Source organism: Schistocerca cancellata, chromosome 6 (genome assembly GCF_023864275.1).
Source record: "Schistocerca cancellata isolate TAMUIC-IGC-003103 chromosome 6, iqSchCanc2.1, whole genome shotgun sequence".
Lineage (NCBI taxonomy): Eukaryota > Metazoa > Arthropoda > Insecta > Orthoptera > Acrididae > Schistocerca > Schistocerca cancellata.
In genome coordinates this window covers 44036504-44180682 of record NC_064631.1, presented here as the reverse complement: position 1 = coordinate 44180682, position 144179 = coordinate 44036504, and the positions used below count along the sequence as shown (strand labels likewise).

At 44.7% G+C, this 144179-nt stretch overlaps 1 protein-coding gene and 1 pseudogene across 1 annotated transcript; both read left to right on the top strand.

Moving 5' to 3' along the window:
* The first annotated feature begins 74827 nt into the window (after positions 1-74827).
* On the top strand, positions 74828-117433 carry LOC126088139 (transcription factor MafB-like). Its single transcript, XM_049906255.1, has 2 exons — positions 74828-75963; positions 117238-117433. Exons 1-2 carry the CDS (start codon positions 74828-74830, stop codon positions 117431-117433), a joined length of 1332 nt encoding a protein of 443 aa, XP_049762212.1.
* A 22377-nt stretch (positions 117434-139810) lies between these two features.
* LOC126089690 (5S ribosomal RNA) lies at positions 139811-139928 on the top strand (annotated as a pseudogene).
* The last annotated feature ends 4251 nt before the right edge of the window (positions 139929-144179 follow it).

Here is a 144179-nt window from a genome sequence, read left to right as displayed (position 1 = left end):
CGATGCTATGCTGCTGCTTCCTTGCCACATTGTATGAAGGCCTTTCTGATTGCAGGTTTGGCACATTTGAGCCACCAATGGAACGTGGATGTGTACTGCGGAAGGCGTCTTTCGCAAGACGCCCATGTAGTGGCAATACATTGTCGGCAGTGTGGATCATTAAGGAGGGAGGTATTAAGCTTCCAGTAACCTCTGCTGCGCCACACTGATTGAGGTGGCAGAACCAGGGAGCAAATGACGGCGCAGTGGTCCGAAAATGCAAGGGGCCATCGTTCAGCTTGGGCGACTTCATTGCCAAGGTGGGCAGAGACATAAAACCGGTCCAGTCTGCTCGCAGAATGTGCTGTATAATGGGTAAAACCGGGGGTATTGCCATGAATTTCCTCCCAAACGTCCACTAGATGAAAATCTTCGATTAAGGTGAGCAGCGCCGGGCATGGCGAATAACCAGGCATTTGGTCCTGCGGGTGGAGGACACAGTTGAAATCGCCTCCCATGATAAGGCGATCATAGCGTCCAGAAAACAGGGACGCCACGTCATGTCCGAAGAAAGTGGACCGCTGCCGACAGTTCGTGGAGCCAGACGGAGCGTAGATATTGATGACGCGCGTGTCGAAGATGGTAACAGCCATGCCTCTTCCACAGGGAAGGATTGTCGTGTCCTCGAGTGGGATTCCTTCGCGTATGTAGAAAGCCACTCCACGCCCTGATTGATCACATGTGGACGTGTATGAGTCGTAGCCGTAGACTGGTGGAAGTGTGGCAACGCGTACTTCCTGAAGAAGGGCGACGTCGACGTCAGACGCCCGAAGCATGTCACATAGGAGCTGCAGCTTGGGTGCAGTGCCGATCATGTTGATGTTCAGTGTGGCAAACCGGTACGTTTGTTTCAGTGGTGGTGGACGCGCATCTACCATCACCATGGGAAATAAGAGGAGGGCACCGACAGGAAGTCCCGTCCCATCAGCTGCAGTGCCTCGCTTTTTGATGTTATCAGGCAGCCTTGTCCGGCGGAGGCAACTCATCCGGAGGAGGGGGCGTATCTTCGTCAATGTCGTCGGCCCATGCTCCTGTGCCGTGGGTCTGTCCAATGTCCATGGGAATTGCGTCGTGGTGAGAGAGATCTGGAGTTGTCGGCGGGGAGACAGGCGTCTCAACCGGCGCACCGATCGTTACATTGTGCGTGGCGACCTCCATAGTGGTCCCGTCCTGCGAAACGTCTTGTTCATCGTGAAAGTTGTCCGCCGACCTCTGTGTGGAAATGTCGGCTGGTTGGGTGTCGTCGTCGTCGTCGCGGGTGGCGACGCTTTGAGAGCCCGTGGGTGAACGGCAACGGCGTTTGCGCCTACGTGGCGAGCGTTGTTTGCGCACGTGTTCCTCAGTGTCGGACGACGGCAAGGAGGAGCGTCGACCTGGTTCGAAGGCGTCGGTGGGTACAATGAAATTGTCAAACAGGTGTTGTGAAGAATTACTGTTCTCCTCAGCGTCCGGTGCGGGAGCCTGTTCGGCGGCAAGGTTGTCAGGTGGGACGTCCGCACCGTCCATAGGTGACTGGGACGGTGGGACGTGCCGATCGGAAGGACCGGGCGACGGACTGGACGAAACTGTAGACGTGGCGAGAGCCGCTGCGTAAGTGACCGGTAGGGCGGTTATCGTGGGTGTGACGGACGCTTCCGACAACGGGAGCTGCGCGACACGTCGTTGAATGCATGCCGACCGTAGGTGACCTTCTTTCCCGCAACCGGAACAGGTCCGAGGTTGGCCGTCGTACATTACAGGGTGATTCAAAAAGGATACCACAACTTTAAAAATGTGTATTTAATGAAAGAAACATAATATAACCTTCTGTTATACATCATTACAAAGAGTATTTAAAAAGGTTTTTTTTTCACTCAAAAACAAGTTCAGAGATGTTCAATATGGCCCCCTCCAGACATTCGAGCAATATCAACCCGATACTCCAACTCGTTCCACACTCTCTGTAGCATATCAGGCGGAACAGTTTGGATAGCTGCTGTTATTTCTCGTTTCAAATCATCAATGGTGGCTGGGAGAGGTGGCCGAAACATACCCCCATAAGAAAAAATCGCAGGGGGTAAGATCAGGGCTTCTTGGAGGCCAGTGATGAAGTGCTCTGTCACGGACTGCCTGGCGGCCGATCCATCGCCTCGGGTAGTTGACGTTCAGGTAGTTACGGACAGATAAGTGCCAATGTGGTAGGACTCTCCATACAGTTGATTGTGGAATTTGCAGCTCTCTGCTAGCTCTGCGAGTCGATTTTCCTGGGCTGCGAACAAATGCTTGCTGGATGCGTGCTACATTTTCATCACTCGTTCTCGGCCGTCCAGAGCTTTTCCCTTTGCACAAACACCCATTCTCTGTAAACTGTTTATACCAACGTTTAATACACCACCTATCAGGAGGTTTAACCCCATACTTCGTTCGAAATGCACGCTGAACAACTGTCGTCGATTCACTTCTGCCGTACTCAAAAACACAAAAAGCTTTCTGTTGAGCGGTCGCCATCTTAGCATCAACTGACGCTGACGCCTAGTCAACAGCGCCTCAAGCGAACAAATGTACAACTAAATGAAACTTTATAGCTCCCTTAATTCGCCGACAGATAGTGCTTAGCTCTGCCTTTTGTCGTTGCAGAGTTTTAAATTCCTAAAGTTGTGGTATTCTTTTTGAATCACCCTGTATAATGGCACGGCAGCCTCCGATACGTAGATAGGAAGGCACGTGTTTCTACAACTCGATGCGGACCTGTCGAACACCGTTTAAAACGGGATAGGTTTGAAATTGTACCCATCATTCGGCAACATGTTCCAGAACGTTGCCATAGGGACAGAGCGCCTCGATGACGACGTCTGCAGGTAGTTCGAACGGCAGTTCGAAGATCCTTATCGTCCGTGTGCCGAGACCTGCGTGATAGACGGTAACGGGTCCGACGTCGCCGTCGGAATGACAGAAGCGCAGTCCACGTTTTGCCTCTTGAAGCACCTTGTCGCAAGCCGCATCGTTGATCATTTTGACGTAGACGGTACTGCTAACTATGGACAAGTGGATACCAATTAGATCCGTTGGTGGTATTTTAACTTCGTCGCGAATAAATCGTTCTACCTCCAGGGCCTTGGGTCGGGCGAAGTCGGAACAAAAGTTGAAACGTAATGTCTTCTTCCGGTAGTTGTGCGCCATGGTGGTCTAGAAGGGAAAACGTCACTTACAGCGGCCGAAGTAAACACAAACACACGGTGCGCGCCTCGCCCGCAGCGCTCTGGCGCGTGACCGCCTCGCAGCACTGCCGGCGGCAGACTGCTGCCACTCACCTACCAGGGGCGGACAAGGAAGCTTATAATGATTCCTGTATTAAAAGAGTCGTTGTTGTGATTAGCATTCATTTTTTCCATATAACTGCAAGTATTAAAAAGCTTGAAACTCAAGGTTTGGCGTTGAGTGAATCTATTCACTTAATGAATAAAATTATTCTTGTGACCTCCTCACTGCCAGAAGTATTCCGAAGAAAACTTAAAGAAAAGTTTGAAAACATTTTAAATAATAACCCAGGCTTAGAACACTTGTGCCAGATTGATAGTTTTATTAATGGAGTGGGTGAACTTTTACCAGAAACAATAAGTGCCAACATAGCACCCAAATTCAAATACTGCCCAGTTACCTCAGTTGATGTAGAACGGTCCTTTTCTGCTTATAAAAATGTTTTCAGTGATCAAAGAGACATTCTTATTACCGAACATTTTGAAGAGTACTTGACTGTTTATGTTTGCAGCAGTAGAAAAATGTAAAATGAATTGTAAATGATGCTCTGGTCCAATAGTATTAATTTCAAGTTAATACTGTTAAAAAAATTCATGATTGTATGTTGTTTTTTAAATAAAATATTACAGAGTTTATGAGCGTGCCCCTCTGCTTGCGATATATCTCGGAGTTGTCGATTGTTTCGCTGCCACTCACATCGCATCCGCTTGTTACCGACAATAGTAGTAAAGAAGGAACAATTCCTGAAACACGATATGCATCCCCGTTTTGCAAATTTTTAGGAGATAATCCCAGAAAGACCCCCTTTATAACCTCTACTAGAAAGTATTCAGAAAATGATATCAGCGTTCCAAATGTACCGATTTCTCTCTTGGCCGGCGCTCTTCGTCGTAATCGATATTGACAGGTTCGACTTTGAGATATAATGCACCACGTTTTTCTGTTATTTGATCTTGCACATTTCGACACTTTTCATGCATTTTAAAGCATTTTTCATGCATATTTTATGGTTTTTATGATGCATTTAATGCGGTCTCTAAGAATTGAGGCGGTCGAAGTGGCTGTGCGGTTCTAGGCGCTACAGTCTGGAACCGAGCGACCGCTACGGTCCCAGGTTCGAATCCTGCCTCGGGCATGGATGTGTGTGATGTCCTTAGGTTAGTTAGGTTTAAGTAGTTCTAAGTTCTAGGCGACATTCTCAGAAGTTAAGTCGCATAGTGCTCAGAGCCATTTGAACCATTCTCTAAGAATTGACTTCTGTTTAATTTCCTTTGCGTCTTCCAAAGTGCAACTAATTTGTTATTCAGCCTTTGCTGCTCTGGAAATTTGCCGTTCGGTTTGAATTTAACTGGGTGCTTCTGTAATTTTGTTGTCTAAAACGAAATCCTATTATGTGTAATCTTATGTATGTTTGGGTCTTAAGTGAATCTATTTGGAAATAAATGACATTTACTAGTGTTCTTGTAATGAATGATATTCAGTACCCACTCGCCCAGTTCGTCCTTATCCGAACTCAATAGGCGTGCAGTGCCATGAACACGTATGACAAGCTGCCAACTGTTGCAGCATAGGAACCACTGACAGTCTTGGTTCTCATTGACCCTTAACTACAAGTGATATTCTTAGCAAAATACGGAGCGAAAAGTGCTAATGGAACCAAAAGTGCCACAGTCTTCAGGAACTTCTTTCGCATGCTAGGTGAGTCATTGCTTAGCGAGAGACAGTTTCGCGTAGGCTTCTCCTGAAGACGCTGGCCTGGGGGGAGAACGCTCTGCAGCGCGTTGCCGGAACCGCCAGACCTGAGGCCGTAAATCACGCCGGAAATAAAGGGCGAACGGCTGAAATCGATGCAGCGGAACTTTGCTGATGACGACGCAGAAAGTGCGGTAAGACGCGGCCGCCGCGCCGCCTGCGATTTAAATATTCGGGCCCCCTCCCCCCGCCTCCTGCCCCTCCCCCTCCCTCAGCCAACTCCCTGGAACTGGCCTGGAGCGGCCGCCCCGGTCTGGAGGCAGTCTGGAGCCGCAGACTGGACGCGCCGGAAGGGTCTCTCTGACCGCTACTAGCTGCGCGACTAGGCAGACAGGCTGAGTCCTAAATCTCCTCCTCTACCGTGTTTTTATTTACGAGGGCAGTTCAATAAGTAATGCAACACTTTTTTTTCTCGGCCAATTTTGGTTGAAAAAACCGGAAATTTCTTGTGGAATATTTTCAAACATTCCCTCTTCGTCTCGTATAGTTTCATTGACTTCCGACAGGTGGCAAAGCTGTACGGAGCTGTTAAAATGGCGTCTGTAACGGATGTGCGTTGCAAGTAACGGGCAGTGATCGAGTTTCTTTTGGCGGAAAACCAGGGCATCTCAGATATTCATAGGCGCTTGCAGAATGTCTACGGTGATCTGGCAGTGGACAAAAGCACGGTGAGTCGTTGGGCAAAGCGTGTGTCATCATCGCCGCAAGGTCAAGCAAGACTGTCTGATCTCCCGCGTGCAGGCCGGCCGTGCACAGCTGTGACTCCTGCAATGGCGGAGCGTGCGAACACACTCGTTCGAGATGATCGACGGATCACCATCAAACAACTCAGTGCTCAACTTGACATCTCTGTTGGTAGTGCTGTCACAATTGTTCACCAGTTGGGATATTCAAAGGTTTGTTCCCGCTGGGTCCCTCGTTGTCTAACCGAACACCATAAAGAGCAAAGGAGAACCATCTGTGCGGAATTGCTTGCTCGTCATGTGGCTGAGGGTGACAATTTCTTGTCAAAGATTGTTACAGGCGATGAAACATGGGTTCATCACTTCGAACCTGAAACAAAACGGCAATCAATGGAGTGGCGCCACACCCACTCCCCTACCAAGAAAAAGTTTAAAGCCATACCCTCAGCCGGTAAAGTCATGGTTACAGTCTTCTGGGACGCTGAAGGAGCTATTCTGTTCGATGTCCTTCCCCATGGTCAAACGATCAACTCTGAAGTGTATTGTGCTACTCTTCAGAAATTGAAGAAACGACTTCAGCGTGTTCGTAGGCACAAAAGTCTGAACGAACTTCTCCTTCTTCATGACAACGCAAGAGCTCACACAAGTCTTCGCACCCGAGAGGAGCTCACAAAACTTCAGTGGACTGTTCTTCCTCATGCACCCTACAGCCCCGATCTCGCACCGTCGGATTTCCATATGTTTGGCCCAATGAAGGACGCAATCCGTGGGAGGCACTACGCGGATGATGAAGAAGTTATTGATGCAGTACGACGCTGGCTCCGACATCGACCAGTGGAATGGTACCGTGCAGGCATACAGGCCCTCATTTCAAGGTGGCGTAAGGCCGTAGCATTGAATGGAAATTACGTTGAAAAATAGTGTCGTGTAGCTAAAAGATTGGGGAATAACCTGGTGTATTTCAATGCTGAATAAAACAACCCCTGTTTCAGAAAAAAAATGTGTTGCATTACTTATTGAACTGCCCTCGTATTTTTCTTAAGTACTGTGGGTCCATCTGAACCAATATTACGCGAATTTGGAAAGAGGCAGTAGGCAAATAATTCACAGAACGCTAACCGCGTCCCTCTTGTAATGTTTAGCTTCGGTGGCGATTGACTTTGAGTTCCCGGCACCATCCCAAGTGAGCATGCCGATTTTTTCTCGGGTGAGAACAGCTAGAATGGGATCCATCCAGCTCCGTGAGCAAACTGTGTGTGCTGCACATCTCGCAAACGTAGAATGTCATATGTGTGGCACAATACCCGAACAATCGAAGAGAGTTGCAAGAGACATCAACCACGTACCGCACCAAAATACAAAACGGATCGATTGTTGCCGAATACTGCCTCGAGAATAACAATCAAATGAAACTTGATGAGACCAGTTATCGTGGTACAAACGGTGTGATTATGAGACGATGTAATTAAGGGAACTATCGAAAAAATGCCACCTGGTTTCCAGCTTATCGCCAGTCTTTCGTCAGCGTAACTTACCACTTCCTGCTGCTCGCTTACGGAAGCAGCGACTCAATTTCGCCGCGCGGGATTAGCCGAGCGGTCTCAGGCGCTGCAGTCATGGACTGTGCGGCTGGTCCCGGCGGAGGTTCGAGTCCTCCCTCGGGCATGGGTGTGTGTGTTTGTCCCTAGGATACTTTAGATTAAGTAGTGTCTAAGCATAGAGACTGATGACCTTAGCAGTTAAGTCCCATAAGATTTCACACACATTTGAACATTTTGACTCAATTTCTTGGGCGTTTACCCTTGCTACTGGGTCCATTTTTCTGCATATTATTTTGACGACGGACCCAGCCACCTTCTTCAGATGCTGTGAGTTACGTTGTTAGTGTACTCGCTGCCAGGGTTACCGAGCAGGCCGTGAAGTACTCATGTGTCGCACCGCTACTAAATTTATGAGAACGTCAGAATCCACTTCATCCTTATTGTCGGTATCGCTTAAAAACACCGCCACATTGCCCTTCTTTACAGGCCTAATGATGGCACTGTCACTGGAAACCGTGCTCAAAACTATAAAAACATTCATTCAAACATTCATCTAATTCTTTATTCTCACTAGGAAGATCTGAATAATAATCGTCAAAAACCATCTAAATTATGTCAGAGTCGTTCATTTCATTATGTTTTCTGAATGGGACCATCTCTAAAAGGAAGACCTTCAAGACGAAAACAGTAACCATTTTAACTATCAAAATACAATAAAAATGGTAAATAAGCAAAAACTCAATGAAGGCAATCGATTTTGAAACATTAACAACTTATGTGAACAACTAAATAGACGAAGTAGTTGAAACATGTCACAGCACATTTCATTTAGAGACAACGTGTAGAAAACACGACTTATCTCGAAATCCGTACGTAACGGCTGGCACCCGAAACACAAGCTTATGATCTGTCCGCGATGTGCTGATAGCCGGGTTCGACCCTCAGCACCCACTAAACCCTTTGATGCTCATTTTGTTTTTGGGGGCCCGCTCTGAAATTTCGAGAAACGCATATCCTCTCCGTAATTTTCTAATGTAAGGTGTAAGATGACCTGCGAGATCTTAATAAATTTTGTGCTGGATCCCAACCCTTGCTTAAACTAAAACCTCTGTCCCGACTTGTTACGTTTTTCGATATCTTTATTTCGATAGTCTCCTTAGTTACATAGTCCCACAATCGTGCCGCCTCTACCACGATATTGGTCTCGTCGTGTTTCAGCATTATATTCGAGGTTGTGCTTGGCAAGTTGCTGAGCTCTCTAAAGCACACACTCAAACTGAGTGACTGCTCCTGTAACTAAGGCATGAAACCGGTTATGCGAAATGGCGTCGACCGGGAAGAGTGGCGATTATTTATTCACGGAATGCATTTTGCACACATAAAAATAAGAAATCAGTAGACTTGAGATAATATGTCGCAGAAGAAGCCGCGTAGCGCAGTCGCCGTTGTGCAGTGGTTATGCTACTAGATCGTTGCATGGAGGGTCGTGGGTTCGAAACTCACTTAGATGCAACATTTTGAATTCTATATTTGGTTCGAGTAGGTCCTAGAAGTATCCACAAATGGCAGGAACCATTGTACTGGAATGTTCTGTAGCTGTATATACAGGGTGAGTCACCTAACGTTACCGCTGGATATATTTCGTAAACCACATCAAATACTGACGAATCGATTCCACAGACCGAACGTGAGGAGAGGGGCTAGTGTAATTGGTTAATACAAACCATAAAAAAATGCACGGAAGTATGTTTTTTAACACAAACCTACGCTTTTTTAAATGGAACCCCGTTAGTTTTGTTAGCACATCTGAACATATAAACAAATACGTAATCAGTGCCGTTTGTTGCATTGTAAAATGTTAATTACATCCGGAGATATTGTAACCTGAAGTTGACGCTTGAGTACCACTCCTCCGCTGTTCGATCGAGTGTATCGGAAAGCACCGAATTACGTAGGGATCCAAAGGGAACGGTGATGGACCTTAGGTACAGAAGAGACTGGAACAGCACATTACGTCCACATGCAAACACCTTCTTATTGGTCTTTTTCACTCACGCACATGTACATTACCATGGGGGTTGAGGTACACATACACACGTGGTTTCCGTTTTCAATTACGGAGTGGAATAGAGTGTGTCCCGACATGTCAGGCCAATAGATGTTCAATGTGGTGGCCATCATTTGCTGCACACAATTGCAATCTCTGGCGTAATGAATGTCGTACACGCCGCAGTACATCTGGTGTAATGTCGCCGCAGGCTGCCACAATACGTTGATTCATATCCTCTGGGGTTGTAGGCACATCACGGTACACATTCTCATTTAACGTACCCCACAGAAAGAAGTCCAGAGGTGTAAGTTCAGTAGAACGGGCTGGCCAATTTATGCGTCCTCCATGTCCTATGAAACGCTCGTCGAACGTGTACCTCACCCCTCATGGTAATGTACATATCCGCCAGTGAAAAAGACCAATAAAAAGGTGTTAGCATGTGGACGTAATGTACTGTTCCAGTCTCTTCTGTACCTAAGGTTCATCACCGTTCCCTTTGGATCCCTACGTAATTCGGTGCTCTCCGATACACACGATCGAACAGCGGAGGAGTGGTACTCAAGCGTCAACTTCAGGTTACAATATCTCCGGATGTAATTAACATTTTACAATGCAACAAACGGCACTGATTACGTATTTGTTTATATGTTCAGATGTGCCAACAAAACTAACGAGGTTCCATTTAAAAAAACGTAGGTTTGTGTTAAAAAACATACTTCCGTGCATTTTCTTTATGGTTTGTATTAACCAATTACACTAGCCCCTCTCCTCACGTTCGGTCTGTGGAATCGATTCGTCAGTATTTGATGTGGTTTAAGAAATATATCCAGCGGTAATGTTAGGTGACTCACCCTGTATACCGTATGTGTTCTGGCCGGAGGCAGTCCACTCCGCGCTCTTTTATGTGCAAGTGCTGAATAAACTTTCGTTAAGTGAGGTTAGTGTTCGTCATTCATCTACTTACACCTTTCTCTACGTGACAATATAACAAATAACAACACAAAGCGGAGATAGGTGCCAAAGTACTGGCTGTAGTACTCTATTGAAGGAATATGCTAAAAAGACAAAGGCAACTCATACTTGAAAAACAATGTTTTAATTCTTTTGAAACCACTTGAAACAGATCCTAAAAAATAGTGCGTATTTTTTTCCACAATGTTTAAGGAAGTGTTATCGTGTGCAAATCGTTTTTCGGTACACTGTTTTCTCCCTCTACACCCCATTTTTGTGTATCTGGAAAGGTCTCTGAAAGCCTGCTCTACTATAATGACAACTGATAATAAAATGCACTCAAATAGTTTCCATCCTGTTATCGAGTTCATACAGTTATATACGCGGGCTATTCCGGGTGCGAAATGGAAACAGCAGTGAAATTCCGATGAAGGTTTCTACAGATGTGTTGGACAGTGTCTCTAGTATGCCCGTCTTTTAAGTTCTGAGGGTACAGTGAGCACGTAAACATGCTTAGAACAGTAGTGTCTCCCACCAAGTACGAGGGCCTGATGTGAGATTTCGCCAGATGTCATGCAGCCCACAAAGCATAACTCTCATACGTTTCCTTCTGCATCACAACTGTCGGCCGCACTCTGAAGAGGCAACGAGGATACACCTGCTGCGTTTTCGATGGGAAGTGTTTGATCGCCCACAATAGAGCTCGTAATTGACTCTACCTGAGTTTCATCTCTGCACACATGAACAGCTAGCTAAGAAGGCAACGTCCTGGCACAGACGACGAGCTATAGACCAGGGTCGAGAATTGGCAGGAAGCACTGGCGGCTTGCTTCTACGACGAGACGAGGGTACTGGAAAGTTGGTACAACGCTACGACAAATGTCAAAATTGGAGCGTCGACTACGTAGAGAAGTAGCTGGAAGGTGTAGCCAACTGTTGCAAATAAAACACTTTCGATTTTTACAGGGGTTTCCATTTTGCGACCGATCGGACCTTACTTTCCAAATAAACTAAACTCCGTCCGAACAGTCCTTGGAAGGCCCGACGGTATCGGCCAGCCGCCGTGTCATCCCCAGCCCAAAGGCGTCACTGGATGCGGATTTGGAGGGGTATGTAGTCATCACACCGCTCTCCCAGCCGTGTGTCAGTTTAAGAGACCGGAGCCGCTACTTCTCAATCAAGTAGCTCCTCAGTTTGCCCCACAAGGGCTGAGTTTCCCCGCTTGCTAACAGCGCCCGGCAGACCGGTTGGTCACCCATCCAAGTTCTAGCCTAGCCCGACAGGACTTAACTCCGGTGATCTGACGGGAACCGGTGTTACCACTGCTTCAAGGCCGTTTACTTTCCGAATAGGCCTCGAAATTAATCGTTTAAGTGTTGTGGATGGGTTTTGTGAAGCAACACCTTTGGTGCCTCGGATAACGTTCAGGTTTCGTCTAACGTTTGTAAACACTCGCCAGCGGTTCCAAATTGTACACGAGAGCAACAGTTTCGGTCGCGCTGTGCTCTCAAGGGGTGCGATCACATTCAATGGAGATGCACCCTGACAGCGTCCTTAGAGAAGGGTTGAAATGTCCGGTGGTGTCAGCAGTGTCAAAGATTGTCAAGAACGTCACCTGCAGCTCATCGTTCGGGAAATTATCGTTTTCGACAGCGAAATGTGTGGGCGTCAACGTCTCAGGGAAAGGGATGGTTTCATTGACGTCCGTTATGCCATCCCCTAACCTTTTTGTGTCGACTCTGAATGCAGTTAGTCTGAAACGTCTTCCTCGGCCACCCATAAGAAATTCGTGTGATTTGAAGTCTGGACGTCACCTTCCTGACGCCCATCGCAGAGGTGTCAAAAGAACGGGCGGAATGGTAAGAGGAAGTGTGACGGCCTTCCGATAGTGTGACACGTCTATGGTGGCGTTGCTCAGAATTGTGGGGAAGTCTGGTGCGAATGTAACATCATTAACCCACCTTACACGAGACATGAACTTCTGAGGTCTGGCCTTTTTTCGGATGCGTCGCCACCTTGGTGCTTGAAACGTCATCGAGCTCGAGGATGGCGTCGGAGAGTGCCGCGTTATTCATCGTTTGTTCCCTTTTTGTTCAGATTGAAAGATAGTATACTGTTTCCTATTTAATAAACGCCAAAGGTCCTACTAATTTTATAATGTTGAAACATGCAAAATTAGGCTAGGGGTGGATAGTCGTTACAACCATTGAGAATCTTTCTTTTTAATATCTCAGTAGCTCAACCATGACTACTATAGTAACACTAAATAAAAGAGCACCTGTTTATACACTACTGGCCATTAAAATTGCTACACCAAGAAGAAATGCAGATGATAAACGGGTATTCATTGGGCAAATATATTATACTAGAACTGACATGAGATTACATTTTCACGCAATTTGGGTGCATAGATCCTGAGAAATCAGTACCCACAACAACCACCTCTGGCCGTAATAACGGCTTTGATACGCCTGGGCATTGAGTCAAACAGAGCTTGGATGGCGAGTACAGGTACAGCTCCCCATGCAGCTTCATCACGATACGACAGTTCATCAAGAGTAGTGACTGGCGTATTGTGACGAGCCAGTTGCTCGGCCACCATTGACCAGACGTTTTCAATTGATGAGAGATCTGGAGAATGTGCTGGCCAGGGCAGCAGTCGAACATTTTCTGTATCCAGAAGGGCCCGTACAGGACCTGAAACATGCGGTCGTGCATTATCCTGCTGAAATGTAGGGTTTCGCAGGGATCGAATGAATTGTAGAGCCACGGGTCGTAACACATCGGAAATGTAACGTCCACTGTTCAAAGTGCCTTCAATGCGAACAAGAGGTGACGGAGACGTGTAACCAGTGGCACCCCATACCATCACGCAGGGTGATACGCCAATATGTCGATGACGAATACACGCTTCCAATGTGCGTTCACCGCATTGTCGCCAAACATGGATGCGACCATCATGATGACGTAAACAGAACCTGGATTCATCCGAAAAAGTTACGTTTTGCCATTAGTGCACCCCGGTTCGTCGCTGAGTACACTATCGCAGGCGCTCCTGTCTGTGATGCAGCGTCAAGAGTAACCGCAGCCATGGTCTCCGAGCTGATTGTCCATGCTGTTGCAAACGTCGTTCAACTGTTCGTGCAGATGGTTGTTGTCTTGCAAACGTCACCATCTGTTGACTCAGGGATCGAGACGTGGCTGCACGATCCGTTACAGCCATGCGGATAAGATGCCTGTCATCTCGACTGCTAGTGATACGAGGCCGTTGGGATCCAGAACGGCGTTCCGTGTTACCCTCCTGAACCCACCGATTCCATATTCTGCTAACAGTCTTTGGATGTCGACCAACGCGAGCAGCAATGTCGCGATACGGTAAGCCGCAATCGCGATAGGCGAGAATGCGACCTTTATCAAAGTCAGAAACGTGGTGGCACGCATTTCTCCTCCTTACACGAGGCATCATAACGTTTCACCAGGCAACGCTGGTCAACTGCTGTTTGTGTGTGAGAAATCGGAAGGAAACTTTCCTCATGTCAGCACGTTGTAGGCGTCACCACCGGCGCTAACCTTGTGTGAATGCTCTGAAAAGCTAATTATTTGCATATCACAGCATCTTCTTCCTGTCGGTTAAATTTCACGTCTGTAGCACGTCATCTTCGTAATGTAGCGATTTTAACGGTCAGTAGTGTATTAAATTTGGACTTGTTGAGCATTCTGTAAGTATCATTAAAATGGCGGATATGATTTATAACGAGTCATTATGTAGTGAAGCAGCATGTTATGTTTAGTTGTTACAATGATTCTCTAATGTATAATATAATATGACAACTGTTTCTTTGGCATTTGTGTTTGCTTATTTACAACTTTAGAACACAAGATGACGTGCCCAATAGTCTGAAAGTGGTACTAATATGGAAAATTCTTGGTACATTCTGCGTCATCTCACCGCTTGTCATGTGTACATTGCAATCATTGCTGACCACTTGCTTACTATGACCATAGTTCCAGTCATTTAACGCACACAACGGCGTCATCTTCGCCACATAATTTGAAGACGAATGATTTGGTTGTGTCTGTTGTTATCGCAAAGTAAAGATATACTTCTTCGGTTTTTGTGCTTTTGCTTTATCTATGTGGTTGTTCTTTCTTTGGTTTGATTATTCTGATTCTATAGCTCAACAGAAAATATGAACCCCAATGTTGTCTGTCTGTCTCAATGTCTCAACGAATCGGAGAGAAAATTGAATCTGAGTAAAGTGCTGCATCATGATGGTGGAGAGTGGTGAAGGGTTGGAGGGGGGGGGGGGGTTGCAGAGGAAGTTCCACACTTTTATGACTGCGGTTACTTCTTTCCTTGATGTACAGGATGTTGAAAGCGGTGTATTCAAAATTTTGTAGTGTCTAGAAGAGATGAAAAGAAGCACTTTTTCAAGTGGCAAAAATGTAGCATGTACACCTTCTCGCTGTTAGTAGCCCATGAAAGATTTGACACTAGTGATGTTTAGCGACGGTGTTTAAATTGTCATGTGACGTATATTGGTTCAGAGATGCTGCTGGAATCTTCATCCGTTTACACTAATGCACAACTGGCATCTCCATGCTTATGATTGTCTGACACGCTCCAAACAATCAGGCGTTTCGCGGTTAATGTTTGGAGCTTCAGTCAAACGGGAAACCAGCACTTCCGGAGTGTTCCTCGGTGATGCGTAGTCCTAACACTTCATCTCCCTCCACTAAAACAGAGGTCAAGAAAAGCATGGTGGCTATGATACTCACCCAGCCCTCCAAATCCGACAGTTGGGGAAAACACTGTCTAAACGTTCTCTAACATGAACGGGATAGTGTGGTGGGGTCTGATGTTGCTGGAATCTAATCATTGCGTGGCTGCTCTCGGGACGTTATCCAGCGTTTCCGGCAGTACTTCATGGAGAAAGATACGGTAATTTTCTCCACCGACAGTTTTAGGCAGAAGATACCGTCAAATCAGATGCTCGTGAACAGTACCAGTCCACAATGATTATGGTGGTACACGTGAGTTGCCTTAGGATCTTCCAACTCCGATACGTGGGTATTCTGGCTGCTGAATATTCCTTCACTTGTGAAGGCGGCTTCGCTAGTAAACCAAACACATGTGTGGATGTCTGGGATTTTTACTCTTTGCTGTAGATACCACCGGTAGAATTCCATGCTCTAAGGAAAGTCATCAGCTGATAGAGCTTGTACCTTATGGTATTTGAGTGGATGCTTGCCAGTCTCGTACAGGAAGCTGCCCTCAGTAGCCTTGGGGGTATTTAGTTCATTGTGTGTGGATGGTGTGCAGGTGCTGGGTTTGTCCTCAAGTCGCTGTTAACACACCTGCCTCAAACAGAACAGCTCGCACGTAGCGAGGTCTACCAGTTTCCCTTTCGTCTCACCTAAACGATACAGTTTCACGAAGACGGCCATCAAGCCTTTGAAATGTGGCATGATTTCGTGACCTCCTCCTTGGAAATCGTTCTGCATACAGGGGCATGACAATTAACAGGGTTATAGTGTAATCCGCTAGGGTCTATCAAGAACCGAGTACAAAATTTCATGTAAACAATATATACCACAAGCAATAGTAATGTAATTTTATATACTTTAAATATTATTTTCTCAAAGTATTTTTTATGGCGTGAGAATTTTTCTCTTAAATCTGTGCGTCTTTTACGCCTTGTGAGTGTAGTCTCATCATAAATATGTTTGGTATGATAATCATCTGTTCTCGGGTTTTATCTGTGTTAATGGCTGTGTAATCATTTTAGGTAACTCTGTGGATTTTCTGATGAAGAGGCCTATAGTCGGTGTTGAAACCAGTGTAAGTAAAGTCTCTATTATACATATAATATAATGTAATTGTTTATCCACGGGTGTGTAGATGGGTAGAAGTAATAAAAAAATTCACTTCCTAATGGTAAGATGCAATCGTTTTGCAGACCAGATTCCAGTGTCAACGGGTTGCATACGAAGGGGTCCAAACAACTGTGAAAGTTGGCCTTAGAGAAGTCCAACTTCAAACATAGATTTCTGTTCAGATGAGTACTGGATAATATCAACAACAGCAGAAAATGGTATAACGGGAGTAGGATTCGTTATGAGTAGGAAGATAAGTCAAAGAGTCAGCTACTGTGAACAGTTTAAGGATAGCCTCATCAGAATCGACAACAAACCAGCACCGACAACAACAGTAAAAGTACACATGCCGACATCGCAAGGAGTAAATGAAGACATAGAGAAAGTATAAATAAGAGGATACTGAATAATTCAGTATGTAAAGTAAGATGAAAATCTAACAATCATGAGGTACTGGTATACGATTGTAGGGCAGGAGTAGAAGAAGGGTTACAGAAGAGTATGGGTTTGGTAGTATGAACAAGAGAGGATAAAGACTAATTGAGTTCTGCAATAAATTTCAGCAATTAATAGCGTATAAGAATCACAAGACGAGGAAACATACTTGGAAAAGGCCGGGAGATACGGGAAGATTCCAGCTGTGTTACATCATGGACAGGCAGAGATTCTGAAATCAGATATTGGATTGTAAGGCGTATCCTGTAGCAGATACAGACTCAGATCACAATTTAGTGATGATGAAGAACAGGCTGAAGTTTAAGAGACTAGTCAGGATGAATTAATACGCAAACAAGTGGGGTACGGAAGAAGTAAGGAATAAAGAGATACGCTTGAAGTTATCTGAAGCCGTAGATACTGCGATAATAAGTAGCTCAGTAGCCATTTCAGTTGAAGAGGATTGGAAATCTCAGACAAGACCAATCACAGAACTTGGAAAGAAAAGCATAGGTACAACAATGGTAATTGCGAAGAAATCATGGGAAGAGAGCAAATACTTGTTGTTCGACTAAAGAAGGAAGTACAAAACTGTTCATTCAGGAAAACAGAAATGCAAGTCACATAGAAATGAATGAAATAGGATGTGCAGCAAAGCCAAGGCGAAATGGCTGCATGAGAAATGCGAAGAAATAGAAAAAGAATTGATTGACAGAAGACTTACTCAGCATATAGAAAAGTAAAAAAAAAGCCTTCGGTGGAATTTAAAAGCATGGGCGGTGGCTCTACGAGTGCAATGGAAATTCCACTGTCAGATGCAGAGGAGAGAGCGGGCGGGTGAAAAGGATACTCTGAAGGTCTCTATGAGTGGGATGACTTGTCTGGTGACATGATAGACGTATAAAAAGGAGTCGACAGGGAAGAGGTAGAGGATCCACTATTAGAATCAGAAGTTAAGAGACCATTGGAAGAACTAAGATTAAAGAAGGCAGAAGGGATAGATACCACTGCATCGAAATTTCTAAACTCCCTGGAAGAACGGGCAACAAAACGACTGTTCACGTTGGTCTGTAGAATGTATGAGACTGGCGATATACCGTCAGACTCTCGGAAAAGTATCATCCACACAAATGAGAGAATTATGGCACAATCAGATTAACAGCTCATGCACTCAAGTCGCTGACGAAAATAATATACAGAAGAATGGGAAAGAAAATTGAGGATCTGTTCGATGACGATCAGTTTTGTATTTGAAACGTCCCCTTAGAACAATTATACACGACTGTGCTGATAAACCTCTTACACTATTTGCTTTTCAAACAGCTGAGCAAAACTGAACGTACTCAAACATTCACTAAAGTGACACACAATATTTTTAGCGCAACGCAATCTGACTATCAAAGATCCCTGCAAAAGAATGGCCCTGAGTAACATTAAACTATACCTTTCAGAAATGACTTACAAAAATCTTCATTACTCGAACTACTGCAATACAGCGAGCACCACTACTGCCAGCTAAATAAAAGATTCAAACTACGGAAGGCACTAACTACTGATAGGGATAGTTAGCAAATGAAAGATATTAATAGAGAACAAACAATGTATTTACCTTAATAGTCATAATATATATAGCAGTTCATGACAAATTACAAAACTCCGCCATCTCTCTCCCCATATCCACCACTGCTGGCGGCTCACCTCCAACTGCGCAACGCTACGCGCTGTTCACATCCAGCTGCCGCTGCCCAACACTACAATGGCAGACAACAATGCAAACTAGCCACAGACTGCACACAGCACAGCTAGTGATTTTCATATAGAGCGCTACGTAACGTTGCCAATAAGAAAACATAAACAGCCTACTTACATAAAGAAAACATAAACAGCCTACTTACATAGCCCCCATGCTCCCCACAAAAAATTTTACAAAATATTTTTGGGCAGTGGCCAATAATGATTTGAAAAATTTTTTCATAATTACAATAACAAAGATATCAAATGCACACACTTATTTATACAATGCTGTTCACGTTGGTCTGTAGAATGTATGAGACTGGCGATATACCATCAGACTCTCGGAAAAGTATCATCCACACAAATGAGAGAATTATGGCACAATCAGATTAACAGCTCATGCACTCAAGTCGCTGACGAAAATAGTATACAGAAGAATGGGAAAGAAAATTGAGGATCTGTTCGATGACGATCAGTTTTGTATTAAGAAACATAAAGTCACCAGAGAGGCAGTTCTGACGTTGCGGTTGACAATGGAAGCAAGACTGAAGAAGAATCAAGACATGTCCATAGGATTTGTCCATCTCTAAAAGTCATTTGACAATGTAAAATGGTGCAAGATGTCTAAAATTCTAAGAAAAATCGGGTAAGCCGTAGGAAAAGACAGGTAATATACAATATGTACAAGGACCAGGATGGAGTCATAAGGATGGAAGATCAAGAACGAAGCGCTCGGTTTGAAAAGGGTCTAAGGCAGGGGTGTAGTCTTTGGCCTCTGATGTATAGATTTAACATCGAAGAAGCAATGACGAAAATAAAAGAAAGTTTCAAGAGTAGGATTAAAATTGAGCGTGGAAAGATATAAATGACGACACTGCTTTGCTCAGTGAAAGAGAAGAAGAATTAAAGGATCTATTGATTGGAATGAATCGCCTAATGGGAACAGAATATGCATTAAGAGTAAATAGAAGAAAGACGAAAATAATTTGGAGCAGCAGAAATGAGGACAGCCAGAAATTTAACACCAGAATTGGGGATCACGATGTTGAAGAAGTTAAAGGATTTTCCTACCTAGGTAGCAAAATAACGCATGATGGGCGGAGCACGGAGAACGTAAAAAGCAGACTAGCAGTGGCAAAATGGGCGCTCCTCGCCTTGGTAATTCTACTAGTATCAAACAAAGGCCTTAATTTGAGGAAGATATTTCTGGGAGCGGAAGTTCACATGTAGTGAAACGTGAACTGTTGAATAACCAAACAAAAGAGAATCGAAGAATTTGAGATGTGGTGCTACAAAAGAATGTTGAAAATTAAAGAGGTTCTTCACAGAATCAGCGGAGAAAGGGATATATAAAAAAACTTTAACAAGAAGAAGGAATAGGATGATAGGCCACCTGTAAAGAGATCAGGGAATAAGTTCCGTGGCAGGATGGGGAGCTGTAGAGAGTGAAAACTGTAGAGGAAGATAGAGATTGAAATACATCCAGCAAATAATTGAGAACGTAGTTTCCAAAGGCTACTATGAGACGAGAAGGTTAGCAAAGGAGAGGAATTCTTAGCGGTCCGCATCAAACAAGTCCGAAGACTAATGACTCAAAAAAAAAAAAAAAATGTATGTGTATGTGTAGCTATTTCTCTGTTGCTTTAGCCACAATATCCGATTTTGGCTTCATTTGGCCCACTGCTTATGGGTGTTTTAATATTTATCCACTTTAAAGTAGCACCGAAGTAAGCGACCGGATGAGAACCGCTACTGTGCGCCATTATGAAGCACTCAACTCTGAATTTCATTGGTACAATTTCTTTGAATACAATAGACGGGAGTAAATTTCCGACGTACACTTCTCGAAGAAGGGTGTTCGAACATCGGAGAGCTACCTGCCAGAGTACTTGCAGTCAGAGGAGTTAAAAACCTGTGCAGGTGGCAATGAGCGTCAGAATCTGGGCTGTAGGAAACGACCTCTACAAGAATGACAGAATTTTGAGGAAGAGCTGCCTCCCGTACCCGGATGTGTGTCGACAGCTGGGCTGGTTACTGGTGCGCGGATGCGAGGGTTGCATGGATCCATTGTCCAGGCGCCGTGCCCCCCCCCCCCCCGCCCCCCCCCCCCCCCCCCCGTCAGGCTTGACATGGTGCAGGCAACAGCTCCGTACCATAGGAACAGCTTTTAAATTTCCCCCGACATAAGAAACAGATTATTTTCGCTTCGCTTTTCTTTTATAAATGTTGATGAATCTACACTGCTAGCTATTAAATTGCCACACCACATAGGCGGTATGCAACGGACGTGAAGCCGGAACAGATGTATTACACGCTTGGATATTCAGATGATTAGCATTTCAGCACTACCTATCGCCTTCTATATCCATATCCATGCTAATATCCCGAATACGAAAGTAACTCTGTTACGCTATCATGACTAAACTCCTGAACGGATTTTGATAAAATTTGTATTGAGATAACTTGAATGCCGAGAAGAAACATAAGCTACTTCAGAAAGTGTGTAACGTAACATATTTATTGATTTCAAATATATATGGAACAATAATTACTCCCTGAGAAAGCTATTTACTTTATGACTTTCGAATTTTATCGTATTTCCTTCTATCCTGTGAGGAGTTCCTTGAAAAATTAAGCTGATTCTTGTTGTATTGTTTTCTGCGTTTACTTCAACTCATGCACTGACTTTTTTTGGGTTCATAAACAATTTATTTTTATCTGTTATTACTTTTACGTTGTAATTTAATGTACTGACACTTTCCATGACCTTTGAGATTTGTTCCTCAGTCTGGTCCTACGGAATTTGACGTATAAATAAATAAATTTGTGAAAATCCTGTAATTGGCTAATATCTTCTACTTAATATGATTCAACGTAATCACTACAATTCTCATTGAGTTCTCAACGTTTTTAATCTATACTAGCATACTAATACCAGTATCTTTAATTGCGGAAGTAACTCTGTCCCTTTTTCACTACTGTACCGCTGAAACGATTAGGACGATATTTGGTGTGATGCCAGCTTGAACCCTGAGAAAGACCATGGGCTACTTTATAAATCTGTACATTTTTGTGCATTATTAACATTTTTAAATATGGTATACGTGAATGGGATGCAGACGAAGCTGGCGCCATTGTCGGCGACTGTTACTATTTACAGATTATTCCGTGACAGTGCAAATCCAATGTTACTGTGCTCGTGGTTTGTAATATAGAGTTGTTATCCCACCTGGAATTGTTGGAGAGTTTTTACGTTCTACGAGAGCTCAAGCTACGAAAGTTACTCGAATCCAGCAAATCTCAGAGCAATCTCATGTCCACCGGAACCTGGGTGCGGAAAGTTAGGTGGCCTTAAGATCTAGTGAGACACTAGAACAGTCTCAAGCCCGTCGCATGATAGAAGCTGAGCGTCATGCGTCTCTTATAGCTTCCAAGGAGCTTGAGGATTTACAACGACGGCGTAATACACTGAAGAGCCAAAGAAACTGGTACACCGGCATAGTATCGTCCAGGGCCCCCGCGAGCACACAGCAGTGGCGCAACACGACGTGGCATGGTCTCGACTAATGTATGAAACAGTGATGGAGGAAGCTGACACACTGAATACAGCAGGGTTGTCTATAAACCCGTAAGGGTACGAGGGTGTGGAGATCTCTTCCGAACAGCACGTTGCAAGGCATCCCAGATATGCTCAATAATGTTCATGTCTGGGACGTTTGGTGCCTAGTGGAAGAATTTAAACTCAGAAGAGTGTTTCTGGAGCCGCTCTGTAGCAATTCTGGACGCGTGGGGTGTCACGTTGTCCTGCTGGAATTTCCCAAGTTCGCCGGAATGCACAGTGGACATGATCAACGAGGATGCTTACGTACGTGTCATCTGTCAGAGTCGTATCTAGACGTATCAGGGGTCCCATCTCACTCCAAATGCACACGCCACACACCATTACAGAGCCCCCCCCCCCCCCTGCTGACATGCATGGTCCATGGATTGATGAGGTTGTCTCCAAACTCGTACACGTCCATCCGCTCGATACAATTTGAAACGAGACTCGTCCGACGAGGCAACATGTTTGCAGTTATCATTAGTCCAATGTCGGTGTTGATGGGCCCAGGCGAGGCGTAAAACTTTGCCTCGTGCAGTCATCAAGGGCACACGAGTGGGTCTTCGGCTACGAAAGCTCATATCGATGATGTGTCGTTGAATGGTTCACACGCTGAGACTTGTTGATGGCCCAGCATTCCAATTGGCATCAATTTTCAGGAGGGTGGCAGTTCTGTCACGTTGAACGATTCTCTTCAGTCGTCGTTGGTGCCATTCGTGCAGGATCTTTTTCCGGCGGCAGAGATGTCGGTGATTTGATGTTTTACCGGATTCCTGATATTCACGGTAATGGGAATGAGCGTTTGGCGGCATTGGCCGGGAGGCCCCTTACGGGGCAGGTCCGGCCGCCTTGGTGCAGGTCTTGTTACAATCGACGCCACATTGGGCGACCTGCACGCCGGATGGGGATGGAATGATGATGAAGACAACACAACACCTAGACCGTGAGCGGCGAAAATCCCCGATCCAGTCGGGAATCGAACCCAGACCCGTACGACGGCAATCCGTCACGCTGAACACTCAGGTATCGGGGCGGACATATTCACGGTACACTCGTGAAATGGTCGTACGGGAGAATCCCCACTTCATAGCTACCTCGGAGACGCTGTCTCCCATCGCTAGTGCGCCGGCTATAACACCATGATCAAACTCATTTAAATCTTGATAACATGCCATTATAGCAACGGTAACCGATCTATCTACTGCGGCAGGCATTTGTTGTCTTACATAGGCGTTGCCGACCGCAGAGCCATATTCTGCCTGTTTATACACTCCTGGAAATGGAAAAAAGAACACATTGACACCGGTGTGTCAGACCCACCATACTTGCTCCGGACACTACGAGAGGGCTGTACAAGCAATGATCACACGCACGGCACAGCGGACACACCAGGAACCGCGGTGTTGGCCGTCGAATGGCGCTAGCTGCGCAGCATTTATGCACCGCCGCCGTCAGTGTCAGCCACTTTGCCGTGGCATACGGAGCTCCATCGCAGTCTTTAACACTGGTAGCATGCCGCGACAGCGTGGACGTGAACCGTATGTGCAGTTGACGGACTTTGAGCGAGGGCGTATAGTGGGCATGCGGGAGGCCGGGTGGACGTACCGCCGAATTGCTCAACACGTGGGGCGTGAGGTCTCCACAGTACATCGATGTTGTCGCCAGTGGTCGGCGGAAGTTGCACGTGCCCGTCGACCTAGGACCGGACAGCAGCGACGCACGAATGTACGCCAAGACCGTAGGATCCTACGCAGCGCCACTTCCCAGCAAATTAGGGACACTGTTGCTCCTGGGGTATCGGCGAGGACCATTCGCAACCGTCTCCATGAAGCTGGGCTACGGTCCCGCACACCGTTAGGCCGTCTTCCGCTCACGCCCCAACATCGTGCAGCCCGCCTCCAGTGGTGTCGCGACAGGCGTGAATGGAGGGACGAGTGGAGACGTGTCGTCTTCAGCGATGAGAGTCGCTTCTGCCTTGGTGCCAATGATGGTCGTATGCGTGTTTGGCGCCGTGCAGGTGAGCGCCACAATCAGGACTGCATATGACCGAGGCACACAGGGCCAACACCCGGCATCATGGTGTGGGGAGCGATCTCCTACACTGGCCGTACACCACTGGTGATCGTCGAGGGGACACTGAATAGTGCACGGTACATCCAAACCGTCATCGAACCCATCGTTCTACCATTCTTAGACCGGCAAGGGAACTTGCTGTTCCAACAGGACAACGCACGTCCGCATGTATCCCGTGCCACCCAACGTGCTCTAGAAGGTGTAAGTCAACTACCCTGGCCAGCAAGATCTCCGGATCTGTCCCCCATTGAGCATATTTGGGACTGGATGAAGCGTCGTCTCACGCGGTCTGCACGTCCAGCACGAACGCTGGTCCAACTGAGGCGCCAGGTGGAAATGGCATGGCAAGCCGTTCCACAGGGCTACATCCAGCATCTCTACGATCGTCTCCATGGGAGAATAGCAGCCTGCATTGCTGCGAAAGGTGGATATACACTGTACTAGTGCCGACATTGTGCATGCTCTGTTGCCTGTGTCTACGTGCCTGTGGTTCTGTCAGTGTGATCATGTGACGTATCTGGCCCCAGGAATGTGTCAATAAAGTTTCCCCTTCCTGGGACAATGAATTCACGGTGTTCTTATTTCAATTTCCAGGAGTGTATATGAGGCTGCATACTGAGGCTGTTCTACGTGAGCCTCAGTAACCCGTAAAAGATCTATTTCCGCAGGAATGTAGTGAATCCAGGCGTTTTTAAATATCGTTAGAAAATATAATGTGTGCTTCCAGATTCGACATACAGCAAAATAAGAGAAAAAAAACATTCATCATGTACCTAGATACGGGCACTGCTTGCAACTTTTACATATACATTTCTACATCACTATATACACAGACATCTCGTAAAATTACTAGCTTACTTACCCATCATCGTTAATCATAACAAAACTACCCATACGTGAGCGAAGCAGCGTGTAAGAGCTAGTTCAGAATACACGGAAAGACTGCGTAGCAGGTCTCTCATCCAGAAATTGCACAAGCGTCTAGAGGCACGTGTACGAATTTGACAGCCAAGGATCTTACCATTTCAAGAATGCAGTTTTCAGATTCTTGATTTTGCTGCTCGAATTAGTCGGGATCCCACAAATGCCGTCAATGGGATCAGAACGGCCGCACTAAGCACGATGCACAGTTTCAATGGTCACACGCGACTAGCGCTCAGGAGGAAAGGCACACTGTTCGCTCGGCTGTGCTGTATCTTTCCGCCATACCACTTACTTTGAGCATCTACTTGTTCGTAGCACGGAAAATAGGGACAGCAACAATAGTACGAACGTTCTTTAGAACAACGGACTGTAAGCACGACGACCCTTGTTAAGGCTTCCTTTGACGTGGCAGCAGAGAGAGGCACACCGGCAATGGTGCGTCCAACAACGCTGGGTATAGAAGGGCCACAACGCCGCCTTTTCAGGCAAATCTTTATCCTGCGTACAACATTACGATGGGCATATCTTTTTGTGCAGACTAATAGTTGAACGAATGTTGTGAGATGGCATTCCTCACCTTCATACGGCCCCAGCGCCTAATTTGATGGTACAGATTGCTATTAATTACCCAACACGATTACCTCTGGTTCGCACTGCCTTTATTTTGGGGAGCAGACGTCATAGTTCTGACTTGTTAATTCCTGGGGCTGTTTCCTATTTATGAGGTTTCTGAACGAGATTACGCAGGATTACATGTTTCCTCTGCTGTCCTGACTTCCGTTGATGCAGAGGTTGTTCTGCTAGTGCCCTGCCAACACGTTCTCCAGATCCCTCACCCACTGAAAACATCTGGTCATGGATTGCCGAGAAACTGGCACGCCACCATTCGTCAGCCAATATGGTTAAGGAACTGCGGCATGGAATTACGAGGGTTAAAATAGGACGAAGCTATGCAAAAATTTTATTTCAATCATCGACACATTTTCTGCATGAAGCATTAAAAATAGATCAAGACAATAGAATTACTCGTAATCCAGGTTTCCTTAACCATAAGATTGGTTTGATACTGCATCGTTTTACCTGGAGCTGACTTTTCCTTCCTATGAGTTTGAAACAGACTTAACCTATCCTTACCTATTTCGTTGCAGGGGCAGGGAGCAGTGCTGAGAGGGGGCGGAGGGGTGCGCAGTTTAACACAGACTTCAAACGACGGTACAACTTTATTTAACGCGACATTTGGAACTCACTGCCGCAGGCGAAAAAATCCGATATTTTTTCATCATCCGTATTCTGGCGGCTTTTATGCGGTCTACCATTATTTGCTTTCCTATTCGAATATCTCCATCTCGGATCTGCACTTGTATCCAAAGTCTTCAGTTAATTGATGCATACATTCCAACAACTTTCTTCCCCTACTAATTTTTCTCGTACAGCGTCCTTGAATATCGAAAAAGCTACTCTCTAATGCTTAAGAGATGTCCCGTCTTTTACTTAGTATTTTCCATATTTTTCATTCGTCATACATTATGTGGAGATCTCCTCACTTCTTACCACTCGCGTTACTTGCCAGCGTCCTTCCGGAACGAACCTCAAAACCTTTATTTATCTTCCTTTCTGGTTTCAGGAAGTGAGCAACTGGAGATCGAAGCAGCATGGAATGACGTACGCTTTATTTGCCACCCAAGCTCACTTCAACTCGGTCCCCAAGCTGTTACAGCCGTTTTCGCTGGCAGAGATGATAGGTCTGTTTACTAAGTTTAGCGCCGTGTATACGCCACCTACAGATTTAATCACGTATTCCCCCAACTATACCGTAAGCGCACGATAAGTAAAATGTCTTCATTTGGTGTTCCGTTGTTGCGCTTAGCAAAGATATTAATCTAAGATGTGGAACAATTTTCCACTATGTACCACAAGCACCCTGTTTAGCTCACACGTGCCCGTGTCATACTTCAACTATGCCAGTATAATTTTTTTTTCCTTTATTGTTATTTGAAAACCCGTACAAAATAGGCAGGCTGTCAGCAGCATGGTACGCCGCTCTTCAGCCGTAGAGGAGATATGAAAAACCGAAAGAATACACAGATGCGACATAACGGTGGTTAATAAACAGAAGACACATAAAGACAAACACGGAGCCGTTCACACTCGACGAGAATTCACTACAAACTGTTGTCACGACGCACGAACACTGAAGATGGCGATGGCACAGGTGAACGATGGAGTACGACGGCAACACTGAACACTAAACACGACGGCACACACGATACACTGATGGCGACGACCTCCGGCGCGCGAATGTTCACTCAGCGTGTACGAGTCCGGGGACCTGCCAAGAGTGGAGGTGAAGGAGGAGGAAGGGGAGATGGGAGAGGGGAGAGCTGAGATGCCATGGGCTAAGGAGAGAGGGGGAGGGAGGAAGGGGGAGGGGAAGCCCGGAGGAGAGGGTAGGAGGGAGGGGGAAAGGAAAGAGAAGGGAAGGGAATGGGGGGGGGAGGGAGGGTGCCTAAAGGAAAGGACACAGGAGGCGGGGGGGAGGATCAAAGTTGATAGGAGGGGTAGATGCAGGGGAGGAGGACATCATCAGGGCGGGGGAGCTGGCGGAAGCCACCTTGGGAGAGGGTAAGGAGGGTGGAGAGATGGAGACCAGGTGGGATGTGGGAATACAGGCGCGGCAGCGGGCGGGGGTGGGAGAGGATCGGGGACACGAGCGGGTGAGGAGGATCAAGTTTACGGGAGGTGTACAGGATCCGTATCCTTTCAAGGAAAAGGAGGAGGTGGGGGAAGGGGATGAGATCATACAGGATCCGCGTGGGGGAGGGGAGACGAATGCGATAGGCAAGGCGGAGAGCATGGCGTTCAAGGATTTGGAGGGATTTATAAAAGGTAGGGGGCGCGGAGATCCAGGCGGGATGGGCGTAACAAAGTATAGGGCGGATGAGGGATTTACAGGTGTGGAGGATTGTGGAGGCGTCCAAACCCCACGTACGGCCAGAAAGGAGCTTGAGGAGACGGAGGCGGGAACGTGCCTTGGCTTGGATTGTCCGGAGATGGGGAGTCCAGGAGAGGCGACGGTCGAGGGTGACGCCAAGGTACTGAAGGGTGGGAGTGAGGGCGATAGGACGGCCATAGACGGTGAGATAGAAATCAAGGAGGCGGAAGGAAGGGGTGGTTTTGCCTACAATGATCGCCTGGGTTTTGGAGGTATTGACCTTAAGCAACCACTGGTTGCACCAAGCAGTGAAGCGGTCAAGATGGGATTGGAGAAGGCGTTGGGAGCGTTGCAGGGTGGGGGCAAGGGCAAGGAAGGCAGTGTCATCGGCAAACTGGAGAAGGTGGCCCAGTATAATTTCACATTTTGGAAATAATATTCAAGGACACTTACAGTGGAAAGGAGTATACCGAAGAGCCTAGGAGCGTGCATAATGTTATAGAAACAAAGAAACATGTGAAACAGGAACACTATTAATACAACTTGTTCTGGCGTACTCTTAAGCGCCGGAACGAAGATGAAGAACGCAAGAGAAGAGAAGGCGGTGAAGCGACGTCGGGAAATGGCGCGCTGACTCGGACCGCACCACGACAGCAGCGGCCTCTACAGGAGGAGAATACAAGCGCCGCCCCTGCCAGCCTCGGCCGCTCAGTATTCGTTCAGTATCCGGACAGTACTTGCACGACCTAGCAGAGAGTGCTACGATAGCAGTCACGTGTGATCCATATCAATTGCTTGCATGAACACTGTACATAGCTAAGAACATTTATTTGCATGTCTCCCTTCGCTTGCGAACACTTGTTGTAAATATACAGGGTGTTTCAAAAATGACCGGTATATTTGAAACGGCAATAAAAACTAAACGAGCAGCGATAGAAATACACCGTTTGTTACAATATGCTTGGGACAACAGTACATTTTCAGGCAGACAAACTTTCGAAATTACAGTAGTTACAATTTTCAACAACAGATGGCGCTGCGGTCTGGGAAACTCTATAGTACGATATTTTCCACATATCCACCATGCGTAGCAATAATATGGCGTAGTCTCTGAATGAAATTACCCGAAACCTTTCACAACGTGTCTGGCGGAATGGCTTCACATGCAGATGAGATGTACTGCTTCAGCTGTTCAATTGTTTCTGGATTCTGGCGGTACACCAGGTCTTTCAAGTGTCCCCACAGAAAGAACTCACAGGGGTTCATGTCTGGCGAAGAGGGAGGCCAATCCACGGCGCCTCCTGTATGTTTCGGATAGCCCAAAGCAATCACACGATCATCGAAATATTCATTCAGGAAATTAAAGACGTCGGCCGTGCGATGTGGCCGGGCACCATCTTGCATAAACCACGAGGTGTTCGCAGTGTCGTCTAAGCCAGTTTGTACCGCCACAAATTCACGAAGAATGTCCAGATAGCGTGATGCAGTAATCGTTTCGGATCTGAAAAATGGGCCAATGATTCCTTTGGAAGAAATGGCGGCCCAGACCAATACTTTTTGAGGATGCAGGGACGATGGGACTGCAACATGGGGCTTTTCGGTTCCCCATATGCGCCAGTTCTGTTTATTGACGAAGCCGTCCAGGTAAAAATAAGCTTCGTCAGTAAACCAAATGCTGCCCACATGCATATCGCCGTCATCAATCCTGTGCACTATATCGTTAGCGAATGTCTCTCGTGCAGCAATGGTAGCGGCGCTGAGGGGTTGCCGCGTTTGAATTTTGTATGGATAGAGGTGTAAACTCTGGCGCATGAGACGATACGTGGACGTTGGCGTCATTTGGACCGCAGCTGCAACACGGCGAACGGAAACCCGAGGCCGCTGTCGGATCACCTGCTGCACTAGCTGCGCGTTGCCCTCTGTGGTTGCCGTATGCGGTCGCCCTACCTTCCCAGCACGTTCATCCGTCAAGTTCCCAGTCCGTTGAAATTTTTCAAACAGATCCTTTATTTTATCGCTTTTAGGTCCTTTGGTTACATTAAACCTCCATTGAAAACTTCGTCTTGTTGCAACAACACTGTGTTCTAGGCGGTGGAATTCCAACACCAGAAAAATCCTCTGTTCTAAGGAATAAACCATGTTGTCCACAGCACACTTGCACGTTGTGAACAGCACACGCTTACAGCAGAAAGACGACGTACAGAATGGCGCACCCACAGACTGCGTTGTCTTCTATCTCTTTCACATCACTTGCAGCGCCATCTGTTGTTGAAAATTGTAACTACTGTAATTTTGAAAGTTTGTCCGCCTAAAAATGTACTGTTGTCCCAAGCATATTGCAACAAACGGTGTATTTCTATCGCTGCTCGTTTAGTTTTTATTGCCGTTTCAAATATACCGGTCATGTTTGAAACACCCTGTAAGTTAAGCACTGTCATTCTTCTTATTTGTAATAAAAACTATTAATGTGATTTTTCTTCAATTGTTGTATAACATTCTGAGAACGCAGCCTCCCTTAGGCACCCTGTACGGGACGAGTGGGCAGGAACCCACACAACTTCACAACTTTGGAGCACCATTAACCTGAGAAACACTACAGCTGCTCGATGGATGCACCAAATTTGTGAAATGTTTCCAGGATAAGTGTGTGCCATCCCTCATGCATTACAGCCCTCACTGATTGAGGGGTATGGAAACTGCTGCCAGATTTTCGCCCTGAAAACGTCCACAGTTGCCAGGTAGTCTTTTTGGAACAGTGAGCGAACGAAGGTGAAGGTGAACCCCATACACAATCTTACTGGAATCAGCTGTGCCTATAGCTCAAATACAATGACTGTGAGTGAAACATTGTACGGCGGCGGTCAGTCTTGTCGGCATACAGGTGGAAAGTCTTGAAAAGACTCTTTCGTCTTCAGTACCTACAAAACAGACGTCACAGCGAGAACGTGGCGCTCGAGGAAGAGTTACAAGGGCTGGAGGATGGCGCCTACCACTCGACTCACGGAAACGTCAATCACAAAGTTAATTTAATGTAAGTGCAAGTGGTCACTTGCTGTCTTGGAAGCCCATCGCCAGATAAAAGGTCCAAATAATCTGTTCAAATGGCTCTGAGCACTATGGGACTTAACTTCTGAGGTCATCAGTCCCCTAGAACTTAGAACTACTTAAACCTAGCTAACCTAAGGACATCACACACATCCATGCCCGAGGCAGGATTCGAACCTGCGACCGTAGCGGTCGCGCGGTTCCAGACTGTAGCGCCTTTAACCGCTCGGCCACTTCGGCCGGCCAAATAATCTGTTGCTCTTGAGAAATAACAATAAGGACAACAGTATGTATTAACGCTCGTCCTCGTTCTCTCCTGCTGAAATAAGCACGTCCATTTGTTACAGATGATATACGGTGCCACCGGACGTAACATCTCGTGGGTCCTAAAAGCAAGCCGGCCGTAGTGGCCGAGCGGTTCTAGGTGCCACAATCTGGAGCCGAGCGACCGCTACTGTCGCAGGTTCGAATCCTGCCTCGGGCATGGATGTCTGTGTTGTCCTTAGGTTAGTTAGGTTTAAGTAGTTCTAAGTTCTAAGGGACTGATGACCTCAGCAGTTAAGTCCCATAGTGCTCAGAGCCATTTGAACCATTTGAACCTAAAAGCAAAACAACTAAAAAAATAACATCCGTGAACTGTACACGAAAGAAGTTTCACTTTTCAGAGAAATTAAGAGGTAGAGATTATGATACGAAACTTTTCAGACGTGAAAATCAGTGGAAAAGAGTTACATATATGAGATGGAATACCTTTATACTTCACAGAACTGGCAGGAACGGAGAGAAGAATGTGACTGATTGAACCGTTCAGTAGGTTTGAGATGCATTTTCAATCGGCGCTGTTGGTGGTGCATTGATCTGAGGCGGCAGAGCACCGGATTCGAACGTCGTTCCGCGCGCAGTTTTAACTTCTCACTCACAAATGTTTATTGCCGAATCAGCGGATGGTGTTATTTGTTATATCTGCGCTGAAAATAATTGACACTTTCGGTTTTCACCGCAGATGCGGAAGTACGGTAAGAGCTAAAGCTCCGTCTAGTGACTCTGTCGCGGCATTTAATACCGCCGGCCGCCGTGTCCTCCTCTGCCACTGACGTCATTCGGAGGCGGGACGGAGCGACACGTGGTTAACGCACCGCTCTTTCACCCTTTGACAGCTGCCCAGATCTTAGGACCGAGGTCTCTCACTCAAGTATATCCTCATTTCGCCTCAACTGGCCACTGCTCCTACTAAGATAAATTGCCTGACAGTATTGCAAATTGAATCCGGAGCCTCCGCATAGCACAGAAGGACAATGATAGCTTCAAAAATGTATGAAATCTACGTAAGGACGGCTGTTGGTAGTCCTCCGTATGAGCTCTAAATCCGCAGATTTTAACGTCACCCTCACTTTGTCAGATACACGTGGGCAGATGTAGTAGCGTCCATGACTCTTATGGCAGTTTACGCACTCGTAATTTATACACAGCCTTACTTGATTCTTCCGTCGCTTCTTGTTAGAACAACATAACTACACTCCTGGAAATGGAAAAAAGAACACATTGACACCGGTGTGTCAGACCCACCATACTTGCTCCGGACACTGCGATAGGGCTGTACAAGCAATGATCACACGCACGGCACAGCGGACTCACCAGGAACCGCGGTGTTGGCCGTCGAATGGCGCTAGCTGCGCAGCATTTGTGCACCGCCGCCGTCAGTGTCGGCCAGTTTGCCGTGGCATACGGAGCTCCATCGCAGTGATTAACACTGGTAGCATGCCGCGACAGCGTGAACGTGAACCGTATGTGCAGTTGACGGACTTTGAGCGAGGGCGTACAGTGGGCATGCGGGAGGCCGGGTGGACGTACCGCCGAATTGCTCAACACGTGGGGCGTGAGGTCTCCACAGTACATCGATGTTGTCGCCAGTGGTCGGCGGAAGGTGCACGTGCCCGTCGACCTGGGACCGGACCGCAGCGACGCACGGATGCACGCCAAGACCGTAGGATCCTACGCAGTGCCGTAGGGGACCGCACCGCCACTTCCCAGCAAATTAGGGACACTGTTGCTCCTGGGGTATCGGCGAGGACCATTCGCAACCGTCTCCATGAAGCTGGGCTACGGTCCCGCACACCGTTAGGCCGTCTTCCGCTCACGCCCCAACATCGTGCAGCCCGCCTCCAGTGGTGTCGCGACAGGCGTGAATGGAGGGACGAATGGAGACGTGTCGTCTTCAGCGATGAGAGTCGCTTCTGCCTTGGTGCCAATGATGGTCGTATGCGTGTTTGGCGCCGTGCAGGTGAGCGCCACAATCAGGACTGCATACGTCCGAGGCACACAGGGCCAACACCCGGCATCATGGTGTGGGGAGCGATCTCCTACACTGGCCGTACACCACTGGTGATCGTCGAGGGGACACTGAATAGTGCACGGTACATCCAAACCGTCATCGAACCCATCGTTCTACCATTCCTAGACCGGCAAGGGAACTTGCTGTTCCAACAGGACAATGCACGTCCGCATGTATCCCGTGCCACCCAACGTGCTCTAGAAGGTGTAAGTCAACTACTCTGGCCAGCAAGATCTCCGGATCTGTCCCCCATTGAGCATGTTTGGGACTGGATGAAGCGTCGTCTCACGCGGTCTGCACGTCCAGCACGAACGCTGGTCCAACTGAGGCGCCAGGTGGAAATGGCATGGCAAGCCGTTCCACAGGACTACATCCAGCATCTCTACGATCGTCTCCATGGGAGAATAGCAGCCTGCATTGCTGCGAAAGGTGGATATACACTGTACTAGTGCCGACATTGTGCATGCTCTGTTGCCTGTGTCTATGTGCCTGTGGTTCTGTCAGTGTGATCATGTGATGTATCTGACCCCAGGAATGTGTCAATAAAGTTTCCCCTTCCTGGGACAATGAATTCACGGTGTTCTTATTTCAATTTCCAGGAGTGTATAAATGAAAAGCACAATTGTGTTCTGCGGGATAAGTTATCTGTGACATGAATGCAGTGAGACACTCTTGCACTCACTCAACAAACTTACGATGACACCTGCATTAAACGAACTTGCGACGAAACGTCGAACATTCCTTAAAACCTATTCTCTGTCCACTATTTAGACTGAAATGTGTCAGCCGACGTGTTTCATAACGTGACCCACATTAAGTCTCCATACCATAGAAGGCAGACGAGAGCTACATAAAAAGAAATGACTGGTGTTTGATGGACTTGAAGGCGTGTTTCCCATTCTTCTTCATCTACCAGTCTTGTAATTATGGTTGATTTCCTCTTTCAGCGACTTTTAGTAATCCTGCGAATTTTTTCAAAGGACCTGTGCAGTATATGTCGGATTCTGAGTCTGTACGGACAAATCTGCAGACAGCGAGGTTTGAGAAACTGTAAAAGCTTTATTCTAACCGAGCTTGGCAATAAAATGTGACATTAAAACTCTGCGTGGGCGGGAACGGACAGCGGAGAGAAAGAAGGCGCGCCAGCGGTCAGGTCAAGGGGCACTTGTTTTCTGGCACAGTCTGGAAAGGACACATGGCGAGTCGATCCAGCACAGGTATACATGAGAACCCGTGTGTCGTTGGCAGGTATGATCTGTACTTAACGATTGTTATATATTTATTATATTTATTTATATTTAAATTTATTTATATATTTATTATATATTATATATTTATTATATATTTCATAACGATTTCTGAGTATTTTGACGAGACCGTCGTTCCATTCGTGCACTGCAAGAGTGTTTTGCCAGCCATTTTTCTCTAACTTAGCGGTTTTTGTTAGCCGATATCATTCCACTCCTTTGTGCACTGAACCACATGGCTGGAGATCAGTTTAGTCATGTTATAAGACGAGTCAATGGTTCCATAGTGCTCGTTTCACTGTTTAAAAAAGTCACGAAGTGTTTGCCTATTGTTTTCCTAGAACTTATTGATTTAACAGTTTGCTTTCATCACACTTTTTCTGTGTGCTGAACCACGTGGTCATAGCTTAATCTGGATGTGTTATGACGTAATTAAAGATTTTCGTAACTCCTGTGAAATACATTAACGCACTACTATTATGGGCAGTATGGTGTGTTCTGAACCGTTAATTTGGTGTAAATGGTCATCATCATCATCATCATCATCATCATTTAAGACTGATTGTGCCTTTCAGCGTTCAGTCTGGAGCATAGCCCCCCTTATACAGTTCCTCCATGATCCCCTATTCAGTGCTAACATTGGTGCCTCTTCTGATGTTAAACCTATTACTTCAAAATCATTCGTAACCGAATCCAGGTACCTTCTCCTCGGTCTGCCCCGACTCCTCCTACCCTCTACTGCTGAATCCATGAGTCTCTTGGGTAACCTTGCTTCTCCCATGCGTGTAACATGACTCCACCATCTAAGCCTGTTCGCCCTGACTGCTACATCTATAGAGTTCATTCACAGTTTTTCTTTGATTTCCTCATTGTGGACACCCTCCTGCCATTGTTCCCATCCACTAGTACCTGCAATCATCCTAGCTACTTTCATATCCGTAACCTCAGCCTTGTTGATAAGGTAACCTGAATCAACCCAGCTTTCGCTCCCATGCAACAAAGTTGGTCGAAAGATTGAACGGTGCACAGATAACTTAGTCTTGGTACTGACTTCCTTCTTGCAGAAGAGAGAAGATCGTAGCTGAGCGCTCACTGCATTAGCTTTGCTACACCTCGCTTCCAGTTCTTTCACTATGTTGCCATCCTGTGAGAATATGCATCCTAAGTACTTGAAACCGTCCACCTGTTCTAACTTTGTTCCTCCTATTTGGCACTCAATCCGTTTATATTTCTTTCCCACTGACATTACTTTCGTTTTGGAGATGCTAATCTTCATACCATAGTCCTTACATTTCTGATCTAGCTCTGAAATATTACTTTGCAAACTTTCAATCGAATCTGCCATCACAACTAAGTCATCCGCACATGCAAGACTGCTTATTTTGTGTTCACATATCTTAATCTCACCCAGCCAGTCTATTGTTTTCAACATATGATCCATAAATAATATGAACAACAGTGGAGACAGGTTGCAGCCTTGTCTTACCCCTGAAACTACTCTGAACCATGAACTCAATTTACCGTCAACTCTAACTGCTGCCTGACTATCCATGTAAAGACCTTTAATTGCTTGCAAAAGTTTGCCTCCTATTCCATAATCTTGTAGAACAGACAATAACTTCCTCCTAGGAACCCGGTCATATGCCTTTTCTAGATCTATAAAGCATAGATACAATTCCCTGTTCCACTCATAACACTTGTCCATTATTTGCCGTAAGCTAAAGATCTGGTCCTGACAACCTCTAAGAGGCCTAAACCCACACTGATTTTCATCCAATTGGTCCTCAACTAATACTCGCACTTTCCTTTCAACAATACCTGCGAAGATTTTACCCACAACGCTGATTAAAGAGATACCTCTGTAGTTGTTACAATCTTTTCTGTTTCCATGTTTAAAGATTGGTGTGATTACTGCTTTTGTCCAGTCTGATGGAACCTGTCCCGACTCCCAGGCCATTTCAATTATCCTGTGTAGCCATTTAAGACCTGACATTCCACTGTATTTGATGAGTTCCGACTTAATTTCATCCACCCCAGCCGCTTTATTGCACTGCAATCTATTGACCATTTTTTCCACTTCCTCAAATGTGATCCTATTTCCATCAAAATGGTGTAAATGGTGTGTTTATTTATTTTTTTACCATATATGGTATTATTGATTTCATGTTCCTTGTTCAATGTACCACAACATCAAAATATGGTGTGCGAATTACCCATAGAATAAATGTTATTATAATCTTCAGTACTTTACTAGCCGACCAGTCACTGTGGCACCATTCTGACAATGCTTAGCTGACCGCTTCTGATGAGGGACGAGATAATCAAAGGGATGAAATATACGAGGCGCGTTCAGTAAGTAATGCAACCCGTGTTTTTTTTTTCGGTCAGTTTTGGTTGTTAACACACGGAATTCGTTGCAGGACATCGTGGAAAACTGAGACTTCAGCCTCTATAGTTTCAAGAACTTCCGATAGGCAGCTGCACTATACGTCGCCTCCAAAATGGCGTCTGTAAAACAGTTTCCTTTAGCGGAAAACCAGAGAGTCGCAAATATTCATAGGAGCTTGCAGAATATCTGTGGAGCCATGGCAGTGAACAAAAGCACTGTGAGTCGCTGGGCGAGGCGTCTGTCACCTTCGCAGTAAGGTCGCGCAAAACTGTCCGCTTGAAACGTCCCCTTAGAACAAATTATGCATGACTGTGCTTAAACTGACACACAATATTTTTTTTAGCGCAACGCAATCTGACTTTCAAAAATCCCTGCAAAAGAATGGCCCTGACTAACATTAACCTATACCTTTCACAAATCACTTACCTCACCAAAAATCTCCGTTACTCGAATTACTGCAATACAGCGAGCGCCACTACTGCCAGCTAAATAAAAGATTCAAACTACGGAAGGCACTAACTACTGATAGGCATAGTTAGCAAATGAAAGATTTTAATAGAGAACAAACAATGTATTTACCTTAATGGTAAAGCATGATATACATAGCAGTTCGTAATATCCATTCTGTACTCCAAAATCCGCCATCTCATTTCCCACATCCACCACTGTTGGCGGCTCACCTCCAACTGCGCAACGCTACGCGCTGTTCACATCCAGCTGCCCAACACTACAATGGCTGACAACAATGCAAACTGGCCACAGACTACACACAGCACAGCCAGTGATTTTCATACAGAGCGCTACGTAACATAGAGAACAAGCAATGTATTTACCTTAATAGTCATAATATATATACCAGTTCATGACAAATTTCAAAACTCCGCCATCTCTCTCCCCACATCCACCACTGCTGGCGGCTCACCACCAACTGCGCAACGCTACGCGCTGTTCACATCCAGCTGCCGCTGCCCAACACTACAATGGCAGACAACAATGCAAACTAGCCACAGACTGCACACAGCACAGCCAGTCATTTTCATACAGAGCGCTACGTAACGTTGCCAATAAGAAAACATAAACAGCCTACTTACATAAAGAAAACATAAACAGCCTACTTGCACGCTTTTCCCCGTGTCAGCTGGCCGCACACAGCTGTAAACCCGGTAATGTTCCAACGTGCAGGCACTCTCATTCGAGGTGGTAGACGAATCACAACCAATCAGCTCGTTGCTCAACTGGACGCCTCTGTTGGTAGTGCTAACAGACTCGCCCACCAGTTGGCGTACTCAAAGGTTTGTGCCCGCTGGTTACCTAGCCGCCTGAAGACCATAAGGAGCAACGAAGGGCCATCTATGCGGATTGGTTGCACGTTACAACGCTGATCGTGACAGTTTTTTGTTGTAACATTGTCACATTCGATGAAACGTGAGTTCATCACTTCGAGGCGGGAACAATAACAACCCATCGAGTAGAGCCACATCATCTCTCCTCCCAAGGAAAATGTTCAAAGCCGCACTTTCACCCTCTAAAATCATGGTGACTGTTTTCCGGGTCTCTGGAGGTTATTCTGTTCGATATCCACCTCATGGTACAACCATTAACTCTGAAGTGTAACGTGCTACCTTCAGCAAATCTTTTTCGTCGTCACGAACATTCAAATCAACGTTCCCTTTTTAGCAACGCAAGGCCTCACACAAATTTGCACACCTGAGAGGAACTCACAAAACTTCTTTGGAATGTCCTTACTCGTCCACCGAACAGCCTGGATCTCGCACCTTTCGACTTCCATCTGTTTCGTCCAGTGAAGGAAGCAGTCCGCGGGAATCAGAACGTGGGTGGTGGGGTGTTTATTGACCAGTCGACCAGTACAGTGGTACCATTCGAGCATACAGGCCTTCTCAATCAGGTGGCTTAAGGCCGTCGTATTGAATGGAAATTATGTTGAAAATAGGGTTTTGTAGCCAGAAGAGTGGGGAATAACATGGTGTATAGGAATCTTGAACAAAACCAGCCTGCTTTCATAAAAAAGGATTGCTTTACTTATTGAACGCCCTCGTAGTAGCTGTTACCTCCATGCTTTAATTTCGAATTTATGTAACCACCCCCCCCCCCCCCCCCCGCCACGTTGGAAAGTTTGTTTCAGTGAACTGAATCGATAAGTGGCTTACTTACCATCACTGTTTCTGAGAACCTTCACTAGTTAAATCAATAAACTTCCAAGTCTATCTCGAAATGGCTTCAGAATGACACGCAGTTTTCAAGAATGGGAGTAACGGTAGTTTCTGAAGCTACACTCACGCTCATAAATTAAGGATAATTGCAGACCGTGGTGCCACACAACGTGGCACTACACGAAACCGGCGCTAATAGCATAGGCACATAGGGAACACACACGACTCAGATGTGTAAGTCGACAGTATTGGTGATAAGTTGAGAAAACCGTCCCGAAACAAATGTGTTACAAAACGCCACTGTTTCCCGCGCATGTACTCCGACATCAGTGTGGGGTATTATCACCATGCACACGTACACAGGCCGCACCAACGGGTAGGCATACTCTGGATCAGGTGGTAGAGCAGCTGCTGGGTTATAGCCCACCATTCTTGCACCAGTGCCTGTCGGAGCTCCTGAAGTGTCCTAGGGGTTTGAAGACGTGCAGCGATACGTCGACCGAGAGCATCCCAGACGTGTTCGATGCGGTTTAGGTCTGGATAACAGGCAAGCCACTCCATTCGCCTGATATCTTCTGTTTCAAGTTACTCCTCCACGATGGCAGCTCGGTGGGGCCGTGCATTATCATCCATCAGGAGGAAGGTGGGACCCACTGCACTCCTGAAAAGGCGGACATATTGGTGCAAACTGACGTCCCAATGCACCTGACCTGTTACAGTTCCTCTGTCAAAGACATGCAGGGGTGTAAGTGCACCAATCACAATCCCACCCCACACCATCAAACCACGACCTCCATATAGGTCCCTTTCAAGGATATTAAGGCGTTGAAAACCCGGCGAGAATCACTGTTCAGACTATACCTGGACTCGTCCGTGAACATAAACTGGGACCACTCTTCAAATGACCATGTAGCGTGTTCATGACACCAGGCTTTACGGGCTCTCCTGTGACCAGGGGTCAGTGGAATGCGCCTTGCAGGTATCCGGGCGAATAAACCATGTCTGTTCAGGCGTCTGTATACTGTGTGTCTGGAGACAACTGTTCCAGTGGCTGCAGTAAGGTCCTGAGCAAGGCTACCTGCAGTGCTCCGTGGCCGTCTGATGGCACTGATAGTGAGATATTGGTCTTCTTATGGTGTTTTACACTGTGGACGTCCCGTACTGTAGTGCCTGGACGCGTTTCCTGTCTGCTAGAATCGTTGCCACAATCTTGAGATCACACTTTGTGGCACACGGAGGGCCCGTGTTACGACCTGCTGTCTTTGACCTGCCTTCAGTCGCCCTAGTATTCTATCACTCATAACGTCATCAATATGTATTCTTTGAGCCATTTTCAACACATACTCACCATTAGCACGTCTACGTCTGCACACTTACTCGCTGCACCATACTCTGACATGCACCAACACACCTGTGCGTATGTGGACTGCTGCCAGCGCCACAGTGCGACGAGCGCAGGCCAAATGCATCGCATGTTCACACCCCGACGTGATTTAAACCCGCAAACCTCCCACCAGAGCGTTGTTTCACCATGTATCAGCATTATCCTTAATTTATGACCATGAGTGTATTTGAATCATTTGTGAACTAAATTTCATTCTTACAGTAAATCTCAGCATGCCGTCTGCGTTTCTTACAACTGTTTTTATATGATCGTACCAGTAAGCACGGAACCTTATCCTTACAAATACACCGCTGTAAACGTTTTCACTAATCAGTCGCCAATTTTATAGTCGCACGATTATGAGTATTTCGCTATATTTCATGCAATAGTAACATCTGCTTGTGTTGAGTGTCGCTTACCGATCACGTATCAAAGTTGATACTCTGCATTGTTCCAGCATTTCGTCTGTTGTTGAATTGTTTTCTAATCATCAATATTCCGACTGGTTTGATCCTGCTCACCATTCATTCCTATTTTGTGTCGACCTTTTCATGTCTACGTGACTGTACACGCGACATACTCTATAATCTCTTTTACCCACTCTAGTCTTTGTCTGCCCCTACTGTTCCTTCCAGAGCCATGGTTACCAGTGCAGTAGCAGACGTCCCATAACTGATTGCTTCTTGCGATAACTGTTTTCAGTATCGGTATAGTCTACCAGTAGAGTTTTATTGGAGAAAACTCCCTCCACCTCTGCCTTCCTTGCTTCCGCCGTCCCGTGTAATGTTACTACCCACACAGTATAATTCTTCAATTTCATCCAGATATTGATGTTAAGCAAGTCGTTATCCTCCTTTCTACCACTCTTCATCACCTTCGCCTTTCCTCTGTTTGCCCTGTCAATTCCGTACTAAGGACATTTATATTTTCTTTCGGCGGGTCTAATCAGTCTCCCTCGTCCCCAGCGTGAAGGGTCATGTGGACTGCTAACCTCAGTACTGGTATCTGTACCCCACTACACTTTTATTCCCTTTCGTAATTTTCTTTCAGATTGTTTATTGCTCCTAGGATGTACAAGCTGAATAACACTGGTGATAAGGTGCATCCCTACCGAACAACCTTCTTAACACGAACTTCTCTTTCTTCAGCTTGCAAGCCTTCTCCCTTCTTTACACTTTAAGCTGTTAGTTCATAAGAGATGTGACTCTGGTTTTTAATGCCCTGAAACATTACTCATTTAAATAAAATGTGACTCATATGTGAATAAATACATTGGTTTTAAGTTTGTTAGTGGCAAGAACTTTCGGATAAGGCAACGGGATAGTTAAAGAGCGCTTTACCAACAGATAAACCTGAACGATATCGAAACTATAACCCTTACAACAGACCTCATGCAGCTACTCACCGTACACGTGTTCCAATTACATTTCACAGATGTACACTACTGGCCATTAAAATTGCTAAACCAAGAAGAAATGCAGATGATAAACGGATATTCATTGGACAAATATAATATACTAGAACTGACATGTGATCACATTTTCACGCAATTTGGGTGCATAGATCTGAGCAATCAGTACCCAGAACAACCACGTCTGGCCGTAATAACGCCCTCGATACGTCTGGGCAATGAGACAAAGAGAGCTTGGATGGCGAGTACAGGTACAGCTGCCCATGCAGCTTCAACACGATACCACAGTTCATCAACAGTAGTGACTGGCGTATTGTGACGAGCCAGTTGCTCGGTCACGATTGACCAGACGTTTTCAACTGGTAAGAGAGCTGGAGAATGTGCTGGCCAGGGTAGCAGTCGAACATTTTCTTTATCCAGAAAGGGCCGTACAGGACCTGCAACATGCGGTCGTGCATTATCCTGCTGAAATGTAGGGTTTCGCAGGGATCGAATGAATTGTAGAGCCACGGGTCGTAACACATCGGAAATGTAACGTCCACTGTTCAAAGTGCCTTCAATGCGAACAAGAGGTGACCGAGACGTGTAACGAATGGCACCCCATACCATCACGCAGGGTGATACGCTAATATGGCGATGACGAATACACGTTTCCAATGTGCGTTCACTGCGATGTCGCCAACCACGGATGCGACCATCATGATGATGTAAACAGAACCTGGATTCATCCGAAAAAAGTGACGTTTTGCCATTCGTGCACCCAGGTTCGTCGTTGAATACACCATCGCTGGCGCTCCTGTCTGTGATGCTGTGTCAAGGGTAACCGCAGCCATGGCCTCCGAGCTCATAGTCCATGCTGCTGCAAACGTCGTCGAACTGTTCGTGCAGATGGTTGTTGTCTTGCAAACGTCCCCATCTGTTGACTCAGGGATCGAGACGTGGCTGCACGATCCGTTACAGCCATGCGGATAAGATGCCTGTCATCTCGACTGCTAGTGATACGAGGCCGTTGGGATCCAGCATGGCGTTCCGTTTTACCCTCCTGAACCCACCGATTCCATATTCTGCTAACAGTCATTGGATCGCGACCAACGCGAGCAGCAATGTCGCGATACGATAAACCGCATCGCGATCGGCTACAATCCGACCTTTATCAAAGTCGGAAACGTGATGGTACTCATTTCTGCTCCTTACACGAGGCTTCACAACAACGTTTCACCAGGCAACGCCGGTCAACTGCTGTTTGTGTATGAGAAATCGGTTGGAAACTTTCCTCATGTCAGCACGTTGTAGGTGTCGCCACCGGCGCCAACCTTGTGTGAATGCTCTGAACAGCTAATCATTTGCATATCACAGCATCTTCTTCCTGTCGGTTAAATTTCGCGTCTGTATCACGTCATCTTCGTGGTGTAGCAATTTTAATGGCCAGTAGTGTAATTCGTGCTATGCAAATGCACACCGTGTCGCACAACACCTAATAAAGTGAAAAAAAACTGCTCTCGTGTGATAGTAAAATTTTCTCTTGAAGCCTTCGTCTCCGTAAGCACTTGTCTTGATTTTCAGCAGCTACACGAACTTACCTACATACCAGGAAACTTCATTTAAAATAAAATGTCACACTGCTGAAGGCAGATTATTCCCCCAGAGCTTTTAAATACCGCTAAAGAACGTAGTTATCAAGTGAAGGCATGTGGAGATACGGAAAACATGAAAAGTTAACATAAAGAAAGACCAAACCAACTGAAAAATACATTTGAAAGAATCCCAAATGATATTCTCTCTCAATAAATATTGTTAAATAAGTCTTTTTAAAATCTCACGTGTCAGATACATATATCATTCAACGTACCAAGTGTCTCTACATGATCATCCATAAAGAACGGGCAAAACAAAATCACAAGATATTAACATTACCTCCCCCTCCCCCCGACCCAGAAAATATTATTTGATGAATGGAAGAGAAGTGAAATAAGCAACTTGTAGTCTGGGGCATCAAAGACATTGCATTAATTCTCTGTTAGCATAGGACGCTCTCGGACGAAATAGGCGATGCGAGTGCACCCACAGAAGCAGATGGACACACAACGGGAAGAGGGCTGACGCTCTGGCTCAATAAATCAGCTTGCATTCCCAGACCGAAGTATGCAGCAAGAAGATCTGTTAAAGATGGAGCAATCAAGGGAAATTCAATTTTAATTTCTGGAGAACGAATAATGAGGCAGAAAACCACAACAAAGCGAGATAGATATAAAGAGACTGTGAGGAACGACGCCGACTGTGATGGCGTGTGAATACTGCAGATCGATACACGCCAAAGTCTGTGGCGAGGCCAAAGTGGTATGCGGAACTTGTAAAAGTCCTTAACCGTGGTTCTCAGTGGATACAATTACAGAAAAAGTATAGAAAACAAATTTGTGCAAATGTTCGCATGGCACCTAGTCGGTGGTACAAGCGCAAGTGCTGTTGAAGTAAATGTGATTCCTGCATTCGAAAAATTAACAACGACTGGGCAAGACTCAGCGGAACCAGGAACACCTCTGAAGTTGTCCAACGTAGCACTGGAGGAAACTTCAGAAACGAAGAAATTTCATGAGCCACGACCGTACAGACCGGATGATTCACCAGGTCACTGTTACCAGCGCACTGTTATTATAAGTGCTTTCTAGAATTTAATTAGACTTGTGACAATCTGTGGAAATTTACAAAGACTAGAGCGTTACCAAGATTCGTAACAGCCAGAGGCTGGCTACCAGAGTAAATATAGTATAAACACATAGGTTAAGATTAAGACACGAAATATTTCTGAGGCAGACATGAAACTTTGAAGTTGTGCCGAATAGAAGCAACTATGGTGTATTTAGATGGGGTGTAGGATTCTTCATTTAGCTGGTGTGAAACGTCCCTTTCGTACTCTCTTGCAGCTTCCATGTCGTCGCGAAAATCTCGACTCGTTACCGGAACCAAAATTCACACCTTCTGTTTCGCACTGTGCGGCCCGCAAACTGCGCGTTAGATATTGTAAGGAGCCGGGGGCGGGCGGTGTTGTAACATTTAGTGGTGACATAGTCCAGTACAGCAGCTACGTCTCGGAGTATTTCTGTAGGCCGATAACTAGAGTGCTCTATCTTCCGCTGCGGTGTCCGGCCATTAAACCCTCTCGGCCTCCGGCCAGCACTGCGCTTCTTGTCTACCAGCGAGCGAAATCCTTACTGGCTATCCCGCAATCACGCTAGGCCATGAAATTATTCTCCCAGCGCTACCAGTACCTCGTATTACGTCACTAAATATCTGCATCTGTGTCTACGCTCCTCAAACAACCTTTCAGTATATGGTGGAGGGTACTTAGTGTACCACTGTCACTTCCCCCCCCCCCCCCCCCCCCCCTCCTGTTCCACTCGCCAATGGCTCGCAGAAGGTCGATCGTTAGTAAGCCTCCATGTAAGCTTTCGAATACCTTGAATTTTACCTTCACGGCCGGTTCACGATATGTATATAGCAGGAGGCAATATGGTGGTTGATTGATCTAGAAACATACGCTCTCGGCATTTTAACGGTAGACCACACTTTGTCCACCGGGTTCTGTCCAGGGGCCACTTTTGTGGGACGTTGTCATAGAGCCTCTTCTAGACAACTTGAAGGTTAGTGAGGACGTGCTAGAGTTCATAATCTACGCATACGACCTCCTCCTGTTGGTTGGTGGTCGTAGCCGCAAGGACCTTGAGCCAAAAGTGGAAAGGGCTACATCAATATTGAGAGCATGGTGCCGCAAAGTAAAGATGGCGGTAGCACCTAGCAAGTCCAACTACTTACTCCTGAGAGGGCAACTCATCAGAAATCCAGCGGTAAGAATAGGCGGTCCGCCAGTTCTTCGGCGCCGCGAGGCCCGATACTTGGGAGTAGTCGTCGACGAGAAATGGAGCTATGGGACGCATGTCGACATCGTCACCCAGAGGTCGCTGGAAACACTTAATAATTTCATCGACATTGGACACAAGTGTTTCCACCTACGAGCAGACCTGGTATAGCTATACCACAACGGCATCCTAAGATCCATGTAGAGTACAGTTCGGGAGTCAGGAGGCACAGCGTCACGTCTGCCGTGGCCGTGAGAAGGGTGAAGCTGGACATGCTCCTGTGCTCAGTAGGGGCGTTCACAATGACTCCTGGCGGGAGGTGACACTGTCAGTGTCAATGGGACTATGTCCTTTCAATATTAAGATCAGTAGTTAAAGAAAGACAACAGAGCGAAAATAACAGAAATGATGGGTGTCCAGGTAGTGGGTAAAACTGCAATCAGAAGAAGGGGTGAACTATGGCAGCAGGAGCAGTGGGAAGGGGTGAAACTGGGTGCAGAACTCATGAGGCGCTGCCAAATATATCAGTGCCTGCAGCTCAGGTACTTGAAAACAACCAGAGGACTGGTGCACTTTCTCACCGAACGAGGACCGTATCCAGCATATCTACGCGGGCTACACCGTCGTGTGATTGTGGCGCCATGAAGGACACTCCAGACCATGTGGTGTTCGAGTGCCCCTTTTTTGACGATGTAGCATGTCGACTTAGCCAACGGTTACCCAATCACGACACGCACCACCTGCTCAGGCAACAAGACACATTCGAGATTCTCAGTGTACTTGCCAATGAGACATCAAACAAACTGTTAAAAGAGTTTCTAAGGAAAACCACGATTAGAATAATACACCGACCAGATACAATGCACCTGTTCTCCACATGACCAGCTGTCTTACAGCCGGGAACCACCACGTCCCGGACTTAGGAGGAGGGTGCATAAATCACCGACCAGACAACGCACTGATTATGGCAGTAGTATTAAGAATTTTAGGTTAGATTTAGATTGAGATAAGATAAGTTAAAAGTAGGTAACAGCAGCGAATTTCAAGATCTTGTGCCAGTCCGGTGCCAGGGCATGCCCATTGGGATTAGCTCGGTGGGCACGACCAGCAACGTAGGTTTCTATCACACTGGCACACCTGGAACGCTGCAGGTAATGTAGACTAATTTCTTAAGCACTTGTAGAACGTACATATGATCAGATAATAGATACTAGCGCACCAACCATGTAGATAGCTTAGGAGTAAATGTAACATGTAGAGTGAAGAACGAAGGCGAAAACAAGAAATTAGTGGAAATTAGTGGAATTGAACCGTAAATGTAATTTCAAAATCTTTTCTTAAAGAATTTACTTTATTTACTAGCGATTCATCGAGAACATTAACACATTTAATCACACTAGGTGGGCGTGCAAGTAGTTGCCTGGAAGTAACTGATAGAAAATGCAATTACTTTTAACAAATGTGAATTTTATTCCTACAAGTTTTTCGAAAACAGATTTAAAATTATAAGCAGAAAAGCACCCTCGAAATATCAAGCTACAATTTTATTTAGAGACAGACAGAACAATATTAACAGTACGAGCCTTTGGGCTGAGAATCTTGGCTGCTCCCTTTCAACACGGCCATGGTCATGACCGCTCACAACAACCTCTGAAAGGGTACACTGGTGCATATCTGCAACACACCAGATTACTTTAAACTAAAAAAAATTTCAACAACTCACACAAACACAAACACTATGCAGAGGGATGGACATGGTCCAACATTCAAATTATTTGCCACCGAAAGTGCAATTTTTTAAAATACTCTTACGGTGGAAGGCTGGCAACCTTTTAACCTAAAATGACTCTTTAAATAAAACCCATAAAATGCAGACTTACATAAAATGTACAACATGCTCTACATTACACATATACCATCTCGCAAGACGATAGGCAAGATAAAAACATATCTCAAGAATTCGGCCTTTAAGCAATAAATTCGTCAACACCGAATCCGACAAACATGACAGAGGCAGGTATGAACGTACGGCAGACCGACAGACAGACAGACAGACACTAACCGGACGAGAGACAGACGAGCAAGCTGGGGACGTGAGACTGACCAAGAAACACGTAGAAGTTAACAAGTAACTGAAACAACATATCACTAATCACTTAACTTCTAAAAACTGCGATGTCTGGCAGAGACCAGGCGCAGGACCCCCAAAACGCTCTCCCGAACCGTCCGCTGCCAGCCGCTTCAACGGACGCAGGAAGGCGCGCCGATCTCCCGTCTCACGGCGTCGCAGCTCGGACCGCGCAGACCGATGTCGTGGGTTGACTGCTGTCGCTCTCGTGTCGGCCGCGAAGCCACCACGCCTCGCTATACGGCACGGCCACTGGACTCACGTGGCGACCTCACATGCGCCGACGCTCCAGGCGGACAAGTCATTTCGTGTCCCAGTGCGCGACCGACCATCCGATCGATCCAACCGCCAATGACCACTGCCTGAGCAAACTCGAGGAGACTGGCGGCCCAACACATACTAGCACTCCGGACGACCGACAGACACTAACCGCCTCACCAATGCGGACGAGAGACAGACTAACTTGGCTGACCAACTGACCAGACTCGCCCAGGCTGACAGACTGACCTGGCTGACCAACTGACTCCGACCGACTGACTGACCGACTAGACTCGCCGAGACTGGCAGACTCACTCTGCCGAGTTTTTTTTTTTTCTTTTATTGAATTTCAATTCCCCCCGAAGGGGGCGGGCTGGCAGCAGCTTAGTACGCCGCTCTTCAGCCTACAGATTGTATGACAAAGATCAGGAGAACAAATAATAATAAAAAACAGGCGATAAAATCGGGGACTTAGAGAGTAACAAGGCGAAAAGAAATCGTGGAACTTAAAACAAACAACAGAGGGATGATGATGCTAATAAAAATACATACGGAGCAGACAGGGAAAACAATAGACAATAAAAAAACACGGCGACAGTCTGGATTCTGTTCGCAAAAGACATAAAATTCACACCCAGCGACAGCATGGTTTCTGTTCGCAACACGAGAAAGACAAACAACACTGAATAGTCACTGGAACACTGCACCAAAAAGTTGGCAAATGTGACACCACAGTCGAGAGCAGGTGGGGGGAAACTGGACAGAAGAGGGGAAAACAAAAATGGGGGGAAAGGAGAGTAAAGGCGCAGGGGGGGAACCGGGAAAGGAGCTGATGGAGGATGAGGACCCACAAGAGGGGTTGGGGGCAGACGCGGCAGGGAGGGGGGTAGGCAGAGGAGGGGAATACAAAAGGACTGGGGGGGGGAGAAGGGAGGTAGGGAGAGGATAGTGGGGAGGAAACAGGACGGAAGGGGGGGGGGGAAGAAGGAGCCCAGGGAAAGGACAGAGGAAAGGAGGGGGAGGGAGGATCAGAGTTGATAGGAAGGATAAATGAAGGGAGAGAGGGCATCATCCAGGAGGGGGAGTTGACGGAAGCCACCTTGGGAAAGGAGATGGAGGGTGTAGAGATGGAGGGTAGGGGGGACACAACGGTGAAGACGTGGCAGGGGGCGGGGATGGGAGAGGAGTGGAGCAACCAGGGGGTGAGGGGGTTCAAGACGGCGGGAGGTGTAGAGGATGCGGATATGTTCGAGGAATAGGAGCAGATGGGGGAAAGGAATGAGAGCATAGAGGATCCGCGTGGGGGACGGGAGGCGGATACGGAAGGCGAGGCGGAGTGCATGACGCTCAAGGATCTGGAGTGACTGATAGAATTTGGGGGGGGGGGGGCAGATATCCAGGCAGGACTGGCATAACAGAGGAAGGGACGGATTAAGGATTTGTAGGTGTGGAGGATGGTAGAGGGGTGCAACCCCCATGTCCGGCCAGAGAGGAGTTTGAGGAGGCGGAGGCGGTTGTGGGCTTTGGATTGGATGGATCGGAGATGAGGGATCCAGGTGAGGTGACGGTCAATGGTGAGGCCAAGGTAGGTGAGGGTGGGGGTGAGACGGACAGGACGTGCGCAGACAGTAAGGACTCTGCCGAGTTCATAGCGCCCCTTAAATGCACATGAACGAGCAACTTTTCCCCTTTCTCACCAGAGGGGGCACTAAAGCTGCGAGTGCCACAGCGGCGCCACCGCCAGAAACGGAAGGCGACTGCTTTACACTGCGCGCTGCGGCGCGCTCTTCAAAACAGCAAATTTTACCACAGCTCAGGAATAAGAACGTAATAAGAATACATGCTATGTAGTAAAAATAAAGTAGCTGCAGTAATTGTAAATGTAGATGTAGAATTAGAACCCACTAACGAGTGATGTAGTGGGATGTTATGTAGGATATTGTTGTTTCAAATAAATAATTTACAAAAAAAAGAAGAGAAGAAAGATCCTGGTATCCACAACGCCACTCTTTTAGCGCCTGCAGCTGGAGTTTGCATGGCATGCAATATTTTAGCAATTATCAGTCTTCTCAGTGGTTCCATGTGGCCCGCCACGAGTTCTCCTCTTGTGCCGCTCTCTTCATCTCAGACTACAATTTGCATCCTACGTCCTCAGTTATTTGCTGGTTGTATACCAGTCCCTGTCTTAGCCTGCAGTTATAACCCTCTACACTTCCTGTATCAGCATACTAATTATTCCCTGATGTTTAACACATGTCCTATCATCCTGCCTCCATTTCTTGTCAGTGTTTTCCATACCGTCCTTTCTCTGCCGATTCTGAGCAGAACCTCCACATTCTTTACGTTATCAGTTCATCTAATTTTCAAAATCCTGTTATAGCGCCACATCTCAGACGCCTCGATTCTTTCCTTTTCAGATTTTCTCACTGTCCATGCTGAGCTCCATACCTACATTCCCAGATATTTCTTCCTTAGATAAAGTCGCATGCTTATACCAGTACACTTCTCTTGGCCAGGAACGTCTTCTTTGTCTGTGTCAATCCGCTCTTTATGTCTATATCTACATATGTACACCGCAAGCCACCATATGTTGCCTGACGCAGGGTACCTTCGCTGTTCCACTCGGAGATAGAACGACTGTCTATATGCCTCCCTACGAACCCTAATTTCTCTTTTCTTCGTGGTCCATAAGCAGCAGAAGAGTCGTTTTACAGTCAGCTTCAGATGCCGGTTCTCTAAATTTTCCAATAGTGTCCCTCCAGGCATTGCCATTTGAGTTTCCGAAGCATCTACGTACTATTCGTGTGTTGTTCAAATCTACCGGTAACATATCTAAATTGCTTCGACGTCTTTCTGTAATCGGATCTGGTAGGGATCCCAAACATTCTAGCAGTACCCAAGAATAGGTCGCACTATTGTACTACACGCGATCTCCCTTACAGATGAACCACATTTTCCTAAAACTGTTCCAAATTGTTCAAATGGCTCTAAGCACTATGGGACTTAACATCTGAGGTAATCAGTCCCCTAGAACTTAGAACTACTTAAACCTAACTAACCTAAGGACATCACACATATCCATGCCCGAGGCAGGATTCGAACCTGCAACCGGAGCGGTCTCGCGGTTCCAGATTGAAACGCCTAGAACCGCTCGGCCACAACGGCCTGCTGACAAAAGTGTTGAATAAAACACAGCTATACAGAAACTTCATTGGTTCCCTAAGAGACACGTAACAAAAAAGCAAAAGTTACTATCATAAATATAATTTGTATTTAATCTTTAAATGACGGCAAACAGTTAGGGACACCCTGTATGTTAGTCAGTCAGGCAGAATTGTGGCATATAGATTGCCAGAGTATGAGAGAGGCTAGAGACCATAAAAAAGGATTGATTCAACCTTTGCACGACATCTTTTGACAGGAAGCCACCTATATGACGTACACTGAGACGTTTTACATGCTGTTAAGGTAAGCAGAAAGTTCGCACAACTGAAATACTTGACATCTATAAACATATGACAGTGAACGACAGGCTAATTTTAAATTACCGAACACAATTTCCGTTTTTTTACTCTGTTAGATTAATTTTCTGTATTGCAACAATGAACTCGACTTAATTACTCTTTTTTAAATGTGAGAGTCCATTCACATACAAAACAGTAATACTTCAGTTTGTTAACACTCTGTAACCGCATCAACAATATCTCTGCAAGTTGCTCGTAGTTTTATCTGCGTTGCGCCATTCAGCTGTCATCTTATGGTAATTCCAAGATGCTACTGCAGGCGGGTGTAAAGTGAATGTGCGCAATGGAAAATACTGAACGCGAAAATGAAGACTTGGCCCTGTCTGACTACCCCTGAAGCAGTTCTTAGGATGTCTTAATGGTGATATTACTTCCTCCTTCTTACTCTTTAACATATAAATTATAACATAAAACATAAATGAATGATTAATGGAACTAGTAACTATAAAATGATTAATGTTGTTTCACCTTATACATTTATTGTAGATTAAAAACCCCTTTATATATCACAAATGTTTTTATATCAATGTCAAATGGACATAAGGAGATACAATGAATTTGCTAACTAATATTACTGATCAATTGCCCAAATGTGCTCTTTTTAGGGCTACACGATCTAATATAAATAACGCGAGATGACTGACATCATCTAGATACCAAATACTAGAAGACACTACTTTCAGAGGTGATGGGTTCAAATGGTTCAAATGGCTCTGAGCACTACGGGACTTAACATCCATGGTCATCAGTCCCCTAGAACTTAGAACTACTTAAACCTAACTAACCTAAGGACAGCACACAACACCCAGCCATCACGAGGTAGAGAAAATCCCTGACACCGCCGGGAATCGAACCCGGGAACCCGGGCGTGGGAAGCGAGAACGCTACCGCACGACCACGAGATGCGTTCAAAGGTGATCTACAGTGGTGTGCAATCACAGTGGATTGATTAAGTGATCACAGCTATTTAGCTTTATAGCCCTAACAAGCCGAAGCGGTTAGCTATATCACTGTATGTACTGTGTCTGGTGCGTCGGAGTGATGTTTCTCGTACACGTCGGCGACGAAGGACGAAGTCCAGGCACAAAATAAAAAAAAAAAAAGAAACCTCATTCAAACATTACGATGGCAGAACACGGTACTTTGACCATTATAATCTAATACTGTCTTCTCCTCTCTGTGTTCTACAGACGAGAAACGCGAACTCCCAGCCACAAGGACGGAGTTCAGATAATGTCTCAACGTGAAGAAGTGCTCTCAATCACTGAACGCTGAGTATTCAGCGACTCTCTACCTGGAGGCAAAGTCCAGAATCGTGTAAGTTCGCAACAGTACGGTGCCTAACCATTCTAACCATAAAATCTCCTGAGAGCAAGGACAGCAAGTCCATCTGTACCAACAAAAGCTGATACTGAGTGACTGTTGTAACGGAACATATTTAAGGCTTTACTGTACCGAAGTATGCGATACCCTCCAAATTCAACCAGTTTAACGAGTATTTATGATTATAGAAAAGTTATTGTGTATGTTAACAATGATTGCATAACATGTCTGCATAAACAGTCAACCCATTAAATTATACTGAATAACTGACCCACACAAAAGTTTATATCACTTGATCACTGATACAGCAAATGTCATCATGTAAAAACACTAAGTTCATCTTAAATAATTAATATGAAGTACGAAAAATAGTCGCCAACTTAGGTATTTTGGATCTCCTTAAATAAAAATCACCCAGTGAAACCTATTTGTTCACTAGGAGCGGTTTCACTCAGTATTCACGAAATCAATCCTATTTTAGACGAAAACCAATGTAATTCTTAATAATTCATGTTATTTACTTATTTATGCAAATTAGAGAAGTCAATTGACGAACTTCTAAAAAACGGCCTTTTTGTAACAAAGAATTATTCTGTCAAGTCAACAAATCTGTCTGTCATTTTAATAACATGTTAAATTATGTCACTCGATGCAAATTAATAACTTTTCTGCACAAATTATGATAACAGATGTACATGTGACTTATAAACTATATCTCTTTTTAGTAGTTCTTTGACAATGTTATAAATACAAGCAACAAGAAGGGTCGAGGAGGCAGTCGGAATGTCACTTTGGTAAAGTGTGTTTGTGTGTTACTGTTTGAGGTGGATAAACAATGCAAAGAACATGTGAAGGAAATACTACTTTGTGTTGTGTCATGGTCTTTGGTGGACAGTGGAATTAAGATGGCCACCAGAGTAATAAATATTTGAAGTTTACATATTTGTTGGTTTCGCTCGTTCTTTATCATCAAAAGCACATAAAAAACACGGGACCTCATGTTTTTAACCCTAGACAACCAGATGTAGAGCCAGCATCAGCATCGAGAGACAGCAGCGATCCAGCAAGTAGCAGCGATTACTACAACACAATGCATTTTAATGGCGCCAACCTAACATCAAGTGCTAACAAGCTCCGTAAATGGGAGTGAAATAGTGCGATTATAGCAATTAGCAATATCTACGACCAGACGACCATTACACTGTCAAACACGGGCACTCTCAACGGAAGACCTCTCTCTCTCTCCACAGCTGGCTTCCCAGCAAATCTCAGCTCCCTTCTCTCGTAACAGCAGAAAGCGAGACCCCAGAATATTGTCCCTCTCTACAAATTCTTCCGATCGCTGAACAACAATATTTTTGTCTTTTGTCGTCCAGCGCGGGAAGTTTGCGCGGAAATATCTATCCCCGTTAATTAGGAATGCATACAATGGTACGCTTCTCAGAGTAAAAATCCTCGGGAATAAGCCAGCCTGTGTGATTTCCTAGGTAAAGTTTCCTCATTCCTCTCTGTGGCGTCCCAGATTTTCAGAGTTTCCCAAGTATTATCCGGTTATCCTTCCAGCCTAGCTACAAAACCGGCCGGCCGCCGCTGTGTTGTGCTTCAGCGCTCAGGTGGCCCGACAGTCCGTCCTGGACTACTTTGTGTGTGAAGCAGGACCAACACACCTGTCCGGGCTTTTCGACCCAGGGCCTGAGTTACGCCTGCCGTTTCATTTCCACTGGCGTTCCAACCACTGCTACTATAGGCAGTCATTCACTACGCTGTTTTGATAATAAAGACAATCCATCACCTTTCATGTAATAAGCGTTAAAAATTATTTACAAGGTATATGTGACAATGTCAGTCTTCTTTAAATATTCGTATATACTATGTACAATCTATCAAACGGTACCTAATTCCGATTGTAAATCACGGCAAAGTATATATAGATGAAATCTAAAGGCCCAGTGACGGATCATCGCGTGCGATATCGCCTGCAATCGGTCCGTCACCTTGACAGCCCACACACGAGCTATATGTCAAGCAATTTCAGCCTGTATTATGAATGTCCACTGTGTCGAGGAGTTCTGCTATGAAAATTGAACTTCTGTGTTTAGCAGCAGTTTCAGTTGATTTCTATATCCCCATGAATATTTGCAAAACGTTTTTATTAAACAAACCAGAATCGTAATTAATTAAATCTGTTTTGAAATGGTTTTCTTGCGAACTGTGGGTTACTTTACAGAATGTATTACTTTTTTCATTGACACTATATCAGTTGTGCACATCTTTCCATTGTGCCAATATAATTCGTTTTGCGTTTTCTTGTCCTCGATTTTCTTTTTGCTCATTAGTCTCATAGTATTTATATGATTTACCTAGATGTGTCTATACAGGCGTTTTGAAAAGCGGAACTGCTGATTGCCATAATTAGATTATATGAAATGGCAAGAGACTTGAGTATAACTTTGTCCTGAACATTTAAATTAAAACGACCTTGTAACATTACAGTAGGTACGTATGTCGTCCTATTTAAAAGTTAAAAAATTTAATAATGCGTATAATTATTTCGTAAATATCTCTAAGAGTACAAGATAGAGCGCGTTATATCGCGACTATTACTATGAACTTTCCAACAACTCAGCTTCTGTAGCAGAAGCTTCAAAATACTAATCGCTGCCAAATCGGAGGGTGTTTTTGTATTACTTCTTAATATGAACAGCAACTCTGGTTTCCACTTTACCTCTCGGACTGGTACGTGGTTACTGCTTAACAACGAGCGAGGTGGCGCAGTGCTTAGCGCACTGGACACGCATTCGGAAGGACGACGGTTGAAGTCCTCATCCGGCCACCCGGATTTAGGTTTTACTCGAGTTCCCTAAATTACTTTCAAAGAGCGGGTGTCGATTTTCTTCTTCATCCTTCCCTAATCCCATGGGACCGCGCACCCACAAATTAACCAACCAACGAACGTTGCTTAACCATAATTTCAAATGTAACTTTCCTACTCAACATGTGCAAAGCTTAACGAAAAAGAACTGCACAACCAATCTTACTAAATACAAAAACGAGTCCAGCCACATTGCCACACCTCTATTAACCAGCCAGGCAGCCATATTGCGTGCACGAATGGCGTGCTATCCCTCAGATGGCCTGGGATTTAAATGTGACCAGCAATCACTTACCGATCGCTGCAGTCGATTTACTCACGTACGTGCAATGAACGAAGCGATCGGTGGCCCATGTGGCGTCTCTCTGTGATCGGTCGTCCGTGTGTGTGGCCCTTAAGAAGCCGGATACCGCTGCGTGATCTTGTGTAGTTGCGGAACGAGAACGCTAAATGTTTTTCAGAAGCTTCTCGGCTGACCTAAATGGCAGAGGGTTTCTCGCGACCTCAGCGGGAACTTTTCTGTACACTGTTAAAAAAAAAGTTAAGAAGAGGTACTGAAAAATGCAGCAGTAATTAGAGATCCATAATTAGCAGGAGAGTAGGCAGCATCAACAGGAATTTCCATTGGTGAGGCAAGCCTATCCCATGGTAAGTGCAGTGATAACTGGATGAAAGGCTAGCTGTTGAACTATGTACGGGAGGTAAAGTTTATGAACGGTTCTGCAGAGCTGAGAGTCTTTGATGGTGACTCGTTTTTCGTAATTGAAGACATGAATTCTTAAAAAAAAAAAAAAAGAAACACTTAACAGTTTTGCTAACACGGAAGGAAAGCATCCTTCGCATTACACATTATATCTGTTATTGAAATAATAAAAATAGTTAGAGGACTAAGCAGTGTTCACTTTCTTTGGACGAGGTTTTTTCAACTGTTTTTGCTAACACGGAAGGAAAGCATCCTTCGCATTACACATTATATCTGTTATTGAAATAATAAAAATAGTGAGAGATCTAAGCAGTGTTCACTTTCTTTGGATTAGGTTTCCGCAACTGTTATAGCGTCACCCATACCCCATTTCATTTCTCCTGCAGTTCAAATGATTACGTGTAACCGCACAAGTAATTTTTATGGCTCAGAGACTCCTTACGACTGCGAGAGGTAGATTATCTCTGACTCGTGATATAAAAACTCTGTGGATATAATGTGGAACATTACTTGTACAAAGAACTTACCGACTTCTGATTCAGAATTGCGGAGAGTAGGATCGCAGTGGAATTATAATTGGCGACTTTGTTGTAAGCTGCCATTTTGAATATAGAATGTAATGTGATGAATTATGACATCATTTTATCTCGTATAAGACAATGATGTATTCTGATTTATGGCTAGGAAGATCATATATGGAAAAATATAATTTCATGAAGGGAAAAGGTACGTTCAATTCTTTGGTTATTTTAAATTCTCCCTTGTCTGTGGCTGGCTTCATAATTTGGTGTTAAGTAACTCGTAGGGAACTTTGTATCCTGGTAAATTAGTATAGCCTGCACCACGATCGTTTACGCTCTATTTTAAGATATTAAATTCTGGACTTTATTGAAATTGATACACAACTTGAACACTGGTTCCCATGCTGCAGAGCGAGTACGTCATAGCACACAAGATGGCACGATGATGCCTCTGATTATTTTGAGGATTTTCAGAGTCTACGGTCTCCGGAAGAGAATTCAAAATAGTTACAAACTTTCTACCTGTAAGCGCAGGAGATACTTGTGTAAAAATGTTGGGGAAGCGACTTCTCTCGCGCAAAAGTTTCCATTCAAGTAATTCGATATTATTCAGTAGTAGCAACTTAACTTCGATATCGAGGAGAGGGAAGTTAAACTGTCCTTCTTTGCGGGCTAGACTTGTACACCAGAGGGATGAGAAAATTAGATGTTAAGTGGGTAGAGAAGTTAATTACAACCGTTACGAGTTGTTTCATGTACCGGTAATGTGGAAGGAGCCATGCGGGAGACTATGTCGTACTGTGTTGGTATTCGGTAGTAGCCACTTTCTTAGTTATAAATCTAACACGGAGTTGGGGAGGGCTGTAGAAGAAGCAGACTGGGTTGGCGTACGTTATCGTGGCAATGGACTGTGTAGTTCCTGTGGAAACCAACATGTTCACATTAATGAAAAGTAGTCCTAAAGTCTTAATTATCACCGTGAAAAATGAAGTAAATTACTTTTTTGTCGATATGCTGCTACAGGTCTACAGTCCTGCTACATGTTGCAGTCCCCGAGCCACAGTACAGCTGTCCTCCGCTAGAGGCGCCACATCAAAATGACATTTCCACATTATCAGTAGGATATGACTGTGGCCTGTGCACAAGTAATTTAATGCTGTTGTGTTGTAGCAGCTAGCGATAATAAGGGCGAGTATTAGGTCCAGTTCAACCAAATAACTCAGTGCTCGGTATCAGTAATACATGTGTGCAGAGCGCAACATTATCATGTGGCGGGTGAACCAGTGTCGACTGCTTCTTAAGCCGTTGCTCGATACACTCTGCTCTATTCCTTTAACACGATTAGAACTTCTTCAGTTAGTTATAATTCTAGCTCGGAAATAGCGATAGTATTACCAGTATCTTCTCATGGCATTTCGAGAATCAGTTGTTTTTTCGTTATCCTCAGATTAATTCCACCACCCAATAATTGTAGATTGATAAGCACGTAATATTCTCTCGCTAGAATAACGAGTGGCAAGCAGTGAATTTGTGGTGCAGTGAAAACTTACCACTCCGGGAACAGACGTGATTCTCATCAGAGTGATAATACTTAAATGGTCTTGGATTGTAAAATGAATTTCAAGTCTGCTACAGCTATTGTTGGCCACGAAATTGGAGTTGTTAGCAGGAGAATTTCGTATCATTTGTAACGCATTGGCTTTCGTGTGTTAGTAAATCCACGCCTGCTACAGATGGAGAATAATAATTTTGTTGGATGAAAAAAGCAGCCAGCGGCAACGTAATCTTTTTATTTATTTCATGTTGAATTATATTGACACTTATACACTGGACATAAGCACACTAATGTCTCATTTAACACACATAGCCATCTCTCCCAGTGTCCGCCGCTCGTGGTCTCGCGGTAACGTTCTCGCTTCCCGAGCACGGGGTCCCGGGTTCGATTCCCGGCGGGGTCAGGGATTTTCACCTGCCTCGAGATGACTGGGTGTTTCTGTTGTCCTCATCATTTCATCATCATCCAGGAAAGTGGCGAAATTGGACTGAGCAAAGATTGGATAATTGTACGGGCGCTGATAACCACGCAGTTGAGCGCCCCACAAACCAAACATCATCATCATCCCATCTCTCCCAGTTTTTAAAAGTGTCATTACTCCTGTTTGTTTTTGTGATATCTACGAAACAGTTTCGTACGGCACAGTGCTATTCGATCAGTCGACCTAAGCACAGAGTACTAACATCACATTAGGAGCCGCTTCGTGCCTTCAACTCCAGAGATTTCGGCCAGAACGAATTTTGACTGCTGCTAATCATTATCCTGTGCGGCTGGTCCGGGCAGAGGTTCGAGTCCTGCCTCGGGCATGAGTGTGTGTGTTTGTCCTTAAGATAATTTAGGTTAAGTAATGCGTAAGGTTAGGGACTGATGACCTTAGCAGTTAAGTCCCATAAGATTTTACACAGATTTTTAATCGTTATCGTGCTATTATTGTTTCCTGTTTTGTGCTTCACTTCATATCGTGACTGTGCGAGGTGCCGGGTCAAGCAGTGTATTTAACACTAAATTCTTCTAGAATCTCCATATGTAAATGATGCTCTAAGCTCCCCCCCCCCTATTCTAACTCCGACTTTTGCTGTTGCACAAGGATTAAAAAAAATACGCGAACTGACTCTAATCAACCCTGCCAGTGGAGTAGAAGAGAGTTTGGCACCTGCAATAATTTAATTTGATAAATAAGTTAAATAAACGAAGGTTTCATTAACATAGTGAGGAATGATGGGGTTGCTCTACCGATTAACAGAATGAAAGTTCTGTCCAAAATAACAATATGATTTATTAAGACTAAACACAAAATAATAAACAAAAACACATGAAACATTTACAATACATCAAATTAGCTCAAATTGGATACTCAAACAAACGCTGTGAATGTGAAGTTGTCCCTAAACTAGATTGTGAGGATTATGACGAAGTGGTATGTGCAGCCAATTCCTTGCAACTCAAATCTTAGAGAAAACACATAGCCAACCCAACATTAATTGCTGCTACCCAAGACAGAACAAAGTTAGAAAAAGACGAACAGGCGCGCTCTGCTGAGCTCTGATTATCACCTAGGAAAATCCCTGTCTGCCGGTGCTGCGGACATACCTTACCAGTCTGTCTTCTTAACTGCAAGAATACGATTTGGCGTACCGGAGGCGATGGCTGGTTGCTTCGACGTCCTCGACCGAAAGGCGAGAGCCGACTACCTAGAGCACCCGTACAGGCCGAACACACAACATTCCCGCCCCCACGACAGTGGCCGTGGTTAAACGTTCCAATCAGCAACTCGAAAACCGGCGGAAAATTCCACTCCATTGCTGGAACACTACCATTCCACCAATGGAGATTCTTGGCGCCAATTTCTGCGCCGATTTTGCTACGTCACGGAGCTATGCCCTGAGCAAGCCAATCACAGTTACGATTTTGCAGAAAGCGCGGGAATTTGCCCGCCACAACTGCCTGGGTACACAAGTCATTCCCACACCTCGCTGGTAGCCCGCCAGAAAGTGTTTTCGCTAAGTTTCTGTGAAGTAACGGAACCTCTAGCCCAGCCGCTACTTCAGACCCCTCCGAGCATGTCTTTTGACAATGTCGGCGTCTGGAAAGCATTCACTCGACTCTCTCACACCCGTCAGCTTACCCCCAGTCAGCAGAGCCCGCCTGTCACCGGACCACCCGGGTGACGAGAGACGCTGCGTGGGAAGTCCGCGTGTGAAGGAATAGCAACTTTCCACCGGATGCAATTAGAGAGGAGAATCGTAAGATAGAAATATGAGAGGGGGCTCATGCCACCTCTCAACTCACGCAGACCTTATTAGCTATGGACTCGCCTCCGCTGCGACGATTTTGTCGCTGGTTCGTCGCACAGGTCACCACGGTGCTGGGATTTCTGTCATCCATACTACTCACAGACGAGGCTGCCTTCTGGACACTACGGAGTGTGTTACGGGTTACGGAGAATCTCCATCGAATGGTGCCGGCGATCCATCAGCACAGGTTCAGCCTAGTTTGAGAGCGGACGGTTCACCCTACAACGCCTTACAGGAGAGGGCTATCTACACATCCAGTGCCTCCCCTACTCAAAGACGTGTCTTTGGTCGTACGATGGGTAATGTGGCCAGTACGTGATGGTACTGTAGCTCACTGCTCTCTCGAGTGCAGAGCCAAACCACTAGTACTGAGAGAACATTCTCACTTGCCCATTGCGTCCTTGTGCGTGCTTTCAGTCATAGAAACCTACATTGTCAAAGAAGTCTCAGAAATCGTTTCCTGTGGTTTGTACCCATCTAAAAAGTTTACTTTGTATAAATTGATACAATTATCATATCAAGAGACAATATTTGTTGAGAATTTGGCTAAACTCATATATTCAAATATCCAAATTAAGACTGTTAAATGTAGAAATTATCGAAAAGAAAACATTTTCCTGTGAAAGATTAAAGGGTGCATCTTACAGGACAGCAAAAACTGTTTCTATGTTTTTTTTATCTTCACTGTCCAGTGCGCTTAAGTCCGTTCTACACAAGCGTTCGTTGTCTTGATCGACTGCTTGTGACAAGTGAGTCTACTGCAACACCCCTGGTCTTTTGCTCCTGTACTGTGTCGAGGAAGTCTTTTTTGTTTACATGCCGGAGTCTAAATGGTGTCTGTTGTGGGAGATGCCTGTCGTGCAGTATGGCACCCAAAAGGTGAAAGTGAGGTTATCAGGATCCGTCCTTCTTTTATTTTTTTTAAATTAAATATAGTAACAGAATAAAAGAACTGATAATGACAGTGGAGTTTATTGATAACCAAAGCAAAATTCATAGTAGATGTTCTCGACAAAGGTTGTATGGTATATTCTCCACCCTGGTGGGTACTGAAATAACTCGAGAAAATACATATGTACGAACACATCAAATAATATTCAGAAGGCAGAAAACAGAACCTTGTTACATTATCCTTTGTGCCTTCTTTTCTTTTCAACTACCAAATACTGTCAAAACTTATTTGTCTCACTCAACAGATCTTTTTCACTGATGAAACGGTTTTCGTTAAAAAACTTTTTCGTATAGGTTGACTCTTACACAGAAGATTACAGCAACCAGCCACATTTTACTATGCTATTTATTTATTTAAACAGCGCCGTTATCTGTTTCGAACCAAGTTCCTCATCAGACGGCTGCTTCACGTTTTACATTAGATTTCGCCTTTCTGATGTAACGGAAAACTCCTTTCTATTGTAAAACGTGAACTAGCCGTCTGAAGATGAACCTGTCGCTTCGAAACCGGTAACAGCGCTGTTTAAATACATAAATAGCATTGTAAAAAGTGGCTAGTTGCTGTAATCTTCTGTGTAAGAAGCCACAGCCACGGGCTCAGAATGTCAGTTGTCAACAAAATAGCAAAACATTTTATGTTTACCTTTTTATCTGTGCATCCTTTAGGCATTTTCTTTGAACATTTGTTGTAAAATCCAAATACCTTCTTGCAGTCAATTTCATGCGTCTTGTGGGACAACACTAGTAGGGAAATGTCAGGTGTCAATGCAACCTTTGCAGCGTGTATTAAAGACAAAGCAAAGAGTGAAGTAAAGAGTAGGAAGAAACAAAAGCACAAAATCTATTACTACAACATGAGAGGGCAAGGAAAGAAAAGCTTAACTTAAGACATTAGCGGACGTCACAGATCCCTGTTTCTGTACGTGTTCAGGCTGCAGTATACTCAAGATTTTCAGACTTCACACTCGACATAGTTAACTGATTACTGACGTCACTCGTGCACTTGCGACGTGGTTACCAGCAGATTTCGAGTGAAACGTGCCTCAGAGGCAAGCAATGTAATTTTTTCTTAAGTTATACTGCGCAAGTTGTTTGCTTAGCAACATACACTAAGTGATGAACAGTATCCGGACTCCTATTAGTGGAAATTAATGTGAGGCATGCCCACCCTTCCCCTCTATGACGCCTTGAACTCTGCTGTCGATACATTCAGTGAGGTGTCTGAATGTTTGTGGACGAATGGCAGCCTATTGTTCCTCAAGCCCCAAAACCAAAGAAGGTAGTGATGTTGGTCTCTGGGGCCTGGAGCAAAGCCGAAGTTTAAACTACTATTCATCCAAGAGGTGTTCCATTGTGTTTTGGTTTGATCTCTATTCCATTCCTAGTATTTTACTGTCCACAAATCTTTGTCTCATGGATGCTTCTTTATGACAGGATGCAATGTCGTGCTGATAAAAACAATCATCGCCTCCGAACTACACTCCTGGAAATTGAAATAAGAACACCGTGAATTCATTGTCCCAGGAAGGGGAAACTTTATTGACACATTCCTGGGGTCAGATACATCACATGATCACACTGACAGAACCACAGGCACATAGACACAGGCAACAGAGCATGCACAATGTCGGCACTAGTACAGTGTATATCATACCTTTCGCAGCAATGCAGGCTGCTATTCTCCCATGGAGACGATCGTAGAGATGCTGGACGTAGTCCTGTGGAACGGCTTGCCATGCCATTTCCACCTGGCGCCTCAGTTGGACCAGCGTTCGTGCTGGACGTGCAGACCGCGTGAGACGACGCTTCATCCAGTCCCAAACATGCTCAATGGGGGACAGATCCGGAGATCTTGCTGGCCAGGGTAGTTGACTTACACCTTCTAGAGCACGTTGGGTGGCACGGGATACATGCGGACGTGCATTGTCCTGTTGGAACAGCAAGTTCCCTTGCCGGTCTAGGAATGGTAGAGCGATGGGTTCGATGACGGTTTGGATGTACCGTGCGCTATTCAGTGTCCCCTCGACGATCACCAGTGGTGTACGCCCAGTGTAGGAGATCGCTCCCCACACCATGATGCCGGGTGTTGGCCCTGTGTGCCTCGGTCGTATGCAGTCCTGATTGTGGCGCTCACCTGCACGGCGCCAAACACGCATACGACCATCATTGGCACCAAGGCAGAAGCGACTCTCATCGCTGAAGACGACACGTCTCCATTCGTCCCTCCATTCACGCCTGTCGCGACACCACTGGAGGCGGGCTGCACGATGTTGGGGCGTGAGCGGAAGACGGCCTAATGGTGTGCGGGACCGTAGCCCAGCTTCATGGAGACGGTTGCGAATGGTCCTCGCCGATACCCCAGGAGCAACAGTGTCCCTAATTTGCTGGGAAGTGGCGGTGCGGTCCCCTACGGCACTGCGTAGGATCCTACGGTCTTGGCGTGCATCCGTGCGTCGCTGCGGTCCGGTCCCAGGTCGACGGGCACGTGCACCTTCCGCCGACCACTGGCGACAACATCGATGTACTGTGGAGACCTCACGCCCCACGTGTTGAGCAATTCGGCGGTACGTCCACCCGGCCTCCCGCATGCCCACTATACGCCCTCGCTCAAAGTCCGTCAACTGCACATACGGTTCACGTCCACGCTGTCGCGGCATGCTACCAGTGTTGAAGACTGCGATGGAGCTCCGTATGCCACGGCAAACTGGCTGACACTGACGGCGGCGGTGCACAAATGCTGCGCAGCTAGCGCCATTCGACGGCCAACACCGCGGTTCCTGGTGTGTCCGCTGTGCCGTGCGTGTGATCATTGCTTGTACAGCCCTCTCGCAGTGTCCAGAGCAAGTATGGTGGGTCTGACACACCGGTGTCAATGTGTTCTTTTTTCCATTTCCAGGAGTGTACAATGAAGCGCCAAAGAAACTAGTATAGGCATGCGCATTCAAATACAGAGACATGTAAACAGGCAGAATACGGTGCTACGATCGGCAACGCCTATTTAAGACAACAAGTGTCTTGCGCAGTTGTTAGAACGGTTACTGCTGCTACAGTGGCAGATTATCAAGATTTAAGTAAGTTTGAACGTGGTGTTATAGTCGACGCACTAGCGATGGGACACAGATAGCGATTAAGCGGGGATTTTCCCGTACGACCACTTCACGAGTGTACCGTTGTGAATATCAGGGATCCGGTAAAACATCAAATATCCCACATCGCTGCGGCATAAAGATGATCCTGTAAGAACACGATCAACGACGACTGAAGAGAATCGTTCAACGCGACAGAAGTGCAACCCTTCCGTAAATTGCTGCAGATTTCAATGCTTGTCCATCAGCAGGTGTCAGCGTGCGAACAGTTCAACGAAACATCGTCGATATGAGCTTTCGGAACCGACGGCCCACTCGTGTACCCTTGATGCCTGCACAACACAAGGCTTTACGCCTCGCCTGGGCCTGTCAGTATCGACACTGAACTGTTGATGACTAGAAACATGTTGCCTGGGCGGATGGTTGGTGGAGGCTCTATAATGGTGTGCGGCGTGTTCAGTTGGAGTGATAGGTCTAGATCCGGTTCTGACAGGTAAGCATCCTGTCTGATCACCTGCATCCATTCATGCCCGTTGTGGATTCTGACGGACTTGGGTAATTCCAACAGGACAATGCGACACCCCACACGTTCAGAATTACTACAGATTGGCTGCAGGAACACTCTTCTGAGTTTAAACACTTCCGCTGGCCACCAAACTCCCCAGACGTGAACAATGTTGAACATATCTCATTGTTTGAGAATAAATTTGTAAAAGGCATGTAATTTTTCTGAGTAGTGTAATTTTAATTGTCAGATATTTTGGAACGTCAAACTTAATTTCTAATATAATTTCAATGTTGAAAAAGTCAATGTTAGTAATTCACCCCATATTGTGGGCTCCCTGTCCAGGCCACATGTTTTTCAAAGACACTGAATTTTTCTTAAATATTTTCATTTATCAGCCAAAAGAATTTCATGTACGTTTCAAAGTAATACGGTCACCATTGCACACCGCTGAGCCTGTAGCTAGTATATTTTATTTTCTTATGAGAGACCTGAATATATCGCGTTCCACCTTTGCTGCTTTAGAGGTAAGACAATTTCATTTATTTGTTATGTGCACAGGGACCAAAGATATCAGTCTTGAACAGGGCCAGAGGATTCAGTACCTAAGGGGCTGAACGTATTTTGTAGTGACTGAATTTCATTATTGGTTGGTTGGTTGGTTGTTTGGGGAAGGAGACCAGACAGTGTGGTCATCGGTCTCATCGAATTAGGGAAGGATGGGGAAGGAAGTCGCCTGTGCCCTTTCAGAGGAACCATCCCGGCATTTGCCTGGAGTGATTTAGGGAAATCACGGAAAACCTAAATCAGGATGGCCGGACGCGGGATTGAACCGTCGTCCTCCCGAATGCGAGTCCAGTGTCTAACCACTGCGCCACCTCGCTCGGTGGCTATGAGCACTATGGGACTTAACAGCTATGGTCATCAGTCCCCTAGAACTTAGAACTACTTAAACCTAACTAACCTAAGGACATCACACAACACCCAGTCATCACGAGGCAGAGAAAATCCCTGACCCCGCCGGGAATCGAACCCGGGAACCCGTGCGTGGGAAGCGAGAACGCTACCGCACGACCACGGTCTGCGGACACCTCGCTCGGTCATTATTGGTATTGGGTGTTGCACTGCCCAATCAGTTCGTATAAAGTTTTTGCTAACTATAACACAGAGTAAGTACAGCACGTGAGTTACGACACGCTACACAACTGCAGTTATGTATGCATTCACAGTTCAGGCAATCATTCAAAGTATTACAAAGAAGAGATATTTTAAAGTACGTTAGTAAGCAAAATCAGTTGCTCAAAATCTTCATTCTTTCATTCACTCAATATACTACAAAGCAGATTAATTTATAAAGAACGTTACACTTTCATCCAATGTAATCTAAAAGAAAATTATTTAAAGAACGTTCCACTATCGTTCAACGTAACGGTAATCTAAAGATCGAATTTTAAAGAACGTTTCAATAGGGATGTGCTGCAATACTTCTGCTTAAGGCATCCCACTCGTACTCGACGGGATATCAGTGGTGGAAACGGGTCGTCTATGATAATCACACGTTCTATTAAGAACCATGCCCTGCGTTTTGTAATGTCGAGATCATGAATCGCAGTGACTTCAATGTAATTATTGGCTTTGAACAAAAGTGTCATCTCTGTTCCTCTCATTTCGATTCTTCCAGCTGGCTTCTGTAATATACAAGACTCGTTCAATAAGTAATGCCCCACTTTTTTAAAAAAAAAAAGCCGTTAATATACATAGACAAACTTCGTTGTTGGTGCTTCACATTTGATGTTTGTTCTGTGTGCCGGTGAAGTTTCCAACCGTTCTGGCAGATGGCAGAGCCGTAGTGCAGCCTCAGAATGGCATCTACGTAGGACGCATGTTACAAGCAGTGTGCTGTTATTGAATTTTTGTGTGCTGAAAAAGGAACGGTGGTGAACATCCACAAACGTTTGTGTGCAGTGTATGGCGATGCTGCAGTTGATAGGTGTACAGTTGGGAAATGGGTAAAGAAAGTTACAGCCTCAGGAAATGCAGAAACAGAGCTCTGTGATCAGCCACGCTCGGGACGTCCTGTCACAGCCACTGCTGAATCGTGCGGATGCCATTACTGGTGCCGACCAGGGCATCACAACTCGACAAATGGCTCTATAGTTGTCGGTCAGCATTGAAAGTGAGCCTGCAATGATCGAGACTCCCGGATATTCAAAGAGGTGCTCACAATGTGTTCCACGAATGCTCAAAGCGGAGCACAAGACCCAAAGAAAGGCGATTTCATCTGAATTGTTGGTGCGTTTTGAAACCGACAATGACAGAGACAAGAGCAAAAGTAAAGGTCCTTAGCAGAACAAGTGATAGCTTTGACTTTAATAAAGGTGTGAAGCAAGGGGATAGTGTCTCCACTGTCCTATTCAACATAGCCCTGCATAGTGCAGTAAATAAAATCAACAAAACAGGCACCATATTTATGAAAACTAGCCAGATATGTGCATACGCTGATGACAATGCTATAGTAGGAAGAAATACCAATACACTCCTAGAAACATACCGGGCAATGGAAACAGAAGCCATAAAAATTGGCCTCATAGTAAATGAAAACAAAACAAAATATATGGTAATGTCACAATCTGAGGCCAGAAGAACCCCTAAAAACCTAAACATCAATGGGAAATTTTTCAATGGAGTGTCCTCTTTTAACTACTTGGGAGCCCTAATAACAAATGATAACAGTATTGGAAAGGCTATAAGGGAAAGAATACAAGCAGGAAACAGAGCTTACTTTGCAAATATGCAGCTCTTCAAAAATAGCCTTGTTACAAGAAAAACTAAACTGCTAATATATAATTCCCTAGTCCGCCCAGTTATCACATACGGCTCAGAGGTATGGACGTTGACAGAACACGATAAAAATGCTCTAAGAAGCATTGAGCGGAAAATACTACGCAAAATCTATGGGCCAATAAGGGAGGAAGAAGGCTGGAGAATACGCTACAATGCCGAATTACAAGAGTTACTACAAGGCAGGGACATAGTAAAATTTGTGAAATCACAGCGAATACGATGGCTAGGACACTTGGAGAGAATGGCAGAGGATAGAATCCCAAAGAAAATGATGAAAGGTATGATCCATTCAGTTAGGCGAAAAGGGAGACCTAGAAGAAGATGGATCGATGAGGTAATAATGGATATCAGCAATATGGGAGTCCGGGGTTGGAAACCGAGAAGTGTGGAGGAAGATTGTTGAAGAAGCCAAGGCTCACCAAGGGCTGTAGAGCTACTGAAGAAGAGAGGAGAAGAAGAGGCCTTTCAGTCACAGATAATTACGGGGAACGGAAGCTGGGTGCACCACTTTGCGCCCGAAACAAAGAAGCAGTCCATGGAGTGGCATCATCCTCATTCACCACAAAAGAAGAAATTCAAGACAAGCTCCTTTTCTGGAAAAGTCTTGGTGACAGCCTTATGGGACTGTGATGGCGTCATCCACGTGGATGTGATGCCAAGAGGGTCATCCATCAATTCAGAGGCATACGTGAGACTCTGAATAAACTCAAGGACAGTTTCCGACATGTTCAATCGGACAAGAATCCAGCAGAAATCTTGCTCCAACACGAAAACGCATGCCCACACGCAAGCTGGAGAACCAGGGAAAACATCGTCAAACTGGGATGGACATCATTGCCTCATCCACCCTACAGTCCAGACCGGCCGGCCGAAGTGGCCGTGCGGTTAAAAGGCGCTGCAGTCTGGAACCGCAAGACCGCTACGGTCGCAGGTTCGAATCCTGCCTCGGGCATGGATGTTTGTGATGTCCTTAGGTTACTTAGGTTTAACTAGTTCTAAGTTCTAGGGGACTAATGACCTCAGCAGTTGAGTCCCATAGTGCTCAGAGCCATTTGAACCATTTTGAGTCCAGACCTGGCACCATCGGACTTCCATCTCTTTGGACGACTTAAAGGTTCTCTACGGGGAAGACGCTTTGAAGATGACGAGAGTGTCAGTCATGCAGTGGAAACATGGCTACCATTACAGGACAAGAGCTTTTCCCAGCAGGAAATACATGCTCTTCCACAACTTTGGCGCACGGCCATAGAACGTGATGGAGACTTCGTAGAATAAAAGGACATGGACAAGACATATTGATGTATATTGTCACCAAATTCTGACTCTTAACAATAAATATGTTCTGAGAAAAAAGATGTGGGGCTTTACTTATTGAACGGCCCTCGTACTCTAGCATTCTTTTTAAGGTCCAAGTTTCAAAAGCTACTTAACTACTTGGCGGCCTCACATCATGCGAAAAGTTACTTTCCTCCTTAAATTTCACAAAACGGCGTACGCTGTATATCACAGGTGATACACAAAGCAGTGACAATACACTTTCAGGCGAAAATACATCACAAGCGACGTAACAAATTTGATTCTCACGTTAAATGTGCTCGGAACCTCGCAGCAGGAGGCTATCGTATACAGGGTGTCCCAGGAGGAATGGTAAACACTTAGGGATGTGATGGATCGATTATTCAAAGCACAAAGTCCAGTCAACGCGGGCTCACGCATACCTCAAGAGCTACTAGCACTTCATCTTCGATAGTGTGAAACATCTCTCTGCTAGTGAACAAGTACTCATAGCTCTTGAGGAATGCATTTTAAGGCCCATCTTTACTAGACTTTTTTGCTTTGAATGATCATTCCTCTCATATCGCTCACATTGAACATTCCTCTTGGAACACCCTGCATGCAAGATTATGGAGACAAAAGCTACTCTAACATGCGCTTTTATTGTTTGTTTTCTACATTCGATCGCAATTTTTGTGATTCGTACCGAAGATGGCATTCCGCACACGGGAAACTTGCCTCATTGAAGATTGTTAACCGGTGGTTTACCTAGGTATGATATGCAACCAGTCGCTTTGTAAATGTGATACGATTTATTGTACCATTAACTGGTTTTGGTGCCACTGCAGATTCGTTATCGGATGGATGTTTAACAGGAATGTTATTGTCTGGGCCTAGGTTCTTGGTTCTGGTGCAGAAAACGGAAATTTAGGCGTGAGTTAAGGAAATGTTTAAAAAAATGGTTCAAATGGCTCTGAGCACTATGGGACTTAATTCTGAGGTCATCAGTCCCCTAGAACTTAGAACTATTTAAATCTAACTGACCTAAGGACACCACACACATCCATGCCCGAGGCAGGATTCGAACCTGCGACCGTAGCGGTCGCGCAGATCCAGACTGTAGCGTTTAGAACCGCTCGGCCATTCCGGCCGGTGGAAATGTTTAAGAAGATACTTATGTTTCTCATTTGCTTAATGTATTTTTATCCAGCCTTTACACAGACACACACAATATTTTACGTTCAGTGCCTGCTTACCACAAAACCAAATACATCTAAATTCTCTCTCTCTCTCTCTCTCTCTCTCTGTTTGTGTGTGTGTGTGTGTTTGTGTGTGTGTGTGTGTGTGTGTGTGTGTGTGTTTGTCTGTGTGTGTCTGCGTGCGCGTGCGTGCGTGTAAGCTAGCTATAACGTACGTTGTCGAAATGAATTTCTCAAGAACACCAAGACGCCGTGCCGTGTATATATCTTAAAACATTACGCTATTTTCGTTTAGTAAACATTTCGTTGGGTTTTGCCTAAATTTCAGTCCTTTCTGCCAGCAGAATGGCCGTAGACTCAAACTGCGCGTAGTCCGGAAAGTAATGTTCATATGAAACATGGTGATGAGCCTGCAATAGTGTAGAATCTAGTTTATGGTACATTAAGTCGTTTCAAAGTCAAAAAGCGACTGTCTTCATTTAATACGAGGACTAGCACATCCGTAAATTGCGCAGCACATCTTGGGGCTCCACAGCAAATACACTTCGCTTATCAGCAGTTCGGTTCGTCTATTTGGTAGAGGAACTCTGCGCCCCTGTCCAGATTAATAGTCAGCTCACGAACAAGGTTAATACGTTACTAAATGTCAGTATGCGCACTATCAGCGGCGCAATAAAATCCACCCCTACCGCATGGCTGTCGTCCTTGAGCCATAGACGTCGTAAAACAGCTCTTCCAAAGAGCACCATAAGATTAACCCTCTGCTACTCATACATAATGCCATAGCTGACCTGGATTGCTGAAGGCCAAAATCGAGAGAACAAACACTGGTCGCAGCTAAAAAACTTATGAACTCAAACTTTGACGTTCATAGTGTTTGGAAAAAACACTGGCAGCAGAACCGCCCACCAGAATGTCGAAGGTTCAGGGTCACAAAGAAGACAGCTGGTATCAAACAAACACGCAAAGTGTAGATGACATTAAACCGAATACGCGCTGGTCATTGCGGAAGTGCCAACGTCCTCTACAAATGCAGAATGTGACTACGGAGCAGAAAGTCTAGCATCCCGACTCATAGTGGAGGCACGTGCAGACTGGGTGTGGAAGCGACTATTAATCAATTTCCTTGCAGCAACAGATGAGGGGAGTGATTGTATCAGTGGATATTAATATGTAACTAAGTTTGCTACATAACGTGTATATGTGCACATGAAGTAGCCCATGCTGACTTAACTAGTACACAAATATGTATGTATTACGATGCACGCCATACGATAAATGAATAAAAAAATACGTACGTAAATTGCCAATTGAAATAATAGTTGAACTTCGTCATCGACATGGGATATGGTGAATATTACATTCCGAATGTTTGTATTGCTTGCTGTTCTGCAGCTACAAATTGCATAAAATGTGTTTTGTTGATAGTTCACCAAAGCTGCTTTCTTATATGTTTTTTTTATTAATTGCTATAGGTTTCACGCATGGCTCATTTTCAAGCTGTATCTCAATATAATCAATCTATTATCAGTAAAATGTGATGTACGTTTGTTTTGTTGAATTTGTGCATGGTTGTTACATTGTCGACCTGTGTGTCAGAGATATGGTTTACTTTTAAATTTTTATCTTTGATGAAAATCGATTGATGTTGTAAAATTTAAAACTCTCTTTTGTTATGAATTGTCGATGTTCTCAACGTATTTTTTATTTTCATTTCTGCGGTATGTTTGTTCGTTTGGAGTGACTTTTGAGTCTTTTTGCAAATGTGTGTAGCTTTCTGTTTCCTACATGATGCTCGTATACAATTAGCTTCCTTTTTCGGCTCGGTAAAGAAAGGAAAGATCAGAGTGTAGAGTTTTGATTTTCTCTAAGCTCCATACTAAATGTGGATACGTTTTTTCAATCCATTTTACACATTCCTTTCTTTTTTCTATCGTGTAGTAAATTTTCTTCCTGTTTGTCTTGTGCAGAACGTGGCACATTTGTTGCATTTCATTTTATGTATTCCTGACTGGTCGTATATCGGAGGTTTATTTGTTCCGCGTATTACCTTAGATCCTAGTTCAACCTCTGTACAGAAACTAATTTTTGTAGTATTGCTAAATGTGTAATTTATTTTACAAGAAATGTTTGCCATATATGGTAGTGTAAAAAATTTTTGTTTCTTCGTCCTATCTACTTTCGCTAATTTTATTTCTCATTTTCGTTTTTTATTAACTACATTAGGTTTGTAGCCATTATTTGGAGCTGCGGGTTTAACTGTATCTGATTGTGTCTTGTTGTTTTCTGTAGTGAGGGGAACTGTAATCATACGATATATCATAGCGTGAAAATATTCTGTTTTATATGTGTTTGTGTGAAATCTTATGGGACTTAACTGCTAAGGTCATCAGTCCCTAAGGTTACACACTACTTAACGTAAATTGTCCTAAGGACAAACGCACACACCCATGGCCGAGGGAGGACTCGAACCTCCTCCGGGATCAGCCGCACAGTCCATGACTGCAGCGCAATAGACCGCTCGGCTAATCCCGCGCGGCTTGTTTTATATGCCAGTGGGTGACATGGGGAGTTGCGCATCATAAAGTCGCTTCTGTCTATTTTACGAAATACTTCAGAAACTGGTTCAAATGGCTCTGAGCACTATGGGACTGATGACATCTGAGGTCATCAGTACCTTAGAACTTAGAACTACTCAGACATAACTAACCTAAGGACATCACACACATCCATGCCCGAGGCAGGATTCGAACCTGCGACCGCAGCGGTCGCGCGGTTCCAGACTGACGCGCCTAGAACCGCTCGGCCACAGCGAAATACTTCAGATTTATGGATTCCATTATCTTTAGCTTTTTTTATATCTAAGATGTTTATGCTATTCTCTCTTCCATATTCAGTGGTAAATTTGAAGCTGTTATGCATGCTGTCCACATGTTGAAGACATTCTTGATTTAATTACTATTTCCATTAAAGAGTAGGAGGATACTATCGACATTCCTGTGGAGTAATTAAAGAGCATGTCATTAAACGTAGGTATGAGGTGCGACAACAGTGTGTTCTCAAATAGCTGTAGGTGAGGAAATATGTGTAACGGTCGGCCCGAGGGTTATACGAGCCTCCGTTGGTTGTTGTGAAAATCCACATTCTTTACAGAGCGTCCGCATGCACCTGTTCTCTGTCGATGGCGGTCGCGTAACTGGTGATCGCGAAACGTACGGTGCCCGGGCGGAGGAAGCAAGGGGGTGTGAAGGGGCGCAAAAATCGTGGCGTAGCCGAGTGATGGACGAATTGTGGGGGCTATTGGATATAATTTATTTCGTTCTATTTTTTCCGAGTATTTTGAAAGGAAGTGATGTCGGAGCGAGGCAGAGTCCGGCGCGCAGAATGTGGGCGGTCGCAGCGCGCGGCGGCTTCCGGCCGGTGGCGGTGGTGGTGGGGGACGGTGGGCGTGGCCGCGGCGGCGCCGGCCAAAGGGAGCGCGGCTCGCCCCCCCACCCCGGGCGGCGCGGGCCGCGCATAAAACGGCGCGGCGGGGTGCGCGCGCGACCACGACGCCGACGCGACGACGGCCGAGCAGCGCCGAGCAGACGCACCAGCAGTCGCCAGTCGCCGCCCGGCGGGACATGACGCAGGACACACGTAAGTGGCGGCTAGCCGGCGCGGAGTGCGACTGGGGGTATGCCAACCGAGCGCGGCAGCGGGCTAAGTAGCGCGCGGGTTCTCGCCTAGGGTGACAGGGGCAGTGAAGCTGAAATTCTGGTAGTGTTCTCTACAGTAACTGTAGGGAGTGACAATGTAGCAGTTAAGGTGCAATTAAGACTGTTGAGAGTCGAGACGCTATTCTGGGCGATTTTGCAACGGAGTGGTGTTTTTATTGGCGCCAGTTGGGGTCATCTTAGCTAGTCAGACCGTATTTGGGGCATCAGCCGCGTACAAGAGTGGTGGGTGGAAACTAAGGGGCAGACACGGTGCGGTACGCGAAAGAGGCAGCGGCCCTGCGCCGCGCCGACGCCCACGCTGGGGAAGACTCGCGCCGCGAGCAGGTGGGGGCGGAGGTGGAGGCGGAGACGCAGCGCTCGCGGTCGCGCTCGCCTGAAGCCTTGGGCGGCGTGCTTGCAGGAGCAGCCATGGAGGCGGACGACTCGGACCTGGCGGGCCAGTACCTGCAGCAGTTCGAGCTGGACCGGCTGGAGGGCGCCGTGAAGCGCGAGCAGGGCGCGGGCGCCGAGACGCCGCCCCCGCCGCCGTCGCAGCCGCCGCAGCAGCCGCAGCGCCTGCCGTCGATGCCGCTGCTGCAGCCGTCGCCGCCGCACCACCTGCTGACGCCCCCGGGGGAGGACGCGCACCCGCTGTACGGCGCGGGCCAGCAGCACGCCGGCGTGCTGGTGAAGGCGGTGTCGCAGCACGCGCACGGCGGCGAGCCGGGGCTGGTGGCGCTGCAGCACCCGGGCACGCCGCCCGACACGCCGCCCGTGAGCGCGTCGCCCCCGCACTACGCCGCCGCCGCCGCCGCCGCCGCCATGGCCGCGGCCGGCGCGCTCCCCGACGACATGGGCTGGTTCCCGCAGTCGGCCGTGCGCTACCTGGCGCCCGAGCCGCTCGACCTGCGGCCCAACTGCGCCGCCGACAACATGATGGAGCCGCAGGGCGCGCCGGTGCTCGCCGCCGCCGGCTGGGCGCCGGGCCCCACCTCCGTCATCACGGACGGCTGCCGCAAGCTGCTGGCCGAGTACGCGCCGCACCACCACCACCACCACCGCCACCACCACCACGGGCACCACCACGGCGAGGAGCAGGTGCCGGTGCGGCCGCTAGGCGCCGGCTCGGTGTCGCCCGGGGCGCACCACCACCACCACCAGCCGCAGCACCACCACCACCAGCAGCACCACCACGAGCTGGCGCCGCCGCCGCCGCCGCAGCCCCAGTACGCCGCCTCCACCGCCTCCTCCACCGAGGACATCCTCAACGACGACGCGCTCATGTCGCTGTCGGTGCGCGAGCTCAACAAGAAGCTGCACGGCTACCCGCGCGAGGAGGTGGTGCGCCTCAAGCAGAAGCGGCGCACGCTCAAGAACCGCGGCTACGCGCAGAACTGCCGCAGCAAGCGGCTGCAGCAGCGCCAGGAGCTCGAGGTGACCAACCGCACGCTGGTGGCCGAGCTGCAGCGGCTCAAGGTGGAGCTGGCGCGCGTCACGCAGGAGCGAGACCTGTACAAGCAGCGCCTCGAGCAGCAGCTGCGCCACGCCGCCCCCGCGCCGCCCCCGCGCGCCGACGCCGCCTCCGCCGCCTCGCCGGCCGCCGCCGCCGCCGACTTCTACATGTGACGTCAGCGAGCGGCGCGGGCCGCCTGGTCCTGAGGCGCCGCCGCCACGACGCCGCCTCCCGACGCGTCCCTCCGTTAGGAGTGCCGGAAACGGTAAACAGTGGACTCCAGGTGTGGCCCCTACTTCTCTGCAGCCTCCGCGTTACCGAGGGCGGGACGAAGTTCCGGGTGGACGAGGTCGAGTGATCCCCTCTGCCGCTTCCCTGTCAGCTGCCGCGAGATTCACGCACCAAACCTCTCTGCCTGCGTAAGCAGTAGCTTACCACCCCTCCAAAGCCGTAATTTCGGATAACCGTAATTTCTAAGTGACTGATGACATTCCCTCGGCGTGACTGTCTAGAGGCCGCTCGAACTGAGGCTTTCGGCCCTGTGCACAATGGTTTGAAATCGGACTTCGTAACCTGTCAGCCTCAGTAGAGTCCACCGAGAAAATATGGCCTGCTGTCGCACCACCAGATGAATTCGGCAACGATCGTTGTCGCAATATTGTGCGCAAAATATGCGGTCGTCAAAGCGGTTAGGTCCTAAAAAACATACCGTCTACTTTTTGCGATTCTCAGTACACGTGAGTAGCCGGCTCCTCGTGTCTGTCAGCCACGACTGCGCCGCCTCCGACACGCCTCTGCGAGGCTGCTCTCGTCAGGTGTGCGCCACACGGTAAAGAGTAGTCTCCAGAAAGTATCCCCTCGTCTGTCCATAGGCCGCTCTGACATCCGCGCTACCTCACGGAGGGCGGAAAACGGTTCTGACTGAACGACATCAACCGTGTCCCTCATCTCGGCTACTTCCATGTAGCCTTGCCGAGAATTTCGTGCACCGTCAGCCCTGTCCAAAACTCTACCTGAATACACAACAGTTTTGCACCCCTCTACAGCTGTTATTTCGGCCAGGCATAACTTCGAAGTTTTCAATGATCTTCTCCATTACTCTAGAATAGGTACACTGCTTGCGGTCACGAAACTGATACAACGTTTTGGAACAGAAGTTGTACCAGATCCCATTTCTTTCTATTTTACTTATATATGTTTCATTTTTTCGCGACTAGTTTTCCGTGTCGCCGCAACATCATCCTCAAGTGCTCTTTCTTACACTCAGCCAAGCTTCCAGCAGCTCAACAATTTGGTTTTATACGTGAGTGAACACATGAGAATGGGGTAGCTGCGACAACGAATCTGCTCGCGTAAGATAAAAAAATTAAAATATATAAAAGCGAAAAAAGCTGCTGGAAGTTCCTGTTCCCAAATCAGTTTCTTCGTAAGTGGATGCTAAGACTCCCTCGGTCTGATAAACGACGTATTCGTCATGATGACGCTTATGTTTCGTCTGCACAGTGGTTTGAAAACAGTCTTCTTCTTAAGTTAAAGTCCCGCTGCAGCCCGAGCACGGCCACCGGTCGCACCATCACATGGGGACGAGTAGCGTTGTTGTTTGTCGATACGGCGCTCTCGAAGAGGTTGGCTCCTAGAAGACATTGTGCCTAGGTAGCAGGATTCTCAGTTCACGTGAGTAGTCGGTCTTTCGTCTCTGTTACTTCCTTGTCGGCTGCCCCAAGGTTCATCCACGATTTACAATTTCTGCATACTTCGGGCCCTGTGAGAAAGGTTTTGTATCCCTCAAATTACATTTCCGCTTTCCACTGTATTCACTGACTGTTTTGCAGTATCGACTAATTACGACTATTATGGCATTTCGAAGTAGCGGTCTGACATGCCCACGCACATGCCAACAAGCTGATCAGACATATGGCGGGCAAACATAAACCTTGCTGTTAGACAAATTATCTGCATGACTATGTTGTCCGCCATATAGCTGGAGAGCTTGGGGGCCTGCCCTCGTGTACGTCAGCTGCCGCTTCAAAACGGCGTAACAGCCGATATTGGTCAACAGAGCAAAATAAACAATAACTACAATCGAAATTGGAAATTTTATTTGAAAAATTTTGCACAACTCTGGAACCTACCCGAAGGAAAGTCGTTATTTACATGCGAAAGTTGTTTAGATGTAATTCATGGCGTGACTGGTAGACGGTGCGCCATGGCAAGATCTGCTAAGACAGAATGGAAGGAAATCTGGTGAGATTGCTCTTGCAGTTTGTGAACATGGCAACACAGCACTTTCCACCAGCTGCAGCCAACCTGGCGGGTCCTTGTGACTTCTTGTGACTTCTTCTTTACCAACAAATTTGTTCACAATTACCAAATACTGATCGATCATTACGTATTGTAGTTATCCTTCTACCCACTGGACGCTTTCTGTTTTACTAATGAGAGAGAAGCAGCTATTCCAGAAACATTCGCTGGCAAGCATGGCAGCGCCACAGAACACAATTAAGATGTCTTAAAACGAAATCAATGAGCCGCTATTTTCTTCTAGAAAAGTGCCGAATGTTTCTTAGAAATCGTCATCTCACTACTAGACATTTTGTCAACATTCTCAGTGGCTGGCATCATGGGAACGAATCATTGTCTTTTTCTCTTTGCGACTGTTGAAATGCACGGAGTTCTAACGGGGAAAGAATTTGAAAACATGAGACGACACGTAACGAAATTTTAGGCTGTAAGTAGCTACAGACACTAGCAGGAAGTATGGAGAGTTTGCTGCTAATAAGACTGCGGAAGCAATGCTTGTAAGCGCCTGTTGAAATTAAGATTTCACTTCTGCACACAATATTTCGACTGACTTACAAAAGTATTCAGGGCGGAAGGGGACCAACTCTGACCAAGAAACTACGGGGAAGACCGATGCTGAGCTTTCAGTGGAACACGAATCCAGTTCTTTCCTAATATGTTACAAAAATAATGTATTTAGTCTTTCATTCCCTCACTTCGTCTTCTTCGGCTCCTTCGGTCTGCCTACCAGATTATCTTTCTCAAGTAAGGCAAAAAGCTCGTAGCACCCGAAGAAAACGAATATATAAGATTTACAAATACTGTACGCAAAATTAGCATCGTCAACTAGATTGAACGTCTGATAAGCAAGCGTCTATTTACTTATAAGTCTGACCACCATTTCAACAGCTTTTTACCCAGCTAGCTCTTCGTAAATGCGCAGCATGGGCGATTGCCTTTTCATTGCGTGGGATGATAAAGCCGGACTCACGTACGTACAACAGAAAATAACAGGACACGAAATTCTGATCCGTCTATCCCATTCAATGCTCTCATGCCGCTACAATCAGGCCCAACTAGGTTCTCTCTAAATTTCACTTGTCCGCACCGCGGAGAAAAGACTAGTCAGATCATTTCCCAGTAGCATAAAGACATGTCTCCAACTGGAAATTTTTGTTTTATTTTCATCCCTCGACATAAAATCGCATCATTGCTAATTGTAAATGCATTAACAAGTCTGTTAGTAAAACTGTCTGGTGGCATTACTTGCCGACAGCGGGTGCGGTTTCGTCGTTTAATCTTGTGCGTCCCATATCGTGTAAATAGCACATTACTACAGAGTCTAGCAACCTGCTGCAAGTCGTCGACAAACCTGTTCGCAAAGAAGAACTCGTTCGCATTTTGTGATATGGCCTCTGGAAGTTCCGTCGCCTCAAAGCAATAAGTACATTCTTGGCACTGAGTATATTCTTTCTATTTGGCAAGCCGCGGAACGGAAACACGTGGAAGTCTTAACAGTCTTACAACGTCTTAGAAGCCTCATACATAAAAAAAAATTCAAAATTCTCGTTCACTGACGACTTTAGTGCCACTAAAGAAACAGGTGAACAAATTTGTAAAGCGCGTGTTGTTCGCAGAGAGCCTCTCTTGTTAATAATGATAATAAAAAAGATAACAAATTTGCCAAATTCCACGTCATCCGTAGCCTCACTCCAGTCTCTTTCGTAAATTGATGACTTTACTCAAAATTTTCTTTCGGAAGAAAGCTACAGCCCCAAAGTGGAGCTTTCGTGGAGAAATTCAAAATTTTTAGATTCTTTAGGACTTGAACAAATTGGTATTATTATTACTTCAGAATTTTGTTGTTTTCGCTACGGCACAAAACCGCACGTGTTCTTCCCAGCGATACTGCTAGATTACGAAACAGTTTCATTTCTCAATATACTCACGAGAGCAGCGGGGGGTCTTGATTGCCAACTTTCACACTCCTGTTCGTTAAGATCACTGCTCATTTGTCAAGAGTCACAGCACAATCAAAGAAATGGAGAACGATTTTGTAACTTCTTTTTCTCTTTTTGTTCCATATGGTGTGTTGGCTTTCAGGCGTACAAAGCTGCAGATGCTACGTAGCTCCTAAAGGCCACACTTTTTTCGGAAGTCATTGCAAACTACAGTTATCCACCATGAAAACAAAATGCGATTATCCAATCTAGGTGAGACAGTTTCCTGTCTCACTCATGTACTTGAGCCCACTACTCACGTGTCAAGAGTTAGCAGTACAATAAAAGTCGTGCGGAACAAGTTATTACGTTTCTTGCATCTGGCTCGGTAGCTTCAGGGGTTGGGAGCAACAAATGCAAGGAGCCTGTTAAAATTCGTACGTTTTCGGAAGTTGCTGGAATCTGCGCGCTGCCCACACTGAAAACAAACGACCTTTTTTCATCCCAGTTCTGGCGGACAGAATAAGAAAGGCAGCTATTACCCTACCCTGAGAGGGGTGCGTGATTCTCGGGTCAGTTGCGTCTTCACACTTTGCATTTCGCCCCTCCCTCGTAGCGGGTTGTCTCGTAAGAGAGCCAGTGGCCACGGTGAGCCTTCGCGAACTGGAGGACTTTCACCCTGGGGGCCGCCCGGTCGCTGATTTCAGTGACGGACATAGAGACACGGACGTGAGCGTGTGAAGTGACGCATCTCACCACTGACGGTGAACGAGGACTTTTGAGACACAGTGTATATCAGATATTACGGGTTCGAACATTTCTACGACTGGAACTTCTTTAGATTTTTAAAGAGGCAGTATCTTGAACTGTATTTTTAACACACACTGCTTTATCCCTGTGAGAGAATAATGTACTTAATTTCCAGTTGCAATAGGTGTTGCGATTTCAAGTCCAAAACTCACTTCTTCCTTTACTTAGACGGGTTTAGCTACAATATCTTTGTTCGACGTCTGTTTGCTTAGTTCAGAGAGATTATACGGATGTAGATCTCGTTAATGGAGTACTTGGGACCGAATAAGTGTATCAGTATATGATTTGAGACCTTGAGAACTGGAACGTACTTTGTAGATTCTAAGGCGCTACAGAATAACGTCATAGTTGTCGGCATGCACTTTTCATTGTCTGATTACTGGAGTAAGTAATATAATGAGTCACACCTACGAAGTTATCCACTTTTACAATCCCTAGATATAGTGTAAGGAATCGAACACATCTTTCCTTTGTAATCGACAGATATTTACTTTACTATGCGGTTTTGAAAAATGCAACTGTACTGAAAAGAAAACTTTTTATTTAAGACTTGCAGTAATTTTCAGCTGAATGGTGTAGAAGAAGTACGTAGGCGAAAATTAAGTTGTTCTGTGAACTTTGCGTTTCTTTTTGTTCAGTTGTGAAGAATTATCGCTCTGATTTTTCAGGCTGTCTCCAAACAGCAAAACCATTTAAACAATATTTTCAATATCGTTTTTGAAATACAGAAGTTACCAATATCGGTTCCATATTACATTTTTGTGCGATTGAACTGTGTGATTAATACCAGAGTTCGGGAAAGACTGTGCCCCCTGCGTACATCTTCTGGAAGACAACATTCCGGACCACGGATGTAAGTGAGGGTGCTTAATCTTGTACATATGAGATCATGGTTGTGTTTCAAATTATTATATGTTAAATACCTTGAGAATGATCTAATGTAAATACAAAGTAATAAAAGTATTTGCTTAAAATACAAGCGTCTTCCTTGTAGTGGCTCACTTCCGCTACTGTACCACTTCTTCTCAACACTACAAGTCTGTCGCATATGGAATTCGCCGAAATGATAAATTGCTGGGCAAGAAACAATAGTCCTTGAGAAATGGTCTGGGTGAAAAATACGAGTATTGGCTGCCATATTTCTACCTGTATGCACGCAGGTTTTTTCAGTACTGTACATAAATTAGGCTACTTTCGTTGTCTCGTGGTAAGTGTAGAAATGTTGACGCCTTTTTCGATGCCATCGACTTTGTACACCTTAAGTCACTACTGACTGTATTACAGAGTCTGTTACTGCGAAACTATAGAGCTCACTTTGGTACGGTCAGTCGCTTGCCTTGAGGTTCCAGCGCTTCATGTTTACGGTGTTTTGTGCCGCCACTGGAAACATTTCCTGTTTGTTCCTTTGTCGCGCGACCTGGAAACACGTTCTCCCGGCTGCCTTGAGGCCGATCGTCGGTGGCTTTTAATCCTCCAGGTTTACGTTCAGCATTACCACTAATAGTCTGCCTTATTTCTCAGCAAGTAGGCTACGCAGTAATGTCAAAACATGATTTTATTCAGTCTACCTATCGAAATATTGCGTTGGTCACGTAGCCACTGCCATCTTCACATACGTACAGGCAATAATTCACCGACAGAACATGTTTAGTCTACAGTGGTTCTGCACTGGAAACTTAGCAAGTATCATCATATACAGCTTTCATAGAAGTAATGTAACAACCATTTGCATCATCTTTAGTGTTTTTCTAATTCACTGTTTTGTTGTTGTTTTACGTTAGCGAGTTTTGTGGCGACGACAAATCCAAGAATCCAGAGGCAGTGCTGCCGACTGCTAATGCTTTATTACAACAGTTCTAAGTATTTTTAGCTGATATAAAAATAGGCTAGCTACTTTTAAAATAAAGCAGGATGTTATTTTTATAACAACTATTATACTCGTATTTTCTTGCATTAACGATGTTTAGATAAATATTTTCTTTTCCTCTCACACAGTCACTTACCTAACTAGCAGTATGTGACTACAGGCGAATTCAGTTTTATTTATGTTACTAAATGAACTATTTACTTACTAGGTTAACTGGCCTGCCTTTAATCACTGCTGTGGGTACATACTGAGATATACACAGCTGCAAGAGTTAATAAAAATAATAATTGCTATTAGTGTTGCATTCAGCATATCGTTCTTCTGAAAACTACAAGTTAACTGTAAAAAGTCGCAATTCATCTTATTTCCTCTACTCGTTTCATGAGCACGATTTACGTGAAGTAATCAGTCGTATGTATGTTGAGTGTACGACTTTGGTGTAGCCTGCCGCACAGTTCAACAGTAGAAGACAATTATGTTGGAGATTTAAAACTCTGAAACGGGTAGTCGAAATAAAATAAATTGTGACTGTTGACAGTAGTTTAAAATGATATCAGTAACAGTCACGGTAAAATATCATCTAACACGTTCCCATTAAACTTAAAAATATCGACCCTGCTTGTTTCTGTGTTGTTGCTGTTGGCTGATTCGATGCACCTCTCCGAGCGAGTCTATCCTGTGCAAATCTCTGCATCTCTTAATAACAGCTGATCCTACATCTATTGGAACCTGCTTACTGTATCATGCCTTGCTCTCCCTTTACTATTTTCATCCCCTTCACTTCCCTCCATTACCAAACCGACAGTACGTCTGGGTGCGGCCTATCAGCTTCCTTCTTTTAGTTTAGTTGAGCCACAAATTTCTTTTTTCACTAATTCGATTTAGTACCTCCTCAATAATTATTCTATCTACCCACCTAATCTTCAACATTAGTCTGTAGCGTCGTATATCAAAACCTTGTATTCTCTTCTCCCTTAATCAAAATGGTTCAAATGGCTCTGAGCACTATGGGACTTAACTTCGGAAGTCATAAGTTCCCTAGAACTTAGAACTACTTAAACCTAACTAACCTAAGGACATCACACACATCCATGCCCGAGGCAGGATTCGAACCTGCGACCGTAGCGGTCGCGCGGTTCCAGACTGTAGCGCCTAGAACCGCTCTGCCACCCCGGCCGGCCTCCCTTAATCGCCCATAGGCCACGTTTCAAATCTATGGAAGGGTACACAACAGAGAAATACCATCAAAAAGTTTCCCAGCACTTACATTTATATCAGATATTAATAAATTGCTGTTTTTTAGAAATAACTTTCTTACTGTTGTCAGTCTCAATTTTTTATCCCTTTTACTTCGGCCATCATCAGGTATTTAGCTGCCCAAATCCAAAACTCTTCTGCTCCTCTTAGTGTCTCAGTTCGCAGTTTAATTCCCTCAGTATAGCCTGATATATTTCGGCTACATGTTTTGGTTTTCTTGATGTTCATCACACAACTTCTTTTCAAGACACTGTCCATTCCGTTCAGCTGCTTTTCCAGTTTCACCACCGTCTCTGACAAATTACAGTTTCAACGTTGAATCTCAAGGTGTTTATATCTCCTTTCAAATCTCAATTTGGTTTCCTTCACTACTTGCTCAAAGTACAGACTGAAACGCATGGCCGGCGTGTGTGGCCGAGCGGCTCTAGGCGCTTCAGTCTGGAACCGCGCGATCGCTACGGTCGCAGGTTCGAATCCTGCCACGGGCATGGATGTATGTGATGTCTTTAGGTTAGTTAGGTTTAAATAGTTCTAAGTTGTAGGGGACTGATGACCGCAGATGTTAAGTCCCATAGTCCTCAGAGCCATTTTTTTGAAACGCATGGCGAAATGTTACAACCCTGCCTCACTCCCTTCTCATCGGTGGCTTCCCTTTCACGTTTCTCAAATCTGCAATCTAGTTTCCATACAAGTTGTTAATAACCTCTCGGTCCCTCTACTTTACCCCTACCGCCTTCAGAATTTCAGAGAGTGTAATCTAGACAGCACTCTAAAGCTTTCTCTAACTCTACTAATCCTGTTGACATAGGTTTGCCTTTTATCAGCCTATCTTCTAGGTAAGTCATAGGCTAATATTGCCTCCCACGTGCCTACATTTCTCCCTAACCCAAACTGATGTTATCCGAGGCCGGCTTCTAGCAGTTCTTCTATTATTCTGTAAATAATTCTTGGAAATATTTTGCGTCCATGACTTATTATACTGATAGTCTGATAATATTCACAGCTGTCAGCATCTGCCTTCTTCGGAATGGGAATTATTATATTCTTCTTCCAGTCCGAAGGTATTTCCCCTCTCATATATCTTGTACATGAAATAATTTTGTGATGGCTGGATCTCCCAAGGATATAAATAATTCAGAGCTGATGTCGTCTACTCCAGGTGATATGCTTCCACTTGAGACCTTCAGTGCTCTGTCAAATTCTTCTCGCAGTACCACATATCGTATCTCATGTTCAACTATCCCTCTTCTCTTTTTGTATTACTGTTCTCAAGTCTGTTACCCTTATAAGGATTCTCTATGTGTTCTTCCACCTTTAACCTTTCCCATATTTGCTTAGTAATGGTTTTCCGTATGAGATCTCGATATTTCTATGTTACTCTTATAGAGGACGTGAGAGTAGGGATGGAAAAGTTTCACATTTTTTTCTGGTCGATATTTGTAGGTTGGTCGCCCTTTGACTCATCCATGTCTATTTCTGCTTCTTCGTAAGCGCCACGTGGGCAGTGACAGGTCTTTGGACGGTTTTATCTCACAAATCTCTTATTTTTCGCGTATCTCACTTACATACAATAATTGCTTACATCCTAGTAATATAGAGTTGTAGAAACACTCCTCTTGTTGTAATACGTGGTAAAAAAGTCGCACTATAACGCTACTGACGAATTTTAAAAAATTACATTTTTGTTAGCAAACGAGTACAAAAAAATAGCAGTTACATGCAGACTGTTTTCGCAACTTCACCAGAGTGATTGTTGAAGATATGTACATAAACAAAGAAGTTACATTTTTTCTTATACAAAGTAGAAAAAAATACGTCCAGTATGGACTGTATCGCAATAACTATGATTGATAACAACACCGGAAAAAATAACGTAATTATGCGCGAGTTACTGACGTCAGAAACTTATTAGAAATAACATTTTTGTATCAAGTAGCTAAAATTCCAGGGTGACATGTTATACCGGGATCGGCCGATCCCAAGAGAACGGTATCATCTTATTTGATGACTTAGACACAATGACTTTTATTGGCAATATACGACAGTGAAATGAAGGGTAAATCATTGATGAAATCAGCCTGATCTCGTTAAAGTAACTTATTTTAAGACCCAGTATACTTTTTGAAGCGTAAGTTCATCTTGGCTGTATTGATGCTAACACCACAGAAATGGATATATGTTTATTGAGAATTTTTTAGAAAGAAAAATTGAAGAAAGTACAGCCGAATATGTAAGACGATTTCTTCATTTAAAATTCTCTATAAATGCCCACAAATATGTTTTTCTGTCGCTATGACGTCGCAATAAAGGTCACTCAAAAGCCAGCTGAAACCTTGGAGATGAAGCAATGCTACAAAATGTAGCTAGGATAATAGCATAATATATCGAAGTGATTTTAGGTGAATTTTAATAGTAATGTTCTAGGAATTAATTTAGTTGGAGAATGAGAATTCCACGTTCTAATTGAAAGAGGTGCCCAGGCGCAATTCACACTGTCACTGTATTTTTACCTTTACGACTATTACTTTGTATAATCAGCTCCTGTGTATGAATATTGACACTGTGTTCAGTGACTACTTTTCTTCTACTGAGAGGCTTGTAGCATCAACTTTAGTTTTGCGTTATGTGTAGATTACTCCTATCTGTGATAGCAAACGACATGTTTAGAGCTTCTTTTGATCAATAAGCTGTCATTTTGACTAAAGTAACGCATCAACTCTTGCTTCGTAGTTTAGGTTAAATACGAAAGGCACGCTGAGCCCCAAAATGCTTTTTGTCTTTGTTTCAAGTAGACATAGCAACATGATATTAAAAATTTGTACGTTTATCGTACGAGCTGGTTCTTGAGACGTTGCCATGTGAACTGTCCCAAAAAGTCTTACACAGTTTCAACATTTACCATTTCTGTTTTTGCGATAAGCAGCTGTTTGCTTTGTCGCTTCCACAAATTACTTATTGGTGTTGTTGGGGTCTTAAGTCCGAAGAATTTGATGTAGCTCTCCAGGTTTGTCTGTTCTTCATCTCTAAGTAACTATAATCATCTCTTACGAATTTGATCGTTTTGCTAACGGTAAACGTCAGTATGAAACGTTAAGTTCGTAAAAGACAATACAGAATGCTCTCTAATTCTGAATTAATCTAACACACGAGTACGAACAACAAAAGAAAAATTTGGCCTTAAACTCCTGAAATCTGAGCACAGAACATAGTATTCTAATCAAGGTTTTAAGTAAAATAAATCATATTCTCCAGTATAAGGTGCACTGCACCCACACGTTTAACCAACACTTTCTAAAGGACCAAATCCTCCACGAAACACTTCATTTTAAGCTAAGCGTGTTAACTGACGTTTTAAGTCACCTGTACAGTATAATCAAGGGACGTTGTACCTACGCAAGTACGCTTTTTCAGATGATCGGACTATAGTCATTGTCTGAAACCTTCATACATCAGACGTATTAACCCTCCAATTACCCTCTCTCAGAATATTAAAGTCAAAGTTTGGTACCAAGTACAGTGGTTTATAATAAGTTCTAGCCGTTCATTTTGTTCCCTGCAGCATTTTATAACTGCCATTTTTTGTTTAATAATATACATGCGAGTCGTTAACAGGTACCTTTACGTTGTATTGTGCGTACATGACAGTTGTTTCTGTACTCACGTACACGTACCACTCTTGGTCATGGTGAAGTCATCGGAAGATGTAACAGAATAGAGAAAAAAACTAAGAGTGAATCGTTGCACACCTAACTCTATACTAATAGATATAAAAGACATATGCTTGTACACATGGTATTTATCATTTACACAGTAAGGTGTGTAGAATCTCATCTTTCTATTATTTTCTTTAGTAAACTGTTACGAGTACAGCATTTCTTAATTTATTTCTTTAAATGTTTATGTGTTCAGAACACCACTGGTTGGTCGAAAGCAGTACACGACAACGGACATATTTTCCAGACAATGCTCCCTAGGAACACGTAGTATCGGTCAGTAGGGAGCAGGGTGACTGGTACAGTGAAATTGTTTCATTCACTAGCAAACACGGGCAAAAGCGCCACTGTCCCTGTACACACCATTGATCGAGCCTGAACTGTGACGAAAGTTGTAAATCTTGGTACACTGAAGTGTATAAAACAGGTTTACTATGACTGGGACCGTTGCTACGTCTTCAAAAATGCCTGTTTATGAAACCATTCAATTCAGGAATTAATAAAATTAGCATTTAAGCTTCGTTTCCAACGAGTTTATACTCAACGTTTTTGTTAATGTAACCATTGTTTATCACTGTGTGCTCATCATGGACGGTTTGACATGCAGAGCTGCAGTAGATGAGGAAATGTGCAATAGTTCAAAAGAACTCACAGTGCCATGGTGTTCCCTGTCCGCGACTAAACGGGCAGCCGGGTGTTATACAGTATGAAGAAAGGGAAAAATTCTGCTGACCGGGCATGTACTTTTGACGTTATATCTGATTCTGTGAAGGTTAATATAGGGCGACTTCGTATTTTCTCGCAGACAACTTCATTGGTCCGAGACGGATCCAAAGCATTTCTGTTAGGCAAGTTGGTTACACACTGTTGTTCTGTCCTATATGTAAAATCGTGTTTTACAGGTTTTGCTATCGAAAATTTTCTTCTTATCAATTCCTGTCGGCCAAAAAAAGAAATGTATTCATATATCTAGTGTGATACGGCAGTAACTGTGTGATTATTAAAAAAAAGTATTTCATTCCCTTAATTTCGATACCACCATACTCTTAGTCACATGGAACGTAGATATACACAGTACCCGATTAATTCGAGTTATTTCGGTTATTTTATTCTAAATTTGCCTCCTGTTAAGTATATTTCTCAAGGAGCATTTAACAGAAGATCATTATACAGCTAGACTGTTGAGCCCCTCACCGATAGTAATTTACGTTGATGCCGTTTTTACTAACGAAAAAAAAGATATTCTATATATTCGAGGCTAACACCGTCATAATAATTGTGTAGGCTGTATTGAAATTTGCCTGCTTAATCTTCACAAAGCTTTTTTAGGCATATATGGAAAAGTCTCACCAACAGTCCTTTATTAGGAAGGCGCAGTGCCTTCAGGAGAAATCATTGCAGTTTTTTTCTCCGTCCTTTCTCGTCAGGTACGTTTCCAGTAACAAAGCCACGAAAGAATGCTAGGTGGTCTCAAACTGGGATCTTTATCATTTCATTGGCGAAATAACACATTTGCCTCAACTTTTGTTTTCAATCGAATATATGTGTTTCATATCCAATTTTGCGCAGTTTCTGAATCTAGCCTCCAGCAATACTTTGCAGGTAAGTGCCAGAGCGCGTTGCTTCGCCCGAAATCTTAGATGAATTCGTGTTTATATTCGATCTCGCTTATGCCATGCTATGTTTTCAAACCCAGCCCACGGGAAACAAAATGCTCGCGTACTTAAACTCGCGTACTTAAACAAAATTAAAGAATGATCTGTCCGGATACGTGAGGTTGCTCTTAGATTTTACCGACGTAAATTCCGTTGTCTTTCACTCTGTGTGTAGGTGGTAGTTAGGTATCCTTAATAGCTTTCTGTGGTTTTTCGGAATCCTGACAGACAAGTACCTTGATGAATCAGGAGACAGCAAAAGATTCTCCATACCAGAGACTAAATGATAAAATGAAAGTGAAATATAATCTCTGTGCTAATTCTTGCATCATGTCTCCTAAGATTTTATAACGCGCGATTGTTGGGCAACTTGTTCATAATCATGGCCCTGCATATTTAAGAGGGTCTCCTTAAAAGTCTCTATTCAGAACTTCAACAACAGTATGGGGAAGTTATTCATTTTGGCGTATCAACAGTTTGTGTATTCAGAATGAAAGTAAATGGCTATATTTTTTTCGTTCTTTGAGTCTTTTCTAACAGTTGGATGATACTTGTATACGTCTGAGGGAACGGAAATATTTTCATTTATAATTTTAGAACAGAAATCACAAGTATCTTTAAGTATGAAGAGTACCAGCCGCCATCAACGACAAGTGGAAACGCATGGTGTGGATATGAGGATACGCTTTGTGCCTGGATTTAGTTATTGCCTGTTTCGGCTTACACATTGTACTAGAATCCTTTTATAATACTCTATACGCTTCGTAGTGATTTCTCGCCTTTACCTTTACGCCACGAAATTAAAAAAAATTACAAGACTGTACAAGTTTTCTTCACGAGGCACACAAGTGTTTTACAGCCTGTTAATATCCCGGAACTATTGGTTTCTGAGGTAACTCGGAGTATAGCGTGTCACGGAGAGTCCTATAAGTACTTGGCGTTATTTTAGTATGGACAGGGCGAGTAAACAGGGTTCATGTCACCACGTCACCAGTTACCAACATGAACGGAGCGGCAGCTTTTTTTAATCTGTGCGTTTGTTTCTGATGCAGGTGCCATTATCAGAGCATTTGAAACGTACCAAGGCTGGACCTGGTCACCCTGAAGCGTTGCGCTACTTCTTATAGTGTAATGGTAGTTGTTTTCTCCTTTATTTTATTAACAATGAGACATAAATTTCTGTAGTTTATCGCCAAATCAGTTACCTGCTATAAATGTTAGCTTTATTTTGTGAAGTAACGTCTATGACTCATGGTATATTGTGAACTCTGTGATTGTTACACGGGTAACACTCGTTTCATAGAACTTCCCGCAAAAGTGACGTCATTTTGACATCACACACAATGTCGACGACCGCATAATCGGCTATCGACTTTAGTTAGTGTTCCATACGCGCCTCCCACAAGACTCCATGGTCGCGTACTGGAGATTTACAAAAACATATGATTCTTGGAATGATTCATTATGATTATTGCTATAATAAAAAGTCACATAATGATTTGTCGACCGTTAATGCCTTCATATAAGAGTGCTCCCTCATGAATGAGCTATTATCGCAATAATTTATAAATGAAGCATGTAACACGCTTGTTTTGTAATCTGCAGTAAGCCGCTTCAAAGTAAAGGATCACTGAAAATTTATCACAAACGTGTCACCATTAAATGTCACTTACTGACGCATCAACGATATAAGCCTTCAAGAGAGAGTGTGATATCCGAGACAGGAAATAAATAACGCATAGTTAAGTGGTAGCGTAATGGACATCGTTGTGCGGAGAGTTGTGAGTTCGCATCCCGTCACATGCAATTTTTTTTACGTCAGTGTTGTCAACACGTCCTGGGACTTTCTTATGAATGTAATACAAGTATGCTTTGCAATATTCGATGTTATTTACAATCACTTTGATCTGAGAACGGAGGATGAAATAAATATTAAGCGATTTCCGAACACGTGTTAGACAGGAACGGAGGACAGCTTAAATTGCTGCGACTGAAACGAACAACAATAAAAATGCATGTTTTTCCTTCTCATAAACAATTGGCTTTTTTTTTTTTACAACTATGTACGGCCTTTCGAGTGTGTGGTTAGGCAGGAATCTATGAGGACAGTGTAAATTGTTGCAGGTTAATCGAGGAGCAATAACATTCATATTCTTCACGTATCGGAAAGTCAATAGAGGATAATGCGGTCACTGATACTGCGCCATGACGTCAAAATGACGTCACGTTTGCAGGAAATGTAGTCAAACGAGCGTTATCCTTGTTATACTGTGGAGTTTGTGTTTTGTTCTGAGGCATTTTGGAAGTTTAATTTTGCTAGAAGCAGTTCACCTGCAATCCTACTTCCATTGTATTTGGAGTGAGGGGGAAACGCGAAAATATAAATTGTCGAAACAGAGCATTAGTACCATTTGACTAAGACATTCATCTGGAGTCTGGAATCGTTTTTATTTTTTGGTAAGTAGAGTCACATTTGAAAAAGTACTTGTATCGGTAAAATAAGATTTATTAATGAGCAAGCATTCCATCAACCGAAAGCAGTTGAAGACGTTGGTGGTAAGAATTTTTAACGTCCGCGTGTTAAGGGAGAGATGTAATGCTAATAATATAGTAGGGAAAAGCCGCTTTGTCGCAAATTGTTCATAAAATCGCCGAGTGTCACTATATGATAGTAATAAATCAACTAGGCATGGTTAGTTACCGAGACGTCTTAAGTGTTGGCAGCTACAGAACGTCTACAAAACGAGTTTCCACAGTTGCTTTGGTTACGTGGTCAGAGCAATGCTCCGGGAAGAATGGAAATTTAGCAGGCTACAAAATACTACACAGGTCTCGTGAAGAAAACGTGGTCTCTGTAAGTGTTTTGATTTCGTATACGATGTTAAAGTTGAGCAGCCACAGTTTTTGATTTTGCTGTAACATGTTGTTGTGGGCGGAAAAGGAACGTTTGGGTAACAAAACACAGTTGTTTTTGTTAAGAAAATGGTAAACCTGGTGGTTGGTTTGAACCCCGCAGTGCTTTACTAGGCATGGTACCATTACAGCTGAACTGCAAGTTAACGTGCACTCTGAACCAAGATTTAACTTGGCTTTTTATGCATTAATCAGTCACTGCCAGGGAGAAAGAAAGGTGCATGTAACAGAACAAATTTCAGGAGCGTCTGGGAAGCGATTCACAGAACGCTGGATTTGTTGTGAGACACAAACCTTCTTAGATATTGAGGCTCACTTGTCTTTCACCTCTGCTAACGATTCGTTAATAGAAAAAATTTCAGCCCGAATCGTGATTAGTTGATCACGTTAAAGTAAATCAATCCCCACCAATCTTGTAAACGTCTGGTCGAGTCAGTTCAAACGTGGGAGGAAGATAAGGGCATTATACATTCAATAGAGTGACATTTCCATATTCCATCTTGGCTCTTATATAGCTGATTTCAGCTGTTTGCCATTTTCAAGCGCGTACTCCTATATTCGTGAATTTACACCGTCACCCTTTGCGAGTGTATACAAAGATATACTAGTCATTTTAGTACGTAACCGCTGAAAACAAAAGTTAAAACAACGTTGCATATCCGTCAACGCTTTAAAATAACATTACTCTCAGGGTGGAATAGGTTTGTAAACATAAAATCTCATAATATGTCGCACAGAACATAGATCTGCGCAGGTCGACTCGACTCTGTCCAGTTTACAGTAAACAGCTGTCCAAAGATATAACGACGTACAGTGACCGCCGCCCAGCTGGTGGTACCTGTGAATATGTGCCGGGGATATGGTGCCTCTCCATTATATATGGTTTATCGGTATATTTCAAATTGCTGTCATACACGTGTTCCACGTGGCACACAGAAGTACGTTCATGCTTACGTCATGTCATGTAGTAAGTGCTTGTATAAAATGAAGTCAGACTATAAAAACAATTTCGAGAATCGAAATTTAAAAATTTCACAAATTTCCCGAAATAGTAAGTTGTCACATACAGTAATAACAAAAATGTGATTGCAGACTGTTTGGACAACATTTATGCCTTTTCATTTCATCATATACTCGGCTAAAATTCTGTAAAAATCTCATGCTATATAATTCTGACTGTTCGTTCAATATATTGTCCCGCTATTGTGAGGGTAACAGATTTATCAGATGTTTTGTTGGCCAAAGTTCTTGAATATGAATCATTTCGTTGACTGATGGGGAAATCTCGTGCCAATTTTGAATATACTTATAGATGAACAGGCTATATAAGCAGAATATCTGTTCACTTGTTCATCTGGAAAAATTGTGCAGAGGTTAAAAGTTCAGTTATTTTCTGGGAAGATTTGGTAAGGTTCGGGTCTTGTTCCGTTTGTTTTGTTACTTTTTTTTGTCTGAGGTACTCCGCATTAGCTTTGTGCCGTCCAGCGGTGACTGGCGTCATGACGTGTGGAGTGGTCAGAGGCGGCAAAGATTCTTCTGCATAAATCATGACGTCTTGGAACTCCAATTTCCGAAAGATTAATAATGTAAATGCTGATGTATATACTCTTGTTTTCGACTTTGGGTGTTTGGAGTTTGTTCAAACGAGATGTACCTAACTCATAAATTTCATATCATGCTTGTAATCAAACGCATAATAAAAGCCTTCATACATATTGGAGTAGCTGAGTTCTACAGAACTAAGAAGAGTTTATCAACGACTCGGAGGTTCACAGAATTCTCTGAGCTTAAGACCAGCGAAGAGATAATTTATAAACTACAGGGTGTTTCAAAAATGACCGGTATACTTGAAACGGCAATAAAAACTAAACGAGCAGCGATAGAAATACACCGTTTGTTGCAATATGCTTGGGACAACAGTACATTTTCAGGCAGACAAACTTTCGAAATTACAGTAGTTACAATTTTCAACAACAGATGGCGCTGCGGTCTGGGAAACTCTATAGTACGATATTTTCCACATATCCACCATGCGTAGCAATAATATGGCGTAGTCTCTGAATGAAATTACCCGAAACCTTTGACAACGTGTCTGGCGGAATGGCTTCACATGCAGATGAGATGTACTGCTTCAGCTGTTCAATTGTTTCTGGATTCTGGCGGTACACCTGGTCTTTCAAGTGTCCCCACAGAAAGAAGTCACAGGGGTTTATGTCTGGCGAATAGGGAGGCCAATCCACGCCGCCTCCTGTATGTTTCGGATAGCCCAAAGCAATCACACGATTATCGAAATATTCATTCAGGAAATTAAAGACGTCGGCCGTGCGATGTGGCCGGGCACCATCTTGCATAAACCACGAGGTGTTCGCAGTGTCGTCTAAGGCAGTTTGTACTGCCACAAATTCACGAAGAATGTCCAGATAGCGTGATGCAGTAATCGTTTCGGATCTGAAAAATGGGCCAATGATTCCTTTGGAAGAAATGGCGGCCCAGACCAGTACTTTTTGAGGATGCAGGGACGATGGGACTGCAACATGGGGCTTTTCGGTTCCCCATATGCGCCAGTTCTGTTTATTGACGAAGCCGTCCAGGTAAAAATAAGCTTCGTCAGTAAACCAAATGCTGCCCACATGCATATCGCCGTCATCAATCCTGTGCACTATATCGTTAGCGAATGTCTCTCGTGCAGCAACGGTAGCGGCGCTGAGGGGTTGCCGCGTTTGAATTTTGTATGGATAGAGGTGTAAACTCTGGCGCATGAGACGATACGTGGACGTTGGCGTCATTTGGACCGCAGCTGCAACACGGCGAACGGAAACCCGAGGCCGCTGTCGGATCACCTGCTGCACTAGCTGTTCACGTTCCCAGTCCGTTTAAATTTTTCAAACAGATCTTTTATTGTATCGCTTTTCGGTCCTTTGGTTACATTAAACCTCCGTTGAAAACTTCGTCTTGTTGCAACAACACTGTGTTCTAGGCGGCGGAATTCCAACACCAGAAAAATCCTCTGTTCTAAGGAATAAACCATGTTGTCTACAGCACACTTGCACGTTGTGAACAGCACACGCTTACAGCAGAAAGACGACGTACAGAATGGCGCACCCACAGACTGCGTTGTCTTCTATATCTTTTACATCACTTGCAGCGCCATCTTTTGTTGACAATTGTAACTACTGTGATTTCGAAAGTTTGTCCGCCTGAAAATGTACTGTTGTCCCAAGCATATTGCAACAAACGGTGTATTTCTATCGCTGCTCGTTTAGTTTTTATTGCCGTTTCAAATATACCGGTCATTTTTGAAACACCCTGTAAATGAACCCTCGCACTCTCTTTTAGCAATCATGTATATTTACAGTTCCTCGAGCGCACCCATGACTCTCCCTTTCTTACTTATTACATGTAGTATTTGTTGGGCTCTGATGGCCCTCGAAATAATGCGGGCGGATTCTTTAAAACCAGTGGGATCACGTCTGCTAGAGCACTGCTGCGATGAAAGCACCCTACCGGCGAGGACAATCTTGTCTTCCCATTTATAGCTGTTATTGTGCGTAAAACCGAAAAACGTGATGCAGTTTTAATTTTTTTACATTTACTATAAACATTTCAAAAACATTCCATTGGGTCTCTATTAAAAATGCTGTTACGCAGTTTTTCAGTGTGGAGCATTGAAGTATCTGTGATTCGACATTGTTGTTGTTGTTGTTAGCTCCAGTTTCTTCGTCTGTTACTGGAGTCTGTCTCGCCCTATCGTTGGCGACACAAATCCCTCGTACGTATCCAGAAAATCCGCTGTCTTCTCTCTTCTACTTTGTTTGGTCATCAATTTTAAGCTTCGTTTGCTTCATCTCTTAAATTATCTTCGTGCGATATATCCTATCCATCGAAACTTCAGTGTTCTGTTAGCTGTCCTTTACGCCATACTGAAATTCGTTACCTTCACCGTCCGTTTCGCCTTATATGTTGCTGGCCACTTTTCAATTGCTACGATATCCATCTAATTTTGTTTTCTATCTTTTTTAGTTAGATGTTCGTTCTGTATGTAAAGCTGAAGCAGATATGGTCTGCAGACTTTTAATTTTGTTTTCAAGCAGAGGTTTGGGGCTTCCTCATAAAATCCGAAACTGTTGTTGTTATTTTTCGCGTGTTCTTTATACCAGTTTTCAGTCAGTGACTGAAACTGGGTGATAAAGCCTGTCTGACGTATATAAGAGTGCGTTGAAAATAGAACGCAGCACTTACCGAGCTCTTAGTTTATGTAAAAATAACAACAAAAAATAATGTAAACAGGGTACTCTGTAAGTATCAGAATACACTTAGTATGTAATTCGAACCACGTATGCTTTACTCTCGCGATATGCTGCATTATACGAATACTTCCTGATCGCTTTAACGTCTGTCGAAGGCTGGACAGCAAGAACGATGATGATTCTGCGCATTTCAGCGTGCATGTACGTGAGCACCTGAGTATTTCTTATCATGTTCAGTGGGCAGATGAGAGAATTTGTTTGCTTCTACGATCATCCGACTTAAGCCCACTGACCTTATTTCTGCGGTGTGCTGCCAGGTCGTCGATTTGCGCATCGCCTGTCAATCATAAAAACAATGGTGTCGTATGCAAGTAGTGGAAACATGCGAGGTATGTTTCTCTACACGAGGTGTTCTCTAGTGTCTTCGTTACTCATTGTGGCGGCGAAATAAAACGGAGTCGCATATTATCGTTTTGTTATTCGGAAGCTAAGCATGTCCGGTCCCTTATCAGTGTAAGAGTTTCATCTCATGTTAACCGAGGAACGCGAATTTTAAGTATTGTCCGCTAATTTCTGTAGACCATAATACATTCGTGTGTTTCCAGTCGATCTCGCATTGCGAAGGACGGCTGTTCAAGCCCTGTAGTCTCTGCTCAGTTATCCATAGCTCCCTTAAATAGCTGCAAAAAAATGCCGGGATGGTTGCTTTGAAAAAGTCACTTCCTATTTTCTCCCCTGCCGTTCCCCAATTTAATCCCGTGGTCCGTCTCTAATGACTTCAAAGTCGTAGATGTTAAACCCTAATCTTCCTTCCCTCTATAGAATCGAATATGTCTTTAATTTTGTCACTGGTTGTTCCGCACCATTTGCATGAGTTTTGCTTTTAGGAGAATAACAAGCAGGGTTTTGCGGTTTCTCCTCCTGTATAGTTTTATCATTGCTTTTAATACCTCACATAGTCTACCACTACACTGACCACCGCTATTTTCAGCCCTCAGTCGGTAACATACTTTACTTCAGTGTACACCATCTTTGTTCTCTCAGGGTGCAGTCGCTTCGATGAGTGTTCTGTAGTCGATGTCAATTACATTTCTTGATTCACTCCTCTTCTTGTGTTAACATTTTCAATTAGTACTTCTTATTTTAATGTCGGAATTGTTACAATTGTTGCTACTTTTGATTAGTCTAATGGGTCTTGTTGTTGTGCTTTTCGATTTTGAGGCTTCAAAAGTCGTTTTATGGAACAGAGAATCAAATAATATTGTATAACGGATGAAAATTTTAGAAAGCGTTACAGTCTAATCATGATACCTCACCCTTAATTGATTCATACTACACACGTGACCAGTTCAAAAATGGCTCTGAGCACTATGGGACTCAACATCTTAGGTCATAAGTCCCCTAGAACTTAGAACTACTTAAACCTAACTAACCTAAGGACATCACACACACCCATGCCCGAGGCAGGATTCGAACCTGCGACCGTAGCAGTCCCGCGGTTCCGGACTGCAGCGCCAGAACCGCTAGACCACCGCGGCCGGCACGTGACCAGTTATCGGAAAGTCATATCCCTAGGTTCTATTAAACAGACTCACTGTTTTTAAATTCGACATATTTCATCATCTGTACCAGTCCGACACAACACCGTTCTTCTCCGATAATCTATAGTGCTTGCTGCCACCACTCTTACAGTTCCACGGAACATGGTTTTTCAGGTGATAAAATTTTTCAAGGATCGTCGTTTCGATACGGAGGTATGCTAAAGGTTTTGAAGTTTATGTTAAAACTTCATCTTTTTTCATGGCATGCAAAACATTCAAAAATTTTCCTAGAGGTTTTAATACAATATCTCAAATGAGATAACCAAATATCCGTAAACAGTTTCATTACTTGCGTTTATAGTAGCATTCTGGTGAGTTATGTTAAAATTAACTTAAAATACATGTAAATTTTTGTACGGACTGTTTTTGTGGGCGTCCTTTGTCACTGCGTGGGAGAAAGAGAGTTTCATTTTACAGGAAACAAGACCATAAAAACTTTCAGAGCTGGTATGCTATTTTACGAAGACTTTGCTCCATCACACGCTTCACCCTTAAAAAAAAATTACAGATATTGGAATAATGGAAAGATTACGAATTAGAGAGTGATATGGATAGCTGCTAAAATGTAACATTTGTATATTTGTATTTGTGTGTGTGTGTGTGTGTGTGTGTGTGTGTGAGAGAGAGAGAGAGAGAGAGAGAGAGAGAGAGAGAGAGGGAGGGAGAGGGAGAGAGAGAGAGAGAGAGAGAGAGAGAGAGAGAGAGAGACGGAGAGAGAGCTTTCAACTGATTTACTTGAATGTTTGCAGTCAAACAAAATACCTGCTCAGGTACTGTTCGTTAACTATTATAAAGGTCGTCTAGAAATGAGAACAATTCTAGATTGGGTTTCTTCCTCGTAGTCTACTCACTTTTAATGCTTTATGTATCCCACAAAGGGTTGCGAGTGTACTGGATCTGGTATTTCCATACCCGAAAATTCTGATCAGCGCATTTGGCAGACAAATTCATTAGAAAGTTTTCATTTTTGATGATCCTTCAGTTCAACGCGAAATCGTCATGACATATATTATAAATCCATAATTTGAATATCGTCCACAGCAGACACACTCTACAGTCATGATCTGGGACCCTCTTGCTCGGTCAAGTGCTCTGGGTCACTGCTCGCTTCGTGTTTCTCGATGAGGAGCAGCGTTGCGTAGCTTCAACAGAGGCTTCCTATCAGAAATCGTTGAATATACGTGGCAGGCTCAGTCAAATTTGGCGTTGTCTACACTGTTTCAAGAACATCGTATTTGATGCTATGTGTCTTTAAGTTCAGCAGCCAGAAGACAGAAAAGTGAGAGAAGTGTGGTGAACAAGCAAGATTTCAGGTCTGATATATGAGAGAGATATTTTGTTTTGTATTGTAAGCGTTAGGAGTGTAGTTCTTACTTTGGAGAATTTAACATCGGTCTGACAACCAGTTCTTAATAATACTGTGTAAACACTCTTTTAAAATTTCGAAGTAATTGTCTTTTGAAACACTGTCGCCATCAAACATAAGGTGACGCACGTCAGACGAGAACACACAAGTACGTAGTATTAAACCACCGCCACGGTGATTTACTGTGGGTTGTATAGGTTATCATTACATTTACATTCCTTCACATAGCTTCTTTGCAGATTCAGACCGTCCGCCGCTTTTATACAAAAACTAACTTCAAAGCAACGCATAGATCAGTTAGAATTTGCATCTTGTGTATACTCGTATTGTTATTGAACTTAAAACGAAAATAACGTCAGTTAGATCACTAATAATAAAAATATAAAGCTGATGAAGTTTTCCAGAATATGACGACAGTGCGAACACCACTGACGACGACAGTGCGAACACCACTGACGCAAAAATCGTTGCTGTTATAGTTTCACTGTACATCAAGTGATATAAAAATATTTTTTTAAAACTATTCATGAAGCGTGATTTATTAATTGCAAATAGGAATCCTTAAAAGACATACCATGAAGACACTAGTAACGTAACTTTCGAATCTCTGAGGTTCGTTTACCATATTTCACGAAGCATGTACCTAGTGCCCAGGCAAACAGAGGCAGGGACACACAAGGTGGTAATTTAAATTTACTGGTATCGCGCTGGAGTTATTTTCGAGTTACCAGTTTAACAGATTCGAGACTGGCCTGGACGGAGTGACTGGACTGCTGTTCTAAACACATTCCTCTAGAATTATCACTTTGTAATTGTGAATGCCATAAATGTGTACGATACTTCATTTGAAATGATGCTTTGTTTATGTAATCTTAAAAATCTTATTGTATGAAATCTACAATTAGAAAAAAAAGGCTCTGAGCACTATGGGATTTAACTTCTGAGGTCATCAGTCCCCTAGAACTTAGAACTACTTAAACCTAACTAACCTAAGGACATCACAGACATCCATGTCCGAGGCAGGATTCGAACCTGCGACCGTAGCGGCCGCGCGGTTCCAGACTGTAGCACCTAGAACCGCTCGGACACCCCGGCCGGCTAGAATTAGCAGGCATTTGTTTTGCGGAGTTATGTTTTCATCCTGAAAAAAACCTTGTGCATGCCGTTATTACACATAATTTGTAGTGTAGCTGCTTTTGAAAAATTCAGCCACACAAAACACTGCATCACAGTTTGGGCACCACCAGGATGACTCTTTTCGGTACGTTTTTCCCTCTTGCCTTTTGTTGACATCGGATCGCGCTTTAGGGACGAGTGTTTGATGTGGTTTTTTATGATATTTTTTACTACCAGAGTTGTTTTCCAAACGTTCGTTTAGGCGAGACCGTACTTCAAACGCTTCATCTTCATTATTCTCTTTTATTTATTACTTACTTGAGCATACAGAAATCTGGATCAGTGACAGAATCATCAACTTCCGCTTCTGAACTAAATTCTCCGATTTGTTTTTCCAGACTAGTGAAAACCCCACTATCTTCGAAGTTTCCAATGCAAAAACTATGCAGAATGCGAGCAGCGGCCAACAAAGGCACAGTTAGGAGACGGAGGAAAGAGGAGATTCAACACAGAGCACAGTTATACAATGCGCTTTTGCAGGGTACTGACAGTTCAGAATTCGAAAGCCATGTCGCAGGGCAGTGCAGAGACCCTCCCTCGTGCAGTCTACTTGGCTACCAACAGGGGGCAGTATTGCCAATGTGAGCTACGAATTTTTACGCACAGCACGAGCAAGACTCGGGCGCCATCCGCCTAACTGCCGCTGCTCGAGTACTACGTGGGCTTGGTCTAGATTATGTTAAAGATAAAATAATATTTTTAAATTTTTTTAAGGTTATCAGGTGCCTTTACTGTTCATGTTAAACCAGCTGCTGCCCTGGCTTCGAGGATGGCATCTCAGGATTTGGCTGCGAGAAGAAAAACAAAATTAGCATACTGAGCGAACGAAGCGTTCTACTGATCTCACTCTGTTAAACTGTCAATAATTCTTGGCGCTGTACATATGACACATAACGATTATGAAACGCTTACCATTGTGAGACTAGAAAGACTAGTTAAATCATACTGTTACATGCACTAAGACGAATATTTTATTACGCAGTTTGATATACCGGAATAGATTCAGAATATCATCTGATTTATAAAGTGATGTTTACCGCGGGTAGGAATAACATTTTTTGTATAACTACCACAGAGCAACTACTTTCGACAGTACTTCATCATTATTCTATAACTCCACATCGGAAAAGTCCAGTGTCTCGGCTTTACCTCTGCGTAACACTAAACCTTTCTCTACCGCCTTCTCCATTTCACCCACACGACTCTGCAATAAACTACCCTGTAACCTGCTCCATATCCAAATCCACTCTGCTTTCAAAAGGCCATTAAAGCGTAATCTGTGCTCATCGGCGTAGCTTCCCTCTCGGCATTTCCCAACTGTTTTCTTTCCGTCCAACAGGTAACCAGTATCTCTGTGACACTCCAAACTACCCAAGCGTTCCTCATCCCTTTCTACTTCTGTTTCCTTCATTCCATCTCTTCTGATAATCTTACCTAGTAATTTCTAACTTTTCCCCTTCTTCTCACTGATTCTTTAGTACTGCTGCCACACATTTTTGTTAAATGTCATGTCCGACAATAACGTTATGAGGAAATTGCTTAACACAGTGTGAATAAAATTGACTCTTCTTAAATTTCAAACAGTAATTACTATATTATTATTATTACATTGGTCATCTACTATAGCCGGCCGCGGTGATCTAGCGTTTCTAGGCGCTTCAGTCCGGAACCGCGGGACTGCTACGGTCGCAGGTTCGAATCCTGCCTCGGGCATGGGTGTGTGTGATGTCCTTAGGTTAGTTAGGTTTAAGTAATTCTAAGTTCTAGGGGACTTGTCTGGTTAGGCGGGAGAGCGGGTCAGAGAACCATAATCTTGTCAGCTGAAATAAATGCATAAATAAATAAAATAAATAAATATCTGTCAGGCTTTAGAATTCTAAATGTCTATTAGGTAGGACACACTGTCGGAAGTATTTGCAGAACAATAAAGATTTTAACAGCTTTGTTGTAGTAATAATAAAAATGTCGTTTCCAAAAGCTGTGCAGCGCAACTTAAAGAAGGTTTTATAAAATCTTATAATTGGTGTCATTGTTATCACATAAAAAGAAACAAGATAGATGGGAGGAATTTCACTTATTGTTACGTAATATACTGGACCATTGTCACACTTACTGCTGTCCAGAATGATGCGGTTAAAATCGGCTACTCGACACGCCTCTGAGAGGCAAGAAGCGTCCTCCTGAGCTTTTATTCTATGGAGGTGAGTCGGTTAATTGCCATGCTCTAACCACATCCCCATGACAGATGCAGTGCTCAAAAATTCGTGGCTTGTGTGGGGTGATAAATTAAACTTGAGTATCAAATCGTTCTCTGTCGTTCTGTTTTATCGCCTAATAGCTGGACTACACATCTTCAAAATATTATCTTAAACTAAGCAATGAAATCACTATAAAATTTAACGCCATCGTTGAACTGACTCTTTACAATAACCCGCTTGCTATGGCATCAACTTGGCCGTTATGGCGAGTGCCAACGGAAGTCTTGATCAACATTAAATTTGTTTATTTTTGCTTGTTCTTGGTAAGCCATACTTCAACCAGAATATCTATTTTATTTTGATTAGTTTCGCTCAAGTTGTTCTGTTGACGCTGTTTCTTTTAACTCACTTTTTGGAAAGTTCTGACATCTCGTGTTTTACAGCTGCCTTTATTGTGAAGATCTTAGCTATCTATCGGCATGTCTCTGAATCGACAGTTTCGCTATTCACGTCAGACGTGTCTTACGTGGTAGGAATTGATTCACAGATACGCTGACGTTCCAGCAAGTGTTGGTACCTACCTGATAAAATATAGCATCATATAAATATGCTGCAATGACTTTGACAGCATCGGTAAAAAAATAAAAATGAAATAAATATTTTATGGAATTAATGTGCTGAAATGTCTATTGGAATGTTTAAGACTCAACGCCCACTAGACGACGATCAGTTTCAGTTACAAAAACAGTCGTGAAGGTTGCTCGGTTGCAAGAAAAGCAGGACAGCTGAAAGCGTACAGGAAGACCGGCTTTCGGAAGAGTGGTGACGAGAACAGTTGATAAATGTGAGATATTAGAATCCAATGAAAATTTAATAACTGAATGTAACAAGTGATTTTTCAGAAAGGAGTTCAAGAATATCATGTGGGCTGCATTATTTCGCTCTTTATGGATCCTTAAGGTAAGTAAAAAGTTTCAACTAATAAACAGTACACCACCAGACCTATAATCAGTTATTCTCCTACTCTCTGTCCACGAGTTGCACTGGGAGAAACTCTGAAGTGATATTGCCTTAGAGTGATTAGTAGAGCGTAAGTGTATTAGTTCAGATCTGTGTATGTGTGTGTGTGTGTGTGTGTGTGTGTGTGTGTGTGTGTGTGTGTCTGTGTGTGTGTGTGTGTGGGTGGGTGGGTGGGTCACTACTGGTGATACGATAGTAGATGTCAACGTCACAGTCTCAAAGCACATTCTGTCTGTACATTCTCTAACAAATCAGATTGAGTAATCTAACTACTAGAATGGTCTGCGATCTGTAATGCGCGGTGCAATTCGTCGAAACGCTTTGGACTTGCTTCCGGGAGATACGGTGTTCAAATTCCTGTCCGCCCATCCAAAAATAGGTCATCTTGAGTTTCTTTAAATAGCTTAATACAAATGCTAGGGCAGCTCACTGCGATGCAATCAAGAGGTTGTCTGATTTTTGTTTCCTTGATTAGCAGGTTTTACTGCCATGCGCGTATTCCTTACCACCACTGAAGCACATCTGCATTCCAGTCAACACGGAATAAACTCAACAGTTTGAAGAATTTGGCAATGTGCATACGTTTCAGCCAATGTGACAAGTCTGAAAGCATTTTGCGACTGGTATTCTCCCATTCCCTATGATTTTGACTATTTTTAAAGAATATTCACGCAGTTATGACAATATTTCGCACATCATGAATAGGTTCTTATGATTATTGCTATTTACATTTTACCGGTTCAGATGTTTTCGTAACGTTGCTTCTCTACGATATCAGTTCTAAACTACGTGTAAAATTGAATAACGACACTTAGCTGCCGTTTGATCTCAAGTGCTAGAGTAAAAAGAAATCGAACAACAGCATCTAATGATATTGTTTTGACACGTATGTGCATGATGTCCGTATAAATCAGGGGAATCCTTTGTTTACGGATTTCCGAATCGCTTTTGATTCACTATTACTTGAAGTCTAGAAATGAAATTACGTCCTTGTGGCGTAACTGACCATATAAGAAGCTGGAATCAAAATTTCTCGACAGGCAGAACGCCTCGATGGAGATATGCAGTCATCTGTAGACAAAGAAGGAATATCTTGATATTTAGTATCCCAGGTAAGTATACAAGCGGTATTGCAGTTCAGGTTGTGTGTCGATGACACGCACTGTTTTTGCACACTGTAGATACCGTGCAAACACCAGCGTATTGCATTAGTAGAAGTACATCTGCCAACTGAAACAAAATTTCTGTAAGTACGTACGCAGCTCATATAGCTGATAACAGATCACAGTAACACATCATGGCTACGTGAAACGAACATAACTTTTAGCTTATTAAAAGAAAGTGTGGTGAACAAAACAAATGCTCTGGCTTGTTTGGTAGTGAGACTGCGACACAACTTAGAGGGTTGTAGTAGTTGTAACGTCAGGGTTGTTTTCAAATACGATGCAGGTACCTGCGATGGAGTTTTACCTCTCTATGTTTGCAGTAAAATCACGTAGCCGCTGGTAAAACATTAGCCTTGTTAAAAACAATAACCACTAATTTATTGAAATATAAATCTGCGTGCTTCACGAAACGTTATAATAACGAGGTGAGTCAGTTATGTCATACAAAACACTCCCCAGTTGAAGGAAAAAGAAATGTAAGGTTTTGATTTACTGCTAGGATACCGATAACTGAGGTTAATCTATAAGGGGCAGTCAAATAAAAGCTAAACAGACGAAAAAAGTGAGTGAACTGTTCATTTTTTCAAAAGCAATCGCCTAAGCAGTTAATAAATTTATCCTTCTGTGAGATCAGATGCTCGATGCGGTCATGAAAAAATGTTTGCGGTTGCCTACGGAGGCACTATTGTACGAAGGAGTGCTACTACTTTTCCGAAGCAAATTGAGGGCCACGAATGTCTTTCTTCACGACTCCAAATGTATACTGTTTAGACAGAACATTACTACATAATAGCCGGTATGTTCACCTTTGGCACGGATAACAGCGGCGACGACGCCTCGTGGTATCGAAGCAATGAGGTCTTCGTGGGTCACTGGAGGGAAATGGCACTACGTCGGCACGCAGAATTCCCGTAAATTCCGGGGAGGGGTCTGATGAGCTCTAATGCCACGTCGTGTTCGATCGGGTCCAGATCTGGCGAGTTGGGAGGCCAGCACGTCAACTGGAACTCGCCACTCTGTTCTTCGAATCACTCCATCACACTCCACGCCTTGTGACATGGCTTATTATCTTGTTGAAAAATACCACTGATATCGGGAAACATGGTCACCATGAACGCGTGTACGTGGTCCGCAACCTGTGCACGATGCTCCTACAGGGTGTTTCAAAAATGACCGGTATATTTGAAACGGCAATAAAAACTAAACGAGCAGCGATAGAAATACACCGTTTGTTGCAATATGCTTGGGACAACAGTACATTTTCAGGCGGACAAACTTTCGAAATTACAGTAGTTACAATTTTCAACAACAGATGGCGCTGCAAGTGAAGTGAAAGATATAGAAGACAACGCAGTCTGTGGGTGCGCCATTCTGTACGTCGTCTTTCTGCTGTAAGCGTGTGCTGTTCACAACGTGCAAGTGTGCTGTGGACAACATGGTTTATTCCTTAGAACAGAGGATTTTTCTGGTGTTGGAATTCCACCGCCTAGAACACAGTGTTGTTGCTACAAGACGAAGTTTTCAACGGAGGTTTAATGTAACCGAAGGACCGAAAAGCGATACAATAAAGGATCTGTTTGAAAAATTTCAACGGACTGGGAACGTGACGGATGAACGTGCTGGAAAGGTAGGGCGACTGCGTACGGCAATCACAGAGGGCAACGCGCAGCTAGTGCAGCAGGTGATCCGACAGCGGCCTCGGGTTTCCGTTCGCCGTGTTGCAGCTGCGGTCCAAATGACGCCAACGTCCACCTATCGTCTCATGCGACAGAGTTTACACCTCTATCCATACAAAATTCAAATGCGGCAACCCCTTAGCGCCGCTACCATTGCTGCACGAGAGACATTCGCTAACGATATAGTGCACAGGATTGATGACGGCGATATGCATGTGGGCAGCATTTGGTTTACTGACGAAGCTTATTTTTACCTGGACGGCTTCGTCAATAAACAGAACTGGCGCATATGGGGAACCGAAAAGCCCCATGTTGCAGTCCCATCGTCCCTGCATCCTCAAAAAGTACTGGTCTGGGCCGCCATTTCTTCCAAAGGAATCATTGGCCCATATTTCAGATCCGAAACGATTACTGCATCACGCTATCTGGACATTCTTCGTGAATTTGTGGCGGTACAAACTGCCTTAGACGACACTGCGAACACCTCGTGGTTTATGAAAGATGGTGCCCGGCCACATCGCACGGCCGACGTCTTTAATTTCCTGAATAAATATTTCGATGATCGTGTGATTGCTTTGGGCTATCCGAAACATACAGGAGGCGGCGTGGATTGGCCTCCCTATTCGCCAGACATGAACCCCTGTGACTTCTTTCTGTGGAGACACTTGAAAGACCAGGTGTACCGCCAGAATCCAGAAACAATTGAACAGCTGAAGCAGTACATCTCGTCTGCATCTGAAGCCATTCCGCCAGACACGTTGTCAAAGGTTTCGGGTAATTTCATTCAGAGACTACGCCATATTATTGCTACGCATGGTGGATATGTGGAAAATATCGTACTATAGAGTTTCCCAGACCGCAGCGCCATCTGTTGTTGAAAATTGTAACTACTGTAATTTCGAAAGTTTGTCTGGATGAAAATGTACTGTTGTCCCAAGCATATTGCAACAAACGGTGTATTTCTATCGCTGCTCATTTAGTTTTTATTGCCGTTTCAAATATACCGGTCATTTTTGAAACACCCTGTAGGTCGTCATGGTGCCTTGCAAGAGCTCCACTGGACCCATGGATGCGCGCGTGGAAGTTCGCAGTAGCGTAACGGAGCCGCCGCCAGCTTGCCTCCGTTCCTCAGTACAGGTGTCAAGGAGCTGTTCCCCTGGAAGACGACGGATTCAGCATGATGAAGTATGTATCGGGACTCATCAGATCATGCAACGCTCTGCCACTGCGCCAACTTCCAGCGCCATTTCAGTTGCAGTTGGCGACGTCGTATTGTTAACACTGGCACATACACTCCTGGAAATTGAAATAAGAACACCGTGAATTCATTGTCCCAGGAAGGGGAAACTTTATTGACACATTCCTGGGGTCAGATACATCACATGATCACACTGACAGAACCACAGGCACATAGACACAGGCAACAGAGCATGCACAATGTCGGCACTAGTACAGTGTATATCCACCTTTCGCAGCAATGCAGGCTGCTATTCTCCCATGGAGACGATCGTAGAGATGCTGGATGTAGTCCTGTGGAACGGCTTGCCATGCCATTTCCACCTGGCGCCTCAGTTGGACCAGCGTTCGTGCTGGACGTGCAGACCGCGTGAGACGACGCTTCATCCAGTCCCAAACATGCTCAATGGGGGACAGATCCGGAGATCTTGCTGGCCAGGGTAGTTGACTTACACCTTCTAGAGCACGTTGGGTGGCACGGGATACATGCGAACGTGCATTGTCCTGTTGGAACAGCAAGTTCCCTTGCCGGTCTAGGAATGGTAGAACGATGGGTTCGATGACGGTTTGGATGTACCGTGCACTATTCAGTGTCCCCTCGACGATCACCAGTGGTGTACGGCCAGTGTAGGAGATCGCTCCCCACACCATGATGCCGGGTGTTGGCCCTGTGTGCCTCGGTCGTATGCAGTCCTGATTGTGACGCTCACCTGCACGGCGCCAAACACGCATACGACCATCATTGGCACCAAGTCAGAAGCGACTCTCATCGCTGAAGACGACACGTCTCCATTCGTCCCTCCATTCACGCCTGTCGCGACACCACTGGAGGCGGGCTGCACGATGTTGGGGCGTGAGCGGAAGACGGCCTAACGGTGTGCGGGACCGTAGCCCAGCTTCATGGAGACGGTTGCGAATGGTCCTCGCCGATACCCCAGGAGCAACAGTGTCCCTAATTTGCTGGGAAGTGGCGGTGCGGTCCCCTACGGCACTGCGTAGGATCCTACGGTCTTGGCGTGCATCCGTGCGTTGCTGCGGTCCGGTCCCAGGTCGACGGGCACGTGCACCTTCCGCCGACCACTGGCGACAACATCGATGTACTGTGGAGACCTCACGCCCTACGTGTTGAGCAATTCGGTGGTCCGTCCACCCGGCCTCCCGCATGCCCACTATACGCCCTCGCTCAAAGTCCGTCAACTGCACATACGGTTCACGTCCACGCTGTCGCGGCATGCTACCAGTGTTAAAGACTGCGATGGAGCTCTGTATGCCACGGCAAACTGGCTGACACTAACGGCGGCGGTGCACAAATGCTGCGCAGCTAGCGCCATTCGACGGCCAACACCGCGGTTCCTGGTGTGTCCGCTGTGCCGTGCGTGTGATCATTGCTTGTACAGCCCTCTCGCAGTGTCCGGAGCAAGTATTGTGGGTCTGACACACCAGTGTCAATGTGTTCTTTTTTCCATTTCCAGGAGTGTACGTGGGTCGTCTGTTGCGGAGGCCCATTGTTGGGAGTGTTAGGTGCCCCGTGTGTTCAGACACACACAGCACCTCTGCTCATCATTAAAGTCTCATGTTAGTTCCGCCCTTCGACCATAGATACTAGTAGACTGGCCTTGCTGTGCAGAAGCTATGGGGCTAGTGTGGCTCCAACATAAACCACGTGACTGTTGGCAAAACGTGGCGGGATTTCAAAGCAGCGGTCTGCCATCCTATGTTTGTATCGGATTTTCCCCACATTTCTCAATTGACTGCCAAACGCTTCCAACAAAAACTACTTTTTTATTTGTGAAAAATTATGCCAGAACTACATTTGACCTCGATTTGTTCAAAGTACCATTTATAAAATCTATCAAATACATCGAACGCCACTCTGGTGGGCAGCGGGACGAAATTACTATAAACTATCAATTATAGTAAAAAGTCGTTAAAATTCTTTTAAACAGTAAGAGTGGGCTCGTGTCAAAAATTTGAACATTGTATTCGACACGTTTCGAGCTTTAGTCACTTATAAAAGAAAATGGGCTATGGGAATTATGTCAACTATAGGTGTCAAAATTGTTTACTTTAGGAGCAGGTCCATTTTATAGTATCAATTTTAGGTGCACTTCAAAGGTTCAGTTCCCACTATTTTTACAAAAGTTTAAACCATCAGTTTAAAAAAAATGATATTTTAGATGAAAGGTGAGACTTTGCAGTTTCAGAAAATAATTTTGGAGCCTAGGTTTAAAAAAGACACTGTAAATACAAATTATAGATATACATTGTAAATAATAACTAACCTATCAAAACACTTCTCCGCGAAGTGCTTCGAGCAAAGGCGCGTATGTGCAAACGGCTTAAAGTTTTTCCGTTTCAGGGCATGTATCCAAAGCTGCCTTCGGTTTTCATCCTTACGGAACCTATGAGTAGCAACGAGAAACGATTATACTTACTTCTGTAACCGAATTATCACAGATACTTTCCAAAATGTAATATCAGTCTGACTTTACAGGCATCACTTTCAACACTTTAATTTACTATTTTTTATTTATTTAATTTACTATTTCAAGTGTAAGAAACATATAAAAGTCACTTCAGCAGATTTCAATAAACGCATCTGCACCATCTTAGACACACTTACACGTGAAATGTAATGCCATTTCCCCGACAAAACGCTGAGTACAGCCATAAGCGCAACACGAAACAACCATGTTTTGCCAACATTTACGTGACTTCAGCCCAGAGATGTTGGAGCCACGAAAATGACGTCAGGGCCAGTCTATTATATTTATGGTCGAAGGTTCCGCTACAGTTCGTCACCTGTTTTACCAGGCTGCCCAGCCTACGAGGTCCGACATCTGTAACGAGCGGTGGCTGCCCAACCTCGCGAGGCCTGGACGTGGTCTCGCCTTGTTTCGCCACGTCTTGAAGACGCTCGCTATAGGACTCCTCGGACATCCGACAAGTCGTGTAGTTTTCAAAATTCTCATGCCGAGCTTCCGGACCATCACAATCTGCCCATGTTCAGACAGCTAGCGCACCTTCGTCATTCTATACACGGATAGCACGGTCACTGATACTACAGGGGATAGGCAAAATAATCTGAAATCTGTACTTGCTTGGTAATGGTTTATCTATAAGCGACTGGACCACATTTGCCCGTAATACAGCTATAATTCTTCTTGGAATACTGACATATAATAATGGTATACTCTTCAGCGGAATGCTATGCCACTCTTCAATCACAACCTCTTCCAACTGTTATAGTGACGAGGGACGTAGAAATCTGCTCCGGAGTCTGCGCTCCAATACCGCCCCAAGGGTTCGATAATGTTCAAGTCCGGGACTGTGTTGGCCAGGGAAGACGCTGCAGTTCAGTTGCATGCTCCTCATACCACTATTCCTGGCTGTGAGAGTGGGTGCATTATCATCCTGAAATATGACATCATTGTTGGGGAACCACATTTGAATCGTGGGGTGCATCTCATCACCTAAAATGTTCACATAATCGTTGGCCGTAACACGGCCTTTGAGAGTAATGATGGGAGAATACCGTGATATGGCTGCTGACACCACCACACTTCCACCTCCATGCTTAACCGTTGGAATCAAGCAGTCAGGATTGTAAGCTTCTTTTGGCGTTCTCCAGAGGTAAATGTTGGGAATAACGAAAACGTTGACTCGTCGGACCGTCTGATGTGTTTCCACTGATCAGCTGTCCAGGATCTATGCTCCTGACACCATGTTTTCCGCTTCTCTGCGTTGGTTGTCGTCGTGGTTTCAGTATAGCCGCTCGTCCATGAATATTAGCTTTATGGAGTTCGATAGATACGGGGTCTCGAAGATGACAACTTGGCTCTGAAGTCATTTTAGCTGCCGTAGTTTTGTGTTGTTTTGACACAATTCGTGTTAGCGAACGACGGTCTCTCTCATTTAGTTTTCATTTACGCCCACTATTACGTTTACACGATGATGTCTTTCCACTTTTTGTATAGGCTATCATGACTGTTGAAACAGTTGCTCTTAACACATTCAATAAGTTGGCTGTATTCGTTACTGATGCTCCAGCTATTCGGGCCCCTACAATCTGTCCTCTTTGGAAGTCTGTTAGGTGTTTCACTGCACGTCGGCCTCGGCCTCTGAATGCAAATATGAAGTGTGCACTACTCGTAAACAACCTGCTCAGTCCGTACTGAACGTGACAGTCCAGAGAGTTTCACGTGAGCTCCCGAGGCACACCGCATGGCGTCCATGGAGACGAGGAGCTCAAGTTATGTCTTGGTGGTGACTGAGTACCTATATACCGCGTGTTTAAAATGTGACTACGCCTATTCAGGCTGTTTTAGTTTTATTTCTAGACCAAGCCCTTGTACACATATTATAGAATCAGGTTTATCTTCTGGAGAAGGCTCAATTACTTGGGCTGAAACCTAGGTAAAGGTTGGTTTCATCACCGCAATCGAGGCTGATAGTTTCTTACATATTAGATTATCACGATTGCTGACTGGGCTGCAATGTTGAAATTACACTAGTAATGGTTTCTCACATACGTCTCGTAGATGTTTAGCACACGAGGAAACCAAGAGATAACATTAATGCGTTAAATACGATAGAAACACAAGCAATGGAATGGTGTGTCATAGCAATCAGTTCATAGTATTGTTAACGAACACAACACACCGACGATGGGGTGGGGCCCAGTCCATGCGCGTCCTGTCGATCTGTAATTCTCCGCTACTGGAAAAACAAAACCTGAAATAAAAATGTTCAGATTTCCGTCAAAGATAAAGAAAGGTTACGGGAACAGATTTTGAATTAAGATACATATGAGAGAAATGAACGGAAGACTACAAATCGATCATATCATCAGTTACGAGCAATTGCTAATAAAGGACTCCAAACGCCCGATTCCCTCTAAAACTTGTCCATTTTGCATGTTGATATCTTGCAACATCTGCGCAGCAACCGTATGTTATCACTTCTGTGTTCTAAGGCGTGGTCTGTGCTAGCGCAAGCGGAATCGAAGCTGATGAACGATCGAAAGTGAAAATTCGTTCTCGGTCTCTTTCATTCGCGTCTATTGCTTTATCCCTGATTCACGAGCATCTTATCCCGCGAACGCTTCCGAACATTGAGATTATGTGTTCGGTGCTATTCATTCTCGCTGCGAGAATGGTAAGCACTAGAGAGCAAACGACATTAGAAAATATAAACCGAATTTGCTTCACTTAACGAAACGAGTATGTCACTTTGAAGAAGATATGAGTAAACTTGGTTTTCTGAACTTCTGCAGAAATATGAGATGAACGGAATGCTATTTGCTCACATTCACATGCCATTTACGTCTGAAACAATGCTATTTTCGATTATGTTCGTTCATTGTTCAACCTGATTTGCACCGGGGCCAACGCAGTCGAACAAGCAATAACGAACGAGAATTCCGTATGGTGAAAACGATACGTAAGCGCAAGCAAACTGCATTCGGTCGTGTTCGGTTCACATTCGCTAGTGATCGCTCATGTTCCGCTTCCTGATCTAGGGAATCATCATAGGACGTTCACGTTCTTCCCACTTCGACGCTAGGATTACGGAAAGATTTCATCTACTATCTCGTCTACTTCTGTACGAATTTCGTGAGTGATGGAATAGTGCGAAGACAGTACAATGTTGAGTAAAAGTTGATAGAAGAATACAGATGTCATACGGGCTTCTGGGGTACAAGAGATCCACAACACAAATGGCGAAGGAAAAGAAATGTAAGAGAATATGTGCAGTCTGTTAAGTAAGAGCGAGGTCGGCATTACAGACAGACGGTAAAAGGTATCGCCTTAGTTTCTCCACACAGCAATAGAGGGCACCTTTGTCCTTCATGTAATATGCTTAGAGCATTAGTTTGAATTCGTAACTGAGATACACAAGAAGAGACATGAGTGCACCTTATGTTGTGGACTGGCAAGACAGCCAATCCACTAGGACGGGAGGCCGAAGGGCACGCGTTTAAGCTCACGCAGGATGGCGTGAGGTCTGGAACAGTTATAGGAGTTTGTAGTAGGAAGAAAAGTACGTAGCTGTTGGAATACTTAACTTTAATCCATAATTGGTGAACACCGGTCTGACGGTACATGCATCACAAGATAAATAGCAAATGATAATGGCGCCTTGCTAGGTCGTAGCAAATGACGTAGCTGAAGGCTATGCTAACTATCGTCTCGGCAAATGAGAGCGTAATTTGTCAGTGAACCATCTCTAGCAAAGTCGGCTGTACAACTGGGGCGAGTGCTAGGAAGTCTCTCTAGACCTGCCGTGTGGCGGCGCTCGGTCTGCAATCACTGACAGTGGCGACACGCGGGTCCGTCGTATACTAGCTGACCGCGGCTGATTTAAAGGCTACCACCTAGCAAGTGTGGTGTCTGGCGGTGACACCACACCTTACACAACGTTTTTTGAGGTTGTGTTTCTCTGTAGCCACCATGAAGGTTCAAAAATGAATCATGCTAGGCCGTCTAAAAATATGGTCAAATCAAAGTCATTTGGACAAAAGTGGATAACACGCTATAGATTGGCTACAAGCGTGGATTGCTTTGAAGAATGTGGCTCAGTCGGTAAAGTGACCCCAAAAGTGAAAAGGAAAAAGGTGTGCAGGTACTGGATTGGCTCTCGCAGCCGCCTAAACCTAACCCTACTGAAAATGTAAGGTCTTACATGAACAAGAAGCTGCAAGGGAAAAAGATTTTCACTCTGAAACAGCTGCAACGCATATTCCACGCACTTTGATGTCTCTTCCATGTAAATACGAGGAAAGCTTGGTTTCAAGCATGCCTGGAAGATGACAAGCAATTATCGACGCTGCGGGTGACTAGAACATATTATTCATTGTAATTGCACTTTTATTTTGTTCATATATGATGCATATGTATGTTTTAGTCTGTTGTCAAATACATTTTTCTAATGATTGACCGGGCCACGATGTTACTTAACAGACTGCATCTATCATGCTGATCAGAATTAAAGTGTACGAAAGACCTTATCACTCTCGTTGCTTACGTTTATGGAACCTGTAATTATATTATTTGTATGTCGCTGTTATGCTAGAGATTTTGATGAGAAAGGAAAACGGTTTACCGAAGATCACCCTAGCTGTCCTTCAGCAAACTATATAGAAGATTTTGTTAATCATATCATTTCATTCACCATATTATATTGACATCATATTCCATAGATGTACCTCAATAAAATCGTCGAAGTGCTTCGCATATGTCAGTGCAGACATCGGAAGTTGTTTGAGAAACAGAAACTATTGAAATGGAATACTGTCACTAACGTAACCATTTCCAGTCGTTAATAATCAGAGTGTAAATGTTAGACTTACTTCAGGTTTTGTTGGCCGTCGGTAATTAATGTTCTGCTTTTAAATTTCCTTCTCGTATGTAATGAGAAGCCTGCAAAAAGTGTCAGTCGACATGTGTGCCAAGTTGTGGACTAGTGCCAGGGAAACTCGGAACTGCAGTTGAGCGTGTAGTGTACTCAAATGGTTCAAATGGCTCTGAGCACTATGGGACTTAACTATTGTGGTCATCAGTCCCCTAGAACTTAGAACTACTTAAACCTAACTAACCTAAGGACATCACACACAATCATGCCCGAGGCAGGATTCGAACCTGCGACCGTAGCAGTCGCGCCGTTCCGGACTGAGCGCCTTAACCGCGAGACCACCGCGGCCGGCGTTTAGAGTACTACTCGCGCGCTTTGACAGTCAGCCAGAAATTCAGATACTTAAACTCTTTATTTCGTAACCATTTTTGCTTACTTCGCCGGAAACACTGCTCCCGTCGCTATGTCGCACAATCCTTTCTGAATGTCAGAGTTCTGCATCGTGCCTCTAACTATACAGGCTATGAATAGACTTTCAGGATACAATCGTGACACGTAGAGGAAAAAAGTATGTTGCTTGGACACGGGTCCAGAAACACTTCAATTCCATGTTAGAGATACTTATTACTTCTCTTCGTAATGACGTTACTCATAGGAAAGAGGTAGGTAAAGAGCACAATATGAAACATTTTTCTAAGTGAAATGTTCAAAACCTCCGTTAGCAAGGAGACATGCATCAATCCGCCATCACATTGAATCCCTTTCGACACCTACGTAGAGGTGGACCAATTTCTTGGACTCCAGGCTTTCCCGACTTCCGGCCAGTACACTTTCATTTGTAGGGGCTTTTGAAAGCCCGGTACAGGATGTTTGGAATCTTTGTGCTCATGTTGTGGAATGCTGGAAACAATACGCAGTTCTCCAGGAATGCGGCAGCGCATCAAGGATTCAATGCTTCGGCGCGTTGATGCATGTATCGTTGTTAATGGAGTCCATTTCGAACGTATCAGTTAGGAAAGTGTTTCATACTGCGCTGATACATTCCTTTCCTGTGCGTTTTCCATGATTAATGTGATTATGAAGAGAAGAAGAAAATCAGCTCTAACATGGAAATAAAGCTTCTCCGAACCCACGTCCATAAAACATATTTTCTTCCTCTACGTGTGAGGAATATTTCCTGAAAGTTTCGCCGTACCTTCTTGTTACACCCTGTGTAGTGTCGTATCCTGTGTGCCGATTAAAATGGTTCAAGTTGCTCTGAGCACTATGGGACTTAACTTCTGAGGTCATCAGTCCCCTGGAACTTAGAACTACTTAAACCTAACCTAAGGACATCACACACATCCATGCTCGAGGCAGGATTCGAACCTGCGACCGTAGAGGTCGCTCCGTTGCAGACTGTAGCGCCTAGAACCGCTCGGCCACGCAGGCCGGCTCTGTGCCGATTATGAGCACCAAAAAGCAATAACGCAATGTTCATAGGATATGTTCGTTACCTCGTGATGTCTTCCGTCCCCTCTAGTGTAAACGGCTGTTCAGAGATACAAGCGAATGGTAGTGAACACTGGCGAATTACCTGCCAATGCCCTTTTACTTGTTTGCTTCCATTTGCTTTCGTGTGAACCAGGTTTTAACCAGGTACAAAATATCCTTGCAGTAGAGACCACAATGTCAAGACTGGAACAATGTAATGTGATGTAGAGCATTCTTTTGGAAGCACACTGGATTTTGTGACATATTGGCGTTAATGCCCCTTCATGTCTGTGTGGCTAACAGAGATGACGAGGATATGAGTTTTTGCCCTGTTATATACACGTTTAACAGAATACTCGGTGTCCCATTCCGAAATACCACGCCTAATTTTGCGCCTTGGTCAAAGATTTCAAATTCAGTTGTGACCTTGGAATGGCAGGGCAGTCTCATTGGACCCCGGGTCCAGCGCGAAGCGGCACGGGGCGGCGCTCGGCTGTTGCTGGAGGGTGCTGGAGGCTGACAGGCGGCGTGCGCCGCGATTAATGCAGGCCGGCCGCCGCGCCTGGAATGGAGTGACAGTAATTGACGCGCGGCGTGGCGACGGGGGCGCCCCTGGCGGCCGCGCCACGCACTAACGACGCCGCCCTCCCCCAGCAGCGAGCAGCCGTGGACCGGCCTACCTGTAGCCGCGCGCCACCGTCACACAGGCTGCTGCTCGATCGCCCGCCTGTGAACCAGCACTGTGTTCAAAACTGCGACAGCATTGACGGCTACAAGAAAGTAGCGGTGTCTGCGAGGCTCGACTCGATTGTTTTCTTTTTTTGTTGTTGTGTCTAGACAAGACAGTCTACACACAAGGCGAGGAAGCCGAAAGGGCACGCGTCAACTCACGCCGGCTTGCGTTAAGTCTGAAACAGGATACGTAATGAATGCTACAAAGAAAAGTACGTAGCTGCTGGAATACTTAACTTTAATCCATCATTTGTATACAGCATTCTTGAGGATACAAGTGAGACTCTCTCTAGAAATGATTAATGGCGCCTTGCTAGGTCGTAGCCATGGACTTAGCTGAAGGCTATTCTAACTGTCTCTCGGCAAATGAGAGAAAGGCTTCGTCAGTGTAGTCGCTAGCAAAGTCGTCCGTACAGCTGGGACGAGTCCTAGTCCGTCTCTCTAGACCTGCCGTGTGGTGGCGCTCGGTCTGCAATTACTGACAGTGGCGACACGCGGGTCCGACATGTACTAATGGACCGCGGCCGATTTAAAGCTACCACCTAGCAAGTGTGGTGTCTGGCGGTGACACCACATTTTTAACCTTTTTTCAGTCGAATGAGCCGGCCGCTTTGACCGAGCGGTTCTAGGCGCTTCAGTCCGGAAGCGCGCTGCTGCTACGTTCGCAGGTTCGAATTCTGCCTCGTGCGTCGATGTGTGTGATGTCCTTAGGTTAGTAAGGTGTAAGTAGTTCTAAGTTTAGGGGACTGGTGATCTCAGATGTTAAGTCCCATAGTGCTTAGAGCCATTTTATTCAGTCGAATGAAACAGTCGAATAAAACAAGTCTCTGCTATCACATCAGCTAAATTATTTTTTTTTTACTCATTCTCCGGGTTTCAGTGGTTTAACTTAATGTGAGACAACCGATTGACACAAGTTTCTGACCATTACGTCAGTTATATGACTACTGCACTCAATCTCCAGTTGGAGTGTTGTAACTTAACAGTTATTCACCCTTTTCCGTTGTATGTAAGCCATGACTATTATCTTATTTCAAGGAGAGTAATAAAAAGCAATTATTCATAAACGAAATATATTCAAAATTTATATATTTATTTATTTCATTACGAATTTTTCATACTTCTCGCACAAAATGTCGATTTTTGGAGGGTTTTAGGTGTTTAATAACTGGTGCTACATTGTAGCTTTATGTTTAGGAAAATGAACAACTGAGGCATTTTCCAGAAGAAAGTCAAGCAAAGAAGGGAAAGCAGAAAGGTGGAAGGAGTATATAGAGGGTCTATACAAGGGTGATGTACTTGAGGTCAATATAATGGAAATGGAAGAGGATGTAGATGAAAATGAAATGGGAGATATGATACCGCGAGAAGAGTTTGACAGAGCACTGAAAGACCTAAGTGGAAACAAGGCCCCGGGAGTAGACAACATTCCATTAGAACTACTGATAGCCTTGGGAGAGGCAGCCCTGACAAAACTCTACCATCTGGTGAGCAAGATGTACGAGACAGGCGAAATACCCCCAGACTTCAAGAAGAATATAATAATTCCAATCCCAAAGAAAGCATGTGTTGACAGATGTGAAAATTACCGAACTATCAGTTTAATAAGCCACGGCTGCAAAATACTTACACGAATTCTTTACAGGCGAATGGAAAAATTGGTAGAAGCCGACCTCGGGAAAGATCAGTTTGGATTCCGTAGAAATGTTGGAACACGTGAGGCAATACTGACTCTACAACTTATCTTAGAAAATAGATTAAGGAAAGGCAAACCTACGTTTCTAGCATTTGTAGACTGAGAGAATGCTTTTGACAAGGGTGACTGGAATACTCTCTTTCAAATTCTGAAGGTAAAATACAGGGAGCGAAGGCTATTTACAAAAAATGGTTCAAATGGTTCTGAGAACTATGGGACTTAACTTCTGAGATCATCAGTCCCGAAGAACTTATAATTACTTAAACCTAACTAACTTAAGGACATCACACACATCCATGCCCTAGGCAAGATTCGAACCTGCGACCGTAGCAGTCGCGCGGTACCAGACTGTAGCGACTAGAACCGCTCGGCCACTCCGGCCGGTGGCTATTTACAATCTGTACAGAAACCAGATGGTAGTTATAAGAGTCGAGGGGCACGAAAGCGAAGCAGTGCTTGGGAAGGGAGTGAGACAAGGTTGTAGCCTGTCCTCGATGTTATTCAATAGCTAGGACATGTTCTGAGGCATCAAGGGATCACCAGTCTAGTATTGGAGGGCAGCGTGGAGGGTAAAAATCGTAGAGGGAGTCGAAGAGATGAATACACTAAACAGATTCAGAAGGATGTAGGTTGCAGTAGGTACTTGGAGACGAAGAAGCTTGCACAGGATAGAGTAGCATGGAAAGCTGCATCAAACCAGTCTCTGGACTGAAGACCACAACAACAACAAGTCTCATACGACAAAACGATTGTTTGAGGTAGGACAATTTAAATACTTACTTTTAATATATTTCAATAACAACCTGATTCTAACACAAAAGCACTTTTTAACAGGATGTGCAATACTATTAAGTAAATCTCTCCATACTACCAGATATTTTAACCTACGTTTTTAGCGTGAAAAATAATGTTTCTAATAAACATTAATAAGCCTTTTTCCCATAAATAACTGTCCGTAGGTTATAATGAGCAAACATTTCTTTCATCAAATGTTATATTAGTAGAATACATCAATACATTAGAATAATACTATTTTTAATAATTCCTAAGGACAAGGAGCCCTCAAAAATGCACAAAAAGAGATAACAGAACCTAAATTCATACCAATATTCAACTAAGCGAATAAAATACCAATGTTTTGTCCTGTCCAAAAGAACAGGCACTGTTGTTGTGGTCTTCAGTCCAGAGACTGTTTTGATTCCGCTCTCCATGCTACTCTATCCTGTGCAAGCTGCTTCATGTGCCAGTACCTACTGCAGCCTACATCCTTCTGAATCTGCTTAGTGTATTCATCTCTTGGTCTCCCTCTACGATTTTTACCCTCCACGCTGCCCTCCAGTACTAAATTGGTGATCCCTTGATGCCTCAGAACATGTCCTGCCAAACGACCCCTTCTTCTAGTCAAGTTGTGCCACAAATTTCTCGTCTCCCCAATTCTATTCAATACCTCTTTATTAGTTATGTGATCTACTTATCTAATGTTCAGCAGTCTTCTGTAACACCACATTCCGAAAGCTTCTGTTCTCTTCTTGTGTAAACTATTTATCGTCCATGTTTCAGTTCCACATATGGCTACACTCCATACAAATACTTTCAGAAACGACTTCCTGACCCTTAAATCAATACTCGATGTTAACAAATTTCTCTTCTTCGGAAACGCTTTCCTTGCCATTGCCAGTCTACATTTTATATCCTCTAGCTCATCTACTATTTCAAGTGTTTCATTTCCTAATCTAATTCCCTCAGCATCATCCGACTTAATTCTACTATATTCCATTATCCTCGTTTTGCTTTTGTAGATGTTCATCTTATATTCTCCTTTCAAGACACTGTACATTTCGTTCAACTGCTCTTCCAGGTCCTTTGCTGTCTCTGACAGAATTACAATGTCATCGGCGAACCTCAAAGTTTTTATTTCTTCTCCATGGATTTTAATTGCTAGTCGGAATTTTTCTGTCGTTTCCTTTACAGCTTCCTGAATGTACAGATTGAATAACATCGGGGATAGGCTTCCGGGATAGGCTACAACCCTGTCTCACTTCCTTCCCAACCACTGCTTCCCTTTCATGCCCCTCGACTCTCTGTACATATTGTAAATAGCCTTTCCCTTTCTGTATTTCACCCCTGCCACATTCAGAATTTGAAAGAGAGTATTCCAGTCAAATTACGATGATGACGGCCAACGAGTATTTCAGTACAGACGCACGCCAAGCTCGCATTCTTACGGGAATCGGCGATATGCCACGAGTACTGGAGTTAATGAGTAGGGGCACAGTAGCGTGTGGTGTGAGTCTAGATTTTGCGTGTGCTGCCAGGCGTGCCAGGGTAGGCCGGCCGGTCGAGGTAAGCACTGCGTCTGGACGGCGTACTTGTCATTGCTTCTGTCGAGTGAGCATGAGATCCAGGATCGCATCCCGATCTGGCACAAATATTAAACTTGGCCATTGACATAAATGGATGCATCTACATCTACTACATCTACATTTATACTCCGCAAGCCACCCAACGGTGTGTGGCGGAGGGCACTTCACGTGCCACTGTCATTACCTCCCTTTCCTGTTCCAGTCGCGTATGGTTCGCGGGAAAAACGACTGTCTGAAAGCCTCCGTGCGCGCTCTAATCTCTCTAATTTTACATTCGTGATCTCCTCGGGAGGTATAAGTAGGGGGAAGCAATATATTCGATACCTCACCCAGAAACGCACCCTCTCGAAACCTGACGAGCAAGCTACACCGCGATGCAGAGCGCCTCTCTTGCAGAGTCTGCCACTTGAGTTTGTTAAACATCTCCGTAACGCTATCACGGTTACCAAATAACCCTGTGACGAAACGCGCCGCTCTTCTTTGGATCTTCTCTATCTCCTCCGTCAACCCGATCTGGTACGGATCCCACACTGATGCGCAATACTCAAGTATAGGTCGAACGAATGTTTTGTAAGCCACCTATTTTGTTGATGGACTACATTTTCTAAGGACTCTCCCAATGAATCTCAACCTGGTACCCGCCTTACCAACAATTGATTTTATATGATCATTCCACTTCAAATCGTTCCGCACGCATACTCCCAGATATTTTACAGAAGAAACTGCTACCAGTGTTTGTTCCGCTATCATATAATCATACAATAAAGGATCCTTCTTTCTATGTATTCGCAATACATTACATTTGTCTATGTTAAGGGTCAGTTGCCATTCCCTGCACCAAGGGCCTGTCCGCTGCAGATCTTCCTGCATTTCGCTACAATTTTCTAATGCTGCATTTTCTCTGTATATTACAGCATCATCCGCGAAAAGCCGCATGGAACTTCCGACACTATCTACTAGGTCATTTATGTTGTTGTTGTGGTCTTCAGTCCTGAGACTGGTTTGATGCAGCTCTCCATGCTACTCTATCCTGTGCAAGCTTCTTCATCTCCCAGTACCTACTGCAACCTACATCCTTCTGAATCTGCTTAGTGTATTCATCTCTTGGTCTCCCTCTACGATTTTTACCCTCCACGCTGCCCTCCAATGCTAAATTTGTGATCCCTCGATGCCTCAGAACTTGTCCTACCAACCGATCCCTTCTTCTAGTCAAGTTGTGCCACAAACTTCTCTTCTCCCCAAACCTATTCAATACCTCCTCATTAGTTATGTGATCTACCCACCTTATCTTCAGCATTCTTCTGTAGCACCACATTTCGAAAGCTTCTATTCTCTTCTTGTCCAAACTAGTTATCGTCGATGTCTCACTTCCATACATGGCTACACTCCATACAAATACTTTCAGAAACGACTTCCTGAAACCTAAATTTATATTCGATGTTAACAAATTTCTCTTCTTGAGAAACGCTTTCCTTGCCATTGCCAGTCTACATTTTATATCCTCTCTACTTCGACCATCATCGGTTATTTTACTCCCTAAATAGCAAAACTCCTTTACTACTTTAAGTGTCTCATTTCCTAATCTAATTCCCTCAGCATCACCCGACTTAATTTGACTACATTCCATTATCCTCGTTTTGCTTCTGTTGATGTTCATCTTATATCCTCCTTTTAAGACACTGTCCATTCCGTTCAACTGCTCTTCCAAGTCCTTTGCTGTCTCTGACAGAATTACAATGTCATCGGCGAACCTCAAAGTTTTTACTTCTTCCCCATGAATTTTAATACCTACTCCGAATTTTTCTTTTGTTTCCTTTACTGCTTGCTCAATATACAGATTGAATAACATCGGGGAGAGGCTACAACCCTGTCTCACCCCTTTCCCAACCACTGCTTCCCTTTCATGCCCCTCGACTCTTATAACTGCCATCTGGTTTCTGTACAAATTGTAAATAGCCTTTCGCTCCCTGTATTTTACCCCTGCCACCTTCAGAATTTGAAAGAGTGTATTCCAGTCAACATTGTCAAAAGCTTTCTCTAAGTCTACAAATGCTAGAAATGTAGGTTTGCCTTTTCTTAATCTTTCTTCCAAGATAAGACGTAAGGTCAGTATTGCCTCACGTGTTCCAACATTTCTACGGAATCCAAACTGATCTTCCCCGAGGTCGGCTTCTACCAGTTTTTCCATTCGTCTGTAAAGAATTCGTGTTAGTATTTTGCAGCTGTGACTTATTAAACTGATAGTTCGGTAACTTTCACATCTGTCAACACCTGCTTTCTTTGGGATTGGAATTATTATATTCTTCTTAAAGTCTGAGGGTATTTCGCCTGTCTCATACATCGTGCTCACCAGATGGTAGAGTTTTGTCATGACTGGCTCTCCCGAGGCCATCAGTAGTTCTAATGGAATGTTGTCTACTCCCGGGGCCTTGTTTTGACTCAGGTCTTTCAGTGCTCTGTCAAACTCTTCACGCAGTATCTTATCTCCCATTTCATCTTCATCTACATCCTCTTCCATTTCCATAATATTGTCCTCAAGTACATCGCCCTCGTATAAACCCTCTATATACTCCTTCCACCTTTCTGCTTTCCCTTCTTTGCTTAGAACTGGGTTGCCATCTGAGCTCTTGATATTCATACAAGTGGTTCTCTTCCCTCCAAAGGTCTCTTTAATTTTCCTGTAGGCAGTATCTATCTTACCCCTAGTGAGACAAGCCTCTACATCCTTACATTTGTCCTCTAGCCATCCCTGCTTAGCCAATTTGCACTTCCTGTCGATTTCATTTTTGAGACGTTTGTATTCCTTTTTGCCTGCTTCATTTACTGCATTTTTATATTTTCTCCTTTCATCAATTAAATTCAATATTTCTTCTGTTACCCAAGGATTTCTATTAGCCCGCGTCTTTTTACCTACTTGATCTTCTGCTGCCTTCACCACTTCATCCCTCAGAGCTACCCATTCTTCTTCTACTGTATTTCTTTCCCCCATTCCAGTCAATTGTTCCCTAATGCTCTCCCTGAAACTCTCTACAACCTCTGGTTCTTTCAGTTTATCCAGGTCCCATCTCCTTAAATTCCCACCTTTTTGCAGTTTCTTCAGTTTCAATCTGCAGTTCATAACCAATAGATTGTGGTAAGAATCTACATCTGCCCCAGGAAATGTCTTACAATTTAAAACCTGGTTCCTAAATGTATGTCTTACCATTATATAATCTATCTGAAACCTGTCAGTATCTCCAGGCTTCTTCCATGTATACAGCCTCCTTTCTTGATTCTTGAACCAAGTGTTAGCTATGATTAAGTTATGCTCTGTGCAAAATTCTACCAGGCGGCTACCTCTTTCATTTTTTAACCCCAATCCATATTCACCTACTACGTTTCCTTCTCTCCCTTTTCCTACACTCGAATTCCAGTCAGCCATGACTATTAAATTTTCGTCTCCCTTCACTACCTGAATAATTTCTTTTATCTCGTCATACATTTCATCTATTTCTTCATCATCTGCAGAGCTAGTTGGCATATAAACTTGTACTACTGTAGTAGGCATGGGCTTTGTGTCTATCTTGGCCACAATAATGCGTTCACTATGCTGTTTGTAGTAGCTAACCCGCACTCCTATTTTTTTATTCATTATTAAACCTACTCCTGCATTACCCCTATTTGATTTTGTATTTATAACCCTGTAATCACCTGACCAAAAGTCTTGTTCCTCCTGCCACCGAACTTCACTAATTCCAACTATATCTAACTTTAACCTATCCATCTCCCTTTTTAAATTTTCTAACCTACCTGCCCGATTAAGGGATCTGACATTCCACGCTCCGATCCGTAGAACGCCAGTTTTCTTTCTCCTGATAACGACGTCCTCTTGAGTAGTCCCCGCCCGGAGATCCGAATGGGGGACTATTTTACCTCCGGAATATTTTACCCAAGAGGACGCCATCATCATTTAATCATACAGTAGAGCTGCATGTCCTCGGGAAAAATTACGGCTGTAGTTTCCCCTTGCTTTCAGCCGTTCGCAGTACCAGCACAGCAAGGCCGTTTTGGTTAATGTTACAAGGCCAGATCAGTCAATCATCCAGACTGTTGCCCCTGCAACTACTGAAAAGGCTGCTGCCCCTCTTCAGGAACCACATGTTTGTCTGGCCTCTCAACAGATACCCCTCCGTTGTGGTTGCACCTACGGTACGGCCATCTGTATCGCTGAGGCACGCAAGCCTCCCCACCAACGGCAAGGTCCATGGTTCATGGGGGGAGGAGGTCATTTATATATATTGTGAAAAGCAACGGTCCCATAACACTCCCCTGTGGCACGCCAGAAGTTACTTTAACGTCTGTAGACGTCTCTCCATTGATAACAACATGCTGTGTTCTGTTTGCTAAAAACTCTTCAATCCAGCCACACAGATGGTCTGATATTCCGTAGGCTCTTACTTTGTTTATCAATCGACAGTGCGGAACTGTATCGAACGCCTTCCGGAAGTCAAGGAAGTGTGTGGCATGTCATTTAAGGCTTTCTGAAATCTTCTACTTTGGGGCAATGTTTTCAACGTGTTATCAGGGTAGCAGGCTCAGTCATGCTAAAATGTAAATGTCGTGCGACTAGGGTTCAAATGGCTCTGAACACTATGGGACTTAACTTCTAAGGTCATCAGTCGCCTAGAACTTATAACTAATTAAACCTAACTAACCTAAGGACATCACACACATCCATGCCCGAGGCGGGATTCGAACCTGCGACCGTAGCGGTGGCGCGGTTCCAGACTGTAGCGCCTAGAACCGCTCGGCCACTTCGGCCTACTGTGACTAGGGCCTCCCGTCGGGTAGACCGTTCGCCGGGTGCAAGTCTATCGATTTGACTCCACTTCGGCGACTTGCTCGTCGATGGGGATGAAATGATGATGATTAGGGCAACACAAAATCTAGCCGCTGAGCGGAGAAAAATCTCCGACCCATCCGGAAATCGAAACCGGTCACTTAGGATTGACATTCTGTAGTACTGACCACTTTTTTTTTGTTTTAATCTCATTTTGTTCGCTTTTGTTCCTTGAATCTGCTCTGGGCGGACGTCGTAAGACTTCCGTTTAAGTTCGTTGTTGATCGATTAACTCAGTTTTTTTTATTACAGAGGGCAGCTAACCCTCCGACCGAACACGCTGAGCTACCGCCCCGGCTGTCCACTCAGCTGCCACGGGTGGACTCAGTCATGTTTTTGCAAGGGATCAGCCAGCCACATATTCCTACGAATCTATTTTAGTTTTTGTCTCATCTCACCTATGTTTTGACTGTCGGTTTTACAATATATGACCATTTTAAAGCTATTAACAGAATTTGAGCTCGTGTGGATGATTGTGGGTGTAACTGGAACACAGTGGGGGCGATTTCGTCTCATACTGCTTCTTACGTCTTCTGTCTTATTTTAGAACCACATTCGTTTCAATCAGTTTTCATGTGGTTGCTGATAACATCGTCGTTGAGCGCCCCTAAGTCTGAGACGTATTGACACATAAAGAAGGGATTCGGGAATGGAAACTGCCTTACTGTTTTCAAAGGCTCCATCCCGGCATTTGCCTTACGCGATTTAGGGGTTGTTGTTGTGGTCTTCATTCCTGAGACTGGTTTGATGCAGCTCTCCATGCTACTCTATCCTGTGGAAGCTTCTTCAACTCCCAGTACCTAATGCAGCCTACATCCTTCTGAATCTCTTTAGTGTATTCATCTCTTGGTCTCCCTCTACGATTTTTACCCTCCACGCTGCCCTCTAATACTAAACTGGTGATCCCTTGATGCCTCAGAACATGTCCTACCAATCGATCCCTTCTTCTAGTCAAGTTGTGCTGCAAACTCCTCTTCTCTCCAATTCTATTCAATACCTCCTCATTAGTTATGCGATCTACCCATGTAATCTTCAGCATTCTTCTGTAGCACCACATTTCGAAAGCTTACTACTGTAGTAGGTGTGGGCTTCGTGTCTATCTTGGCCACAATAATGCGTTCACTATGCTGTTTGTAGTAGCTTACCCGCACTGCTATTTTTTTTATTCATTATGAAACCTATTCCCGCATTACCTCTATTTGATTTTGTATTTATAACCCTGTATTCACCTGAGCAAAAGTCTTGTTCCTCTTGCCACCGAACTTCGTTAATTCCCACTATATCAAACTTTAACCTATCCATTTCCCTTTTTAAATTTTCTAAACTACCTGCCCGATTAAGGGATCTGACATTCCACTCTGCGATCCGTAGGACGCCAGTTTTCTTTCTCCTGATAACGACGTCCTCTTGAGTAGTCCCCGACCGGAGATCCGAATGGGGGACCATTTTACCTCCGGAATATTTTACCACAGAGGACGCCATCATTTAACCGTACAGTAAAGTTGCATGCCCTCGGGAAAAATTACGGCTGTAGTTTCCTCTTGCTTTCAGCCGTTCGATTTGGGGGAATGACGGGAAACCTAAATCTGGATGGCCGGACGAGGCTGGAACCGGCTTCTCCGCGGAGGCAAGTCCTTTGTGCTGTGCACTGCGCCACCTCGCTCGCTGACGCTGCCTACTTGTTTGCGTCCTCCGCCTCTGCGCTGGTACGCACGGAGCGCGTTGGACGCGGCGGGAGAGGCGATGCTATCGCACGCAGCCGCCGCAGGTGTGGGTGGAGGGGGGCGGGGGACGGGCGAGGATGCTGCGGCGCCGGCCACAATGGCGCACCTGGCGTGACGTCACCAGGTGGCGGCCAATCATCTGCGGGAGGAGGGCTTTATGACATAATAAACAGCGGCCGCAATATGGCGGCGCCGGTCGCTCGATAAGGCGGCGTGGGACCGCCCCGGCTCCGGGCAGGTGCCCGCCACCGGCATGCGGGTGGGCGCTGCGCCGAACACAAAGCAGCCGAGCCGAGTGCAGCCTGTGCAGTCTGAGCGGCGCGTCTCGTAACTCGCTCCGCGTACGACGTTATTATTACCCGTCAAAGCGCACTGGAGACCTGGACACGATGGCACCTTAGTCGTGTTTACCGCCATGACGTTGTGGGTGGCGGGGATGGGGGGGGGGGGGGACGGGGATGCAGTAAAAGCGTACACGCACACGCACACGCACGTGGAACGTTGGTACGCGCTACACGTCTGAACGCCGAATACGGTGCCTAAGCCTAATACAACAATTAAACACTGACCTAGCTCTTTTATTTCACAATACTCCTGGCACAAGTTTAGAGGAATGAAGTTCAGACTGTGCGCTGCAGTATTTGAGTGGTTAATAGTTTTGGTCTCATGACTTACCATTAGGCACCAGTACTGGTACATCTACATCTACATCTACATACATACTCCGCAATCCACCATCGGTGCGTGGCGGAGGGTACCTCGTACCACAACTAGCATCTTCTCTCCCTGTTCCACTCCCAAACAGAACGAGGGAAAAATGACTGCCTATATCCCTCTGTACGAGCCCTAATCTCTCTTATCTTATCTTTGTGGTCTTTCCGCGAAATGTAAGTTGGTGGCAGTAAAACTGCACTGCAGTCAGCCTCAAATGCTGGTTCTCTAAATTTCCTCAGTAGCGATTCACGAAAAGAACGCCTCCTTTCCTCTAGAGACTCCCACTCGAGTTCCTGAAGCATTTCCGTAACACTCGCGTGATGATCAAACCTACCAGTAGCAAATCTAGCAGCCCGCCTCTGAATTGCTTCTATGTCCTCCCTCAATCCAACCTGATAGGGATCCCAAACGCTCGAGCAGTACTCAATAATAGGTCGTATTAGTGTTTTACAAGCGGTCTCCTTTACAGATGAACCACATCTTCCCAAAATTCTACCAATGAACCGAAGAGGACTATCCACCTTCCTCACAACTGCCATTGCATGCTTGTCCCACTTCATATCGCACTGCAATCTTCGCCCAAATATTTAATCGACGTGACTGTGTCAAGCGCTACACTAGCAATGGAGTATTCAAATATTAGGAGATTCTTTTTCCTATTCATCTGCATTAATTTACATTTATCTATATTTAGAGTTAGCTGCCATTCTGTACACCAATCACAAATCCTGTCCAAGTCATCTTGTATCCTCCTACAGTCACTCAACGACACCTTCCCGTACACCACAGCATCATCAGCAGACAGCTGCACATTGCTATCCACCCTATCCAAAAGATCATTTATGTAAATAGAAAACAACAGCGGACCTACCATACTTCCCTGGGGCACTCCAGATGATACCCTCACCTCCGATGACCACTCACCATCCAGGACAACGTACTGGGTTCTATTACTTAAGAAGTCTTCGAGCCACTCACTGTGGTGTCACCGCCAGGCACCACACTTGCTAGGTGGTAGCTTTTAAATCGGCCGCGGTCCGCTAGTATACGACGGACCCGCGTGTTACCACTGTCAGTGATGGCAGACCGAGCGCCGCCATACGGCAGGTCTAGAGACACGTCCTAGCACTCGTCCCAGTTGTACAGCCGACTTAGCCAGAGATGGATCACTGACAACTACGCTCTCATTTGCCGAGACGATAGTTAGCATAGCCTTCAGCTACGTCATTTGCTACGACCTAGCAAGGCGCCATAGCATTTTATATTGAGATTATAACATGTACCGTCAAGAGCGATGTACACCAATTGTGGATTAAAGTTAAGTATTATATCAACTACGTACTTTATTTGCTACTATTAATTCCCTTAACTGTTCCAGACCTCACGCCAGTCAGCGTGTAATTAAACGCGTGCATTTCGGCCTCCTCTAGCTACAAGGTGTTGGCTCTTCTGCCAACACTTCACTCACATACTTGGGAACCAATCCCATATGCTCGTACCTTAGTTAGGAGTCTGCAGTCAATGCAATGGAGTCAAACGCTTTCCGGAAGTCAAGGAATATGGCATCCGTTTCATACCCTTCATCCATGCTTCGCAAGATATCATACGACGACGTAGGGATGAAACACGCGCATCAGTGTGTATTACAGCTGCAGACAGTCAACATGGGTGTGGACAAGGTGAGCAGGGCTTTAACCGCAGAGCTGTTTTATGAAAACAATGCAACAGTATTGCTGCTATCGACGCATTAAAGAAATACGGAGAGGTCCTGTTTCTGTGTCTTGCCTCAAGACTATGATTCGAAAGTTCGAGTTATCTGGCGATTTTGGAATTGCTCCTGGTACAGGCCGACAGCGAACTCCGCCACAAATTGTTGAAGAACTTATGTGATCTTGATAAAAATGCTGGACGCAACGTGCGAACTTCAAGCAATGCACGAGGTGTGTCACGACAGCTGAACGCCGCATGGTCCACACCCCACATGAGATATTTCCGACAGTAGCAGACCCATCTCCAGTGCAGTTTCAGGCTGTCGTGGATGGAGATAGTCGTCACACTGAGCAACGTTCGTATCTTCCAAATTAGGCGTGGTACGCAATTAACAAATGTTACGCTGTTACGTGGAAATTAAAATTCTTCATTTGTGTGGCCACATTATCCATAGCTGCTTTACAATTCCTCAGGGTATTTTCGTTCTGTCGTTGCAACTACAGGAAAATGCCTGTTTTTTTTCCGCCGGTGCGTTCGCTTTAGTGAGGTCAGTGGTCTGTAATTAAAGATATTTGTAATTTGGTCTGTTTTTAATATCGAAAAGATCACCTTAAGTAAAAAAGCAACATTTTATTTATTAATTTATTGTTCACCTAATTCAATCTATACAAGATGTAGCCTCTTTAAATCATTAAATACATTTTAAGAGGTGTTTCCATGCATCTCTGTCTGATGCTGTCTTCTGCCAGTTGAAGCCCGCAACTTTCCTGAATTCCTTATCTCAGCGATCAGGTGGTGTAAATGGTTCAAATGGCTCTGAGCACTATGGGACTTAACAGCTTTGGTCATCAGTCCCCTAGAACTTGGAACTACTTAAACCTAACTAACCTAAGGACATCACACATATCCATGCCCGAGGCAGGATTCGAACCTGCGACCGTAGCAGTCGCGCGGTTCCGGACTGCGCGCCGAGAACAGCGAGACCACCGCGGCCGGCTCAGGTGGTCTCATTGGTGGTCTTGTCGCCCCGACAGCTGCGTGGTCAGCGTGACGGATTGCCGTCATAAGGGCACGGGTTCGATTCCCGGCTGGGTCGGGGATTTTCTCCGCTCAGGGTCTGGGTGTAGTGCTGTCTTCATCATCATTTCATGCCCATCTGGCGCGCAGGTCGCCCATTGTGGCGTCGAATGTAATAAGACCTGCACCGAGGCGGCCGGACCTGCCCCATATGAGGCCTCCCGGCCAATGACGCCAAACGCTCACTTTTATTTCCATTGGTGGTCTTCGTTTTCCTCTGGGACTCCACTCAAAAACTGATTTTGTCCGTCAAAAAGCAACATATTGTTAACGAACTGTTTTTCTATCTTAAAAACAAATCAGATTATAAATATTTTTAATTACAGACAACTGATGACGCTTTACTTCAATAAACACGCATTTTCTTGTAGTTGGAACAACAGAAGGAAAATATCGTTAGCTCTTTAAAATGTATTTCTTTCTATGGTTTTTTTTTTTTTTGGTTACTTCTTTTCCGCACGTCCTTGCAAATGTTTGAGCGAAGTGTTATTCTGCTAGCATTAGTCGTTTGTTATGGGTGCCCTCGAATCTTGTACCATTCTTCTTGCAAAACAGTGACGAGATCAGGTGAGAATGATGGACGTGGACAGCGACTACGCACGCTTCTCTCTAAAGTAACCACAAAGTGATACTGAGATCTCGTGACTGTGTTGGCCAGGGGAGGTGAAACAATTGATCCTCGTGCCCACGACACCAGTCCTGGGTGATGCGAGTCGCCCGCATCTCGTGGTCGTGCGGTAGCGTTCTCGCTTCCCACGCCCGGGTTCCCGGGTTCGATTCCCGGCGGGGTCAGGGATTTTCTCTGCCTCGTGATGGCTGGGTGTTGTGTGATGTCCTTAGGTTAGTTAGGTTTAAGTAGTTCTAAGTTCTAGGGGACTGATGACCATAGATGTTAAGTCCCATATTGCTCAGAGCCATTTGATGCGAGTTGTGTGAACAGGGGCGCAGTCATTATCGAACACAGACAAAGTGGGCACACATTCCCTGGCAGTAATGCGACCGTGCAGAGTAACTATGAGCTCCGTGGAGTACCACTGTATGGCTGCCTAAATGATCACTCACCCCCGCCATATTTTACTCTTGGGAATAAACTCGACCGGAAGTTGCAAATACAATAACGACGAAATGGCTTTCTGCTGTTGCTCCAGGTAGACCAAGCGATGTGGCCTCGGTGCCACGTTCTCCTGCTACGAGCATTTGCATCGCCGGTGCCTGGTTTTGGTATTTGAGCTCAGCCTGCAGTTCGCGGCTTGTGCAGCTCCCGTCGTGTTGTTGTGGTGCTGACAGGGTCCGCGACTGTGACGTCCACTTCTGCAATAACTTCTGCAGCTGTCCTCCTCTTGTTTTCGTCACAGTCCTCCTCGATGGCCGTCCGTCACTCGACATGCACTTTCGTCCGCGTTGTGGCTTAGCGAATGATGTTTTTCCGCTATTGCTGTGTGCAGTATAAATCATCGATCCGGTGCTTCTTGAAACACAAGACAACCTTCGCTACGGAAGCAGCCAGCATACGAGCGCTCCCAGTTTACCCTCGTTCGAGTTCACTTGGCTTCAGCATGATGCACTCACAACTACACAGAACACCACTCAGGCGACGACTGACACTTGCAACGAACTGAGGGCCTGGCACAGCCGTCGTTCACCATGAAATACAACAGCGCAACCAGCAGGCGTAGCTGGCACCTGCATTTACATTCAAGTATCAGTTTCCCGCGATATTTCTGTATTTTTGTCCACCCCTTAGGACACAATGGAACGTGTATGAATTTTCATTTCGTCTGAACCTGCCACCGGTCGTTTGAACTCCTCTTAGAGTCATTATCATCTAGGTCCGAATCCGTTGTACTCAAATTTTGCAAATTTATCTTATTTAATCTTTGCGGGCGGATGGCGTTCTTGTCGCCGCGGACGTCTGTTGCCGGAGGAACGGAAGTCCGTTTAGCTACCTGTATGCGAAATTTGGGACCAGCCCAGCATTTGCCTAAGCGAACGTGGGACTCGGGCTGGGCAGTGCACCGGCCACAAACTTCAACACACCGCGCGGCTTCCGCATCTGGCGACTTCCGTATCTATCGGAAGACATTGGCACTACGCCATGTGCTATACGAGCGGGTCGGTCATTTTGTTTCTGAAACAACGTATTTGTTCTTTTCTTCATTGCCTGGTTTGCACCTCTGACAGCTCCCTTATCGTGGCCAGCTGCCAGTTTTTCGCGAAGTTAGTATTTCTTGCATTGTTCATATTATCGCAGAAATTGCTACCTAATAACAGATTTATCCAATGTGTCAGTTGGCCCTTTTCTTCTCCTTTTTCTTTTCGGTGGTTATTTGAATCTCATTCCGCTCAGCATTCTTTCCGTCCTACCGCAGCTTTTTGTATAGCAGACGTACTAAATTTTAACGTTTGGCTTGCGCGTTTCATCATCGTCCATAAAGTCCACGACTTTAACAGCATGTCTTAGCGGCAACATACGGAACCATTTCTCGCGATGCTTGCGATTCGAGGTAACAGTGCTCGCGACATTAAATTGGACCTTGACTGGACCTAGCCATGGACCTGGCCATCTTAATACCGAGTATTGCCGTTTCTACGGGTTCTTTGCCGTGTATTAGTAACTTGCCTTAGGCGTCCTCGACGTTATGACAAGACCACATTTAGTAAGAAAAAAAAATTGTGATGTACAGTGTTCATCTTTCCAGCTCCGAACAACCCTTGAAAGCCCAACGGTACCGAAAAAAAACGAGGCAGGAGTCAAACCTGCGACCGTAGCGGCCGCGCGGTTCCAGACTGTAGCACCTAGAACCCTCGGCCACCCTGGCCACGCCTCCTCATCGATGGCTTTTCAAGTTTAAAATTCCCAGGCGAGTTCGGAATGCACTGACAACCATACACGTCATGTTCCCGGAGTTTATTGACAGTATCAACAAGACTGCAAAACATCAAAGCTTTTAAATATCCCCAGACAAAAAGCAGGGTGTTCAAGTCACGGAAATGGAAGACCATGATACTGGCGAGTCACAACCGATACACTTGTTGTCGAAACACTGCTTAACCAGTAGTCTTATATAGATATCCGGAAAGATGACAAAATCAAATGGATGCCGTTTATAACTTCGTAATTAACGCCTCGCTTGCGGTAGGTACTTCGGAATGCATGGACCCTTCGTGATTAACAGTGTTGGTTTCTGGAGATGAGTTTATTAGGATTATTTGCTTGTTTCATTGCCCTCTGCTCGCTCCTTTCATCTGTAGCTAAAGAAGTTAAAAATCCTGTAATACCAAATCCCCACCCCCTTCTTCGTAAAAGTCTAACGTAGTATATTTTATTCTAAAACTACGTTGTTGTGTTTACACATGATGACTTTCTTCATACACCAATCAAAATCAAATCTCGTAGAGAGAACAATTTCTCTAGACCAAGTCCAGTTCTGTGAGATAACAGCAACTTCCAGCCACTCCAGTCTACACACACAGGGTGGAGTAACTAAACTTTCACAGGCAGCGCGGCACATAATTTGATGTTGTTATCTCCTGAATAGACCTGTATATTTTAGCAAGTATGTACTTTCTAATGGAACGATATAGATCTTCTAACTGCATTCTAAATCTGGTTAATGTAGTAGTTGAAAATTTCCGCAAAACTATCCGAGGAATGTGTCAAAGTTGAAAAGCGGGACGGCCGCAATCGGCTATTGAAGTGTAAACTCCACGTAGTGGGTCTCTTACTTCAGGCTGAACTAAGGCTCTTGTAAATAGCAGCTAGCGTATCAGAACCAGTGTAGGAAAACAATTTCAAATATGTAGGTGACCATATTTAAATGAACAGTTCTGTAGAAATTAAGCAAATAGCCGAAACTCTAGATACAACTGTGGAGCCCAACATGAGAGCCCCTTTTGGGACTGTTTACACCGACACAGCCGATTTCTGTCGCCAAGCATTTCAACTTTACACACTTCTCGGATACTTTTGCAAAAAGTTTCAATGACAGCATTAACTCGTCCCTTCAAGAGCCTTTAAGTGCCGGTAAGAAAGCTCATTGAACCATAAAAACATACTCATGTGCTTTAATATCTCAATATAACAGCATTAAGAGCCACTCCGCCTACTATCATTTACCGAAACCCTATTTTCGATATTGTGAAGCCGTCACGAAATGAAAGCGATGCAAATTTTAAGTAATTCATCCTGCATACTCCGCACTTCACCGTACATTCCATGACGGAGCGTACATTGTACCAATATTACCGATTTCCTTTTCTACTACATTCACGAATGGAGCGAGATACAAACGACAGCCTGTATGCTTCTGTGTGCATTCTAATCTCTCTCATTTTATCTCGAGGCACTGTTAGTCCAACTGTGGCCAGTCATGTTGCTAGGTTCCAGCTTGACAACTTAATTGATTACAAGAATGATCGCTTGACAATGGCTCTGCCACACCGAAATTACATGTAAGTAAATAAAATAGCAACACTTCAGTGGAACTGTGAAACAGCTATTTCCAGGAACAAAGAAAAAGACAATGTGATATTATAGTTATTACAACGTATATCACGTATTACTATACCAATATATAATTTGTAATATATTATGTTATGTTATGTAATGTTATGTTAACCGAGGACCTAGAAACGACGGAGAGGCTTCGTTCTCGCCGCAGCCGCAGTGGTCCGCAACCCCACGACGACTACCACAGTCCACTTCACCCCTCCGCCGCCCCACACCGAACCCAGGGTTATTGTGCGGTTCGGCAGCCAGTGGACCCCCCAGGGAACGTCTCACACCAGACGAGTGTAACCCCTATGTTTGCGCAGTCGCGTAATGCGGGTGTACGCGAACGTGGAGAAATTGTTTGCGTAGCAATCGCCGACATAGTGTAGCTGAGGCGGAATAAGGGGAACCAGCCCGCATTTGGCGAGGCAGATGGAAAACCGCCTAAAACCATCCACAGACTGGCCGGCTCACCGGACCTCGACACAAATCAGCCGGGCGGACTCGTGCCGGGGACCGGCGCTCCTTCCCGCCCGGTTAACACTGCGTTACACCGCACGGCTTGTAATATATTACTACACAGTTGTGCAAAACTTAAGGACAAAAGTAACTTTCACATTAAGTGTCTCTGCTAAGCCGTATAGATTGATGAAACTTAGATTCACAAAGAGCTGCTACAGTGTAATACAGAAGGTAACTGAAAGATATAGGGAATGAGACGAACAGAAATCACACTTTCACTCAAAGACAGTCTTCTTAAGTTGCCAATCCTAAGATTGATTTGCAGCAGCTCTCCATTCAGTGCGATTGTCGGCCAGCCTCTTCAATTCCGTGAAACTTCCGCATCCTAGGTCCTGTATTATCTGGCTTATGTACTTTCTTCTAGGTCTGCCTCTTGCCCTTTTGCCCTCCACAAGACCTTCCGTTATAGTGTGGAGAAGAGTTTCATGTCTCAGAATGTGTCCCATCCATATATCTCTCCTCTTCTTGACCGTATTCCAAAGAAATGGAACTTCCTCCGCTCTCTGCAGGACTTCTTCATTTGTCATCCTGGCCGTCCATGGAATTTTTAACATCCTTCGCAGACACCACATTTCGAATCCTTCAATCCTTCTTCTTTCGTCCTCTCCAAGTGTCCAGGTTTCGCTGCCGTAGAGAAGCACACTCCCAACAAAGGTCTTCATTAATCGCTTCCTTAACGACAGACTTATCATATTTGATGTGAGGAGCCCTTTCCTTTTATAGAATGCAATCTTTGCCTGATTTATTCTACTTATTACATCTTTCCTACTACGACCATCTGATGTTATTCTGCTTCTCAAGTAGACAAAGTCTTGTATTTCTTTCAGCTTCTCTCCATTCAGCCTTATATTCGTAATAGCTTGATTATTTTGTTTGCTTGCAACTAAGATTTTTGTTTTTGACTTATTAATTTTCATGTTGTACCGTGTAGCAAGAGTGTTTTCCATTTCCTCCAACACTACTTGTAATTCTTCCTCATTTTCCGCTAGGACAGCAATGTCATCCGCAAAACGCAGCATATCAACTATTTTTCCCTGGATCCTGATTCCATTAGCTTGTCCTAACTTTTCTCTGACCTCGTCCATTGCTTTCTGTATGTACATATTAAAGAGGACAGGGGGAGAGTGCACATCCCTGTCTCACACCCTGTTTAATTTTTGCTTGTTGTTGATGTTCCCCACATCTCACTATTGCCACCTCTTCTTTGTATATGTTCCATATCGTTCTCCTGTCCTTATTCTTAGCTCCAGTTTCCCTCAATATCTGGAATAGCTTTTTCCATTCAACCTTATCAACCTTATCAGAAATCTCCGCAGTTAGGCCATCTCATTTCAGACACTCCTAGTATATCCAACTTCATTTTCTTCATTTCTTGCTTAAGGTTTTCGAGCTTCCCCATCTGCAGTAAGATGCGGACGTTCCACGTTCCAATTCTACTATAGCTCTTTTTATTTCCTTTCTTCCTATGAACTGTTGAAACGAGATCTCTGGTAGTCCCCTCCCGGAGATCCGAATGAGGGGCTATTACTCCGGATTGCATTTTTACTAGAGCTTGTTTCATATTCATATTATGGCTGCTGATACTTGAGAAATCTAATTAGATCTTTAATGAAGTGGTTTCTCCTTGCCTCCTTCATTCTATGCCGTTGGCCATCATGTGGCTCTTCCGCCTTTAGGGACAGTTTCCCATCCCAAGGACAAGAGAGTGCCCTGCCTCTACCTGCTCATCCGCCCTCCTAGGAGGCCGTTTCGCTTGGTAGAGAGTGTCTCCTTATTCCGGGAGATACTCGGTCGCCATATCCTCGTTAGTGGTAACAGGGTGTACCGTGCAGCAATCCTTGGCTGCAACTCGTGAAGATGAGGTTGGCATTTGTATGGAGAGGCTGTTTGAGACGCATCACATACCTTACACCCCTCAAAGACAGTAGTTACAGTGAAGTCACCGCGATTTATGATGTCTTCTGGACATTATAAATGGCGGATCATAATTTTTAATAGAGTGTGTGGCCACCTTGGACGACAATGCATGCTCGGCAACGTGCTCCCTTTCTGGCCACAAGAGTCGTGTGGAGTTCTTGAGGTAGGTCGTTCCATTCTTCCACCAGTACGGTTAACAACTGGTGGATGGTCGTTGATACATGTAGACGTGCAACACATGCCACACATTATGGATGAGATTTACGTCGGGAGAACGGCAGGCCAGTCCATCCGCTAAAAATGCTCTTGTTCTACGAACTCTCCACCTGCCCTGTTTAATGTGGTCGCAATTTGTCGTCCATAAAAATGATGCCTGCCACCAAAAGCACCCCTGAAAAGATGTACATGGTAACGAGAACCATAGAGCAATGACTGTACCGTTTCGAAGATCTGGTCGTCACTATACCCAAGCAACATTATGAGTCCCCAAAATGTGTCACTTTGCCGCGCAGGATTAGCCGAGCGGTCTATGGCGCTGCAGTCATGGACCGTGCGGCTGATCCCGGCGGAGGTTCGAGTCCTCCCTCGGGCATGGGTGTGTGTGTTTGTCCTTAGGATAATTTAGGTTAAGTAGTGTGTAAGCTTAGGGGCTGATGACCTTAGCAGTTAAGTCCCATAAGATTTCACACAAATTTGAACATTTTGACCTGTGTCACTTGGTCCACCAAAACGAATATGTTCGACATTCCTCCAGGTTGTATTAAGCGTTCCCTCCTCTCTTCATATCAGGGTACAATCAGCACTGTCCAACATGATCGGTTTGGTGGTCCAGGTGTTTCGGTGTGGGGACGCATAATGTTGCTTGGATGTGCTGACCACCAAATTTTTGAAGCTTACCAGTCAACGTAATTTCTTACCCATGTGCGTCTTTTCAGGGATGCACTTGGCCCTGACTATTTTTGTGGATGTCCTTGTGCGACCACACAGTGCACTGCAGGTGGTGGAGATTTTAGATCGAGAGGATATTCGCCGAATGGACTGACCTGCCCGCTTCCCGACTTAACTCTCGCCGACCACATGTGTAATGCTTCAGTCAAAAGTACTGCAGTACATCCACATGCACCAGCGACCATCCCGTAGCTGCCAGCCGTGCAAGTGGACAAATGGAATGCCCTGCACAACAAATGGTAACGGCCTTGCCGCAGTGGATACACCGGTTCCCGTCATATCACCGAAGTTAAGCGCTGTCGGGCTTGGCCGGCACTTGGATGGGTGACCATCCGGGCTGCCATGTGCTGTTGCCATTTTTCGAGGTGCACTCAGCCTCGTGATGCCAACTGAGGAGCTACTCGACCGAATAGTAGCGGCTCCGGTCACGGAAAACCATCATAACGACCGGGAGGGCGGTGTGCTGAACACACGCCCCTCCTATCCGCATCCTCACCTGAGGATGACACGGCGGTCGGATGGTCCCGATGGGCCACTAGTGGCCTGATGACAGAGTGCTTGAGTGCACAACAAATCCTTACACGGGAGCCTTTTCAAACCATGCACTGCCCTTAACAGGGATCACATATGCTATTAAGTATCATGTCGCCGCTTTTGTAATATCAGGGAACCTCCATGAATCACGACAACTTCAGAGTAATTATTTTCTTTCAATAAAAGTGGCCAGCCCCTGTGAACGAGCCGTTCTAGGCGCTTCAGTCCGGAACCGCGCTACTGCTACGGTTGCAGGTGCGAATGCTGCCTTGGGCATGGATGCATGTGGTGTCCTTAGGTTAGTTAGGTTTAAGTAGTTCTATGTCTAGGGGACTGATGACCTCAGATGTAAAGTCCCATAGTGCCTACAGCCATTTGATTCATCAATAAAAGTGTCATTTCTGTTCGTCTCATTGCATTTTTCTTTCTGTTACCTACACTATAACAGGTCTTTCTACGTATGGTCAAAGTTTAATCGATCTATGGTACTTGGCAGTGACACTAAATGTGAAAATTACCTTCATCCTAAAGTTTTGCGTACCAGTGCACAATACTGCTAATACCACCAAATACTAGTTACAGGTTGCCTTCCTAATGGCTTCCAGGGAGAATAAAAATGTTTTTTTTTTGGTGTTTTATACACTTGTTGATCGAATTGAAAATTTCAAAAATCGTACGGCGAAGATTTAACACAATTATTTATGTATTAAAGTTAAAAACTGTGTTTATATTTTGAGGCAGCGTAAGTCACAGTGTACAAATTAACCAATCTATAACTATCTAGAATTTGACGATCCTTAGCGACAGCCAACAAAATTTACACACAATTTGAAAGCTTCTCGAAACTTTTTATCGGTGATTTCAACAAAGTTATGAAAAGAAAAAATTTTGTCAGTTACCACAGATTTTTGTTCATGTTAGAAAACTTTATCATCAAGCATGGCGTTTTAATTCATTAATTCTTTACTTACAACTTGTAATGGTCGCCTGGTCGTAGATATTGCTAATTGCTATAATCGCACTATTTCACTCCCATTTACGGAGCTTGTTAGCACTTGATGTTAGGTTGGCGCCATTACAATGCATTGTAGTAATCACTGCTGCTTGCTGGATCGCTGCTGTGTCTCGATGTTGATGCTGGCTCTAAATCTGGTTGTCTAGGGTTAAAAACATGAGGTCCCGTGTTTTTTATGTGCTTTTGATGATAAAGAATGAACGAAACCAACAAATATGTAAACTTCAAATATTTATTTCTCTGGTGGCCATCTTAATTCCACTGCCCACCAAAGACTATGACACAACACAACTTCCTTTACATGTTCTTTGCATTGTTTATCCACCTCAAACAATACCACACAAACACACTGTACCAAAGTGACATTCCGACTGCCTCTCGACCCTTCTTGCTGCTCGTATTTATAACATTGTCAAAGAACTACTAAAAAGAGATATAGTTTACAAGTCACATGTACATCTGTTATCATAATTTGTGCAGAAAAGTTATTAATTTGCATCGAGTGACATAATTTAACATGTTATTAAAATGACAGACAGATTTGTTGACTTGACAGAATAATTCTTTGTTACAAAAAGTCCGTTTTCTAGAAGTTTGTCAATTGACTTCTCTAATTTGCATAAATAAGTAATTAACATGAATTATTACGAAATACATTGGTTTTCGTATAAAACAGGATTGATTTCGTGAATACTAAGTGAAACGGCTCCTAGTGAACAAATAGGTTTCACTGGGTGATTTTTATTTAAGGAGATCCAAAATACCTAAGTTGTACACTATTTTTCGTACTTCATATTAATTATTTAAGATGAACTCAGTGTTTTTACATGATGACATTTGCTGTATCAGTGATCAAGTGATATTAACTTTTGTGTGGGTTAGTTATTCAGCATAATTTAATGGGTTGACTGTTTATGGAGACATGTTACGCAATCATTGTTAACATACACAATAACTTTTCTATAATCATAAATACTCGTTAAACTGGTTGAATTTGGAGGGTATCGCATACTTCGGTACAGTAAAGCCTTTAATATGTTCCGTTACAAACTCTACTCGCAACATATTGTGCATACAGTATCCACACTCACCAATGAATGTATACGCAAAATTATGTCAGCGTATGACACATAATTTGGGAAATACGACGTCATTATCATTAATCTGTGCCACAAACGTTTTTTCTTAAAACAGGGCGATTCTATTCTTTATAGAAATAGTCGGAGGACGGGTGGTTACTAGCTACTATATAAGTTCTCAAAGGTATTGCCACCATCTGCACTGTGAAGGTACACTGAAGGGCCAAAGAAACTGGTACATTTGTCTAATATCGTGTAGAACTCCCGCGAGCACCTAGAAGTGCCGCAACAAGACGTCGCATGCACTCGACTAATGTCTGAAGCAATGCTGGAGGGAATTGACACCATGAATCCTGCAGGGCTGTCCATAAATCCGCAAGAGTACGAGGGGCTGGAGATATCTTCTGAACAGCACGTTGCAAGGCATCCCAGAAATGAACAATAGTGGTCATGTCTGCGAAGTTTGGTGGTCAGAGAAGCGTTTAAACTGAGAAGAGTGTTCCTGGAGCCACTCTGTAGCAATTCTGGAAGTGTCGGCTGACGCGTTGTCCTGCTCGCATTGACCAAGTTCGTCGAAATGCACAAATGACATTAACCGATTGCAGTTAAACAGACAGGATGCTTACGTATCTGTCAGCTGTCAGAATCGTATCTAGACGTGTCAAGGGTTGCATATCACTCCAGTTGGACACGCCCCACACCATTACAGAGTGCTGCTGACATGCAGGATCCATGGATTCATGAGGCTGTCTCCATACCTGTACACGTCCATCCGCCTCATACAACTTGAAACGAGACAAGTCCGACTAGGCGACATGTTTCCAGTCATCAACAGTCCAATGTCGGTGTTGACGGGCCCAACTGAGGAGTAAAGCTTTGTGTCGTGCAGTCATCAAGAGTAGACGAGTGGGCCTTCGGCTCCGAAAGCCCATATCGATGATGTTTCGTTGCATGGTTCGCACGCTGACACTTCATGATGGCCCAGCACTGAAATCTGCAGCAATTTGTGGAAGGGTTGCAGTTCTGTCACGTCGAGTGATCCTCTTTAGTCGTCGTAGATTCCGTTCTTGCAGGATCTTTTTCGGCCCCAGCGATGTCGCAGATTTGATGTTTCACCCGAGTCCTGATATTCACGGTACTCTCGTGAAATGGTCGTATGGGAAAATCCCCACTTCATCGCTACATCGGAGATGCCGTGTCCCATCACTCGTGCGCCGACTGTAACACCACGTTCAAACTGACTTAAATCTTTATAACCCGCCATTTTAGCAGCAGTAACCGATCAAACAACGGCGCCAGACACTTTTTGTCTTATATAGACGTTGCCGACCCCAGCGGCGTATTCTGCCTGTTTATATGTCTCTGTCTTTGAATACGCATGTCTGTATCAGTTTTTTTTGCCGCTTCAGTGTATGTATATGTCGTAAAACGCGTCACGAGAGTCGTACTGATGTCGCAAGGATAAAGATACGGAAGTAGATACAAAAAACTGTTGTAATTTAAAATCTGAGAACGTATAGAGGACCGCATACTGTTTCGCGATCTGTGCAAAACGTGCCACATTTCTAAGGGGGTCACCTGGTGAAGCTTGCATCGTGGCTACGCGCTGGTATGTGGAAACTGTAAGCCTGTTGGCCTACTGAACGTGGATGCTGCACGATCTTTTTCGGCCCCAGCGATGTCGCAGATTTGATGTTTTACCCGAGTCCTGATATTCACGGTACTCTCGTGAAATGGTCGTATCGGAAAATCCCCACTTCATCGCTACATCGCTACATCGCTACATCGCTACGTCCACGAGACTCAGAGGGCCATAGACACGGGTTCACAGGTAGATGCCGTGTTTCTTGACTTCCGCAAGGCGTTCGATACAGTTCCCCACAGTCGTTTAATGAACAAAGTAAGAGCATATGGACTATCAGACCAATTGTGTGATTGGATTGAGGAGTTTCTAGATAACAGGACGCAGCATGTCATTC

What these genes read in the sequence shown, in the direction of transcription:
- LOC126088139 (XM_049906255.1), top strand. Translation starts at nt 74,828, where the DNA reads ATGGAGGCGGACGACTCGGACCTGGCGGGCCAGTACCTGCAGCAGTTC. An exon ending in GCCGCCCCCGCGCCGCCCCC is followed by an intron (nt 75,964 to 117,237) that starts GCGCGCCGACGC and finishes TTGGAATGGCAG; the next exon opens with GGCAGTCTCATTGGACCCCG.